The 121,909-nt window shown below is 44.8% G+C and overlaps 8 protein-coding genes across 10 annotated transcripts; 4 read left to right on the top strand and 4 right to left on the bottom strand.

The window, feature by feature from the left end:
• Positions 1–11,660: 11,660 nt before the first annotated feature.
• Positions 11,661–14,360, bottom strand: LOC108919503 (cytochrome c oxidase subunit NDUFA4). The gene is made up of 4 exons (XM_018727497.2): positions 14,221–14,360; positions 12,881–12,969; positions 12,269–12,329; positions 11,661–11,937 (listed from the first exon to the last, which is right to left on the bottom strand). Exons 1-4 carry the CDS (start codon positions 14,260–14,262, stop codon positions 11,881–11,883), a joined length of 249 nt encoding a protein of 82 aa, XP_018583013.1. The 5' UTR covers positions 14,263–14,360; the 3' UTR covers positions 11,661–11,880.
• Positions 14,361–18,173: 3,813 nt separating this feature from the next.
• LOC108919045 (protein FAM117A-like) lies at positions 18,174–29,868 on the bottom strand. Its single transcript, XM_029246545.1, has 7 exons — positions 29,443–29,868; positions 27,104–27,255; positions 25,053–25,148; positions 21,831–21,953; positions 20,428–20,572; positions 20,205–20,337; positions 18,174–19,875 (listed from the first exon to the last, which is right to left on the bottom strand). Exons 1-7 carry the CDS (start codon positions 29,564–29,566, stop codon positions 19,647–19,649), a joined length of 1,002 nt encoding a protein of 333 aa, XP_029102378.1. The 5' UTR covers positions 29,567–29,868; the 3' UTR covers positions 18,174–19,646.
• Positions 29,869–33,326: 3,458 nt separating this feature from the next.
• On the bottom strand, positions 33,327–44,877 carry LOC108918912 (RUN domain-containing protein 3A-like). Its single transcript, XM_018726535.2, is given in 12 exon segments — positions 33,327–34,159; positions 34,366–34,469; positions 35,682–35,801; positions 35,918–36,075; positions 37,378–37,543; positions 38,520–38,600; positions 38,950–39,039; positions 39,299–39,384; positions 41,246–41,379; positions 42,302–42,417; positions 44,350–44,440; positions 44,443–44,877. Coding segments are annotated over 12 exon segments (1,302 nt in total). The 5' UTR covers positions 44,456–44,877; the 3' UTR covers positions 33,327–34,016.
• Positions 44,878–48,073: 3,196 nt separating this feature from the next.
• ddx42 (DEAD (Asp-Glu-Ala-Asp) box helicase 42) lies at positions 48,074–56,859 on the top strand. The gene is made up of 18 exons (XM_029247053.1): positions 48,074–48,182; positions 48,400–48,638; positions 49,065–49,215; positions 49,714–49,775; positions 50,150–50,186; positions 50,825–50,977; positions 51,183–51,287; positions 51,477–51,596; positions 51,750–51,926; positions 52,617–52,745; positions 52,829–52,928; positions 53,140–53,187; positions 53,269–53,366; positions 53,601–53,877; positions 55,003–55,229; positions 55,352–55,462; positions 55,600–55,710; positions 55,824–56,859. The coding sequence occupies exons 2-18, from the start codon at positions 48,424–48,426 to the stop codon at positions 56,433–56,435; spliced, it is 2,733 nt and encodes a 910-aa protein (XP_029102886.1). The 5' UTR covers positions 48,074–48,182; positions 48,400–48,423; the 3' UTR covers positions 56,436–56,859.
• A 3,315-nt stretch (positions 56,860–60,174) lies between these two features.
• Positions 60,175–75,515, bottom strand: pth3r (parathyroid hormone 3 receptor). Its single transcript, XM_029246936.1, has 14 exons — positions 75,484–75,515; positions 74,710–74,821; positions 67,653–67,758; positions 65,947–66,057; positions 65,660–65,784; positions 65,426–65,520; positions 63,755–63,908; positions 62,265–62,418; positions 62,096–62,156; positions 61,898–61,964; positions 61,542–61,636; positions 61,287–61,428; positions 61,014–61,055; positions 60,175–60,585 (listed from the first exon to the last, which is right to left on the bottom strand). Exons 1-14 carry the CDS (start codon positions 75,513–75,515, stop codon positions 60,175–60,177), a joined length of 1,707 nt encoding a protein of 568 aa, XP_029102769.1.
• Positions 75,516–78,289: 2,774 nt separating this feature from the next.
• Positions 78,290–90,972, top strand: LOC108919059 (LIM domain-containing protein 2-like). Its single transcript, XM_018726796.2, has 4 exons — positions 78,290–78,451; positions 88,457–88,501; positions 89,534–89,670; positions 90,414–90,972. The coding sequence occupies exons 1-4, from the start codon at positions 78,389–78,391 to the stop codon at positions 90,565–90,567; spliced, it is 399 nt and encodes a 132-aa protein (XP_018582312.1). The 5' UTR covers positions 78,290–78,388; the 3' UTR covers positions 90,568–90,972.
• A 3,884-nt stretch (positions 90,973–94,856) lies between these two features.
• Positions 94,857–98,953, top strand: taco1 (translational activator of mitochondrially encoded cytochrome c oxidase I). 2 transcript variants are annotated; one of them, XM_029246868.1, is made up of 5 exons: positions 94,857–95,632; positions 96,740–96,846; positions 97,010–97,143; positions 97,742–97,904; positions 98,013–98,953. In XM_029246868.1, exons 1-5 carry the CDS (start codon positions 95,314–95,316, stop codon positions 98,220–98,222), a joined length of 933 nt encoding a protein of 310 aa, XP_029102701.1. In that variant the 5' UTR covers positions 94,857–95,313; the 3' UTR covers positions 98,223–98,953. The 2 variants fall into 2 exon arrangements, with proteins under 2 accessions (XP_029102701.1, XP_029102702.1); XM_029246869.1 differs by having other exon boundaries at positions 94,858–94,900.
• A 392-nt stretch (positions 98,954–99,345) lies between these two features.
• On the top strand, positions 99,346–120,637 carry LOC108918963 (mitogen-activated protein kinase kinase kinase 3-like). 2 transcript variants are annotated; one of them, XM_018726624.2, is made up of 17 exons: positions 99,346–101,059; positions 104,888–104,971; positions 106,943–107,064; positions 107,663–107,703; positions 108,895–108,994; positions 109,100–109,213; positions 109,977–110,097; positions 111,018–111,151; positions 112,873–112,946; positions 113,392–113,447; positions 113,535–113,630; positions 114,235–114,399; positions 114,796–114,944; positions 115,902–116,033; positions 116,244–116,373; positions 116,488–116,665; positions 119,710–120,637. In XM_018726624.2, the coding sequence occupies exons 2-17, from the start codon at positions 104,968–104,970 to the stop codon at positions 119,936–119,938; spliced, it is 1,845 nt and encodes a 614-aa protein (XP_018582140.1). In that variant the 5' UTR covers positions 99,346–101,059; positions 104,888–104,967; the 3' UTR covers positions 119,939–120,637. The 2 variants fall into 2 exon arrangements, with proteins under 2 accessions (XP_018582140.1, XP_018582131.1); XM_018726615.2 differs by having other exon boundaries at positions 113,380–113,447.
• The last annotated feature ends 1,272 nt before the right edge of the window (positions 120,638–121,909 follow it).

The following is a 121,909-nucleotide window of genomic DNA, read 5'->3' as shown; positions in this document are numbered from 1 at the left end:
ATGCTGGCATCTGAGGTCTCTTCACATACCGACCAGCTGGAGCTCTTAATAAATAATTAAAGGCCCAAGTCAAATTAGCTGTTTAGTTTTTGTTTACTGCATTATTATTATTGGAGCAAAACCGTCATTGTTGAAATCACCCTGGTATTCTTCTCTTTACATTTATTCATTTAGCTGACTCTTCTCCCCAGAGTGACTTACAACATCAAGCTACTTACAATTATTTATCATTTATACAGCTGGGCAAGTTCACTGGAGCAATTTCGAATGGGTACGTTGCTCAAAGGTACTACAGCTGGAGGTAGGCTTCAAGCTGGCAACCGTTGGGTCCAAAGGCAGCACCTCCAACCACTACACTACCAGCTGACAACAAGGCAAAGAAAATATGTTTATTTTCAGACTTCATTAAATAAAAGTCCTTCAATGAATGATTAAGAGAGAGTGAGAAAATGACAACAGCCTGTTTCGGAAACTGTGTGCACTAATGACAAATATTTTGTCATTTTCAGTTTATGGGTGCGAAGGCTTGAGCAGGGCCAAATTTTTCCCTCCAAAATTATGTAGAAGAATTCTATCTATCCATCGAGAGTATTTCTGTCCCCCTCCCTAATACTGGACAAGTGTTGGCAATAAGTATTTGTAAATTTCATCATTTTGAAAACTCATTCAAAATATTTCTGAAAAATTGACTTTAAAAGTCAGGCCCATATATTTTGGTGAACTCGGCCTGTCTTGTGCCGTTGTACTTGTGTTTGTCCCCCTAATTAATATTTACTATTACACTGAGAACAGGTCACATTGTTCAGCCTCCAGTTGATGGAAACATGACTGTAACTTTGCTATGCTGTTATGTGCTGAGTATACAGTAAATATAATGTATGACATATAGTATGTAATGAGGTTTTCTGGAGAAAATGATTAAGGGCAGGGCTGCCGTTTAAAGAGACTGTCTTTGCCAGCTGAGAGCAAGACGAACACAGAGATATGTGGTATAGAATACGTTTAAGCAAATTAAGGAGATTACAATTTCCCGGCCCATTTAGCCGACGCATCTTGTCACTGCACAATAAATATTGAGATGTGGGAACCGCTGTCTGCTGAGCTCCACCCTCAGCAAGAGAGCAAAACAAGAGCCGCAGGAACATATGTAGAGTATGTACAGTACTCCTTGAAAGGATGTGAACCTTACAGGAAAGATAAATGTTCCTGTTTAAAATATTAAATTTTTTTAATCTTAATGTTTAGTGTTAAACTGATAAAATGAATGAGTGACTATGATTTACACCTCTGACTCTACTTACCTACTTGGTTTTACCAGTGCAACTTGGGGTTCACCTATTTTTGCACCTGTACTGCTTCTTTATTTCTACTACATGTGATTTCCTCTAAATAACATATGGAACTGGTTGTTATACACCTATTATGTCACATGAGAAAGACTGTTTCTCATTCAATAGCCATTTTGTGTTAAAACTAATAGATACAGGGGCTTTACATACATTCAAGCAGCACTATATATACAGTATATACATATATACTTGCAGACATACATACTACATCTATAGATACATACATATGTCATGAATATGCATATGTCTACTTATTTATAAATAGATGATGTGCCATGTATATATGATATATATGCAGAAAATATTTGCATCGATCTAAAGCTCATTGATACTCCACAGTGATACCCGTTACTCCTGTGTTTAAAAAGTGCCAATTCAATTCAGTCAGCCAACATGTATGCCTCTCATATTTTATGATTTGTGTTATTCGGAATGAAGTATTGCCATTAGCAATAAAATCAGCAGTGCGTTACTCTAAGCAGAAACACGTTCGCTGATGTTTACAGCATTAATGGAGCTGTTAACATCAGTGCGATGAAGCCGCACCATTAGTCTGTTGCATAATTAATTTTTGACTTAATTAAACTCATTAGAGCATCCATATTGGATGCAGTGAGGAACCTCCTGGCCTCTGTCGTTTCTGCCGTTCGTCAGCGGATGGAGGGATAATGTATGGTCTGATTTGGGGAGCAGGTTGCCCTCGCATCGGGCGATCGGAATCCGCTCCCAGCATAGATCATCTGCGGAAGAACCGGGGAGCCTTAATGTAGGACAGTTTGTGCTCTGCTCAAACCTCAGCGACGGTTCGAACCGAGTGGTTCGAATGGGAGCTGCGCGTTTAAAATGCTGCTACCTCCCCCTAGTGAAAAGGTGTGGTGTAGCCGGGGTCCCCTGCAAAGAAAAATCGTGAGCGCACTTGAAAATAATTGTCCTTCTTCAGTCTGTTCTGGTTAAACGTATGTATATGTGTAACGTAACATAAGTGTTTATATGTATCTGGAAAAAAAAACCATCATTACTAGGAAGGAGATCGGGAATCGTGGATATTCGAACAAAATTTTATACAGCTACTAGTGTGATGAACATTGGATCATATGGTGGAAAGAAACTAACTGTACTTGACAGGTCTACGACTATGTCTACGTCTGCAACTACGTTTCTCTTTCTGTTAATGTAGTGAACACGTTGTATTTTCTATGAGACGTACGTCGCTTTGGAGAAAATCGTCCGATAAATGTGTGTATTACATGTAATATATTGTATTTTTCTCATGTCCAACTACCATTTTGTCAAACACAGAATGCAATTCTGCATTAACGAATCAATCAATTCCAGGCCCGTTCAGCCAAATTCGAAGCCGCTTTCACACAACAGCACGTGCACTCCGGTGCGGTTATTGCACACGTTCACTGAGATATAATGACTGGCCGTGTCATTTTCATCCTGACAGACAAACCCAATAACATTCCCCAGGCACATCTCGTGAAATTTGGTGAGTTGTTTTTCAACATTGAGTTTCCGTAATGATCTCCACCATGAAATGGGCTTTGGAAAAACAGCAAGAAAACATCTCTATTATCCGAATGGTTATGTGAGCACCGGCTGCACGTTATGTGGCGTGAACGACACGCAAACATTCGAAGTGCGCCTCCTGGATTCAGTGGCGACAGAGCGAGCCTTTGCTTCGCCGTTTCTGCATTTTTCTTGGGATCCGAGGTAAACTTGTTAAGGAGCGCGGCTCAATATTCACAGGGAGCTCCTTGCGTAAATGTGCGTTCGAGGCCGAAGACGGCGGACTCTCGCGCTTATCCCGTTACGTGGACAATAATTATCCACGATACTGTTAATTAAAAACATTGCTGTGAATAATTATCCTACGGCACCAGAATCAGGAGCGGCTCCCACTCTAGCAGGGCTGCAAAACAAGAGAACTCAGGAGGGGCAACCCGGTGGTGTAGTGGGTGCAGCTACCACCCTTGGGCTGGGAGGCTGCAGGTTTGAACCCCACTGCTGGTTAAAGTGCTCTTGAGCAAGGTACTTAGCTAAATAACCCAGCTGTATAAATGGATAAATCAGTGTAAGCTGACACTGCTAAATGTGAAGAAGACAGGCATTTTGGTGTGAGTGGAGGTGACCAAGGTGATCTTAGCAGACAAGCAGAGCACTGGTCCCTTCGCAGATGGAGAGAGACACGGGTGTGACCATGATATGCTGTTCTGGCAAAGCCCGGATGGTGCCGTTACCGACTGTACACACACCCCTCTACTTGCATAAACTTGACTTATGTAAATCCAGATTTACGGAAAAAATTCCCGACATACACGTTATTTACAGACAGCACTTTTATTTTACGCAAAACATCCGAAATACGTGATGCCCAAGTCGGCATAACCGGACAAGGCACGTAGCTTCACCTTCCCAGTTCTTACATGTTTTCAGTCGTGAATAAATCTCCTCTCCTTAGTGTACTGCTTTTTTCGTATTTTTTTCAACCGTTTTCATTATTCATAGTTCCTCGTGGCAGCATGGTGGCACAATGAGTAGTGCTGCTGTCTCACAGCGCCTGGGTGGTGCGAGAGGATGTGGGTTTGATCCCCACTCAGTCTGTGTGGAGTCTGCATGTTCTCCCTGTGTCTGAATGGGTTTCCTCCAGGTGCTCTGGTTTCCTCCCACAGTCTAAGCACTTGCTGTTCAGGTTCCCCCATAGTGTGTGAGTGATAGAGAGAGTGTGTGTGTTCCACTGATGTATGGATGAGTGACCCAGTGTAAGTAGTGTATCTAGCAGTGTAAATCACTGTGGTGAATGAGGTGTGTGGCCTGATAACACTACATAGAGTTCATTGGAAGTCGCTTTTGAGAAAAGCATCTGCTAAATAAATAAAGGTAAACATGCACTTAAAGGAAAACAAGAAGCATCTTGCAAGCATCCAGCAATCGATTTGGGGATGAAATTGAAAATAAAAAGGAAGTATGAAGGTGGACAAAGATTATGGTCTATAGCACGGGAACCAGGTTTAGTCGTATCGACTATAAATACGATAGTGAAAGATGCTGCACGTATAAAGGAGCAGCGGAAGGAGCAGCTAGCATGAAAACAACAATAATAACGAAGAAACGTCAAGGTGTAATAACTGAGATGAAAAAATTATTAATGTTATAATGTTGAACGGGGGGAAGAGGGGGAACATAACTTTTGACTGACGTGAGGGGTTGAAGAACGGGCTGTTTGCGTAAGTCAAGGGGTGTCTGTATTTCCCTGGCCTGGCTCAGCATGGATCTGTAAGCTCACAGGATCCTCCTTACAGGACTGTCGTTCATTCAAGGAGAGCTATGAAGAAGAAAGCTTGTAGTGAGATCAAGGACTGAAAAAAGACTGAGTAAAACATGTGATACTAGTTAAATTAGTTTCTTCTTCTTTATTATCAGTTTAGCTGGGGCGTTCCTCCAAAGCAGCTTTCAGTTATTCCATTATTCGGCGACAGACTGGCATCATCCCCGGAGAATGCAGCACCAGTCCGGGGTTATCAAAGGTGGACGTCGCAGTGGATGGACACCTCACCGTGGACGTTGGTGTGCACGACGTGATCTAATCACCTCCCGGCAGCAGCGAGATCTCCAGCACCCACGGTCTTGCTGGGTTTGATCTCTAATGATGCCAGCTGCCAGGCGCTACTAGACTGCAGGCGTTAACAAGCTGGCAGCTCGGTGCGCCGGGAGGCCGGCGGCAGGTCGGTGGGCGGGGTCTGCGGGGCTGCCACCGGCTGGGGACCAGGCCGCCACAAAGGCGCAGCTCCCTTTGAAGTCGAACTCATCTCCATATTTCATTAATGGCTGAGAGACGGGCCTAGCCAGATGTTCCATTTACAGCTGTTTCAATTCTGACCTGCTTTTCTCCCTCTTCTCCAGATAAATATTTAAATAACAAACATGAGTATATGCAGATGCAGCGAGGAGCACTCGCAGATTTTTATTTTGGCTTGTTTGTTTCGAGGAGAAGAGTGCTTATGGCAAATGTACTGGCTCATCATCAATAGCCAGTTGTTCAATGGAGGGTCACGGTGATGCAGAGTCCATACCAGTAGCATCAGATGCACCCTGACACTCATTTGCTCCTGCATTAGGGGCAGTTTGGAGCTACCACTTCACCTGAAACACATGTCTTTAGACTGTAGGAAGAAACCTATACAGACACGGGGAAACCATGCAATTTGCACACAGACTCTCCAATCTCGCAGCTCCGGTGCTAGGAGCCACTTGCGCAACTCATTGACCCACCTTTCCCCACAGGGGCTGCTCCATTGTATTCTGCTTTTTTCTTAAATTCCACATTTAGCTTGACCATGCCACCAAAAAAAAGCATTTTACTGTTTGGTTAATAACTGACTTCCTGCTGTTTACTCCAGTAGCTGACGGCTCCAGCACTTTCTGTGACGGTGGACCGCATGCATTCCAAATCCAGAGATCTCATGACCAAACACACACTGTGGTGACAGGGGGAGAGAAGAACATCACAGGGTACACATCACACCCCAGGTGCATTTGACTGAGCCTTTGCTACTACTCTTACAAAGTAACTACCTCACCTAATTTGCATATTGAGAAATAGTTTAACCAATAGCAAACCAGGGAATACAGAGTCGATAATTAGCTTATTCTGATGTTCCACACCTCTGTCGTCCCTCTTCGAAAGGACTCCTCTGTCACAAGGTGTCCTTCTTTGTGTGTCCTAAATGTCTGCACTTGCTGTGGGAACTTATGCCAGGAAATGTGTGTGGAAAAAGCCCAAGTGGAGGGAGTCATTACTAAGCAGGTGGTCTGTCCTTCACAGCAGTAATTCAAACGGCAGTGAGCGCTCCTGCCCGTCCTTTGTCAGTGCTTTCATCGCCACTGATAATGGACCTGTGGGATGCCTTCTTTAAAGTTTGCTAGACAGACACACACACTGATTCACTATCATTAACCATTTCTCCAAGGTCCGGAGTCAATCCCTAAAACACGGGGGACTACTCTAGGTAGGGTATACCCTGGAGGGGATGTCAGTCTATCACAGAACAAGGTATCCCCTCTAAAACAATGTACCCAGCACCTGAGAGGATGGGCAGCCAACTGGTCTAGGTCATCAATTTATGCTTCATCTGGCCATGCCCCCCCAACCCAAGATTTATTTCCTGCAGTTTGAGGTCATCTAGGATCTTTTCCTCTCCTCTGTCACTGGTTGATCATCACTCCATCATCGTAAATCAATTAATCATCATTAATGATTATTCCTTTCTTATGTTTATTGAAGCATTTATTCATTTGCCTTTGCCCTTGTCTTAGTACTTCTTGCTTTCATACATAATGTCTCACAAACACATGGGGTGGTTTGTTATTTGTTTTATCCTTAACCTGACAAATGTATTGAGTCTGTCCTCAAAATGGATGAATGGATGGATGGATGGATGGATGGATGGATGGATGGATGGATGGATGGATGAAAGGAAGTGCCATCGATTCCAACTTACATGGCTTCCAAGGCAAGGGAAGAAAGAAAGGGGTTTGCCCGTGCATGTCTGAGGGGTGTAAACACAGCGAGAAAGATACCAACCTCAACTCAAACTTCTTGACTACCAAGCAGCAAAGGAGCTGTTCGGCACCATCTTTACCTACTGCACTACTGTTCTCCTTGTCTTCAGGGTGGAGCACTATATTAGAATAAACAGTATTGTGTTCTTTAATTCATTCATTCATTCATTCATTCATTTGTTCATTCATTCACTCCTTCACTCATTCATTTTCCATTTTCTCATTTTTTGGTTTCATGTGTGTGTCCCCTCCCCCTCCGGCCTTGCGCCCTGTGCCGCCGGGTAGGCTCCGGTTCCCCGTGACCCCGTATGGGACAAGCGGTTCTGAAAATGTGTGTGTGTGTGTGTGTGTGCATACTTGTTTTGTTTCAGCATTGAGAAAACATTTAAAGTTTAAAAAAATCTCTACTTAAATTATTATTCCTACCTGTTACGGCTGTATGTCAATTAATGTATCAGTTTTGCTTTTTTTCAAATGGTCTGGATTGAGAGGCCCCTTCCGGTGCCTAGTGTGTAAACAAGTGCAATAACACACAGGGGGATGATTCAGTGCTGTTAATGCAACAGCCTCTAATGCTAATCACGGTATTTCAAACAAGGTGGTAAGATGAAAACAGTAAAGATGTTTTCGAAAGAAAAATATTAAGTTAATTACGGTCTGTCACTGTAATTGTTTTTCTTCAATCTGTAAAACAGTTCATGCCTTCATTCCACCATGCAAATGTATCATTTAATGTATTTTTGTATAAGGGTTTGTAGAAGGATTTCAGTGCATTTTGCAAAATAAATAACAAAACATTTAATGCTGTGAAAAAAAATGAAATCTGGCTATATATTGGCACTCGCACATTTTAATAATCCTCCCAAAGTTTTCATTTTAAACTAAAAGTAAGCGAAGAAAGACTTCTTTTCACATGGAAGTGCAAATTGTTCATTAATTCATTTAAAGTGCAGTCATGTAGTGCCATCAGGGTACAGTACTGTGACAGAGGGGCCTGCTTTGCATATAAATACTGTTAAAAAGGCTCCAGAAAGCATAAACAACTATATTTGATCTAATAAGTTAATTGCAGAAATAACCACCTCTATACATCAGGTCATAATGAATGATGTTTATGGGTGCTGGCATAAAACATATGTAAAAAAGTTAACAAGTTAGTCAACAGACAAACAAACCCATGTAAATAAGGTACCAGTAGAAAACAGGACAGGGATTATGGGTAATGAAGTCTTTTAAACATTTAAAGGGACCTTTACGTTGTTAAAACATAATGCCAGAAACTGATACCGTATGTAAAACCTTAGCTGAGATTAATCTATGATAAAAATCAGTTTTTACTTTGTTGCGGCAACAGTAGAAATAATATGTTATGATATGCAAATGATGTGTACATTTTAAACTGACTTACTTTAGTTGTAATGGACTGAGATGGTGCTTTGGGCACATAAAACTTGGTTATTGTACTATTCTAGGAGTTTGGAAATGTTTGCAGTAGGTTACAGGTGCTTTGAAGGGAGGTCTTTGTATTGGACCTTCACTATTTCAGGGATCAAAGAGGCCGAGGGATAAGAGGGCTGTTGCTGATGCTGTGGAGAGAGGGAGTCTAGATGGTTGTGGATCAGGGAGGTGAGCCATAGGTTTGAGGCAGAGGTACCCAGATACAGTCTGGGGGGTCTCATCAAGCCTTATCATGTCACCTGGGCGAGGATGTCAGATGCTGAACAACCCCAAACACCTAGTGACCCCAGGTTACATCGCAAATGAGGTATCCAGGTGCATGGCAACATAAATTTTACACTGCAGGCTTGATTTATTGTTTTATTGTGATTTACTGTGATTATTATTAATGTTGGCCATCCAGTGGTTCTATATTCTATTGCATAAAAGTTAAATTTTTGAGTTCACATTTCAAGCATCTGTCATTTTAATGAGAAGAGAGTTTAATGTTTGTTATGTTGTTATTGGTAAGTTTATTATTTTAATTTTATTGTGATGCAAAGGAAGTGTTTGATTTTGGGGTGCTTTTTGTATTTTGACAAGTTTTAAATACATTAATAAAGTTTGTAGAATTTTTTTAAACCTCAAGATACATGTAAAAAATAAAAAATTAGAAGGATTAGAGCAGTCAAAGTGGGTTTAATGGGTGAGTGTGTCACTTTTCCGGTGTGTACTGTTTTTGTTCATGCTGAGTTTTGCATCACCGCACGTACTCAGCACTCACACAATGAATTCTTAATGAATGACAATTAAAAAATTTGGTGCTTTGAGATATTCGGCTGTGTTGGAGTCTTCTTTTCACCACGTTCGTCACAGCTGTGCACAGAACATGTGTGTAATGAATGTTTTATTACAAGTGAGGTTAATGGTGGGGCGGCACAGCGTGTGATGTTTGCACAGGTCCAGAGACAAGTGTTTAATATACTACACTAGTACTGTACTTATCATTCTTTAGTTTCTATTTTATCAATTTAAAGTATTTTGTGGATCTTTGTGGGTTTTTCCACTTGCTTGTTATCTTCTTTGGGGTTTAATACAATAATGGCTTAATCCAGCAGGAAAATTTGTTAGATTTACTTGAATAACGCACACTTACCAAATGGAAACTGCGAGCGAGAACTGAGATGCTGTGATGGACACAATGCCAGGATATTGTCTGACGGTCAGTATCGTACCCACACAGACGTTAGCTCTGGCACACATAAAACCAAGTGTAATTTTTCTATTTACGTATATATTTTTTTAAATTATTTATACAGTATTTTTTCTAAAGGGGGTGCGGTGGCACAGTGGGTTGGACCGGGTCCTGCTCTTCGATGGGTCTGGGGTTCGAGTCCCACTTGGGGTGCCTTGCGACGGACTGGCGCCCCATCCTGGGTGTGTCCCCTCCCCCTCCGGCCTTACGCCCTGTGTTGCCGGGTATGCTCCGGGTCCCCGCGGCCCCTTATGGGACAAGCGGTTCAGAAAATGTGTGTGTGTGTGTGTGTGTGTGTGTGTGTGTGTGTGTGTGTGTATTTTTTCTGGTTGTATGTACGGGTGGTCGTAAGTCGAATAGGTCGTAAGTAGGGGGTGAGGCTGTACACTTAGCACCTCCAACTAGTATTGCGTTCTGATCGCCTCCTATTGCGCTTCTTCGCTATAGCGCGTTTTTGTTTTAGCCCAACACCAACAAATTCCAAACAACATTTCGATTTTTTTTGTTACATAAAATACATTTATTTATGCGCAAAATACCATTTATTTTCCCTTAGGACAGGTGTCGCCGACCCGCGTAGTACTGCGGTGCATCTCCTGTTGCGCATGCGCGGCGTTGAGGGCGCGAATCAGTCGGACGTGTAGCTCGAGCTGAGGCGGTGGGGCAGATCGGCGACCCGCACAAGTCGCTTCACCGTCCCTGTCCTTCGGCACTTGCGAATGAAAGAGTAAAGGGTTAAGGAAAGGAATAAAGTGGTAAAATCACACCGTTTGTCCCACGCAAGTTGAGCGTCGGTCACTCCCGGGGGATCATGCCGTGGCCCGTGCTCTCTACACACTCACTGTCACTGTGTGCATATTTCAGGTAAAAATATTAATATTCGAGCATAATATTACAGCACACGCGTTCATTATGTGATATACACGTACTGTAGTAGTAGTAGTGTCCTCTAATAGCGCTGTTTTAATTAGTGCCCCATTTCCCCAGAATGATCAGTTACTGATTGAAAGACTGAGGTAACTGACTGAGGTACAATATGGCGCGCAACGCCGTGGGTTTGGATGGGGAGAAGAAGGACGCAGAGGCAGCGTTTATGTCTAACGTTTTATTAGAACACCGGCACACAGGGAAATAACGCTCTCGGTGTGAGGACCCCGATGATTCCCCCAGGACCCGCGAGTCCCTCCAGTCAGCCTCGCCAACCTGCTTAACTCCCCCAAGCTCTCTCTCCCTCGGCAGACGCAAACACCCCCTTATATTCCCCCTACGTCACCGAACGCCAACCAATTACATTAAACATATTTCCCGCTCAAAACAGTAACACGGGTCGTTACAGTATTCTGATTTGCACTGGTAAACTGCTGCTCTAACGGTTTAAAATATTATTTAAAACATCCGCAATCAAATAAATGAAAAGTGGGGGTCCAATAGTTCACGATAAAAACACTGACTGGGAAAAAAATGTCTCAATTATAACATGAAATCCGTTCCGTGCTGCAGACTTTCAGGGGGGTGATTATTTACAGTGCCTTGCAAAAGTAAACAAAAACAAGTCCAGTCATCATGTTTCCCAGAAAGGTGCAGAAACAAATTAAAACACACCAGTTCAAACACAACTGGGACCGGAAGTCCACTCATAACTCATTTCTTTGTATATCCAGTCACTTTTACCACCAATCTGCAGTCAGCAAAAGCGTAGTAAATTCCATCCCTCAATTTGTTCACTGGATAGGTTCTGTAAATATCTGAGGTAAACTATGGTAAATTAATAACTGACGTATTTCAGTATTTTTATTAACGTCAATGGCTAAAAATAAAAACTTACACAACCTCCTAATCGGTCCTGATGGTTGACTTTCTGAATGGCAGCACAAATAAAACATACTGTATTAAGCAGTAAATTAAATACCTGTTGCAAGTGTAAATTCACCACTTTACCATGCTCATTGTGAAAAAGGTCTTTAGAGAAGCCGTTGTAGCGTTTTTTTTTTTTTTTTTTTTAAATGGCATGGCACACGGGAGAGGTGGAACTGCTAGCAAATAAAAAAAATAACTTCAATTGTTCTCAGTATGCATTTCTTTTATTGAAATTTATAGACAATTCTATGGAAAAAGGCAAAAAGTCTTTTTCAGGAATGAGTGGAAAGGCCCTTCTGTGAACATGGCGCAGTTCAAGTACATTGGCTTCTTGGAACACTTGTTAAAATTGTGCGGTTCTGGCTTCCGGTAATTTGTGGGCTTCCCCGACGTCACTCAGGACATCTCCCAGGAGCTCTAGAAGTCGGGCCGGTCCTTCTTCAGCTTGCTGTAGTCCGTGTTCACAGCAAAGAGCTGCAAGCCAACCAAGGGAGAATTCACAGCAACAAACTTCCAAAACCAGTAACAGCGAAAGAAATGGCTGGAAAAACCTTCGGAGAAAGGCACCGCTTCTCAACACTTCCTGCCACGGAAGGTGTCTCATGGGATTACTCTGGCACATATGCGTGTTTTAACACGATAAGGACACGATAATGAAGCGATGATGAGATAATTCCTCAACGTTAATAGGCTTAAAGAAAAAGCGTGCTGCTTGGCCTCCCGCGGTATACCGCGGTGACCGCACACCGGTGCCAGTGGCAGGAGAGGCTGCTCCCGCTGTACCGCGTTTGTGCTGTGCTCGTACCTTGTACTGTTCATTGGGGGCCAGTTTGTTCCAGGGCTCCGGGTTGTTCTTTCGATCCCATCTGCAGAACAAAAAGTGCATCTCATTTTTAGACAATCATGTGCAATACATAATAATTATGTTATATTGTGTACATATTGACCATTTCAATGTCAGGCAGCTACTTATGTACAGTAGCTTTGAACTGCACGTTTTTTTTCATTTTGCTGACGCTTTTCTTCAAAGCACCTTAAAAGTCTTAAATGGAAGTACTTCATTTACCCATTTATACGGCACGGTAGCTTTTTTACTGTATTAATTAAGGGTTCTACAATTTAGTGGCCGAGAGGTTAGGGTTACCGCCGTGCACCTGAAGGACTCAGGTGTGAATCCCACCTCCTGCTACAGTGCCTTTGATCAAGGTGCTCACCTTGAAGGGACGCAGTAAAAATTACCCACCTGTACAAATGGGTAAATCAGTTTAAGGAGCTTCAACTTGTAAAAGCGGTGGATAAAGTTGAAAGATGTAAATTTACGGGTCAGTTCCGGGCATGTGCTTAAGGAGAACATCTCAGGGCGTTACAGCACACACGAACCCCAATGCAGCCATGACTCGGGGGGCGGGCTACTCACGAGACGTCAGGGTTGCGCAAAGCGAGGCGTGTGAGGTACAGCAAGGACATCGTGGCTCCACCGCCGATGAAAATGAAGAGTGGGATCAACTAAAAGAGAAACACAAAAATGACCATTGTGGGACAAGGGCGACCACTGAGCACCACTTCTATTCTCAAGGTCATTCATGTGAGGAAGTAACACAGTACAGCAAGAAATTCATGAGTCTCAACTTTTAATTTAACCCTGTGGGATCTTAAGGGGGTGGGTGTGTGTGTATGTGTTAGCGCTGACGTGTCATAGCGCCTAGGAGCTGTGAGAGTCCCTGTCAAGTCTGAACGTTCTCTGTATGTTTCCCCCAGGTACTCTGGTTTCCTCACACAGTGCAAAGATGGTCTTCAATTTAAATGGTGATTCTAAAGTTCCCTGTGTGCGTATTTCATTGGTGCATAGACGACTGACTCACTGTAAGTAGTGTATGTTACGGTGGAAGTCACCCTGGGCGAAGAGGTGTGTGTTAAATGCTGCTGCACAGCATTCGCTATGAGAGCAAAGTGTCTGCTGACTGGACACATGTGATTGGAGGACAGCTGGTAGCGTAGTGGCTGGAGCCACTGCCTTTGAACCCATAAGATCGCAGGTTCGAATCCCACCTCCAGCTGTAGTACCCTTAAGCAAGGTACTTACCCTAAATTGCTCCAGTAAAATTACCCAGCTGTATAAATAGGTAAATAATGGTAGGTAACTTCCATTCTGGAGAACAGCAACAATTAAAGCAATACATGTAAGTTAAAACGAGCTCCAGTTATGAAGACAGCTGGAACGTGTGGAAAAGATTTCTGTCCCATTAATCCATGAGGGACTGTGCTGTGGGGTCCTATTGGTCCGGAGCCTATCCGAGAAGCATGAGGGACAAAGCAGGGTACACCCTGACCTAGACGATCTCTCGCACTCGCACTGAAGAGGCTCCATATTAATAATGTGACCTCTGCTTTTGACCGGTGACATTTATTAGCTGTGTCACGTCACGGCGGCCGCGGACACGTCACGAGCGCCGGCCACGCCCCTGAGCCACACTGAGCGCCCCACGGGCTCCGGAAAACGGCAATAAAAGATTTTCAAAAATCACCCAAAGGTAGAAACCATCCCCCTGAAGGCGGACAGCGTTTCCACCAGGAGCTCAACGTGTCCCCGATGTCCGTCCGTGTCTTTGACGACGCCGCGGCTTATCGGTCACGATCATTCATTCAAAAATGTCACCGCTGTTCTCCTGTCCGCGCGCGCCCCTGCCTTCTTCTTCTTCTCATCGTGCTCGGGCACTGCACGCGCTCACCCGCGGTTACCGCATTCACCAAACTTACCGCCGGGTGGTTCCTTAACTGCTTCCCCACGGCGCTCAACATCGTGCTGCTTGCTGACCGATGTGTCCTCCACACGCGACAAAGGGACTCACGGACAGGATACCAGCAGTCGGCGGTGCCCTGCGAATGAGGACCCCGGGCTGCCTCAGTCATTGCCTGCTGTAGCTGTGCACGGTCTGTGGACGCGCCTCTCTTAGAAATTGCCATCAAGTGTTACATTTTTTTTTTTAGCATATTAGCAAATAGTAATACTAATGTATATTAAAACGATTTCTTTACACATACACACACACATTTTCAGAACCGCTTGTCCCATATGGTGTCCCCTCTCCCCTCGGGCCTTGCGCCCTGTGTTACCGGGTAGGCTCCGGTTCCCCGCGACCCCATATGGGACGATTTCTTTAATGAATGAAAATCAGTACCATTATTTTAGGCAGTAAAGTGGACACCTAAGAGTCCATTCCGTCTGATGCCATTCAATCAACTGTTCTCTCTGTCCACGGCTTCAATTGGATTTTAAATGCATTGTTTTTGTTGTCTTTATTTTGCTGCTGATTTTTTTCGAAGCAAATTTTGACCTTTTAAACAGCTCCAGTCAGGGTAAATACCTTACTCAGTCAATGGTGTTGCAATACGATGTGGGATTCTAATGTGGGTTTTGTGGGTGGAAGTTGGCAGCTGTAACTACTACATCACCTACTGTACCATTATTATTACTATATTATTAGTAGTAGTGGTGGTTGTGGTACTGGCAGAGGGTGCAGTAAGCACAGCTGAGCAGCAGGGGGCACTAAACAACTCAGATGCTTCCAGACCCCAGTTGAGCTGCACTGATTTTGCCACCTGGGTAGAACTGGGACAACAGGGGACAGGAGACCAGACGCACTGACAGCTGGAAGAAGCACGCGGCCCTCACTGCTCTGATGTCCAGCTCCGAGTTCTGTGCCTCTTTCCCCTGCACACCGTTAATGCCCTTATTTTTACACACACTTGTAAAGTATTATCACCTTTAACAAAGACCAGTGGAGCTGAGCTGTGCTGCTTCTGGCCGCAGCGCGAGTTTGGTTGTACTGTAAATTTGCACCCGAAACCCCTCCCCCCCAATTCGGTTCCACAACCACGTTCACCCTCATTTTCGCTCTAGGACAACAGTACTATAACGACCTTTCCAATTAAAGTAACATTTTTAAAAGTACTTTCAATACCAGCTAATCAGAGCATTTAATTTTCTCAACAAGCAATAACAGCTACTTAACTGTAACAGCAGCTTATTTACCTTCACGTGTTTAGCAGGTGTGCAGTTGTGGGTTTCATTGACTATATTTGTTCAGAAACAAAAATATAGCTGTAGTTTTTCAGTCACTGAAACGCAATTCCTAAAACAAAGTTCACATTTTCAGAACTACTAATGCAAAAGCACTTCATCATATCAGCAAAAACCCAACATCAGGAAACACATTTTACCTGCAAAGTGCTCTGTCACACTCCACATACTTCTCACATTCATTAAATACATTTGTAATTCAATTACAAACTATGCGTCACACTAATTACTCTTCATTGTGACGAAGGTGATGATCAGATCACACGAGTGATTACTGCCACGATCCAGATCGTTCCAAAGGGCTCGTAAACCTTTTCTTGTTTTTTTTCCAAGTGTCCCGAACATGTTAAACGTGGCTGAAAAAACTCCAGCATCACTTGATATTATTTATTCCTTCAGTTTCAGAGGGTTTCGTTTTACAAGCATGAAGTGATGGACTGAGGAAAATGAGACAAAAAGGTTTTACGCGCAGTTTGGGCCAAAGGGAAATTCCAGCAGTGAAGTGAAAAGGGATTCTTGTGCAAATTAGGTGGCTATCAGGACAGTTAAAGGAATCTGAAGTTCCTGCTTGTTCCCTTCCGGCCAAGAAGCGCAATAAATTACATTGCATGAATGAAAAAAGAAAATCAGCCAAATGTCACAACTGGAAGCCTTTGCAAGTTAATGTTCCCCGAAGGAAGGTTTGGTTGGAGAAACGCGCACGGCCTCATGTTGTCCTGCAGAAAGGAGGACTTTCCGAGGCCCAGAGATTCCAGCGCTTCTCCAGGGAGAGAAGAGCTTCTGCAGCAGCTTTACTGGCCCATCACTTGTCCCAGAGCAACAAAGCCCGCGGCTCAAACGGGCGAGGGCTGCCGCAGCTCCCGGACTCATAAAACGAGCCCCATGTCCTCATAAATGGACAGCTCATCTTCCAAAGACCTGAAGTAGTGCATTCTTATTCTACGGGGGTATTCAACCAGGGTACCAGGCTGTTGCTGCCTTGTTTCAGACCCCAGAAAACTAAAACAGACCCTTCCCTCCCCCCACATCTAAGCATTCTGCAGCTTTCCTCATGAAAATCAATTTCTCCTGTTGACGTGAACCATTAATAAGTCACATTACCCTGTTTCACTCTGCACCATATTACCAACATACAGTACAATGGCTTTCCACTGGGAGGTGATTGGCTCCCCCTCGTGGTAGAAGGCAGGAAGCACAGCCTGTGATTGGAAGATGGGTAAAAGCTAAGTAAATTACTGTCTTCAATGAGAGTAGAAAATTTTCATATATTGATAAGGAACAACAGATCAATATGTGAGTGGGGAAATCATACCTATAAAGGCACAGCAGAAGAAGCACTAAAGAAGCTGACCTGCAGAGAACCGTAGTGCTATGGGGGGGGGGGCAGGCAATATAATGTGTGTGAAAGAGGAAATGGATGAGACAGAGGAACAGAAAGGCTGGAGAATTTAGGGGAAAAGAAAAGAGTATAGAGCGAGAGCAAGAGACCTGCTTGTCTAGTGCAGGGTCACCGGCGTCCAGAGCCTATCCTGGAAGCATAGAGCCAGATGCAGGGCACACCCTGGGCAGAATGCAGTCCATCATAGAGCATGCATGCACAGTGAGTGGCACCCTAAGGGCAATCTAGGGTCACCAGTTCACCTGACACGTGTGTCATGACCTGTAGAAATTAGGGAACCCTGGAATGAAGAATCTACAGGACTCTTGGAAAGACACCTATGAGAGAAGAGAGGGCTCACAAAGTGTGTGTCTGCTGCACAGTTCTCACACACCCAAGCTACTGGGTACTTGGCTCGCTGGGAGTGTAAATCACAGTAAAACCTGCTGTAGCACAGACTAGGGCAGTGGATGCATTTCTGTGTCACATAACATGGCAATGAACATTTACCATGTTCATAACCATGCTGCATGATGGTACAAAATAAGCATCAGCACAGCTAGATTTAAAGAACAGCTCAGACAGTGTGTGTGTGTGTATGTATATATCTATCTCCAGGTGAGATCTTGTGTAACAGATTGATCACCAGCACAGTGATTTATAATCACAGGAGATGAGGCAAAACAGTAACTGTGGTACATGTACAGTACACCCTGTGCTCTGCATGTAAAGCAGGAGTCAGTTGCCTCAGTCAGACTGCAATTTATTCATCTGAGATGCAGCTCATGTGTTCATGCCTCTATTTATAACTCATCTCCTCTATGATGTCCTGGGGGGGGGGGGGGCATCCTCATGTGACAGTAACAGCAACCTGAAGCACTTAGCAACAGTTTGATTAAACTTATGTAATGCAGCTGGAGGAAATGTTAAAATGGAAGCAATTCACACACACACACACACACACACACACACACACACACACACTGTGTGTGTCATTCATGGGCCCCTAAAATGCAAGTCTGCTCTTCATTTAAAAATACCATATTAGTTTGATACACATAGAAGTACCAGTCACACTTCCACCATTTATACTGCATTTATTACAGTAACCAGGCATAAATGGCTTGCAAACAAACCACCATCTCCATGACAGTGCAAAATGTTATAGGTTATTTAAATGTACAGCATTATAAACTTAATACCTTAAACAATTGCTTAAATATGGGTTAAAACAAATGGGGGGGGGGGGGGGGGGTGCAAGAAAAAAAAAAAAAAAAGTACTGACTCAGTCACCTGAACTTCTGATTTCAACATGGTGAAATGTGCAGATGAGGAAACAGCAAACAGTTTAAAAAAAATATTCCTTTAAAAAAAGGAACACTAATGTTTATTAGCTTATGTAGCAACAATCACTGAACTGCAATTATCTCCATCGAATTCCATTGTTAAAGTCAACATTATGCCGTTGACTCAGCATGGCTTATTGTGCAAACATAAGATGTTTTAAAAACAATCCCTACTTGAAATACAAGTGTTCTGACATTTAAGCAGAATATTTCACGAATCAATAGTGATTTACACTCACAAACCGATGAGGACAAGATCCAGGGAAGGGGTGTGAAGTACAACACAGTAAAGTACCTGAAAAATGACACTCAAGTTCACTGGTCACTTGAACCCAGCCCAGGAGAGGGACTGGACACAGCCAGACCACAGAAGAGGAAACCTCTTCCCACTCCAATTGCTAAACAAATCAGTCTGTACTTTCACAAGGCCAAAGGGACCAACTGTTTACGGCACTCACACATGTTTAAATAAAATAATTAAAAAAAGCAATATTATAGCATAACCTGCTATTATCCCCTTTTCTTTTTTCAGTTGAAGGGGAAAAAGGGTCCTGCTTACTTTCATCTGAAAATATGAAATGTTTACATATTAGCTACATACAACTGTAATATAAACTAATTGTAAAGAATAGTGTGACATCACAATCCACTATTCACTTCCTTTCTACAAAAAAAAATTCCTATCAGGTCACTGGTTAGGCCAACTGTACCAGTGCAAGTCCAAAATATAATTAGAAAAAGCAGTCCAAATTATGCATTTCCCCATACTGCATAATTAACATTAAATGTGTAACAAACCTATGAATTAGTTACAATATTAGTCCTACTGTGTCAGTTGTGTTACTCTACAATGTTAAACTATTGATTTTAACTTTGTTTTCCCTGCAAGTGCCACTTACCTTTTTATACTTTGGGGAGTTGTAACTGGCTACTTCTCAGCTCCTAAAGTAAACATCACAAGATCTTTCATTCTGATATTCACAGATGCGTTACTTCTGGTACTACTGCCGGAAGTGTTAAAAGGCACTATACGAGGGACGGCACGGGATGCTGGGAAATGAAAAACGCACTGAGGATGCGTATGATGAAATCCCTTAATGTGGAATATCGTTCTCAGCTACTGTCATGATTCAGCCCCAGCATCTGAGCTGTTCGGAGCAACGGGATCAAGAAACAGCCACGTGACCGTTTCCTGTCGGGAACTTAAACCACAGAACTTGTACCCCGAAGGCACTCGGAAAAAAGCAATGCCTTCCAAGTCATTTCTTTGGTTTCCATTACACCCCCAGTACACTTCTTAGTGTAACCAAAGAGACAGGAAGAATGTTTTGAGACCTGGTGGGCCTCGAGCCCTCCCGCCATCAGGGGCTTTCATTGTTCATGTTTTCATGGCAGGCATGTCAGCAGGCAGGTAGGGCCCGACGCTCTGTGCGGAGCCACCCGTCACAGGGGGCACGGACAGGTTGCGCAACAGGAAGTCCACGGAGGGCAGCAGGGGCTTCCGAAGGCTGACGGGGCAGAAGGCAGAGCCGCTGCGCGGTGTGAAATTCACCTTATTAGGATCGGGGCAGGACAATGGGAAGGGGGACTGGCCTAGACAGGCAGAGCTGGCAGGGGGGAGGAATATATTTTAGAAAAAAAATATATATAACATACATAGACTAAAATTAGTTGGCAAAACTTCTAAATGGTTCACTTTTATAGATGCCAATTCTCATGATTTAACCTAGAGCACCAAACAAAGTCACTGGGAATGATCCAGTATTTCTAAGTGTGAGAAATAGCAGTTAGAGCTAAACTATTAGGTGAGACAGCTGGGGTAGTTGAAAGGAAAACAAGAACTCCCAACTGCAAAGGAACTGTACAACTGTAAAGTGTATCAATACAGTGTCAGGATGCTGGAGCTGCCTGCAGTGAAGTGTGTCAAGATACTCACGGGGATTCCTCAGACACTCGCACCCTCTCGCAGCCCTCGGGGGGCTCCCTCTGAAAGGAGTAGCTCCTGTTGGGACGTGGAGAGGACGACAGAAGCAGGAAAGAGGGTTCTGCGGTGCTGCGACCCAACAGCTCTGGAAGTAAGCAACAGGTCACGATAAGAATCACTCAGTTATGGGTGGGTAAATAAAGAGACCTTCAGAACAGAAAGGCCTGGGACTGACCTCTGTCCAGATCTGAAGGCACTTCTCCCAGAGCAAAGGGAGACGGAGATGAGGACAGGAGGACGGGGGATGGGTCACTCTGCAAGCCAGTGCTGCACCTCTGAGCTGGTACCGGAGCCCTGTGGCCATCGGGGACCTCCAGAAACTAGTAAAACATTTACAATGTCAGCTAAATGAATCACTTTCCTCCAGAGAGCGATACTGTGGTAAACTACTTAGTTATTTACCTATTTATACAGCTGGGCAATTTTACTGGAGCAATGCAGGGTAAGCACCTTGCTCAAATGTACTACAGCTAGATGTGGGATTTGAATCCAAGTGTTCATTTTTTTTTTTTTTTTTTGGGAAAAGTACAAGGCAGCCACTCTAACCACTACACCAACCAAAATTAATGTCATCACATAGGTCACATGCAGCAAGAGGACAAATGACAACATGCTTCCGGTGCTTTCTTTGCACAGCTGAAGCCTTACAACAGTGCAGCATGAAGAAGACTGCAAACAGATCATATTAAAAAGAACTTGTTTAAGGCAATGTGCTCATGTTGCTCAATTTAGATACACAACCGGGTTTCACAAACGTTTTACAACTTTATTACATCGTTTCTTGGTACATCGTACAGGCTCTGGAGCCACCACAATCACCGAAAGCCAGAATGATCGAGGTGTTGTAATGCAGTGTAGGAGGCCACCTAATTAGGAACTTTAAACTGACCCAAGCAGACTTATGGCCAAAGCTGACTGTAGGGAGCCAACTGGTCTGGACCACTCTGGTCTAAGGGGGGGGATGGTCCTGAAACAGTCAGTTTGGAGTTTGTTTTCCTCTCCTCAGTCAGTGGCTGGCAACTTCATTATACCTCCATCATTACAAAGTACACCATTCATGATTATCATTTTCTACATTTATTGAATTATCTATTCACTGAACTGCTTGCTTTTGTCTCATTAGCTGTATGCATTTAGTAGTACAGTGTCACCTGCATATACATTGAGCTTAATTGCATTTGCTTTCCTACCCATATTTGTATTGCACTGTTTGCAGATTATATATATAATCATTTACATTAATTTAGCTGACACTTCTCCAAAGTGACTTACAACATTAATCTACTTACAGTTATTGATCCTTTTATACATGGGGGTAATTATAAAGGAGTAATTTAGGGACCGTACCTTGCTCAAAGGTACTACAGCAGGAGGAGGAATTTGAACCTGTAACTTTTGAGCTGTTCTGAACCTGCATCTATTTATGGCATCAACAAAATAAATCCCCCCTAAATGGACCTGATACATGGATTTCATAATGTGATTTGAGAAGAGACTCCAAGCAGAGCCCACACTGTGGATGTGTTTGTCCAGGGATGCGAGTGGACGGGTTCCAGAAGGCTGTGGAAATGAACCCACCTTGTGCCGCTCCTCAGGCATCTCGCACACAAAGACCCCCTCCAGCTCCTGGTTGAGGGCTTCCACACTGTGGCGCAGGGTCAGCCGGCTCAGGGCTGTTTGGAGGATGGGAACTGGTAGTGTCTGAGGACAGATCACACGAAGGACACACACGATGAGACCATTTTCCCAAGGAATACACGGCACTTCTGCTGATGTGTTCCGATTCTACCGAAGTCACATGCCATCTCTGGTTGCTTATTTAAATAAGCATTCTCAAGCATGTCACATCATGCATGTGACAAAAATTCAAGCATAAGTTTAGCCACAACATCTGTGGCAGCAGCTGTATGAAACCAGGCCCAATGAAAAGAAGAAGTATGTTTTTATATCTCCATTTTCCTGTTGCTTCACTTTAACTTGATTCATTTCCTCTGATAGTTTTTTTTCTCTCGGGGGGTGAGAGCGCACACCCGTTGCCCGTTCACCGCGACAGGCGGCCGCGTGCCCTTTTTGCTCCTGGGCTCACACAGTTGTGGTGAGTGGAGTTTCTAGAACGTCGGCTCAAGGGCTCACTGTGCGTAGGCTCTGCAAAAACCACGCATGATCAATGACCTTCTTTGCATTTGAGGCTCTTTGGGCTCAAAGCTTATATCTAAAGGGCAAAATGTGCAAAGAACTTTTGTGAAGAACTGCAGTTGCAGTGTCATCACTTTTGGTCAGCTGAACGAACAATATAACATCCAAAGGCCTCATCCTAAATATGAGGTTTTTAAACTAGTTGTGTAGACTTTGGTGTGAAAGACCAGGAAAAAGGTCTTCAGATATGGTGTGGGATCATATTCACAAAAATTAAACCTGTTTGAGCAGTGGTATTTTCAATAATGCTATACATGGATGCCAAACTCAGACTTAAAGGATGGGGGGGGGGGGGGGGGGGACACTCCTTGGCGCTCTGGTGCTGGAGGAAAGTTAAGACCACCATGGACTGCCAAGAAAACATACAGATGGATGGTGGATCAAATCAGTCCAGAACACTCATGAGAAGCACCAAAGACAGGGGTTATTCTTTGGACATGTCATGCAAAGATCATATTCTCAAGACTATAATGCCTGGAATAGCTGAAGGAAAAAGGAAGACAACCAAGAGGGGGGGGAAAAAAAAAAATGCATGGACTCAATTACAGTGGCAATGGACACGCACCTTTCAACATCAAGTCCCCGAAGACTATAGTTGTCAAAAGCTGACGTCAACGCTATGGTGCTTTAAACTACCTGATGTATGTCTAGTGTATGACTATATAGAGCACAATACAGAAGAACTAGACAGAAAAAAAAAAAAAAAGCACATGGAGACAAAACCGAGGAGAGGGTAGGGTTGTGTATGTGGGGTACCTGGGTGGTCCCTGAGGCACTACCCCAAAGTACTGATGGGTAGTCTCTCTCACGCCCCCCCGCGACCCCCATGCTTTAGTCGCTGTTGCAAGTGTTTGAGTTTGGCAATCTGTGAGAACAGCAACGGTGGAGAGAGAGTTTCTCTCTAACAAGGAGACACACTGCCACAACAAACTGTACACTCAACACTTTAGAGGCTACAACACCTATGCAAAGGTCAACAATGTTCAAATCCACTCAACCATTCAACATTTATTCAGAACTGCTTCCATGATATTTAAGATGTTAAAATCCACCAAGTAAGGACATAAACAACAATGAAAGTGAAGTAGTATTCGCCTCCTTTCCAATTTCATCTATTGGGCACAGCTTTTTAAGCAGATCTTTCTCAGTTCTAATAGCATTAGAGAGGAGCCTAAGAGCAGAAAAGTGACAGATGTATGACTTTATGCGATTCCCCTGGTGCCCAAAATATTTACAATGTCACATTTAATTGTGACAAGTTATTGCCCTCCTTACTTTAACGAACACAAAATTAAGTCAATTAGAGTCAACTGTTCAAATTCACCGAGGCCTGATTTGGACCAATTCTGGCCAACATCATTTTTAACTATTTAAACCTTAAATAGCAAAGTTGGCCAAACAGAGGATCCTAGAGGTGCATCATGCCATGGTAAAAACATTTAAGACCTCTGGGGGAAAAAGTTGCTTAAGCCTATTAGTCTGAACAGTGTTGTGCAGCCATACCAGAGGCTCTGAAATCTCAAGGCTTTGAACTACAATGACCAAATGAGCAAGTTCAGAACAGTGATTAGTCTACCTCCAAGTGCCTATCCTGCCAAAATCTCTCCACAAGCAAGATAAAATAATTAACAAGCTTAAAAGAACCCCAGAGCAATATCCAGGGACCTCCAGGACTCACTATCCTCAGCTCAAGTCAATGTTCATGAGTCCACATTTATGAAGACACTATGCAGAAGTGTGATATATGAGCAGTAAGGCAGAAACCACCGCTCACATAAAAGACTGAGCAGGTTAATCTACAGTTCAAAGACCACCTGGATGCATCAAGAGTTTTGAAGAAGTGTGTGGCCTGATCAATGAAGTGTAGAAATTTTTGGACAACATGGGCCTCATTACATCTGCTGAAACCTAAATGCTACACTTCAGTGTAAGAACCTGCTGCCAGTTGAACACGGTGGTGGCAGAGCAATGGGCTGGGGAAGTTCTGCTACCACAGGTAGCCAATAACTTGCCGTTACTGAAGGAACAGTGAATTCATACTTCTATCAGAAATTGTAAAGAAGACATTTTTTCCATCAGTCCACAAATTGAAGCACAGAAGAGTTATGCAGCAAAAGAATGGCCACAAACATGCAATATCAGAATTGCTGAAAAAAGCAAAACATTAAAATTATGGAATGGCCTGCTCAAAGTACTACGCCAAATTGTAATTTACATAAGTGGCAAGATCTGAAAAGAGCTGTTCATACTCAAAGCTGGTAAATGCTGCTGAGCTACCACAGGCCTGCGTGGAGTCAACGACCAAAATTCCACTCCAACTATTAACTGAAGGATCAATTGCTTTTTCACACCTATGATAATGTATCATCTTCAATGAAATGACAAATATTGTTACCACTTTTCTTTCTTGGGCTGCATTCATATACTACTAGAACTGACAAAGTCAACACAAAAGATCAAACATCAAATGGGGCAAATACATTTTCCAGTTAGCTGCCAGCAAATAGCTCAGTCGTGTAAACTAAGCTTATCATATTTAACAGCAAATTCAGAAAAGCAGTAAGCAGCCAGGGGCTACAGGCTAGTAATACTAGCAGTACTGGCCTCCCTCAGGTGCCTTGCGCTGCCCCACGATGCAGAGCGCTTGTGCCTCCCACACCCTCTTCTGTCCTGGGTCTCTTCTGACCATGAGCTGGGTGTCTGCAGAGGACAGAGGGACAACCATCAGTCCAACGCAGGAAAACAGCTGGACCTCCCTTCTTTAATTAAAATGCAGTAAGTTTATCAAAAGACAAACTTAAATGTGGGCAGCACAGTGAGTGACGCTGCTGTCTCAGCACCTAGGTGGTGTGAGAGGACATGGGTTCGATTCCTGCTCAGTCTGTGGAGTTTGCATGTTCTCCCTGTGTCTGTGTGGGTTTCCTCCAGGTGCTCTGGTTTCCTCCCACAGTCCAAAGACATGCTGTTCAGGTTACCCCATAGTATGGGAGTGACACAGAGAGTGTTCCACTGATGTATGGATGAGTGACCCAGTGTAAGTAGTGTATCAAGCAGTGTAACTGACCACGGTGAATAAGGTGTGTGGGCTGATAACACTAGAGTTCATTGGAAGTTGCTTTGGAGAAAAGCATCTGCTAAATTAATGTCAATCTGTCATTCAATGGCAGCACTGTGAGACACCAGACTTAAGACTTATTCAAGTATGAATAAAGGACACACGTCACAAGTCACACGTCACGCATCCTGTTGGCAGCAGCATGTATCACACCGCAGAGCATCCTTTACTGCGTTTTTACCTATTTGGCTCATCACCGATTAGCCGCTGGGGGGGGAGGGAAAAAAAACCAGAACCTGAAAGCGTGTTAAAGTCGACACTGTTAATACACACAAAACCCTGTTTGCACTGCAGGCCTGCCCATGCACGGAGGATGTGGGTACAGGACTGCTGCCTGCAGAGCGAGTGTCGGCCAACGGGGCGCAGCTTGTGCCCAGAAAGCCCCATCAGCTGACGGCTCTTTCACACGCCTGTGGTTGCGCTCGCTTGACTCCTCAGGAAGCAAGCGAGCTCATCCCTGCCCGCCAGCCAGCCGCAGAGCCTCCTGAGAGCCTCCGCCCATTTCTTTCAGAATGAGCACGGCCTCTTGCTCACAGCCAAGAGAATCCAGCGATGCTCAGGCTGAGCAAAACCACCCACACTTACTACAGTACTACCCTCGACACTGAGTGCAGTCGCTGCAGAGCGGTTTGAAGCACAGCAACCCAGCTCAGAATTCAATTAGCAGCCGACTCATTTGCTCAGCAGCTGAGGATACAGAAGAGGATTTTTCTGCTGCACAAACACCCTTTAGATACCTTCAAGGGGACAACAGAAGGACCCCTGTGGAGATACAAGCCTTCACTTCTTGTGCACCAAGTGTGCCTACCCATCCATACCCATGTGCGTCCTTAACCATTACATTCCAGCTGGTCGTTTACATTACATGACAGCTGGTAGCGTAGTGGTTAGAGCTACTGTCTTTGGACATCAAAGGTCACAGATTCGATCCTTGCCTCCAGCTGTAGTACCCTTGAGCAAGGTACTTACCCTAAAATTGCTCCAGAAAAAGTTACCCAACTGTATAAATGGATAAATAATTGTAGCCTTAACCCTGTAAGTTACTTTGGTGAAAAGAGCTAAATGAATAAATGTGAACAAACATTCCACCCCCCCCACCCTGCAAAGCTGTCCATCTCCCTGCTATGCAACAGGATACAGGATGATTCACTGTTGCCATATTTTGTTTCTATGAGATTCGAGTTTTTTTGTTTCACTTTGCATTTGTTTGCACACCAGATGTACGTCTGACTGCTACTTAACCATCCGGCATAAATAACCGTACCAGGTTTATCTCCATTCAGAGTCAAATTATCCCTTTGGAACTATTAGTATGACCACAAACACCAAAGTGGAAGAAATTAAAATAAAGTAAGTCCAGAGTCATCTCTTAACTGATACAAACAGATATAAAGAGGCAACTCTTGAGGCTGAAGTGTGAAGTCTCTTATTCACAGTTTAGTACCACAAGGACAGTAATGTACTGCATGCAATGCTATATAAAACAGTACCATTTTCTGGAGCCTGCAGCAACTGCCATGACAAAGCAACGGTCACTTACCTGTGTCGCTTTGTCATTCACGTAATCGAGCCCTTGCTGCTGCTCCAGCTCCTTGGGCCACTGGCCCTGCAGGTAAGGTCCGATGACCACCGTGTCCAAGGACAACGTGCGGCGGATGCTCGACTTCGGGGGCAGCGATTTTGCTTTCTCAGCTGTCAGCAAAGGAGAACGCACAACAAGAACGGTGTGTGTATATGCATGTGTACACACACACACACACACACACACACGTGTGACATATGACTGATCAAACCAATTTATTCATTACAATGAAAGTCTTACTAGTTGAGGACCAGCCTATTAACCAACTAATCAACTACACTTTTACTCAAGTCATTAAGGCATCTGCTGATTAACTTATTTAGCTGACATTCTCTCACACACATACAGTTGCTCACTCACTATTGAGTGGGTTTTGAGAAGACACATTTATTCACTTAGCAGACGTTTTTGTCCAAAGCGACTTACAATGGATACTATGTAGTGTTACTAGCCCACACACCTTATTCACCAAGGTGACTACATTGCTAGATACACTACTTACAAGGGGTTGCTCATCCATGCATCAGTGAAACACACTCACTCCGTGACACTCATACACTATGGGGGAACCTGAACAGCATGTCTTTGGACTGTGGGAGGAAACCGGAGCACCCGGAGAAAACCTATGCAGACACGAGGAGAACATGCAAACTCCACACAGACTGAGTGGGGATCGAACCCACATTCTTTTGCATCACCCAGGCACTGTGAGATAGCAGCAGACGACTCCTTGTCCAATCACACTGACACCAGTGCAACCCCCTGCGCCGCTGTGCTCTTTGTTCATATACATGATGCATGTATTTTCTGTCTTTCAGTAAAAGTTCTACCAGGCCATTCTAAACAACTGTAGTTCCGTGTGTGCGTGTCTTGCACTGATCTGCTGTATAGATGGCTGAATGATTATGAGGGGGCAGGGTCGGTGCAGGCTATCTAGAGCTGTCAGAAAAGATGTCAGTGAGGTACTAGTTAATAACCGTTGTGCGTCACTGTGGGGAAAGCGCCTGTTAAATGAGAACTCATTTCCATCACGTGGACATTATAAATACTGTATGTTCCAGGTTCACAGCTCGAGGAAGTGGTCAAATCCTGGTTTGTGAAAGCACCCATTTCCCCATTGCACTGTGTTGACTGCATAACGCTCAGCTTGCTGGGAAGAAACCCCAGTCCTTGGAGAACATTCAGCCACTTCCCGCAGCCCACCACAGCACTTTGGCCATATTTACTACGGTGCGCTGTTACTTAAGCATTACATGCAAGAGCGCTGGGAATGTAATAGTTCAAGCTGTTGCCTTTGGACCCAAAGGTTGCAGGTTCAAATCCCACCTCCAGCTGTAGTGCCCTTAAACAAGGAACTAATGCTAAATTGTCCCAGGAAAATTACCCAGATGTATAAATGGGTAAATAGATTAATATTGTAAGCTGCTTTGGAGAAAAGTGTCAGATATATTAATTTAAAGCATAACCCAATGGATAGAGCACAGAAATTCACTTTGCCCTTAGAAAGAAGGGTTGCTTATGTACACCTTACTACTGCATCTGTCATTTACCTAAATTTTAGAACACACATGCACGTCTGAAACTGCCCCAGGCAGAGTCGCGGCAAACTGGAGCCTAACCAGGCAACACATTATGATTTCTTACGAAGGCAAACAGAACACATACGAAGATAACCCTTCATAAGGCATAAATGCCTGGGTTTTTAAACATGCAATAGTTCACACATTTCTCAATGCAACTGTTCAATTCACACCTATGTCACGTTTACACGACACTTGTATCCCAAGGAATAAGTATCAACTAATTTTGAGATGTTTTATGGACTGGCAAGACAGAAAAAAAAAAAAAAAACACTTGAAATGCAGCCCTGAATGCACCACTCCGCCAAACTTAGGGCACAGATCAGGATTTTTAAAAGACTTTTGAGAAAATCATGTGCAGAACAATAAGTGTGTTTATCAGCACAGACAGCAGCAACATGTGTATATATTGGCACAATTAGTTAACTTAGTTAACTAGTTGTCTAACAAAAACAACTGGCTTACAGACCATTAACCTGTGAGAAAAGGGACTGATACATATACACGCACTATGACTATTTAATTAAATCTCCACTGATGCCATTTGACATCAAGGTGGCGTTTCAATAAATGCTAAGAGCCCCCTATAAGCTAACAAAAATACTAACCCATTAAAACCCAAGTTAATGTCCTTCAGGGGATAACTGGCAGATACTTGTGTCCCAAAACACTTTGGGTGCATGGTCTTGAAAAGTTAGACTGAGATGTTGACCCTACCTGTTTTGGCATCCTTCAGCACCACTTGTGTTTTGCTATGCAGCTGGAAGGGAACCGTAGCCTTGAGGGGCTGAAGAGCAGAGGGGCCACCGCGGACCATCCCCGCGCCACCTCGGCACGACATCCTCCGGGGTCCAATCGCGCCACTGACCACAAGGCCAATGGACCAGGAGACAACCAGGCCACGGGAGCAGAGGACTACCAGAGAGAGGAACCAGAGGACAAATCAGTGGACCAGCACCGGTGCAGAAGACCAGCGGACCAAGGGATCAGCTGATCAGCAGGGGTCCAGAAGACCAGCGGACCTAAGGATCACCTGATCAGCGGACCAGAACCGGTCCAGAAAACCAGCAGACCTAAGGATCACCTGATCAGCGGACCAGAACCGGTCCAGAAAACCAGCAGACCTAAGGATCAGCTGATCAGCGGACCAGAACCGGTCCAGAAAACCAGCAGACCTAAGGATCAGCTGATCAGCAGACCAGAACCGGTCCAGAAGACCAGCAGATCTAAGGATCAGCTGATCAGCAGGAGCAGCACGGGTCCAGAAGACCAGCAGAACACACTTCTGAACTTCTCAGCACAAACTTCCTACAAACCACGCTTCCTCTACACGCTCTGGAGCCACAGGGCCTCGAAGAGCGAAGCCGAACCGCAGTTACGAAGTGATAAAAGTCGCTTCAGGACCAGGTAGGTGCAGCTCGTCACCCTCCCTGCGCGAGGCGCTCACTCATTTCCTCGACTCGACTCGAGACTTTTCAACTGAACCTCAGGCCAACTTAAACGTTACGAGGCGACCAAACACTTCACTGTGAGCGCTTTGCAACCAGGAAAACCCCACACACAAACATTTACTAACTAAACTTTCGTCGAGGTGCCGAAAGTCTCTCGCCGCGCGCCACTTCTTCATTGACACAGCCGCGTGCCTCGCTCTCATTTAACTGCAGGGGCGGAACCGAAAACATATGCCTTGATTTTATTGGATGGCAGGAAGCAGCGGTCAGTTCCATTGGCTAAAACACCCATCATTCAATCGAGCCACACCTCTTCCATACACTCCTGCTATTAACATTAATTAACCACTTTTCCTCCTTCTGGTTTGTACTGTTGACACTTTTTGCACTAAAGAAAAAATCATTGGTAATGTTTCGGGTTCGACCTAACATGTCAAATGAGAGCTAATTCTGTGGAACTGGACGTTGCATGTTGTTTAATAGTACTAGTGAAACTTGTACCAGTTTTTACACTCATCAGTTCTGTCCAGTAGTTTCAGTTGTCAAAATACAGCACTTGTGTCTTGTCTGAACTTAACACTTGACAATTAATTTATGTTAGTGTTAATATTATTTGTACGAGATTGCCAAAATAGACAAGACTGCACAGCCTGTGTATGTTCGAGTGTCATGCTGGGGCGGGATGGGGTGGGATGGGGTGGATGCTGCAATTTGGCTGCTGAGGAGGTCGCTGTGTGGGTGCGGGGGGCCGCAGGGCCGTATGCCTGCTGCTAGATAACTGGCCCCCGCATGGTGTACGCAGGGAGTGCCGGCGAAGGTATGGGAGAAGCTGACAGATAACAAGCCTGCACAGGGCTCTCCCAGAGGGGATAGGATAGAATGAGCATTATCACCCAGGGTGGGGGTGGGGGTTTGGGGGGGGCAGCATTACATAATTATTATCATTATGAGTCAGTACAGTAGCAGCACAAGAATTACTTTTCAATGTCTCGCAAAGGTCTGATAAACATCATACGCATAAAGGTTTGTGTGGGGCTCGTGGTAAAACGTGGGTATGCAGGGTACAGCTGGAGTGATCGTGGTACTTTAACTGCTTTCGCCACTGGCAGCACTAGCATAGCCAAGCCCCACTAAAAGTCTTCATGTGGAAAAAATAACGCCCAAAAAAAAATCTTAGTTCTGATTTTATTAAATACATGACACGACTGAAGTTTTTAACTAAGGTCAAATAACTAGAAATGAACTTTGAAAGCATGCCCGACTGCCAAAACCAAAATGTTAATAACTATAGGTACCTCACCTAAAAAATTCCCCCAGAACCACAGAGCTATTATTAATACTTTCATTACTCAGATGTTTTAGTCACTTTTTAAAGAAACTTGTTTTTTTGCATTTGCTGATCCATAAATTGCCCAGAGTACAGATGTATTTATGCGTGTGTGTGAATGTGTGTGTTACTGTACATTGGTGTGCTGTACAGATCCAGTGCAGCCCTTTTCCAAGCTCAGCTGTGTCTGTCCCAGAAAACCGTTGACAGGAGGTGAGACGACACACAGGGCTGGAAGAGGCTGACACAAGTGCAGACTAGGTTCCCTTAACAGTGGGAACGGGGTTGGAGCTCTCACACCTCAAGTGCAGAGGTCAAATAGCATATGGCAGTAACCCCAACGTCCTGTTGTCCCCCAGCACCCTGGGGGTTATGATCACAAGCATTCTCCACATCTACAAATTGGATCTTCTTAAAGTGTAATTTCAGGAGTGAAGTATTAGACCAAACCCAAGGCCAGGCCCAGCTGTCAATCATGCATGACGCATAAAACCTCTTTCCCTCAAACTGGTAAGTCCTGCACGTGCCGCTGTTTCCGGTTCCTTCCTGGCATTCTTGCTTGATGGTTGTTTGCCTGCCTTCTGCTCTGCCCGACCTCAGGCAGCCCCAGCTTGGTGCAGCCTCGATTCCTTCCTCTCTGCACTCATTCTCAGGAGATCCTGCCAGCATGAGCCTCCCAAACAAATTTTTTTCCTACCACCATCTCCACTGCCCTCAGTGCGACCCACCCTAGCTGTGGCTCCGCTCTTGTTTTCAGCACCAAGGTCCGTTGCCTGCACCATATACTCTTTTCCTCCTCTCTCCTCTTCCTCTTTTCTTTTCCAAGGTGCTGTTCAGTGTACCTCGGCAAAGAACTGCTCCCCTCTTGTTCTGGTCCATGTCCAGTCCCCCTCTTCCTATCGCCTCCTGGGTGGTCTCTCCTGGTCCCTTCTCCTGTTCTGCCTTTGGGGCAGCTCCTCTAGCCGATGCTTGTTGGTGTCGGACCAGCCCCCGGATCACTCTAGGTCCAGTCCAGTTTCCGTTCCCCTGGCCGGTCTCCACAATGGCCTCTGTTCCCACGACATCCTCTTTCGGACCACCCAGAAGCCAGTCCTGTCTTTACCTCGCTAACTCCCCACCCGGGTCCATCATCTCGACCCCTTCCACCTCCGGGTCCATCCCAGTCACAGTTACCCCCTGCCTGGTTCTGGTTCACGGCCCAATTCTTCCCTCCTTCTTTCCCATCCCTATGGTGGCCGTGCCTCGTTTCCTCCCTTTCCCTCCCCTTCCCTTCATCTTTCCGACTCTGGAGTTGTTCCATCCAGTGGTGTCTTCGATGCCACTGCGGCAGAGCTATTCCCCCCTCGTTCCCGTTCAGGCCCAGATTCTTCCCTTTTTCTGTCCCTACAGTGGCCACGCCACCTCTCCATCCCTGTCCGAGCCAGCTTCCTCTCCGTCCTTCCCTTCCACCTCAGCATCAGCTCCGCTCCCTCATTCTAGACTGACTCCATTTGCTTGCTGTCCCGTCTCCCCAGGTTCCCAACCATCTCTGTCCCTCCCACAAGTCTTTAAATTCACATTGCCTTAAAACCTTTTAATTCAGATAAAAAATCCGAGGCAGCGGACACACACACACACACACACACACACACACACACAAACCACAACCTCTGACAACAGAAGGGAAGCATTTTTATTGCAGTGAAAGTTGATGCAGGGCTGAGATTCTGAATAAACATAAAGAAAAATATTAAAAGGTGCTCAGAAAAATGCTGAACGGACAAATAATGCAAGATCAGAAAAACAAAAGAAAACACAGGAACTGTGCAGAGGTGTATCGATGCTTTTCCCAATTGCTGCAAACGCAATTTTGATCAAAATCAGTAAGGCCTGGGGTAAAATTCAAAGTCAGTCTTAACGTTACTCATTAAAGTGGGACGACACAAGTCATACCGAGATTCACATCCTCTGAGGTGGACAGACATCTAACTATTTGTTTTTTTTATTTTATTTTTTCCTCTACAGGGAGATCGTGACAGTTTTCTTCTCATGGACTGTGGACAGACACGTTATAGACAGACTGATGAGACAAGGAAGACAGACGCATATGGAGATGCCAAAGGTACAGATTAAAAGTTGGACAATAAATGGTGAGAGGAACGGAGAGGGATACAATTGGTAAGTCTTCTGGAATGGCATGGTACAGCATAATTTTATACGTGGCAAGATTCCCGCATACTCTGGATCTCCAACAGGGCTGGAAGGAGCAGGCTGGGGGTAAGAGATGACTGGGAAGTTATTCAAGTGGTATCTGTCTACTTGTTTTCATGATCACGTAAAAGACGTCCTTGCAGAAGATTCTCTGAAGTATCATTTTGTTTCTCCGCCATCTCGGTGGGGTTGAGGGGCATGGGGAGGTTGTCGGTTGTCCAGGCCGTGAAAGGCACAGGGGCCTCCGCTGCAGCTGAGCGCGCGTCCTGAGGGTGGGCGGTACCACAACCGTAGCTCTGACACCGCGGTGAAGGAGCCTCGCCCTAGCTGGGCGACAGGGCAGGACTGGCTTCTGTGCTGATGTTGACTAGACACTCACTGGACTTGAGGCTCGCCAGGGACTTGCAGCTCGGCAGAGACGCCAGGGATCCACAGAGGCCGAGCATGGATGGCGTGTAGTCTTTGCCTGTAGAGACAGAGGAAAATTGTAGCAGGAAGTCTGATTTGTCCCCCCCCATGTTTAAAAGGCAATGGCTCTAACCACTACGCTACCAGTTATCCCATATTTCCTGAAATTCATGCATACATCTAGCAAAGCTCCTTTGGAGAAGAAAGCCCATCCTGGAATGTGTTTGTTTGTGTGTGTGTATCTGTGTGTATCTGTATGCGTACCTGTCGGACCCCAGGGCTCCCCGTTATGTTTGGCTTCAGTTTTCTGAGAATCCAAATCCAGGCTGACTTCAGCGGAGAGCTGTTCTACACTTGGAAAGCTCCGCCTGCGTACACACACACACACACACACACAAAAACAAATAGCGCATTTGCTTAATAGGAGTCATTCACAGGGCAAATATGACTCGACACACGTGGTAATGGTGTCCATATGTAGTCATCGATGCTCTATTACTGTTTGTGACTCCCTGTTACTGGAAATTTTCAGCAATGCTTTGCAATGCTGTCAACATCTTAAATCACTGGCAAAAATTAATGAGAACTCTGGGTGTGTTTGAACATATAAGTTTAGCGCTGTTTAAGGGCTGGATTTAGTCAATCATTTTCACCCTTCCAATATATGACAGGGTCCAGTACAATTAAAAAAAAAAAAACTTCCACAGTTTATTCTGAAAATACACTTCATTTTTTATAGAACAGGCTTATTATTCAGGATAATGCCTTCTTTTCCCTCTGAGTATGGTAACTTTACATCCACAGCAGGTATTTTATTCTCTGTCAACTACTGTATCCACTTCCTGCTTCCTACTTCCTGTCACACTGACGGGTCTTGACCAATCAGAACATGGATTATGGTAAACCTGATTTCCAGATAAAACGGCAGATTCAGCCTGAAAAAGGAAATATTAGTTGCTTAACTCATATAAACAGCTGTTATGACACAAATATTACAGCATTGAAAATATTTTTTTTCTTTTGTGGTTTATGGACCTTTTAAGTCCAAATGAAACACTTATGGCCCAAAGGTATCAGTTTTAATAATTTGGAAAACAACTGATAGAATTCAATAATTGTGAAACTCATGCACTTATGGCAAGCACACAAGTTTACCAGAATAGTTACATTTTTCGTAATGGGATGGACGAGTTTCCGCAGGCGGCCTTCATCAGCATCTTTACTATATAACTGTATGAAAATAAAACTATAAAACTACTTCAGTAAGCTCATGTGTGCACCCCCATCTTTGCTTTCATCTCATATGTACCACCCAAGCCCTTAATTTGATTCTTAAGTTGAGCATCTTCTGTTTTTCCAATGTTTTACAAATCTTATGAAATACGCTGGCGTTATTATCATGTAGAGAAAATACTTTCCTTTTTTTATTTTATTTGACTGTAAATTCCCCGCCCCCATAAGAAATAATGAAAATTTAACCCCCGATAATGGGAATTTGCCTAGCGGGGTGATCTCCCAGAGCAAATGAACCCCGTCAGGACTGGGATGAGCGCATTCCTATTCATTTGCACATCATGCACCTGCGGAAGAGCTTCACTTCCTCCTCTTTGTTGAAAGTTCGAGCCGACGGCCACTGGTTGATCAAGGGGATGGCGATCTCCTTGCTGAGGTGGTTCGAGTCACACGGAATCAAACTCGTCCTGCGGCAAACACAACAAAGTGGTGGGCACATTAACAAGCGCTTTGTCACCAGGATGACCCGTCCACCCTATTGCCCAGGGCATCTCCACCCCTCGCCCCTCCGCCTGATGCTCACAGTTGCTCCTGAAGCTCCAGCACGATTCCCTCCAGCTCCTTCTTCTCCTGCTGGCTCTGCTGCAGCAGTTCCTCCAGCTTCAGGGCCAGCCGCTTGTTCTCCGTCTCCAGGTTCTTGAGCTGGGACTCCCGCAGGCGAACCAGCTCCTCCAAATATCCCTGCCAAACACAGTGACATTCAGCCACAACGTAATCGAACAACACTGAACAGCAGGTTCAGTGAGGGTTTCATCGCAACATCAGCTTCATTATGTCTCCATTAAGATTCCATGTTGCTCATATCATTCTAAAGCAAAGGGCTAAAAGAAGAGGGGATGAAGTCAAGATTTCAACTCTTCTGTTCTATTTTCAGGCACTTATTTCAATTATCAGGAACTATAAAAAATTATTTTAAAACTACAACATAGAGAATAGAAACATTAAACAATGTAACAATTTTTTCAAAGCTTTTAGTTGTGTCGATTATAACTAAAGTTTACTGACTACAAATATACCACTTGTTCTTCTAGAGTATCAGTTTGGTACTTTATTAAGATTCTAGAAGGTACCAGAACTTTCCACACACACTTTCTGAACTGCTTGTCCCATACGGGGTCGCAGGAGCCTAACCCGGCAATACAGGGCGTAAGGCTGGAGGGGACACACCCAGGACAGGATGCCAGGCTGCCACAAGGCACCCCAAGCGGGACTCAAACCCCAGACCCACAGGAGAGCAGGACCCTGGTCCAACCCATTGCGCCACCACGCCCCCCAGAACTTTCCAGAAAGGAGCAAAACATTCTATAGAGCATCAGATCCTAAAAGGTACTGGAATACTCGGTGCTTGGAACCTGGTGCCAAAATTCGTCAAAATTTGCTAATTTCAGGAAAGTGGAATATTTTTCTAAAAACTGACATATAGTGTGAATTAATGCCAAATTATGTTTCATGTAAAGGGGGTGCGGTGGTGTAGTGGTGTAGTGGGTTGGACCACAGTCCTGTTCTCCGGTGGGTCTGGGGTTCGAGTCCCGCTTGGGGTGCCTTGTGACGGAGTGGCGTCCCGTCCTAGGTGTGTCCCCTCCCCCTCCGGCCATACGCCCTGTGTTGCCGGGTAGGCTCCGTGACCCCGTATGGGACAAGCGGTTCTGAAAATGTGTGTGTGTGTGTTTCATGTAACAAAACTGAATGGAAAATGTACAAAACAAAATTTTTGTTACATTGTATTACTGAACCTGTGAGATGTTTTCGTCTGCTATTTATACAACAGCATGATGTAATGGCCATTAAATTACCAGAGGCTCATGATTAGATTAGGTGGTAAAAAATACCTCCTTTTTAACCCACGACTCACTAAATGTATTGTGAAGACACACTGCGGGGAATCAATCTGTGACATGTAACCTTTCCTAGTTGCTGATGCACTGGAGCCTGCTTTGTAAATTATAGCCGTTTAAAGTAAGTGACGGGCAGATGAGGTCACACCTTCTGGGCGTAAACAATCTTGAACCTCTGCTCCATCTTCCGACATTTGCTGCTCCAGCTCTCCTCGTCCGTCACCAGCGGGATGTACGGGTGCTCCGGGAGGCTGTCGTCACTCGTGCTGCTGTCCACACTGTGGCAGTCGTCGTCATCGCTGAGATAGTCATAGCTGTGACAGCGTGCGCGCGCACACACACGGGTGAGTCACATGGGCACGGCGACATTTAGAGGCTCCCAATTTCATCAGCATCAGTCCATCACATGGCAAACACAGCAAGTTTGTGAAACAGACTGGATCCATTTGAAGGTTTGATGGAAGAATGAAAAAAAAAACTCAAAACTCTATTTAAATGAAAAAAATAAAATCTATTGAATTCCTAAAAGGGGGAAACCCAAAACACACTCAAATTACAGACAGGTTTCCGTTACAGAAATCTTTAGATAGTTTGAAATTTGTGGAATTGATGGAATTTGCAAGTCGGAACCTCACGAGTTACGCTTACATTTTTACAGTGTCAGCGTACATGTTTAAAATGTTACTATTATCTGTTTTTTCCTATGAAACACACGTAGAAAATGACATGAGATGATTACAGTATTACATTCGACATCCACAGGACAAGACGTTACATCCCGTACACTTCTATCGAAGGCTGTCCACTGGGCCCAGTTCCACCGGCCTCCCCATCTTGCCCACGAGGCCTCGGAGAAAACATTATACTTAATGGCGTACGGAACTGTACCAGCAAACGACATCCATTACGGACGATGTCATTTCCCGTTGACGTGACCTCAGAATCGTATGTCGTATTTGCACAACGTGCTGCGCTGATGAAGACGTCCCGCAACGCAGCCGTCACATTACGAGAAATAAAGCTCATGTGAGCAGCCCCATCTTCGCTTAACTGGACTCTCACGCTACGTTGAGGACGTCTTCTGCGTTTTCAATATACGGCGCCCACTTTCACCGTCGATCACTGCTTTTGATGAATCTGTAAACATGCCTCCAACCCCGTTCGTGCAGGAATTTACCCGTGCTGTCGATCCCCCATCACTTGACTTGCACCGAAACTGACAAACAAATCAGGTCTGGGTGTAGGAGCAGGAACAAGTTCCTCCTTTGGCTCATCTTTCAACATCCTCACCTCTGCGTGAACTTAAGGTACGGCGTGTAGTCGATGACGGCGGCCGATTTCCCGTCCAGCACCTCCCCCTTGAGACAGAAGCTGCGAAGAAAAGCAAGGCTGTGGAACCCACGTTCCGTCCATCCCCCGGCCAAGCTAGGAAGCATTTCATTCAGGTGACACCACAAGAGAGCTGTGACAGAAAAACGTCTACCATCACGACAGCGGAGATCTTCCGACCACGAACAGATGGTTTCCATCAGTTGAGAAATTCCTGGGTGATTCCACACAGTCGGAAGATTTGCTGCACTCCCAGTCACCAGATGATAGGCACCGAGCATCCATACTCTCGGATCTGACTTGTGGGGTAAATGCTCAGCAAATGCAGCTCTTCTCCAGCAGCAGGAGCACATGAGTGCTTGTGTACCTCTGACAGAGCAGCTCTACTCACCTGAAGTCTATAGCTCCAAGTCCTATAAGCATGCCTGTGAGCACCGTGGCTTCCTCCCTCAGCATGATGGCACCATCATCATAGAACCTCCTGCACCGTAACAAGAGAAGACACAGGTAGATACAGGCTACCGGCATTGGCTCCCCAAGTGGTGAAATAACCTCCCTCTCCCCCTCAGGGCTGCTGAATCTCCTCCAACATTCAAAGAAAGCATCTCTAACCCTCCCCTCCTTCAGACCCACTTCTCTTGATCTCCTCCCAGCAACAGAAATTCGCATCACAACAAGTCACAAGCACCTTTGCACTTCCTACGAGCTCTACACAGGGTGTCACGTTTAACCTTGCTGACCTTGTCGTCCGCGTGTCTCTCAGAGCGGTGGCAATGTATTCGGACAGGCGCTTCTCCATCAGCGCCACTCGAACCCAGGCCCGTCCCTGCAAGACATAAGGGATCACTTTTAATTCAGGCAAATCCACTTTACTCTCTATTCTCTGTAAGACATTTGCACACACAAGGAAGCGGCTGATGCGCCTTCAGATACGTTCAAGTGATGGGCTAAAACATGGTAAGACAGGCGAAGAAAATACAGCAAATAAATGTAATACAGTAGAGTAACAGTACAGTAACTTACAGGGAAATAGTAGTAAGATTAAACAAATGGGTCGAGCTGCTGAGATTTTATTGCACATACATATATAAATATAAACTTTACGGCTACACGCTGTGCTTCCAGTGCAAATTCTCAGCTGCTCTCAATTGGTGTCGAGCTGGAAATGAAGAGCGGGATCTTAATATCCGTTCCGGTGTGGTACTGATTATAATCACCGCTGTTCTTTCACTGGGTACTGTGTTGTCGGCAGGTCCCGAATTAAAGCCCCCACCCTTAGCCAAGCAGGTCTCGCATCAGGTATCGACAGCTGCACGTCGGCCGCTCGGCTCATGTTCGAGATTCAAGATTCAGGAGTTTATTGTCATGTGTACAGTAAACAGTTCGTTACACCATACAACGAAAATTCTTACTCTGTGAATCCTCTCAGCAGCCTATGACATAAATTGTAAGGACGTAAGAAAAGAAAAACACAAGAAAAACACAAGGAGAACAGAGGGTGTAAATCACAAATTTACAAAAATTACTATTAGTGCAAAGTCACAAACTACAAAAATTACTAAAATTACTATTAGTGCAAAGTCACAAACTACAAAAATTACTAAAATTACTATTAGTGTGCGGTGGCGCGGTGGCGCAGTGGGTTGGACCAGGTCCTGCTCTCCAGTGGGTCTGGGGTTTGAGTCCCGCTTGGGGTGCCTTGCGACGGACTGGCGTCTCGTCCTGGGTGTGACCCCTCCCCCTCCGGCCTTACGCCCTGTGTTGCCGGGTTAGTCTCTGGTTCACTGTGACCCCGCTTCGGAATAGCGGTTTCAGACTCTGTGTGTGTGTGTGTGTGTGTGTGTGTGTGTGTGTGTGTGTGTGTGTGTGCTATTAGTGCAAAAAGCCAAGAAACAAGGTTATATACATATATAAAGTGTGCAGTGCGCAATGTAAACATGGAAGTTGTACATGTGCAAAGTCTTGCAGAGGTAGATTGGGTCTGTTTGCAGTTGGGGGTGGGGTGTGTATTTATGTGCGCAAGGTATGCGGAGGTAGTCTGTGGTCTCTGATGATATTGGCGTTGTGGATGTGTATGTGTGTGTAGGAGGGATGGGGAGGGTGGGGGTGGTTGACATCTCTCGGGACTCAGAGGGTAATCTGTGTCTGCTGTGATGGGTGGAAGGGCAGTGGATGGGTGTCGCTCACAAGCCTGATGGCCTGTGGGTAAAAACAGTTTTTCAACCTTGAGGTTCTGGCTCTAACACTCCTGTAGCGTCTGCCTGATGGTAAGGGTGTGAAAAGGCTGTGCTGGGGATGACTGTTGTCCTTGATGATGTTAGTGGCTCTCCTGATGGTTCTGGCCTGGTACAGGCTCTCCAGTGATAGTCAGGATGTTCCAGAGAAGTTGGCGGTTAACGCACCGGTCCTCCTACAATGGTGATCTTATAGAGCTGACCTTTGACCTGCACCTTCCATATTCTGCCTGTATCGCTTTAGTGGCAACTGGACTGGTCCTTCACTAATTCTCAGATATTTTCCTTCCGCAAAGGCTACTTCCACGTGCTCATCAGCACTGAGATTGATGCTCATTTCTGCATACGATGCGCCGCACGTGTGGGCCGTGGCCTCGAAACGGCGACGTCGCCCTGCATGACCTGGCTGTCGCCGCACAGGTGGGAGCGAACGCGGACGGCCGAGGTTCTTGCCTTGGCCAGCGAGGTGCTGATGTTCTCCATGTTCTCTATGCTGCTGATGCAGCTGTTGAGGACCTTGCTGCAGGCCAGACGGATGAAGTCCCAGAAACTGCGCTGTCCGTCGTAACTGAACCAGCTCCCGGGACCTGTCCCAAAAAAAAGACAAACAGTCAAGTGCTGTCGCTGCACACTTTTACATTCTGCTGCGCTCCCATGTTTCCTCAAGCCCGTATAAGCAGAAGTGTACAAATTTAAAGTACCGCAGAGCTGCCGACACTTCTGGCGCTTCAGCGCTGGCTCTTCGCTTCTGCGCCAGGTTGTGGGCAGACTTATTTAGTTACCACGAGCGTATATACAAGTGTGTGATGTTCCAGAAACAAACCTCAAGTTCTTCAAGTCGTTTTTATGTCCATGTGAGTGTACATTTACATTAATTTATTGAGCAGACACTTTTCACCAAAACGACTTCCGCTGAACTCTATGTAGCGTTATCAGACCACACACCTTATTCACCGCGGTGACTTACACTGCTAGATACACTACTTACACTGGGTCACTCATCCATACATCAGTGGAACACACACACTCTCTCTGTCACTCACACACTATGGATGAATTTGAACAGCATGTCTTTGGACTGTGGGAGGAAACCAGAGCACCCGGAGGAAACCCACACAGACTGAGCGGGGATTGAACCCACCTCCTCTTGCACCACCCAGGCGCTGTGACACAGCAGTGCTGTGCTACCGTGCCGTCTGAGTGTCTCACATTTTCCACAAATTTTACCCACGTGTCGGGAGATGGTAGAAGACAAAACGAAAGCCATATCGTTTTGTTCTTAGCGAAAGTTTCTACACATGAAGGACCAGCACGGCCCCTCTGGGGCTACTCATGTGCTGGTGGAATTACTGCAAAGCTCTAACCATCCACGATCAACCAGGAAGACAAGAGGCCCAACCACAGATGGGCCATGGAAGGAAATGGTCAAAAAAAGGAGAAACATCTCTTGGCCACACATGGTTAAGGCTCCCTTCCCATGGAGCATCTGGGCTTTACCTGCCGGGTTACCTTTGAAGCGGTGACTGAGTATGTGCTCCAGGATGGCTGCGAAGTTGATGAACTCCTCAGACGAGTCATCGATGGGCTCGGCCGTGTACTTCTCTAGAAGAGTCTTCACGGAGAACCTGCGCAGAGCATCAGCGTCATCATCAGGGACGCAGCAGCGGCGAGGGACGCCACCATTACGTGCACAACCGCTATATCAAAATTATGATGGCAACCATCCACACAGGGGGGTGCTGTCATTGCCAGTGAGGCCAAACTCTGCTCCAACATTAAGGGCACAGAAGGAATTGTTTCACCTATAATTATTAGATAGAGTAATTATCATGCATAGTGTTCTAACTGCACAACAATAATTATTCTAATTATTGACAGAAATCCAGTCATGAAGAGGCTGCCCCAGAGTTTTGCTCAAAGTTTTCCAGAGGTCATTAAAAAATGGAAATTGTTTTGCCATGTACCATTCCAGTACAAAATACTCTAGGACATAATTTAGCCAGACACACATTGAGCGAGGAATTGGGAAGCAAATATTTCCCATTTCTTCAGTCTTGGATTTGGGTATAAAACTCTGCAAACCTTTTGTACTGTTAAGCACACCACGGTATTGCTGTGCAGAACGTTGGACAGGAAGCGTTCAAATCTCAAGTCACAAGTGTTATTTATAAAAGCTCTTCCGTTACCGATACGAGGTAATACCATGTGACTCGGTTTTGTTGTCATTGGTTGCTACGGGCAACTGCACTAACCCATTCAATTAAAACCAAAACAGAGACCCTGTCTTGGACAAGTGCTTAACAATAATGAGAGTGTGTGTGTGTGCACATGTGAGCTCCAGACTAGCAGGCACAGAAAACATCATCCAAAGACCCTTTCAAGTGACGAATGATCATATTTAATAATGATTCCACATTCGCTCTCTTCGTCAAGCTCTTCGTGAGAATTTTTCGGCCCTGCGACAGCTGCCAGGGCGCAGAGACACGCGGGGCCTGGTGTGCGCGGCGCCCCGCAGGCTCTTCGCCTGTTGTGTCAGGGGCCTTCGAGGTACGCGACGTCACCATCAATTGTCCTGTGTTCAGCAACGTCTCCTTCAATCGCCACATTGTGTTCCCATGACGACACAACAATGCAGCCGCTGTCTGTGCCATAATGACCCCCAGCAAGGTGCGAATAAACAGCACAATGTATCCATCACATGGGGGAGAGCGACGTTAAATGTTGCCAATTTGTAATATTTCGGCGGATCTACTCGTTTAACCGGCGACCTTCGTTTTTGGTGCGTTAATGACTGGATCCATCACATTATTCCCACAATCACCCTGCGTGTGTGTGCGTATGTTTAAACATATGGCCTAACTGTGTTGCAGTGTGTTATTCTGAGGTCCCATCAGCTGAGCTTGCAATGGCTCCCTGGGGTACCAGGCTGGTGTGTGTGTGTGTGTGTGTGTGTGTGTGTGTGTGTGTGTGTGTGTGTGTGTGTGTGTCCTTGCTAAAGGAGAAGGTTGTCGTCATAGCAACGACACCATCCAAGACATTCTCAATGACGTAAGAGGGGGAAGGACAAACACACACACAGACACACACACGCGTAGTGTCCTCTTAGGCCCACGAGACATTTGGACATCTGGAAAGGACACCCTCAGCCTCCTCCCGAAACACCTGGGTACCGTTAAAAACGGACAAACCGGCGTCACACATCATATGTCATGTGTCATAAATAGCCGGAAACATCCAAAAGCGCGGTGGACATCGACATCCTCAACACACACACACACACACACACACACACACACACACACACACACACACACAGTGAGTCAGAGTGTGACAGTTGAACACGGAGGACTTAGTTTCTGTTTTGCCTTCCTTCGGTCATAAATAACGGACAGCCAGGCAGGCTTGTGTGTCTTGGCAAATCGCCGGCAGACGGAGAGATTCCGATTCATCATTTTAGCTACAGTAACATCAATAATAATTCTGACTAATTCTAATAATAATAAAATACAGTCGCCGCCGCGGGAGGGTGCGCACCGAGGCCCCCAGTTGCGCGGTACCTGCACACGGTGATGAGGTTCTTGCGCTCCACTGCGACGCTCCGGAGCGACGCTTTCTTCGAGGACAGACCCGTCGCCATGGCGGTCCGAAGCAGCCCGGTTCCATCCGGCACGAAGCCCCCGCTCAGCCGCCGAGTCCCTGCTGCCCCGGGAGGAGCGCTCCGCCACTAGGCCATTCAAAGGGAAAAGAAAAAAAAAAAAAAAAAAAAGAGAGAGAGAGAGAGAGAGAGAGAGAGAGAGAGAGAGAGAGAGAGAGAACCACCCCCCTCCCCCGGCGAGGCGGTCAGCAGGGAGGGTGACGGAGCGCGAGCGGTGCGAGGTGCGCGCAGTTCTGACGCTGCATGCCGGCGAGCGCGTGGCTCGAGCGGCGCTGAAGTGACCGGCTGCTCCCGTACGGTGCGCGCGAGCCCGCCCCCGCGCAGCCCCCCCTCCAGAGCCGCGATGATGCCGCTGTGGAGCAGAGCCGGTTGACACGCGTCCGTGCGCACTAACATGTTCAAAGAAAGTACTCTACACACCATACATATAATTATAATACAGTGAAACTGCCCAGCTGTACCTGTACTGGGTGAATAATTGCAGATAGAGAAAAGTGTCAGATAAATGAGTGTGTGTATATATATAATACAGAATCAGAATCAGAACGAGCTTTATTGCCAAGTATGTTCACACATACACAAGGTGGTATAGGCTATATAATAACAATCTCTCACCTTGGGATGTGTGGTGATTCTGTGGTTCTTCTCCCCTGTGTGCTCCACCCCTGACATGTGGAGGAAGGACCTGGTAACCCACCTCTGTTCCTCCCTTGCCTTGAGAACCAGGCTGGTGGCTGCTATGGGTCTGGTTTGACTTGGTGGCACTGATAACGATGATATATATATATATATAGGGAAGTATATAATAAGTGTATAATATATATATATATACACACAACCGGAGCCTACCCGGCAACACAGGGCGTAAGGGGAGGGGACACACCCAGGACAGGACGCCAGTCCGTTGCAAGGTACCCCAAGCGGGACTCGAACCCCAGACCCACCGGACAGCAGGACTGCGCCACCGCACCCCCCTATATATATATATATATATTATATAGGTAATATATAAAACTAATTACATAGCTATATAAAACTAACTGTTGTCTGTCCTCACAGTAAATATACATGCAATACCATGAGACAAATACCCTACTGAATAGAGTCACACACTGTTGGCAATTTCCAGCTCACCTGAACTGCATGTCTTTGGAATGTGGGAGGAAACCAGAGCACAGACATGGAGAGAACATGCAAACTCCACAGGGACTGAGCTGGACTCGAACGGATGCCTAGTACTTTGCTATTGTTTGTGGTTTAGGGGGTAGCTCTGGTGCCTCACTGCTCCTGGGCTCTGGGGTCCAATGCAGCTCTGTGTGGAGTTTGCATGTTCATGTTCTCCTGGTGTTGGCACTGGTCTTCTCCAGTGTGCGTGTGCGTGTGTGTGTGCGTCTGTCCGTGCGTCTGTCCAGTGCCGCATGCTTTAACGGAACAGTTCTCAGTTAGACTCTTGGTGACCCACTGCAGTGCTTTTGTGTGCCAGTCTCTCTCAAAGAATTATGAAATATTACTGATTTAGATTTAAAATGTGTTATTGGTTACAAGCTACAGGTCTTTAGAGAAAGCCTGTGGTTAATGCATGAGCTCATATTAATAAAATATGTTCTGTCAACTTTTATGCAGCAAATTTGAATGCCAAGCAGAAAGGGGTAGTGATAAAATTTGAGAAAACTTTAGAAAATAATAAAATTTAAACTAGCCTGCCATTTGCTCCAGTGGTTGTCAATGTCACCTTTGCTTTTCTTTCATTAAGGGTTACGAAGCTTTAAGAAAACAATATAAATTTCTGCTTTTTATTAATCAGATTACACTTGCGGCAGACGTTACCTTCCTTATTACATACATCCAAAACCGCTGGCCATACTAGAAAATCCCTATATTACACAATGTCTTGGGTTCATTGCATGAAAACAGATGATTAATTGTACTGAGTGCAGAAAACGGAAGATGTTAGATCAGGGAAGAGCTGCATCTAAAAGAAATATGTTTTAATACTGTTTTTGAAGGCTGAAAGGGATTCAGCAGCTCTGAGGGAGAAGGGGTGGGATCTTTTTCATGACAGAGCTCCTTTGAAGAACCAATTTCAAGCATAAGTAAAATCACATACAAACTGTGAAATTTGTGTCAGCTGAAGGAAAAATACTTTTTTTTAATCTAACAAAATTATTTCTTAACAATAGCGCTGCTGCAACATGAACAATGGAAGTGGGTCTGGGCCTCATATACCTGTCAGAGACAATTGAATTACAGTATAATAAAAGGAATATTTTATTGCTTTGAGATTTATCAGTGTGAGCAAGGAAAGAGCCGCCTTATATATGTTTTTTTAATTATTATTATTGCTCTGTGAGGATCATATGAGTCAAACCAGAGGCATTAAAAGCCTTAAACTCTTGCACAAACCGAAGACTCTGTACTGTCATCTTGTGCTCAGATCCTGGAATTGCCTTGGATGATAGGGGCAAGTATATTTATATTTACATTCATTTATTTAGCAGACAGTACAGTGTCTCATGTATTTTTTGCCACTTGATGTGTCCATACCCAGCACGAAATGATGATGTATGTCAACAAGACATAACTTTTGTACCTTTTTGTTTCATTCAGGAATTTCTATATGAGTGATGGAGCTGTGTGCTGGAGGAAAATACCGGCGTTGTTTCCAGAACCACAGTCTGCTTATAAATAAGGTTAAAGAGGGACCATTGAAGCTGAGCCACAGAATTTCCCCAGCAAGTCATTATCTTCAGAAATTTAAAAGCTATTGCTATAAATTGTAGATGATAGCATAGTGGTTAAAGCTGGTGCTTTTGAACGCAAAGGTTGCAGGTTTGAATCCCTTACCTCTAGTACCGTAAAATAAAGCACTTATCCTGAACTGCTCTAGTAAAATCACCCACCTGTATAAAGAGGTAAATAACAGCCAGCTGTTTTGGAAAAAAGGATGAGGTAAATGTGTTCTGTCAATGCTCACACAACAACGGCAAAAAGTGCCACATTTTATCAATTCATCATCGCAAAACATCATCAACAGAGTGGGAAAATGTGGTTTGCTTTCTTTGATCGCTCAAAGGAGGACAACCAATTGTATTTAATCAAACTAATTTTATGAACCAAATTGTTTTATCCATAAAATGAAATTCCGTAATAAGAAACCAACGCTCTCGATCGAACGCATTACAAAAAAGCAATTAAAACTATTACACTCTGTATCGTTCATCACTTCTAAACTGTTATCTGTATTTGTATTCCCCTGGCTTCTTTTTCTATAGGATCTTTTACCGAAATCAGTATCTTATTACTCTCTGTTCTTTGTTCCTGTCTTTTTACGATCGTGCTGTAATAAAAAATATGACGTAAGGGGGCGGTTCCCAACGTCACGCATCGCCGAAACACACCGGACAGACGATCGTATCGGTCCGCAACGCCCCCGCTACAGAATACCACTGAATAATTGGTTAATACACAGGGCGACTGCGTAAAAGGTGGGACAGCGACACGTTTCTGTATTTTCATTGGCTATTGCTGGCCAAACAGTCCGTCGCCAAAATATCTGCGTTGTGATTGGTAATCTCAAAAAATCCCACCAATGGGAATGCAGCCATTTTGTGCGCGTCGCATGCGAATGACGCCATGCGTACGGTCGCGCTCTAACGACGGAAACTCCAAGTTAAGGGGTTTTGCAGCCGACGGTTGTTGAATTTTGTTTCTACGATTAAAAGAAATAGATAACAGGTAAGTAATGGCGTTGTGCGGGTGGTGAGAGGGGAATAGCGTTTCATTTCGCCTTGTAAACCGTGCGAAGGAGGCCGTAGTAGCAGAAGTAGTAGTAGCCTAGGCGCAGAGCTGAGCCTCAGCCTGAGGCGAGGGGACGTCACGTCGTCGTCAACGCGCGATTTGCTCCCGTTTACCAGCCGTTCTGCCAACTGTTCCTTTCCCCGCCGTGCCCCAGGTCGCTCTGCTGCGCGTATTCGCCATGAACTGGAATAAAGGCGGTCCGGGAGCGAAGAGGGGCTTCGGCTTCGGAGGCTTCAGCCTGGCGCCTGGGAAGAAGGAGGAGCCCCGGCTGGCGCGGCCCTCGCACTCGTCCTTCGGAGCGCCGGGATCCGCCGCGGGCTACGGCAAGAACCAGCAGCTGCCCGCTTTTTACAAGATCGGCACCAAGAGGTCCAACTTCGACGAGGAGAACGCGTGAGTGCCGATTTTTTATGCGCGTGTGAGTCGTGTGTGCGCGCGCTCCTGGGAACACCGCCACCAGCGCAGCTGTCCCCGCTATATCATAATATCATCTGTCTCTATCCTTATAGTGGATTCTCCCCCCCCGCCTCATACACGATGGTTCAAATATTCTGGTCAGCTGGTAGCGTAGTGGTTAGCGCTGCAACTTTTGTATCCAGAGGTTGCAGGTTCGAATCCCACCTCCAGCTCTTTAGTACCCTTTGCCTTTGCAAGGTACTTACTCCAGTAAAATTTCCCAGCTGCGCAAATGGATGAATAAATAATTGTCGGTAGATTAACATTGTCGCTTTTGGAGAAAAACGTCAGATAAACGGCTAAATGTAAATGTGGTCCATGTGGGGAAAGTTGTTGTGTGAGTTTTCTTTAACTGTCTTGCAGGTACTTTGAAGACGAGGAGGAAGAGTCCGGCAGCGCAGATCTGCCCTACATCCCTGCGGAGAACTCCCCAACACGGAAAAAGTTCCAGTCTCAAGGTGGCGACTCAGACAGCGAGGAAGACCCCCTGGATGCCTTCATGGCTGAAGTGGAGGTGAGAGCCAACATTGTTAGCCCTCTTTTGACACCATAAGTAGCTGTGACTCAAAAGTTTAGCACAGGTCTGGTAGCTGCTGCCTTTGGACCCAAAGGTTGCTGGTTTGAATCCCACCTCCAGCTGTAGTGCCCTGGTACTTACCCTAGTGGAAGGTACTTACCTAACTTGCTCCAGTAAAACTACCCAGCTGTATAAATGGATGAATAAATGCAAGTTCCTAATGTAATGTACAAATTGTATTTCTCTGAGATGTATGTCGCTGGAGAAAAGCATCTGCTAAATGAATAAATGTAGATTTAAGTAGATAAAGTAAATAAATGCAAGTCAGACTTAGTCAGTAAAGTTATTTACAAAGTTACCTGAGAATAAATTGGTGAATCTTTAGTGCCAAGTGAATCTCTCATATGAATGAATTGATAGCAAAGAGAAAGAAAAGTTGCCTTTTACGGCTCATTGTTTGCTCATTGCCTCATGATCATTATTTTCCCCAATCAGGACCAAGCATCAAAAGATTTAAAAAAACTGGAAGACAAGGAGAAAGAAAAGAAATCTGACAAGTAAGTGCTGTTCTTTATTTCAATTTTTGAATAGAGATAAGATACTTGATTGGTTTTGCACCAGAGTATTTTACAACTTAAAGCATTCAGGCACATGTATTTTGCTTTTTGTTAAGTATGCTTTCAGGTCATGGAACTTGTGCCGGTTGAACATTTTCCCACGTCATCACCTTGTGTACACATATCGGCCAGTTTAGGAAGTCTTTGGACCCTTCATGATTTCGGCTATGGAGAGCTAGCCTTTTGGTTAGCTGAATGACGCGCATTCATTGTCAGGATGGAGGAAGGAATTAGTACTGTATTTTACTTTAGGTTGCTAATGAGTGTGTGAACGAGTTGCAGGGAAGTTTTTTTTTCTCCGCTTTTTTTTCCAGGGGTATACGTGATGACATTGAGGAAGAAGATGACCAAGTGAGTGAGACTCCCCATGTTTCTTTTTTGGAGCATCTGTTCCAAGGAAGCTCTTGGCCAGATTACTTCCAGTCCGAGTCATGGCTTTAAGGAACATCTTTATACATTGACAGCAAGTTCAGCTCTTGGACATCCCCAGAGTAATTTTAATGGGTTCAGTTTATGTTTCACATACTCTGCTGTACATTTCAGTTTAGCTTCACATTCATTTGTATAATTTGTACACTTAAAAAAAAGGTGAACAAATTCTTCAGTCCGGCCCAATAATCTCCCCATCGCCACTGTTTTGAGCTAAACCTTTTTTTTTTTTTTTTTTTTGCATTCTCAGATGCATGCACACAGTCGATAAAGCACGTCCTCTGGTGCATGAAGAGTACAGGAGAGTCCACAGAAAATTCCTGTCACTGAGCGTTTTTTAGGGGCACGGTTTGTGCTTGGAGCCCCGGTCTCGTGAGCTGTTCTGTGTTGTCACTTAGAAGTCAGTTGAGGCCGTGTTTATAGGAATAGGAGAGGCTCCTGGTGTACAGATGGACCTGCTGTTGAGGAGCTGATTGTTGTGAAACTGCAGTTCTGCCCCAGTGAAACACAGCGTGGTCAGTGGATCAGTCCATGACCATGTACCGCTTTGCTTTTTGTAGGAGGCCTACTTCCGGTTCATGGCAGAAAACCCCACTGCGGGGCTGACTCAGGAGGAGGAGGAAGACAACGTGGACTATGACAGCGATGGGAACCCAATTCCCTCCGCTACTAAGAAGATCATCATGCCCCTGCCGCCCATCGACCACTCGGAGGTACCGCAACTCCTGATCTCCTTAGATGCTGTTGTTCCCACTTAGTCCATATTAGGTACTGATATGTATGTAAATCAATTTAATCCAATATTTTGTGTCCTCACAGGTTACAGTTACAGGTTATAAAGAAGGTTCCAGCAGGCTTTTCAGAAACAGTTTTTACCACTTTGTTCACCTTGTTCGTTGGTCTCTTGCCTTCTTTCAGATTGACTACCCGCCCTTTGAGAAGAACTTCTACAATGAACACGAGGAGCTCAATAGCCTGACGGGGTCCCAAGTGGTGGAGCTACGCCAGAAGCTGAACCTGCGGGTAGGTGTCTGCCCACCGTTAGATGTTTGGGTGCTCTGTCTGACTCTTTGCTTTCAAGATACTGTGTTGTTGCTTATTTTTATCTATTTATTCATTTATTTATCCATAAGGTGGTTTGGTGCAGATGTGTTTTTGTGTCTTCCGTTGTTAGTGTCTCTTACCTGTGTTCTGTCTCCATGGCCTCTGTAGGTGTCCGGAGCTGCGCCTCCTAAGCCCTGCACCAGTTTTGCCCATTTTGGCTTTGACGAGCAGTTGATGCACCAGATCCGCAAGTCAGAGTACACACAGCCCACTCCCATCCAGTGCCAGGTACTCGTTACTCTTCCCATCGAGACACTACATTGCCTCTTCCCGGCATCCATTCTGGGTTTGTCGGTGTTGCCCAACACTCAGTCTGGCCTGTCCCAGCGCTTTGCCTTCAAGTAGCAAGTGGCGTGACCCAGCGGTTCTTCGGCTTTGCAGGGGGTGCCCATTGCCCTGAGCGGCCGGGACATGATCGGCATCGCCAAGACCGGCAGCGGGAAGACAGCCGCCTTCATCTGGCCCATGCTAGTGCACATCATGGACCAGAAGGAGCTGCAGACCGGCGATGGCCCCATCGCTGTCATCGTGTGCCCTACCAGGGAGCTCTGTCAGCAGGTCAGTACAGGGGGGGCAGGTCGATGTTTTGTTGGTAAAGGCAAGTAGAAGACAGTAGTGTTTGAGGAGTGCTTGACAAAAATCAAAGCAGTTTCATTGCAGTAAAGCACCCCACCAAAACTTTTTTTTAAAGTTTTTTTTTTTTTTTTTTTGTTTTTTTTTTTTTTAATTTATTATTATCGCTCTTATTATGCTAAAATTGGGCTTCAATTTTTGGACTTTGGCCATATCCACATACCTCCTCCACCATGTTGTGTGGAAAATCGAGGATGGATCGACTGCGTTAGCTTTGTGTCAGTTTGCTGTGGATACTCAGCACTGCAGCGATTAACTTCTGATCCCCATTTTTTTTTTTTTTTGCTGGTTAATACTGGACACGTTCCAATTAGTCCTGAAATTTGAGAACGACTGAAGCGCACGATTCTGCAATCACTGACGCATAGTGCAAAATGCACCTTTTTTGTGATGGAAACCTCAAATAGTAAATTGTTAGCTGTTAATTTAAGGTTTCATATGTTTCCTGTTGTGTTGGTATTTTTTCCTTTTTTTTGACAGAGACCTGTCTCTAAATCAGGATGCACATTGCACTCGAACTTGTCAGAGTAGGGTAAATTCGGTGTTGCAAGAAAAGCTGTTTGGTGAAATGGACATGGCCAGCCAATTACTGCCATTTTCAAACCTCGTCCCCAGATCCACGCGGAGTGCAAACGATTCGGGAAAGCCTACAACCTGCGCTCGGTGGCCGTTTACGGTGGCGGCAGCATGTGGGAGCAGGCCAAGGCGCTGCAGGAGGGCGCCGAGATCGTCGTGTGCACCCCGGTACGTACTGCCATCCTGCTCAAGACGAAGCGTGTCCGATGCAGCTCTTAGCTCCCTGCCCTAACTGCTCTTGTGTCCTACAGGGCCGTCTTATTGACCACGTGAAGAAGAAGGCCACGAGTCTTCAGAGGGTGACTTACCTGGTGTTTGATGAGGCAGACCGCATGTTTGACATGGGCTTTGGTAGGTGCCCCTTCTCCCTAGTCCCCTTGGTCTAACTGATGCCTCACATACCCTGAAACGTTGTTAGTGGTACAGTGAGGTGAGCTGGTGGAGCAAGGAGCTCCTGGTGTGGATTAATAGTCCAGAGCGGCTTTGTTGACTCACCACTTTGGTAATAATTACTGTAATCGAGACGGTCTTTGGCATATTATCGTATCTTTGTGTCTTTCAGAGTACCAGGTGAGGTCCATCGCCAGTCACGTGCGCCCTGACAGGCAGAGTAAGTTTGCCCTTCTCCGTTCCGTATCTGTATTCGTGTTTTGTCCCATGAGCCAGTGCTGATTAACATCGGGCCCCACAGCTCTCCTCTTCAGCGCTACGTTCCGCAAAAAAATCGAAAGGCTGGCGCGAGACATCCTGGTGGACCCGATCCGCGTGGTGCAGGGAGACATCGGGGAGGTACTCTGCCGTCACATTTTGAGATGCTATCACTAGCAGAGATGTTTCTTTAATTGTGTCAGTAGGCACTGATATTGACCAACAGTCTCTTTTCAGTGTAAACAGTGAAGACTTTTGGTCTTGATGGAACTGAGCGAAATTGACACACTGCTTGTGTAACACTAGAGGTGTATTTGGGACGACACGTACCGTACATGTGTGCCGGTGTTAAGTGCTCTCTTGGCGTTCCTTCAGGCCAACGAAGATGTGACACAGATTGTGGAGGTGCTCCCCAGCGCGCTGGACAAGTGGGGCTGGCTGACGCGCCGCTTGGTGGAGTTCACCTCATCCGGCTCGGTGCTCATCTTCGTCACCAAGAAGGCCAACTGCGAGGAGCTGGCCACCAACCTGAACCAGGAGGGCTACAGCCTGGGCCTGCTGCATGGCGACATGGACCAGAGCGAGAGGAACAAGGTCATCGGGGACTTCAAGAAGAAGAGCCTGCCCGTGCTGGTGGCCACTGATGTTGCTGGTGAGAGGAGTGGGCCAGCTGGGGTGGTTAGTGCAGTGTGCTGCTTTTTGTATCTTTGTTTGTGCAAACTCTCACTGTGGTGTCATTCAGTAGTGGGTTGTCCATGGAGGAATAATGCTCAGTAAATCACCAGCTGTTTGCATGAAATTAGGTTTATTAATTTACCTGTTTTCCTTCAAAATGTTGCACAACTTGGAGTCAACAAAAATGCATTTAACAGACAGCTGCAGATACAGACATTAGATTGTAAAAACCCAGTTTATCTGGTACAGTGTTTGCAGACACACACAGGTAGAATAGCTACCTTCTGTACACTTTTACATGTATGCATTTGACGCTCTTCTCCGGAGCAACGTATAGTTTGGAGTAAACGGAAGTGCGTCTCACAACAGGCTTGCGTACATACATGCAATTCTTGAAGCACGCCTTTGTTTCATACTTCAGTTATCCCAGCACACATGTTCCAGTAGCTGTGTGTCGATTCATCTGGCAGGTTAAAAAAGTAGCGGGTGTTGACAGCATAACTAAGAAGGTTTTGAGACCGCAGGAGGGAAATTGGAGATTTCAGACCTATCTAAAATGCTGAGAAGGGTTCAGCAGTTCTGAGGGAGGAATGGAGTTCATTCCACCATATAAGGGCCAAGACTGAACTGATGGGCTTTAGATTTTGAATGCCTTGTAACAAAGATGGTGAAGCAGGTGGCCAGAGGTAGAGGAGTACAGCCTTCTTGCTGCTGTGTGGGTGTGGACTGGATTCTGAAGGTATCGGGGGTAACGGTTTTAAACCTACAGCACTGAGAGTCATACAGGATGTACAGAGGTGGCTGCTGCCAACGATGTAATGCAGATGTATGAGCTATTATGAGATCAGGAGAGAAGTGGGTTTGAAAGAGATGAGTTTTGAGAACTTTTCTGAATGCTAAGAGGGATTCAGCACTTGTGAGGGAGAGGGGTTTTTGGTGAAGTTTTGGGTTCATTAAATCTGTTAGTTCGTTTTATTTTTTTCTTTTTTCCTTCATTACATGATTTGGTAAATTTGTCACCTTTTTGATTAAATCTTCTTTTGAGATTATTTATGAGGTACTTGCACCACTCTGCTGTGCACTGACCCCCTTACTTCTGCAGCCCGAGGTCTGGACATCCCATCCATTCGTACGGTGGTCAATTACGACGTGGCGCGAGACATCGACACACACACTCACCGCATCGGCCGCACGGGCCGCGCTGGAGAGAAGGGCATCGCTTACACGCTGCTCACTAACAAGGACACGTCGTTCGCCGGAGACCTCGTGCGCAACCTGGAAGGCGCCAATCAGAACGTCCCCAAAGAGCTGATGGACCTCGCAATGCAGGTAACCCCGGAAAGAGGTCACCAGCTGCGTCTGGAACGCGTTGTGCCAGCATGGGCCTCGTTTGTATGGCGTCGGGACTCGGCGCTTTGTGTTCACTCTCCCATTCTTGCGTGTCCCCGCAGAACCCCTGGTTCAGGAAGTCCCGCTTCAAGGGCGGCAAAGGGAAGAAGCTGAACATCGGCGGCGGCGGTCTGGGCTACAGAGAGCGGCCTGGACTTGGGGCAGAGCCCTCGGTGAGTGACAGCATACCTGCATGTGTGTGCAAGCTGTTTTCTCACCTCTTACATGTTGCCCTGTTGAGTTTACTATGGCAGCTCATGCTGTATTTGCCGCTCAAGGGGCCGCATTGACACTGTTTGCTGTTGAACAGGAGCGCAGCAGTGCTGGCGGCAGTAACATCTCCCTCAGCAACTACGAGGCCTACAAGCCCTCCTCCGGAGCAATGGGTGACCGGATGTCGGCAATGAAACAGGCCTTCCAGGTCAGGAGCCCTGTTCTGTGTGTGTTTGCTCCGCAGTAGGGAGGAAAGGATTCTGGGAATGTATTAATGATCTTAGGATTGGTAAGAATTGCCCGTATGTTTGTGTTTTCTAGGCTCAGTACAAGAACCACTTTGTGGCTGCGTCCGGTAACCCTCCCAAGCTGAGCAGCAGCAACTCGAGCAGTTCCTCTGGTTGGACCAGTGCTGGCAGCCTCAGCTCGGTGCCCTCGGGGGACCCCCAAGAAGGGGGGCGGTCCCGGGCAAGCCCCTCCCTTGGCTTGCTAGCTCCAACCCCACCTCTGAGCTCAGGGACCAAAGTGGCAGGGTTCACTAGCGCGGGGTCCCTCAGCTCCCTGCCCGACACTCAGTCCAGCCCGTCCCAGCGCTTCCCGGACCCCAGAGACTCAGCTGGGGAGGGGCACTACCGCGACAGGCAAGGTGGCGGGCGCGAGCGCTACGACGAGCGGGACCGCCACAGCGATCGCTACGGGGACCGGGATCGAGATCGCTACAGCAGCTGGCGTCAAGGGGACAGCAGGAATGGGCAGGGCAGGGGCGAGCGGGACGAGTGGAGGAGTGAGCGCGACCGCGACCGCGAGCGCGACCGTGACCGCGAGCGCGACGTTGCGGAGAAGACAGGCGGCGAGGGCAGAGGCGAGAGGGCCGAAAACAGCTTTGCTGTTCCCGACCCCCCGAAGCGCAAGAAGAGCCGCTGGGACAACTGAAGGAGCGCTACGCAGGCAACGTGAATGGGTCGCCGGCGAACATGTCTTCAAGAGCATATTCATACGTGATGGAACGCTTTTGTTTTACTTCGGCCTTTTACAGCTAAAACATAGGCAGCATGCGCTCGTAACGAAATGATGTTCGGCCGTAGGCTGCCCCCCCGGTGGCACACAGTGTCTCCTCCTTTTCCCATCAGGCCCTCATCGATTTCTCGCTCCACTCTGGGTGTTTTGTTTTGTTCCTGCAGACCACACTGAGCAGTGAAACAGTGTACGAGATGCGAATTTATCGACGCAGCGTTTTTAAGTGTTAACTGACTGGTGTGTGTTGCTGATAACGCAGGCTGCAGAGAATTGGTACTTGAGGTGCACTACTGTTTAACACTGTTCTTGCACAGTTTTTTTTTTTTTTTTTTTTTTTTTTTTTTTAATACTGTGAGGTGAGTGAGGGTTTGATGGTTTGAATGTGAATCATAATTAAGGTCTGATCTTTAACTGAAGAAAGGGGCAGAACCAATGTGCACCTGTAAGTCTCAGCTTTTTTTTTTTTTTTTTTTCTTTTTTTTCCAAATAGAGTATTCGTCATCTTTTTTTAAAGTTTGCTTTCAGCCTTCCTTCAGATGTCCGAGCGAGTTTTCACGACTGTCATCGCCTGGGACTGTGTCCTTTTTTTGTGCTGCCGTTGAGGAGAGTTTTTACGTGTAATTTTTTCGGAATGCCATTTTTCTCTTTGGGATGTGACTGTGTGCTGTAAATGTACTTTGAATCTAAGAAAATGGAATAGTTTCGTCTCCCCCCCCCCCGTTCTTGTCTGTTGGCTGCTCAACCTGTTCCTGTCATTGTATGTAAAGAGGCCGTTTGTGTTCCCTCAACCAGCACCCTGAATTCCAGCTGCAGTTTCGCCCATCTGTTTATGGAGATGGCGGGGGGGGGGGGGGTCATCAGGTGTTGTGCCAGGAAATTACAGCACTCTGTCTGTAGGCATTGATGGCCTGTGTTATGAGTTATGAACGTTACCAAATAACCTGCGATGCACTGAAGGTAGTTAATAGTGTCCTTCGCTAAAATAATGACACATCGTTGGGTTTCATCTTGGATTAGTTTCTTTTTCTGGCAGGTGTGACCTACAAGCATCACTTTACCTAATGGCTCTGCTGTAAGTACTGTGCTTTGTTCTTTATTTGTCTCATAGCTTGTACATTCTGTTAAGATAGTCTAATTTGATATTCTGGGTAATTAAAGCTCTTGTGTAGCCATCACATTTGATTTTTCAGAAACTATATAATGTCTGCTCTTTGTGCTTTGTCAGACTTGATTTTGAAATAAAATCAGGGTGATTTTGAACCTGCATGTTTATTCTTTGTATTCACAGAAATGTAATAATGTTCTGTTAAATATAACAATTGTTTGAGACAAACTGGCGGGGGGGGGGGGGGGGGGGGGGGGGGGGGAAGTGTAAGCAGGATCCACCCTAATAAAGAATTGAGGTGGAATCTAAAACATTGTTTTCGTAAGACCTGAATGCTAATGGCTCTCAAGGAAGGATTATTCGCAGTGGTTAAAAATGTACAATATCAATGTAGTGTTACTGGATGTTGGGGGGGCGAGGAGGGTACTCCCATCAGTCAGATGGTCTTAACAGACAGTGTCGCACAGTAAAGCTGCTGGGTGAGTGTGAAATTCCTGATCCAGCTGTGAAACCAGTTGGGGCAAAATTTTAGGAGAGGGAGGGGAGCCATCCAGTGAAGATGAGTTCTGGAGTGGAGTCTCCCATGGTTCTCCACCTCTTGAGGTGGTGATGAATGGAAGAGTCTTCAACCTGTGCTGCACAGGTTGATTTTACGGTATCTGGTTTTCAGATGTTCCCTTTTACTCATTTTAAATAGTTTTCGAACCTCAGGATGCTTTCAGCTGGCATTTTGATATATCGGTATACTGATTTGTAGAAATTTTTTTGCAAATGAAATTTTCCTTCTACAAAATTTACGCTGTTACAGGCAGTACTCGCAACATATGAATATTTGAAAGCAGATAACTTAAAGCCCGAGTGGGTGGGGCTCCCCCAGCTGTGGGTGCGATGCATCGTACGCTGACGTTTGGTGTCATATTGAGGGCACATTGAAGAGCTGCCTTGCGTTCCACTGGGACTGAACTTTTCTTTTAAAAAGCTGCCCCCAGCTGGAATAACACAAGGACAAAGGCGACTAGCATTCTTACAGCAACTTTTTCTCACTCTTTGTAGAAGTAAAAGGACTGTTTAACCGGCAAGAATGCTGTTGTACTGAATAACCATCTAGCGGTAAGAAGAAAAGGTATATATTTTCATAAAGCTTTTTACAATGTTCTGTTATATGAGGGTTGAGCGTATTGGTATTCAATTAGTTCCTTCTTGACAATCAACATGTCAAACCTGAAACACGTCTTTGGACTGTGGAAGGAAACCAGAGCACCTGGAAGAAATGAACATGAGGCGAACATGCAAACTCTGATAATGTTTTGCGATGTGACACAAGGGAACGGCTGTTAGTGTTAAGGTTGGTGATCTTGCCTTTTCTCCGTACCTTCTACGTGTTCCGATGTGGAATGGGAGATGGTTCAGGGAACCACGCATGGAGGACGTGACTGAGAACGTATCTACTCTACAAGTTCATTGTCTCCTGCAAACTGCCGCAGAAAGAAACGGCAAATATTTGCTGGGGCAAGCAGAGCCAACATCCCCAAAGACAGTGTGGGACAGGAAGGAGCACGGAGAAATGGGATTTTCTCTCTAAACACAAGAACGATGCCGTCACTCTTCCTCAAACAGGCTGCTGGCTGGACCAAGGAGAGAGAGAGAGAGCGCTTCCCATTCCGTGCTGCTCTGGACCTCGCTGGGCAGTTGACGGAAGGCATGACAAGGTGTGAAGAACATCACCTGGAAACTCAAGTTTCCCGCAAATGCAGGTCCGCTTCACCGTCCGGGTGCAGTGGTTCGAAAAGCTCGTTTTAGCAAACGGAAGAGCTTTTTGTCAGCTGGAGCACAGGCCACGAAGTCTCATGGTGGTGTGTCTGGGGTCTGGCTGGTAACACCTAGGAGATCCGTGTGGAAGGTTAATCTCTTCAAACCTGGCGCCAGGTAGCAGTTTGGGTGTTTAGTTTACTAGAGTATTGCCAGGTAGGTCCTGGACTACGGCAGGTGGGTTTCTTATCTCGCTTCCTTCACAGGATGCCTGTCGCTGCCACCGGGGCCCCTGCGACCCCTGGGCCGCGACCTGTTTGCTCTGGGGCCGAATGGGCCGGACGGGAAATTCCAGCCGAGGAGGAGACCGGAGCTCACAAACGGCGGGACAGATTGTTTGCCAAAAGCAAGTCCCGATTCGTGTCCAGGCTGCAGCAAAGCAGGCTGGAAAATAGCGGACCGTTTGCTTAATTTTTGCCTTGATCGCACAGCGTTGCGCCATTCCCGGTGCATGAGTTCCTCAACTTACGACGCGTACGACTTACAAACACCCGGATTTCCAACGGCTGTCCCATCGACCTTGTTATATTATTTTCAAGTCCCGTTTGGTCGTAACCCCTAGTGACGATGTCTCTATCTGCAGGCGGGCTCTTGCGTTCTTTAGTTTCTGCTCCGTTTTTGTGCTTTTAATCCAATGGACGGCCTTCGAGCGGCTCTTCGGCCACTTTCTGGAGCGATGTTATTTTAATTGGCAGGACATCTACCGGGGGACGGGGGTGGTGAGGTGGGCGGGTCTCAGGTTCACAGAATAGTCTCAGATTCTTTCGTGGATAGAGAGACACGTTGATCGTTTAGGATGGAAGCTGGCAGCGTCGTCTTCTCATCACCTTCATGTTCCTCTGAGGGCTTGGAATGGTTGAGCAGTGTTGCAGACAGCTTGAGCTCCGGTCCCCGAGAGGGTGGCGAAAGGTCCGTGTCACTAAGAGCACCGCGAGGTAGGCTGGCCGGAGAAGGTAAGAGTGCTGGGCGTGGTCTCCCTGCAGAGATACCCAGGTTCTTGGTGGCCACCACGCTCAGGTTCACACTGTTGGTGGTGTGGGACATCAGCCCAGCGCAATAGCAGCTGCCGCCGCTACTTGTGCCACGGCTCTTCTGCTTGAAGTCCAGATCCAGGCTACGCCTCAGCCAGGCTTTCTTCACCTCTGCCTGTACCTGCACTCACAACAGCGTAGGGCCACATTCGTTTAGACTCACGTTCTCCATTACCTCTCCATCCAAACCTCTCAACCTCAACTGAGCAACCCTGTGATCGAGCGTAAAGATCGACCACAACGATGATCGAAAGAACAGCAACATAGCGCAGGTCAAAATTCTACACACCCCTAGTGGAATTTGCTCGTATTTTAATGCGAAGGCTGAACTCCAGAGCAGTGGCGTCTGAGATGGTGTGACCAACCATACCTTGAGTTCTGCTGCAACGCCACGTTATGCTGAGCTCCGTCATAACGCAAAGTTTATCGAAGGTATAATGTCTGATGGTGGCCAGTGGACCACCCGTATACAGCAGATACAGACCCCGAGATCAACACCGAAATATATGCGGTGGACGCACCGTGTAGAGCAGGTCTACGCCTACTCACCTCTCCGTTGCAGAAACAGTAGATGAAAGCCACAAAGAATCCCTGCTTGGACAAAAAGAGCAATGAGGTCCTGTCTTTTTACTGAATGCGGACAACAAAATATGAATTTCTCTTGCCGAAACCCGAGACAGTAAAAACGTAGGAAATATTTCGCCTTGTTTACGCGGTGAATTTACCCTCCCCCATGGACCGCTGAACTGTGGAATCGAACGGATGATTCTCGAACTCGGGACCGACATCCGTTGCCGCTGTTAATTTGTGAGAGACACTGACCTGAAAGGAGTTGAAGAACATCTCATAGTGCATCTGCACCTGCCAGAGGAGGCCGGACACCTCCGTGTAGGGAAGGGCCATGAAGACCATGTAGTGCACGCCAAAGAGCGGCATCAGCACCAGCGTGGACTTCAGCAGCTTCCTGTAGAGGTTACGGTACGAGTTCCCGAAAGGTTACGTGTTGAAACGGTGACGCCTGCTCACGTCGCAAACTGCTGCAGATGACCAGCGTGGGATGGACGGCCGGCCGCTCACCTGTACTGCTGACGGGGGTCCAGCTTGCCCGTGTTGGTCTCCCATAGTTTGGAGGCCAGAACCCTTACGATGTTGAGGAACAGGACAAAGTTAACCTAGAAGAAGAGCAACGAAACTCGTTTTCCCAACATACACTTTACCTTTTGGTCCTTCAGTGTTCTTCCGGTCTACGAGGGACAGGAGGAAACCCTCAGTGTTTATTTTTGTGAAATTCAAATTGACTTCATGAGGGTTGGAAACGGAGCTCGTCCACAGGGTGGGAAGGACGCGTCGCCGTAAGAGCCAGGAGAAGAGGAGTCGTAAAGAGATCAAGCATGAGTGATGAGAAAGACGGGGAGACGGGGAGGGTTCCTCACCACTATAGCTGCCAGGATGGGAACTTGGTAGATCCATTTCAGATTTCCAGCGCTGATGTCCCAGCACCTGGAGACAGAAGCGACACCTGTGTACTCGCATCTCTTAAAGAGAATGAGCGACACTGAGGGTCTTCAACGCACAGCGAATATGCGGCATGTGGCGATGAAGGCTGAGAGGCGGCGCTGATAGTTACTCACTGAGTGTCAGCAAGGGACGCTCGAACGCTGACCCAGATGGACACAAAAACCGCGGGGACGCCTGCGGGACGGACCACGAGAGAGACGGAGCTGTGAGTCAGTGAACGAGATGCTGGTTTGGGTGACATGAGGTCAAACGGTCACCAAGAGGTGAGCCTTTCACACGCACCCCAGCCAATGATGGTCAGCGCCCACAGGTAGTTCTTGTCTGGAAGAAAAGCCATGAAAATTAGGCTGTGCAGGTAGAGCCCTTCAACCAAGATCCAGTAGTGGTTGGTGGCCAGGAAGTACAGGAAGAGGGTCACGCCCACCTTGCAGCCCACCTGCAGGAATGGGAGAGCAAACCACCGTCACCTCCTGACCCTTCGTATCAGCGGAGGGCGAAAGGGGAATTCTGCCACCGCATCAGAACCAATGAACCGGCTCAGAAGTAGAAAAACCGCTCGCGACAAAGTGGCACGTCACAGCCTGGAAGCGACATGATTGCGAAATGAAGAGAAAAAGACCCCTTTCCCACATATTTCCCACGTTTCACGTTTCTTTCCTCACGCTGTTATGTCCACAGACAGCCGTTTGTACTCAGTCTGTGCAATACTTCCTCCCTCATTACTGGATCCCTCATTATTTATTCCTTCCCTCATTATTTTTTTCACCCCTCGCCCTTTATTCCCTCCATCGTTATTTATTCCGGCCCTCATCATTTATTTCACCCCTCATCATTTATTCCCTCCCTCATCATTTATTTCACCCCTCGTTATTTATTCCCACCCTCATTATTTATTACTCGTTATTTATTCCCTCCCTTGTTTTTTCACTTCTCATCATTTATTCCCTCCCTCGTTATTTATGTCACCCCTCATTATTTATTCCCTCCCTCGCAATTTTTTTTCACCCTTCACCATTTATTCCCTCCCTCATTATTTATTCCGTCCTTCACCATTTATTTCACCCCTCATTATTTACTCCCACCCTCATTATTAATTACTCATTATTTATTCCCTCCCTTATTTTTTCACCCCTCATCATTTATTCCCTCCCTCATTATTTATTCCCCCTCTCATTATTTGTTCCCTCCCTCATTATTTATGTCACCCTTCATTATTTATCTCCCCTTCCGTTATTTATTCCATCCCCTGTTATTTTCTCAGATTCTCCGGCACTGTCAATGTATCTTTGTGCTTGTTGTATGTATGTTTATATGTGTGTATGTTTATGTTGTGGTTTTTTTGTCTGCTCTACACAATGAGCCGTTGGAAACCGAAGCCAGATTCCTTGTATGTGTGTGTGTGTGTGTGTGTGTGTGTGTGTGTGTGTGTGTGTGTGTGTGTGTGTGTGTGTGTGTGTGTGTGCGCGCGCATGCATACTTGGCCAAATAAATCGGATTCTGATATATTTTTGCTGTTGCGTAAGGAGCCCTCGGGACCTTCCTGAGACCTTGCTTCGCTAGATCTTTTGCGAAGAGGACTCACGATCCCACCAAACATCGACCGACATTTACATGATCTCTCTTCAACTGCAACGGTTAACGTGCTATCGCAACATTCCGAGTGACATCGGGGTGGGTAACAAAAAGCAGGCCTGCGCTCAGAGGCTGCGGAGGCCTGTCTTGATAGTAAGTTTAACGAGGTGCAGGAGTCGGAGTCCATGAGCCGGTCGTACCATGTGGGGCCCGCGTCCCACGCCGTCGTCCTCGGGTTTGCCGTCGCCGGACGCCGCGTACAGCACGGCGTCCTTCGCGAAGATGCTAACGGCCCGGCAAACGAAGGAGGCGAAGAGGTGGACGTGGATGTAATTGCGGGTGCAGTGGAGTCGTCTGCGGAAGACAGAGGGAGAAGGCGAGTGCCGCAGTTTCCCTTTGGGGGCCGCGACCCTTTCGAGTTACGAGCGCCGGAGGGAATGAATCGCTCCGGGTTACGGACGTACGAATGCGGAAGCGCTTGCGCTATTTATGCCACCTTGCGCGTGGGATGTGTCACCGGTCGTCGGAGGCCCGGGTCCTGCAGCCACATCATCCGATAACGCTGCTCAACAAAATTTTAACTGTTTTTCGGTCCCACGAGCTAAAACAGGTGTACTTTATAGTATATTTTACACTGAATTCAGAGTTGTTTTCAGAATGTTTCTATCAGGCAGGGTTTAAAAGCAACAAAACAATTAATTTGTGAAAAAATGCATATTACTTATTGATTAACAAGGCTGTTTTTGCACCTAAAATATGTACAAAGTCGCTTGTAAAACGTATGATAATAGTAATAAACGTATGAAAATAATATAAAAATAGCAGCATTTTCAGCCTGTATTTGGCCTCAGGAACGTCTCTCTTCGGTGTCCAGCAAAAGTCTGCCGGCACATTGGGACTCGATTTGCCTCCGTACCGTTTTTCCACATCCGAAATGTCTCGGTGAAATCGTTCCTCCGGCGACTCACCCGTCTAGACTCGTACTTTCAGAAATAAGCTACTGTACTTCACAAACAATGAGAATCGCTGTTTCGCGAACTTCTCGTTTCAAATGCCCCATACGGTACCGGTACCAATATACTACACGGTGTGATGCGTAAATATACTGGCACAGAAAAACTATGGGTGATAGAGAAATTCTGAAGATGTATTTGAATTCGGCGTGCAAAAATACATAGAAAACAGGCATTTTTTTTCATGGGACAAAAAAGCCGCTCACCAGTGTAATCTGTTAAAATTTATGAGCCAAGCAAAGATGGAAGAGCACAGACTATTTTACTGGAGTAATAATATTTACCGTAACGGGGTGGATGTGTTTCGGCTGCATGCCTTCATCAGCGTCTTTGCCGAAAATATTAGCGTTTCAGTAAAATTGTGTGTGTTCTCACATCGTTGCTTCGGTTTCACCCCAGTGCAGCAGGGGTTCTGAGCATTACACTTAAATACATTTATTTATCATATGCTTTTGTCCAAAGGGACTTCCAATGAACTCTGTGTAGTGTTATCAGCCCACACACCTTATTCACTGCAGTGACTTGCTGGATACACTATTTACACTGGGTCACTCATCCATACATCAGTGGAACACACACACACACACAATGGATGGACCTGAAAAGCATATCTTTTGGAGTGTGAGAGGAAACCAGAGCACCCCCACACAGACACAGGAAGAACATGCAAACTCCACACAGGATGAGCAGGGATTGAACCCACATCCTCTTGCACCGCCCAAGTGCTGTGAGACAGCAGCGCTACTCGCTGTGCCACTGACCCCAAAGCCCTTTACTCAATTATCACACTACGCCAAATGTGCCTTCTGTTTCTTCATCCTTATGACCCCCCCCTCCCCAACCGCTCAAGCGTCTTACTTGAAGTAGCAGAGAACGGCGATGGCCACGAGCAGGGAAACCAGCGAAACGGAGTAGCCAATGGTGTAGATCAGATGCAGGCGCTGAAACACCTCCTGAGGACGGACGAGTCGCCGGAAGTCAGTCACGTGTAACAGTGCCTGCTGAAGCCCACAGCCGGACTAGAGCCACGTTCTTTGCGAAGCTACACCGCGAATCCATATGTGTGAGCGCCGAGGGGGGATGCAGCGTCACCTCCTTCTGGTTCCTGCGGCTGGACAGCAGGTACGTGGTGCATTCCGTGTAGTTGGCCCAGGTCCTGTTGATGCTCGGCACCTGCTCCCAGTTCCCGCTGGGGTCGCACTGGCGGTAGGCCTGACCTAGGGCAGGGCGGCAGGGTTCGAGCGTCACAACCGCAACTAATGACGGCATTGATGGTTCCTACCGGGCTTATTAGAGAAAACACCGGAGGTGCACTGTATGGTGGACGATATTCCGTTTTAATCAAGATGAAAAAGGACTTCAAATTACGTCACAGTTACCTCTGTGGTTGAAGTCATAGACGTAGTCTGGGCAGAGCGCTGACACCAGCTGGCTGGGCTTCCCTTTCGGCCAGCAGATGATGCCGTCCCACTCTGGCGCGCAGTCGTCGTCTGCAAGCAGCAAACGGTCATCGTTCCAAAGCGCTTTTGGAGGATCGAGCCCTCGGCTCAGAAGCCGCAGCTCGGACTCCCAGACGCGGAGTTCAGACCCTCCTTCGGCCTGCATCAGCACGTCAATAATTTTTCACGGGATATAAAGTTGCTTTTGTCTGAGACTTTAAACCTGGATTGTAGAGTTCAGTTACAGCGTGAAGCCTCCACCAGAGCTGAGCTACTTGGATTCCGGAGTATAATATGCCGTGGCTTAAAGCAATATTTACATAATATTTGCAGTGTGATTTTGACAATGTTATTACTGTTATTAAATTTAATTACCATTTAATTAAATGCTTGATAATAATATTTATAATATTATATAAAGAAAATAACATTGAATAATTAATATTCTATTTCTGTCACGCCCCCGGGAACGAGCCAAGCAGCCGCACCTGCGTCCGCTCAAGAAGACCGGGCATAAAAGGGCTCCGCGTCCACACTCGGGCGCGGATTCTTGCCATCGCCCCGTGCTTTGCGCTCTCAGCGCTCTTGCCATTAGTGCCTTGCCTGTTTCCTGTTCCTGACCTTTTGCCTGGTCTCCTCGACCACGACTTGGATTCCCCCGTTTATGACGTTCGCGCCTCTCAGACCTTCGCCTGTCCCCGACCTTGATTTCGCCTTGTCCCTGGAACCTGGTTGCTTGAATAAAAACTCACCCGCACCTGGGTCCTCCACCTACCTGTCTCCAGTGTTCGCCCCTGACAATTACATATTTATTACTATTATTCAAATCAAAACATTAATTTTCATAGCTAAAATTGTATTTTTCTGTTATATTGGACTCATTTGGTAACTGGATGCTAACAATTTGAAATAAGCTGCTTGTTCGATGCTCTGTATTGAAATATAGGATGTATTGCACAAATTTCATTTTGGGCCTTTTGTTGTTCCGAATGTTTTAGATAAAAATGTCTGTTATTGGCCATGCTTAATATATCATGCATTGAGTAGCACTGATTGATGCTCTTCTCGGTTTTCACTGAAAAAAAGGATTGAGCTTAAATATAAATGTTTCATGTCTCTATCCATGAGTTATCATGCAGCTCATCCAGGCTTGTCAGCGCACGTAAATGAGACATGGCAAAGTAATTGAACCGGTGCTGTTACTGTTTCCCCAGCATCCATCTTGAATCTTGACAGTTGCCATGGCGACTTGGTCTCCAGGAAATTGGACCGCTGCTGCTTTTGTCACTTGAGCTATTGAAACTCGGAACAAAGATGGAGCCGAATTAAAGCAATAACAAAGTCCTGTCGAGGGCTACACCCTCTGTGCCAAATGTCCCGACTTTTCCCTTATTGGGTCTTTTAGTGCTTCCCCACGTGTCGCTGTTACATGGTGACCGAAGCATCCTTTAACAGAGACTGTAAGAGATGGGAGGGTTTTCACTGCAATTAAACCGTGCTTCCTTCACCTCCACTGCTGCCCATTTTTTTGTACTAATAAAATGTTAAAAGCTCAAAAGCTCCCATTCATTCTTCACTGCGGGAAATCTGACGAGTCAGCGAATAAAATCTCGGAAGGCTTCGGGATTCGAGGTTTGATCCCCCACCTCTCACGGTGCCCATCTGGGATCGGATGCTTCTCTCGCACTTGGCCCTGGCTCCAATCAGCAGGTAGATCTGCTCATCCCTTGTGATGACATCATCTGAATCCACCTGGCAGGGAACGGAATGTCTGTTTAGTCCAATGGCAGTAAAGCTCCTCTTTTCCCAACCAAAAAATGACTCTTGCAAAGTGCCACTTATGAGAAAGTATATTGTTGTATAGCTGTTGACCTCAGAATGAGAGCTGAGATCAGAGTGGTGAGCCACAGGCTAAGGGTTTTGGTAACGGCTCTGAGTAGAGTACATCAACTGTTACATTCCTAAGTGGGGCAGCAGGTGGCGCAGTAGTTGGAGCCTTTGCCTTGCACCTGCAGAACATATGTTTGAATCCCACTTTTGCTGCAGTACCCATGAGTAGTGTACTTATCCTGAATCGCAGTAAGTAAATAAAATTACCTAGCTATATATAGACGGTCCCTAAATTACGATGGTCCGACTTACGATTTCTCGACTTCACGATGGTGCGATAGCGATACGCATTCAGTAGAAACTGTACTTCCAATTTTGATTTTTCCCCCGGCAACCGATATGTGGTACGATACTCTCTTGTGAAGCTGGGCAGCAGCAGCGATCCGCATCTCCCAGTCTGCCATGCGGTTGTGTTTAGCACGTCCACCATGTCACCGAAACGCCCATCTGTGTCTCCTGCTACTGGTGGGAAGAAGAAGAGGAGGACAGTTACTCTTGAGGAGGAACTCAAGATAATTGCCCAGCATGAAGGCGGCAAACCCATAATGGCCATCGCACGTATGCTGGGCTGTGATGTTCGGTAGGTTAGGTGTATTAAATGCATTTTCCACTTATGATATTTTCGACTTATGACGGGTTTATCGGAACGCAATCGCATCGTAAGTTGGGGACCACCTGTAAATAGATAATTGCAAGTACCTTTGTCTACAATAAATGTAACGTTCTTGGTCATTTTGGAGGAAGGAATCAACTAATTTAAGAAACAATAATCAGGAATAAAGTTAGTTTCAGATACAGCGAGACGTGAAATGACAAACTCATTTTACAAAACAGGTTTTATAAGAGTTGCAAAAAACTTTTCTTTTTTCTGAATGAGAAGAAACATCAAATAAGTTGAATGTTGAGGGTTTAGAAGTAGCTAACAGTGAAGTTAAATGTGACATACAGCTGTGGCAATGTGGTGTAGAAGATATTTTTAATTAAGGTAAATGTGGAGGTTACAGAAGTGGAAGTTTCTGCCATTAAGGTGCAGACATGGAAGGAGTCAACCAGAAGGAAGAATGGAGATGGAAGCCAGAACACAGAATAGAGATGGAAATAAGCAATGTGACATTGGAAGATGTAAACATCATAAGTGCTGATATTCAGTTTAAGACTGGGTATGCTGGCTGGTGAAGGACTGGGGACACCTGGTAAGGAAAATGTTGAGGTTGCAAGTACGCAAAGATGTGGGCGATGTGAGATGGTGATTCCAGAAGAACTGGTGATGGAATCTGAGAAAGAAGAATAATAGAGGTAGAATGAGGGAAGTTGAAGGTGGTTGCAGAATCAGGATGAGTTGGGATGAGGTAGAAAGGAGATGTTATATGTAACTGCATCTTGTAGAAGGAGCTGTAAACAGTGCTAAGGCTAAAGCAGAAGCTGAAGAAGCAAGAGTTTCAAGTCTAAAGTTTCAGAGAAGACAAAATGGAAAGAATAAAGCAAAGGTGGATGAAGTAGAGGTATGAACAGAAGAGGAATGAGGTGAGGTACCGATGGAAGAAGGAGAGGCAGTGAGAGGTGCATCATTGATCAAGGTCTAGGATATCAACAGATGTGATGTGGGGCTTGTACAGTTTAATGGAGATAAGTTGCAGGCGAAAGAAATGTGTGGCTACAAGGTAGTGGTGGATGGATCTGATAATGCTGAGGGGGTAAAAGGTACAAACACTAAGCCGAAAGACAAAGAAACCTGAAGTGGAAGTGTGGTGAATTTGTGACTCATGACAAAGTCAATTTACGATGGATTCATCGTAAGTAAACCCTGTACTGTATACTGTCTACTGTACATAAGTCTTAATTAGAAGTAGGAGTCTAAGGGGTGCCAGATTGATTGCCTAGGGGCACCAAAAATCATAGCATTAGTCATGTTTATTGAGGCAATCAGAAGGCAAGAAAACCTCACAGTCCTGCTCCTCAGTCCTCAGACTAGCTGCTTTTATACCCTTTGAAATGGAGCCTTAAGTGTCTCCAGCTGGATGTCATTGCTTATTAAGGACAGGCATGGGCCCTTGCAAGCTCTCCATCGTGCAGTGCCCACCTCCTGCCCAGAGTTGCACTGTCTCCCAGCTCATAATATTTTTTCCACCAAACTTCTTATCACCCTGTTATTTGAGGATTTACCATGACATTTCTTATTATATGGATATACGCTAACACTGGCATCAGCAGCAACCATGATTTTTAACCTCTGACCTGCATATATGCAGCATCCAACACATTCCCAGGAGGCCATATGAACAAGCCCCCCTCCCCCCAGAGGTGAACTGTATGGAGAGGAGATCTTCGGTGAAGTGGAGTGACTTTCAATGACTGCTCACAGACTGCTCTCCCCTCCTAACTTTTCTAGAGCATCAGGAAGGCTTTGGGAACACCTGAGCCACCTGAGTAGCTGGCTCTCTAACGAGCACATCATTGTCCACTGGTGAATAAGCCACCATTAGAAGCTGGGAAGGGACAACTGTTCACCAGATCAGCCACCTGGGACTGGATCATGACTTCCTTCTCTGTAGACTCTAGATCTGCGTTGGCCGTTGTACTGGTTTTTAGTTATGGACGCATCTACACAGGTCCACTGTAATCACAGCACAAGGTCTAGGAGGGGTGGGCAGCCACCGGCACTTGGACGTCCAGAGGTTTATCTTGCTCCCCCATCAATCTTGATGGGAATTTTTTGTTTTCCTCTCCTCAACCGTCAACCTAGTTTACCTGGAAAACAACCATACTGAAAAGCTCAATAACACACTGCACTGATCCACCTCTTTCGGTAAGGGAGCCAAAAGGGGGGTAATTTCGCTCTTTCCGCTCCATCTCGCTGACATTTTTTAAGAGGTTGTTGTCGAAGCTACATTTGCAAACACGTGAGGGCTTAATCCGCCGCCATCATATGTCGCGAAATAGTTGCGCAAGAGTGCAGTATGTGTCACACCACCATGATCTCCTCACCACACAGCTTACCGCTGGGGGGCCTTGCTCTCACAGATACTTTCCTTTACCCTGGTTGAGAAGCGTGGAACACAGGCTTCTTTGTGGCCCAAAACATTTGGCGGCTGTTCCTCAAAACTAGCAGTTGCCGCTTCCACACACAGATGGAGAGATATGGATCAGTTACACCCCCAGTGAGGTTAAGTGTGTGTGTGTGTGTGTGTGTGTGTGTGTGTGTGTCCGTGCACCCAGAGGTGTCAGATAGTAGACACACATTCCACTCCTTGTGGAACCTCCAAGCTCCAAGTCAAGGCTATAATTCACAAGGCACAAAACACTTATATCACCCAAATGTCCCTTAACAGCATATTTCTGCACGTACAGTATGTGCACAATATTGTTATAATTGTGATATTTAAACTTTCACAGAGCACATAAAATGATACAGCTTCTCCAGACACTACATAGCTATTTGTTCATGTGCCTCCATCACTGTTAGTGAGGTTTACTCCCTCAGGCTGTAACATACCATAGTAAAAATCACAGGTTAGGGGTAGAAGAAGGAATGAATATACTGTACAGGAGCACGTAATAGACTGTAAATTGCACTGGCATGCATGAAACCACGTCACGGTTGACTTTTATATGTTTCGTGACAATTATTTTAATTGTCTCTCTCTTCCTTTTCCGTCGTGGCCGTCTCGTACACAAAGGGGATTTGTAACTGACAGATTTATTCCAGAATTCTCCAGTCTGCTCAGAAGCATTAAGCAATCATGTTTTTTAAATTTTTTTTTAAACGCTTAGCCCCGGCCCTTGGGTGAATCTGGGAATGCTTGTCTTGGCCATCAAATCTCTCATTGGGCACTATCCCTTTGTCAACAGCCAGCATTTGATCCCTTGACTCCACGACTGTCCAGTTTGATGTCCACTTGCAGATGTGGAATTCTCCAGTATTGACTGAGCCTCAGAATTATTTCAAGTCAATAGGGGAGGGATGGGGGGGGGCGTGGTGGCGTAGTGACGCGGTGGGTTCAGCTGGTGCCCGCTGTGTGGCAGGTCTGGGGTTTGAGCCCTGCTTAGGGTGCCTTGTGATGGAGTGGCGTCCTGTCCTGAGTGTGTCCTCTCCCCCTTCAGCCTTGTGCCCTGCGTTGCCGGGTTAGGCTCTGGCTCGCCGCGACCCCACTCGAGACAAGCGGGTGTTGACGATGGAGTGGGAAGAATAATGCCATGAGAAATTTCACTTCTTCAGCGCTCTACTTTACACTTACGCTGTATGCATCCTACGTTCAAAATAGAGGAGGGGTTACGTAACCGAAGGACATGCTGTTCCTTGATTATTGTATCAGTTTATTTTCCGATCAAAGACATTATGGCTTTGCAGCCCTCTAAGTGAAAAATGGGTCATTATTACAGCTGAACTGCACTTGTTGACTGGAAAGCAGAGCGATTTTATTACTCTTAGATCATGGAGAATTAGTTTAATGGAGTTTTATCTGGACTGACTGCTTTGCTATTGATTTTGTAATATTGTAAGCTTGTGGGACGGTGACAGTAAAAGCTCCTCTCAATGGCAGTCAGTAAACAAAACAGTTTCATTGCTGGAAGTTACTCTGCACTGGCACTGATTGCTCTGCAGGTACGTCTGGACGGGGAAGCATTCGCTGTAAGACAAAATGCTATGAGATCAGCTGAGAAGTCGGTTTTAAACTTAAACCGAGCTAATGGAACAGGAGGGAATATTTTGTTATTTAATTTCTTTTGTATATATGCTGTTGCAGGTCTTTCAGCCTTCAGTCATGTATCGCTGTACGAAACCGTGCTGAGGGCCTGCTGCGGAGAAATCATGGTATTGCTCTACGGAAAGTCCAAAAATGAGCACGTTATTCGTAAGAGAAAGATGTTCTGCTACTGCACTTTCATTTCCGAGATATGTTGCAGTTGCACAGCTGCTGGGGGCCTCGCTCAGTCTGTGTGATCAAGAAAACAGCTCATCACCCTGTATTATTCTATGATTTACCCTTACATTTTCTATTATAATATTATATTAGGGGGTGCGGTGGCGCAGTGGGTTGGACTGCAGTCCTGCTCTCCAGTGGGTCTGGGGTTCGAGTCCTGCTTGGGGTGCCTTGCGACGGACTGGCGTCCCGTCCTGGGTGTGTCCCCTCCCCCTCCAGTCTTGCGCCCTGTGTTGCTGGGTTAGGCTCCGGTTCCCCGTGACCCTGTATGGGACAAGCGGTTCTGAAAGTGTGTGTGTGTATTATATTATGACAAGAAAGCAGCTCATTGTCCTCGTAACATGTTTTAAATATTCCTGCAGACATTTCCGAACAAGCGTCCTGAACATTCAGCGTGAAGGCTCATTTCTTTTGTGCGTTTGGGTTAAAGGGAAGAGCTGGTCATGGATGACACACGCTGCTTGCTACCTATTTCCAGGAATTCTCCTCTGAGTTCGAAAAAGACTAAGTGCGTTCAGATCGTCTACGGATTGACGAAGAATAGCCCGACCCACAGGTTTAGGGGAGGGCATTATTTAAGTCCTGATCACGCATCCCAGATACGGTATGTGAGGTTGGAAGCGTGACCCCCTGCAGTTGCTGTGCACCTGGGTTATCAGAAAACCTTCTGGACAGAAACTTCATGACCTTTCAAATGCTCTGAGGCCAGAGGAGGGTAGGCCACCCCCTTGGAGAATTCCTGACAAAATCCATCCTGTGCAAATGTGAAAGCTCTAAACGGAGGCAAAACAAACGCCTCGCCGCACAAATCTCAACTAAATCGGCGTGGAAACGGTGTGGAGAGCTGTTCTCCTGTTCTTCCTCATCCTTCGCTGCTTACACGACACCTACGGCAAATCAGTATAGCACACACACCCTGTCTTTTCCCGTCGTTTCCCCATCTATCGCACCGCTTTTCACTCCCAAATGTTAAAGCCACAGTTTTCCCTAAAAAGCTCACTACAAAAGCTTAATCCTGCAAATGGATTCAAACTTCACAAGGGAGATTAAATGACAGTGTGCATACAAAATACATAATAATTAATAATACATTGTTCATAAATTGTACATACTTATATTTTTATCTTGTATTTTTAACTTGTATTTTTCCACTTGTTTTATATGTTTTTTTTTTTTAAATGTATATTGCAAGTATTTATCTGACATGTTCTGCTGCTATAACATAATAATTTCCCTTGTGGGATCAATAAAGTATATCTATCTATCTATCTATCTATCTATAACAATAATTTACAGTTTTTGTCATTATGTAAGTAAAATTAAGTTCAAATTCTGCAGCTACTAGAGTGTGATGCAACCTGCAAATGCAGAATACATTGTACTATACTAGAAATACAGAATAAAGAGTATTGCACATATGTAAACAGCAGCAAACGTGGAAATTAACAGCAGTGGTTTTACTGAGCAACTCCTGAGTAAAGCAAAGGGTTCGAATTAAACAGAAAACAACGGAATGCAACACAGTGAAATAAAACCAAAAGAGGAGTAAAGCAATTTCTAGAAAAAAACAGTAGAAATATAGTAAGCAGTGACTGGAAATATTGTACATCTGGAACATCACGCTGGACTGAAGTTCTGCAGCAACTGTTGAGTATTAATTTAGAGTAAACAATCACTTAATTTTATTAACTATTAATTTTGAACAAACGAGTGCACTCCTCACTTTTTCATGCACTGCTTTGTTAACTGGTTGGCACTCTGGTGTTAAGCGCTCACCAAACCGGTAGATGAAGTATTTAGCAGTGCTCAGAACTTGTGCTGTTATACAGATGTTGTGTCCAAGTCACACCCAGATGAGACGTGGACAAAAAAGTCAAAGCAGAAGACTCACCAATGCATTCACTACCACAAGGACACAAAGCAGGACAAAAGCATCAACTTTTCTCCAAGACGTCATGGTATCCTTCTGCCAGAACACCCCGAGAGGACCTTCCTTCGCAGTCCTGGGGACGAGACCTCAGGTGTCCTTAGGGTGCTCTCTGAGTGATGGACTTCCAGAAGCTGCTCCTGTTGTGACTTGCAAGTCCACGAACCATCGCTCAAACAGAACCGTACCCTCCACGTCAACCCCGTAACGTAGTGTAAACTAGGAAAAGCCCTGAGTAGAAAGTGGTCCACGTTGGAAATGTGCCGTCTTTCTTTCTAAACGCTCCATGAGGGACACACTCTCTGGGAAGCGCAGACTCTCTGGGCAGAGTGGTGTCCGAACCGCCGGTCTCAGTGCGGTGAGCGTGCGAGCTGGTGCTCCTCTCCGTCCTCCGCTGCACCGTTCAGTGTGTGGAGGATCAGCAGGGTTCCCTGGTTCACACTGGGATCTCATTGTTTGCGCAGGAGAACCGTGGCCCCCGGGGAAGCTCCTCTCTCTCGCTCTCTCTCTCCCTCCCGCCCCATCGAAGGCCATTTTTTCTCTTAAGTAGGAACCACCACTGCTGAGCAGTAGGAAAGGCTGACTTTCAAGTGCTGTTAAATGTTCCAGGTCTGGCAGGAATATGGGAATATTGTCACTTTGTGCACTGCTTCATCACTCTGCACTTCATTACAGTTACCCAGAATGCCTTGTTCATTTTGAACCTGTCAAACTGAATTGAATTGAGCTGAACTGTACCCTGCGATGGACTGACCTCCCGTCCAGGGCATACCTCCCTCAGCCTTGTGCCCGATGCTTCCCGGATAGGCTCCAGTTCACCGCAGCCCTGCTCAGGATAAGCGGTAACTGAAATTGGATGGATGAACGAGCTGAACTGACTTGAAGTGACAATACCCAAGGGTACATTAAACAGGGTTACAGCACTATACACACAGTATAACACAATAGTGACACAAGACACGAGCACTGAAGGGTGCTGGCAGGTTCACCCAACACGGTCCGGTCTAACCCCGACACAGGTCCATTCGGATTACGAGGATTCAGACTTGTGAAAAGTTTCCATCAATATGCCCAACTTCATGTTGTATTTCTTCATATTTATGACTGAATTTGGGTTCCACACACCTCCAGACACCTGAGTGGTGCAAGACCAGTTTTGACTGTCCACATGATAACAATTATTATTACCTTTCAACTAACTGTATCCATTTTCATGGTATTTGCCAATATTTTAGCATAAAATGGGTGTTAATTTTAGGGCTCAGGAAAGCATATAACTACACCTTTGAGGTATTAGAGCTCATATTACAAAGGGGTTTTTCAAGAACAAATTACTGTTCATAACATCCAAAACAGGTTCAAAGTAATGTCATAAGGCAGTGAAAGACTGTACTTGTATTCCAGATAGTGCACATGTATCAGTTGTTAGGAATTAAAATATACCTCTGCTGTAATTTGGTCAGGGGGTGCGGTGGCACAGTGGGTTGGACCAGGTCCTGCTCTCCTGGGGTTTGGGTCCCGCTTGGGGTGCCTTGCGACAGACTGGCGTCCCATCCTGGGTGTGTCCCCTCCCCCCCGGCTTTACGCCCTGCGTTGCCGGGTAGGCTCCGTGACCCTGCATGGGACAAGCAGTTCAGAAAATGTGTGTGTGTAATTTGATCTTGATTTTTTTTTCCTCCAAATGATATGAAAATAGTGGTAATTTAACAATATTTTGCCTGTTATGCCTTTATTTTTTATAAACTAAGTGTACTTTCAGGGCTGCTGTGACCCTGCGAAACACAGGCAACGAGGACAGGACACAAGATCGCCAAAATAAGCCTGGGTGGGACACCAGTCCATCGCAGGGTAGCCACACACACTCACACACACTCATGTTCACACACACAGACCTATAAATTCAGTTAATCTATTTCATAGCTAAACAATGCTGTGAGTGGCCAGTGGAAAGTTTTGAAGGTGATGCCCTCGTGTGTCAAAAACATGTACTGTCAACACAAACCAACTGCAGGGGTTCATGGGTTCAAGTCCTTATTAGTGTTTACTGGACAGATTAAACACAATAAACACATCCTCCGGCATACAGCTCAATGAACAATGCTAATATAATAACATTTTACCACGAAATGGGTACTTAATGAGAATCAGTGTTTCTCATGTGATATAATAGGTGTAATTATTATTCTATAGAAAAATAATTAGCAGAAGCTTCTGAAATAATAGGTGTGTAATGACCAGTTCCACATGTTGTTTAGAGGAAATCATGTGTGTAGCAGAAACACACAAGTAGTGTAAAGGTGTAAAAATAAGTGAAGCCCAAGTGTCACTGGTTAAACCAGGTAGGTAAGTCTGGGTTGTAAATCATAGTTATTTACTCATTTTATCAGTTTAACACTCAAAGGGGTGTGAAAATAGTAAACATTTATTTGTGCCCATTATGCCAATGGTTATGGTCATTATTACTGTATAGAATATTAAAATAACCTTTATTTTTATTTTAATATTTTATACAGTAATATTAACCATGACTGCAGGGCTCACATACTCCCAAGCAGCACTGTATTTATGAATGTGCTCATTTGTTTACCATTTATTGATATTTTCGCCTGAGAATTAAAGCTGGTAGAAAGTGACCCAAAGGTTTTTTGAGCTCGCGACCCCGGGCGGTAACGGTCATCAAACTTCCGAGATACAACTGAGAAATGCGAGAAATGAGAAAAAAAGTGGAGAAACTGGCTATGTGACAGTGTGGGCAACTTCTCCTTTACAATTTTACAGCTGTCTTTTATCCGTCTATTTATTATTTCATAAGCAAAGAAAGAAATGCTTCACTTTAGACTAGTTAGACTAAACAGAAGCAGAACCTGCGTTTTCTGAGGCACTTCATTCAATTTGGCAAGCACTAAGTTACTAAAGATTCCAGTTTGGCTCTTCAGTTTATATTAGACTATCCGTCACACCTGTGTTATTTACATAGGTACACGAGCGAAAAATAAATGTGAATATTTAATATTTTTTGCAGTAATTCGTTTTAAAGAAGCGCGACTCGCTACGAGACCGGCGACGTCGTTGGTACAAAACCCGGTGCGACGAAGCCTTCGTCGAAGGTGTTTGTCCTCTTGGCTCCTTCGTTCCACATACTCGTTACTTAAACACTCACTCACCTGAGTGGTAAAAAAAAAAAAAAAAAAGAAAAAAAAAATGAAAGCGCGTATTTGAAAATAAGTACGGTTTTAGTAATCACTTTTAACCGGGTTTAATACTAGCAGTTGTGCGGTTAGCCATTTTTAGCTGACGCATCCCCTCCCTCCTCACAAAAAGAAAAGGTAATTTTAGAATAATAATTAGTATAGCTGTTATAATTATTCTGTGCATCTCGTTTGTTACAGAAGACAAAGGTGTAAAAGCGCGGAGCGGAACGCGGCTCCACTCGGCTCGCGCAGGGAGGTCGCGAGGGCGGAGTGGCTCGAGGGGCCGCCTTTGCGAGAGCCACGCGACGCCCCCCGCCCCTCCCGCGCGGATAAAGCAGAGAAGCGGCGAGCGAAGCGCCGCTACACGGCGACGGGAGGAGGGCACGCGCGGCACGCGGCAGACGGCAGACGCAGCTCGAACCCGCCCGCGATCGGAGGCTTCTTCCGCGTGTATGAGAGGCGCAGCGCTTCGTCCCCTTTGTCCCCGCAGCGAGTCCAGACAGCGAGCAGCCATGGTGAGTGATCCGCTCTGCTCGCGCACTGACAGCGTAGCAACCGAGCGCAGCCGGACGGCGCGCGGAGCATCAGACGTGATCAGAGCGCATCTGCGCTGGACGCTGAACGCTGGAGGCTGAACGCTGGACACTGGAGCGGTCCCCCCCGTCACCTTTTCACTGTGTGTGAAGAGCCCTCAGCGCTCAGTTGAGCAGCACTGACTACGCTTATATAATATGACACATGATGGAATATTTATACAGAAATACCTTATGATAATATGTGTGTGTATACAGTATTATACATAGACACTCAAACACAGACATTGTTATTGCTATTATTATTATTATCCAATAGGTCACAGAAAATGATGCATATGAATGTATACATTATATACGACAAACACCCGCATTGTTGTTGTTATTATTATTGTTATTCTTATGTACTTTACTGGATGTTTTTGGACATAATTAATGTGAGCTAGGTAGCCTGTATGTAATGCTATTTGTTCACTATTTGTGTTCACTAAATTGACCAGCGGAAGTTAAAGCTCATTTTGTGTGATAATCATGGGGAGAAGGTGTGTGAAGTCTGTGTGTGTGTGTGTGTGTGTGTGTGTGTGTGTGTGTGTGGAGTCTCGCCGAGCCGTCAGCAGGCCCTGCGCTCCCTGTGCCGTGCTCCACTTCCACCTACAAGTGGTGTTTTTTGTCGACGTGCTGTCACTCTGAGGTGTGTGTGAGCCACAGGTGCGACCGCTGTCGCCCCGGAGCACCCCCATCCCCGGCCCCCGTCGCCCCTCTCCGGGATGGTGGCTTGAAGAGGCCGGGCGTTATTTAATCATGTGTGATGACATCGCTCTTTAAAGACCATGCCATCTTGTCTGGGGACGGACGGTTACATAAACGGCTTGCGGCCGAGTCCCTGGAGCCCCCCCCCCCCCAAAACAGTCGAGCATGAGTGGCTGTGAAGACCTCAGATGAACCATCAAATCAAAAATCTGCCACTGTGATGATGAGACACCAGTGTTGACACGTCCAGTGGAGGGACGTTTTTAAAATCCACATTAACCTCTGCTGCACTTCCGTTTAAGAGCTGCATACCGTGGTGCCACCACTAGTTACACTTGGTGAGTGTAAGTGCTGAGTGGGCAAAGCTGAGAGGCTCCCGACATGTGAAACTCACACACATTTTCAGCGGAATCAGTTCTTAGCCCTGGTTCTGAATCCCTACTGTTAGTACAATGTGCTTTTTGCCCCTCTTTCTTCCATAAGAAGAGACCGAGCAGAGAGCCGCAGGGGGTCCTCTAGTCTGAGAGACATATTTCTGCATTTTTAACAAAGTAAATACCATATTTTTCCACCATGTACACTGTCAGCATGGAACAAAAAGTGTCACAGCGCATGTTTTAAACACGCTTCCTGCTGTCTGTGCTGCTCAGTGATGCAGATCAGTGCCATCCAGGTTATTTACACCGATTTACTACGAATTTGCATTTTGTGCTGCCTCTCTGTATATATATATAAATAAGTACAGAAAGGCCACATTTTCAGGGACTTTTATACATGCGTACATTTGTGCAGACAGTCGCTGTCTTCCGTGGCTTTTTTTCCACTACGGTCCCCCACTCTGAAGCGACACAACAGTTGCCATCCCCAGGGACTGGCAAGGGGTTCGAGACAGTGGTCTGTATGTCAGCAGCGCAGTGCAGATGAGCCCTGAACGTCACGGTGAAGACACTCGGGTGTTGACACAAGCATAGGACCTACAACAGGGACAAAGAATTCAGGGTATTTTCAGTGGCAAAGTGGAAAAGCACATACTTACGCTGCCCTTTTGGAAAGGAAACCGAAAGGATTTCAGTTTTTAGGTGAAATAGTCCAGCTGATGTGCATTCCATAACATCTAAAACATGCATTTTCAGGTGAGGTGTCATTCTATGATTTCATATTATTTAATATTATTAATATTATTTGTAAAGGTGTACAAAGTTGGCAAGCCACCAGACTTACAATAGCTGTCGAAAATATTCACTCGGCAGTTAGCTACCGCAATTTACTTTATCGCAACTGGAAGTCGTGATACTTTTGAGCTGAATTTTTTTAAGGGTCAGCAAAACATACTTAACATTTTGATGGGCCATAACCACTTTTAATATACAAGTAATCAGATAGATTGTGGCAGCAGTCTGGGGTGTGAATACTTTCCACACCCACTGTAATAGCTCTAATAGCTCATGGCATATTTGTGCTCTAAACACACTCAAGTGTGAGCAGGTGTTTCGTGCGACAAAGGATAAAGCGCAGAATGCCATATATGGGCCACAGAAGGGATGTGAAAGCATGCCGGTCTGTTAGCAGCTCCCTCTGTTGCTCCAGAGCACTGGCACTGTACATGGGTGGCCCGATTTAAGGCCACTGGGCGGTTGGTGAGAATCCAGCGCTGGGCTAATGTGCTCAGCCTTTTGGGATCATACCCCGTCTGGTCCCATGTGGAGATGCCCCAGAAATAGGCAGGACCCATTAGAAATGACCCATCTGGAGGTGCAGTACTTTGGACTTGAAATGCAGGGCTTATCAGACATGGTACCGGTGTGTACCGTGCAAGAATCAACCTCTTCGACTTTTAACTTTAAATGAATAAAGGACCCATACATGCATACACACACACACACACATATATGTGTATATATTTATATATATATATATATATATATATATATATATATATATATATATATATAGAGGGAAAGCGAGAGATGCACACAGATCACCTAGAAGGGAAAGTAACATTTGAATTTATACATTAATTTTTATGTGATCATTTATGAAAACAATGCATAGAATTCAAATGTATATCTTAGTGACTGAAATCTAAACTGGAGCATTTCAAAGGCTTAGTGTATCGTACAGCATTTACACAGTTCATTAGATACCAGATTTTCAAGTTTTTAAATAAAAGTTTGATTATTAAAGTTTTTTTTTAATTTTATTTTTTTCAAGATTACAGTTTATTTTTTATTTGAGTAGAAAAATTGCGACTAAAATGAGTACTGATTGTCTCGGTCTGTCAGATGATAAAACCAGCCCTGTTTGCACTGCAGAGCAAATAAACATCTTGACCCTTGGAACTCGTCTGAACCCAAGTTTTACTATAGTACATTTTCAAGTTAATATTCTTCCGTATGGACACATCAACTCGCGCAAAGTTACAGAAAACCACGGTTTAAGTAGAAATATGTTCAAAAGTCATCCCAGCTGTAAGTAAATAAAACCTAACACTGCGTGTTGCTTTGGAGAAAAACATCATCTAATAATCATTAATCATTCGATAGATGAAGTTAAGGAAATAGTGTGTAAACGTATTGAAAAATGTACCAACCACAGTGGACTGCTGTTTAAGTTGTTATGCCTCCCTTTTGTGACCTAACGAATGGTGGAGAAAAAGAATTTTTGGCAGTGTTTTCTCTGACAGAACTCAGTAATGAAATAATAATGTGGTGTGGTGGTACAGCGAGTAGCACTGCTGTCTCACAGTGTCTGGGTGGTGTGTGGGAACGTGGCTTCGATCCCCGCTCAATCTGTGTGGAGTTTGCACGTTCTCCCCGTGTCTGCGTGGGTTTCCTCAGGGTGCTCTGGTTTCCTCCCACAGTCCGAAGTCATGCTATTCAGGTTCCCTGTAGTATGTGAGTGTTTCACTGATGCATGGATGAGTAGCCCCTTGTAAGTAGTGCATCTAGCAGTGTAGTGTGGGCTAGTAACACTACGTAGTATCCATTGTAAGTTGCTTTGGAGAAAAGTGTCTGCTAAGTGAATAAATGTAAATGTAATGCGCTGAATACATATTTAATGTAGGATAAGTGGCCATAATAGATGCTGCTCTAAACATATAGGACGTTCAATATATTGAAGCACTGCATAATGGACATAAAGTAATTCTTTGCTCTTACCTACTTCCTTATTCATAACAACACTGCCCCCAAGAAACATGTTTTTGAAATATGTAAATTGAGAGAAAAGCTGCTTCATACGGAGTGGGGTTGCAGCCCCCACACCTTCACCATGCCTCCTAGCCCTGGGGCTGAGACTGAGACTGCTACTAGGTGGCTTCCCCCCAGGATGAGAGCACTCCTGCCTTTAACGTTAATCACATCCAGCCCCCCCCCCCCCCCCCTGAGATGATGAATTAACACTAACCCAAAAAAGGAAGAATGGAGGAACCGTTGTTATTCTTAGAGTAGCGCTAAATTCCCTGTTCAGTATGGTACGTGGCTGATGTTTAGCAGGTATATTTCATGTGATTTTCAGCAGTAATGTGTTTCTTGTTCACTTGTTGTGTGTTTTTCGATTCTGCTTTGGCATCGACGGCTCGGCCGCAAGGACTTCCTCAGCAAAGCATGCGGTGAAGTTTCCGTCATCGAAGTTCTCGCTGCGCGCCTTCAGAGCTCATCATACATTCAGTGATGGGGAAAAAGGGAGCAAAAGGCACTGGTGTGTACACATCTTGTTCTGCAGGGCGTTTCATGCTGAATCAAGGGACATCAGTTCATCCCTGCTTGACCACACTGGGGGGGGGGGGGGGGTCCACTCATTTGATTGACAGGTCCTTCCTAATATCACATACATAATTTTTTTATTAATCATTTTGAAATGACAATAATCTCGTTACACATTTATATTTATTAAAAATTTTCATGTGGTGTAGATGTGAATACTTCCAAATCACATGCAAAGTATTTATTTATTTATATCAAATAAACAGTGTTTAATTTTGCCCGATATCCTACCGTTGAGGAGAGAAATTACTGATGATCACTGTGACGGGAAGGCGGCCATTGAAAAGAACATGACAATTCAACTGTCAATTGTAAATTGCTGCCAATTCTGCATTTCAAGAAAAAAAATTTAGCGTTGCGTAGTGAGAGTTGCACGCCTGAAAACCATTTCAAGTATTTTAAAGAAAGTGATTTTTTTTTTTTTTTTTTTTTTTAACAATTTGGGCTTCGGTTAGCTTTTTTTAAAAAAATTCTGGGAAATGCGGTATATTTAGTCAATATTGTGATGCAGCGGACTGTTTGGTCACTCCAGTACGTGGTCACCTGAGATGTGCTCATGCACGGATGGGCCATTGTTGGGGTCTGCCTGTTAGGCTGGCAAGAGGGCTCGCGTTGCTCCTAGTCGCTAAGCAGGGCTTGTGCGGGGTTCGAGAACCCATCCTCACCCGGTGAGACCGAGGACCTCGTTCCTGCTACAGTGTCGGGGAAGGAGTGTGTGTCGACTCGTTTCGCTGAACAGCGCTGGCGAGTCGTCGTCCGTGCAGCTGCAGAGATGAAGCGGAAAGATGCATTGTGAATTTGACAGCTCATAAGGTGCCACCCTGCACCCCCCCAGCCCCCACACTGTTTGTCTGTCGTACCTTCTTAAATTTCCAAGCAGCCTGAAGCTGCAGAAGATTATGTTAAATCTCCTTTTTCAGCTGGAAGTGTTTGCACAATAGCAACAGCCCTGAGTTCAGCCTTCCTTAGTCGCATTAAGCAGATTCCCGATTAAACGTGTATTAAGTGTGTGTTGTTTGCAGCCGTTATACATTTAAATCCTTTCAGAGATTTTAAAAAGTTTTTCTGTATTTAAACCCGGGGGGTGCGCTGGCGCAGCGGGCTTGTCCGGGTCTTGCTCTCTGGCTGGGCTGGGGTTCGAGTCCCGCTTGGGGTGCCTTGCGACGGACTGGCGCTCAGTCCTGGGTGTGTCCCCTCCCCCTCCGGCCTTGCGCCCTGTGTTGCCAGGTTAGGCGCCGGTTCACCACAACCCCGCTCGGGACAAGAGGTTTCAGTCAATGTGTGTATTTAGACCTTTTAAAAGCTATTATATATTCAAAATATGTTTAAATCTTAATTTGCATTTATTTATTTAGCAGGCACTGTTCTCCAAAGCAGCAAACAACAGTTTCAGATCTAGCACAGCGAGCCGCTCATTCGGGAGCGTAGCTCGAGTTCTCATGTCCGGTGGGTTTGAGCTCTTCGGATGATCCACATGACCACGCTGAGCAGACGCTGCCCTGTTACTAAATTGGCCTCGGTAGGAGAGATGTTCTACAGGGCCTCTGTGCCACTGATAACACTCGCACTCCGTGCCCCCTGCTCTCGGCACTAGGGAACCACACAGGAAGTGTGACGCTCTTTCTGAACCGCCAGTTTCCTTAGTGTATGCAGCGAAAGGCAGTAATGTGTGTCAATGTACAAATAAGGCAAAGAGAGAAAAGAGGGCAGGCCGGTGCGTGTGTGTGTGTGTGTGTGTGTGTGTGTGTGTGTGTGTGTGTGTGTGTGTGTGCGTGCGCGAGAGTGAGAGAGTGCCCTGTTTCATAAGGCAGTTTTGTGTTCACAGTTCTCAAGTTACCGCTTCTCTAAGAGGCTCAGCGTGCGCGATTACACAACGTTACCTTTCAGCCTTCATTTCAACAGACGTTACAGTGTGCTCACTTCCCCTGACATCACTCGCACTGTTTTGAGAGTTTTTTTTTTTTTAAATTCTTTTTTTTAACCCAGCTAGACATCAACCTTATAGTGAACCTCAAAATATTCTGAGCATTTAACCATAAAATGCTAAAGATGAGCGGACGCATCCACACCCCTTGGTTACTGAGATGCAGGAGTGAACATTCGCTGTTTAGAGGGGCAGGAAGCTGTCGACATTGTTTTCTGTACTCGTTTGTAGGAAGTTGCAGTTCTTCAGCGAGTTGCTCGTGCGGTTATACAGTGAAAAGAACTACTTATTAAATTAAATTGCTAAGAACCCAAGAGCATCACTGCAGCTCATTTCATTCATTCATTCCCTTCTTTTCCTCCTCATGTTGTATCCCAGGGTTTACCTCATCTCCTTTATATTATATTATATGTCACGAAATAGCCCTTTTTCATGTGAGCCCCCCTGCAGTCCCGTCGCACATGAGTCCAGTGGAAATTTTGTGAAAAGACCTGAAAAGAGCTGCTGATCTTAAAAACCTACAAATATTTTTGCGCAAAGAGTGCAGAGTGGAAGCGGCCCGCAAGTCCTCTACAGTGACGGGAGACCCTGTACTTGCGGTCATTGCTGCTAAAGGTGATGCAGCCAGTTACTGACAGTTACTTTTTCACATCTATGGCTGCACATCTCACTGTCTTCCACACCACAGAAACTACATAAAAACCGTACTGGCTCCATTTATGTACAACTAGAACTGACACAAACATCTGATGAGTTTCTTTTCCAAAAGCCAGTAAAAACAGAGAAGATTGGAAAGGAGGCCGATACTTTTTTCATGGAATTGTGTTTGCAGCACTCGGACTGGGGAGTTGGGATGAAAGGATTGTGTGGGGTGGCTGCGTTAGGCTACGGAAACACTGGAAGCTCCTCTTCAGACTGACCGGCAGTCCAAATAAGGAGTGTTTCGAGCTTTACGGGAATCAGCAAGGATATACAGTAATTATGGTGAAGTCCAGGCCATTAGTGGGCCAAAGCTACCCCCCGGAGCCCAGTGCCATTGGTGGACATTAGTGGGTGACCCCACTCGCTCAGTCTCTCGGTGCCACTCCGTCCACAGTGCCACATCCCCATGTGGTATGTTGCTGGCACACCTCCAGTCACAATGGTCACGCTTCCTGTTTAATCTCCGTAGGGCCTTCTGATTGCATCCAGCCTTCATCGACAAATCTTCTGGGGACAGGGAGGTCACCGCAATATCTCTATGAGATAAAATTCCTCCCTGTGTCCATCCACCCAAAGTCCTATATCAAACAACTTCTAAGTGCCATCTAAGTATCTTGTGTTTTGGGTGAGGTTCTCAGTAAGGCCAACAAGCTTCAGCTGTGAAGCTCCTGTTTGGCACTCAGGAAAGGGATGGATCTGGGCGTATGGCTGGATTAATTCTGATGCCTTTTACTAGTCCTGCAGCCAAATAAAGTTAGTTTAAAAAAAAAAAAAAAAAAAAAAAAAACACAGAAGCTTCTTTGCAAAGTGGTTCCAAAGTTATGTGGACATCAGAGCACCGTAGCCTCGGGAGCTTCATATGTTTTTGTATTTGACCGCTGAGTGTCAGATAACAATCACAGTGTTTATTTACCATGGAACTTCCTTTTTGGACAAAGTGCCATTGTGTTTGCTGTGGCCGCTACTTTCCCAATGTTCAGAGCGTTGCCTTTGATGGCTGCCGTGTTAATTTATTAACATAAATGTATTAATTATGCTTAATGAACATGCTTGCCACGACAAGGGTAATATGAATGCAGCGATTGTTTTACAGAAAATGTGTTTTGAGAGACTTTTCTTCCATTTTTCAAGCCTGCCAGCAACATGAGCTGTGTGTGAGTGTGTATAAGTGTGCATACCTCCATAGTGCATTTACACGGGCAAATGTGGCTCTGTGCATCAGTATATACTGTATAAACGGTGTGTGTGATGGTGCGTCTATGTGTGCCAGCGTTTGAATCTGGAGGTCAGCGTGTGTGCCAAGCGGGAAGTGGAACCCAGTGGCTCTTAAGACCGAGAGTCTTGACCAAAACGGTTACATGTGAACGTCACCAAAAAACATCCTTTTGTTATAACGTTTATATATATATATTTATAACAAGGCTTTGTCAGGCTTTGATTGTTTTCCAGCTGCTGTATATCCAGGAGATGAATAAAGATATTCCATAATATAATATTCCAGCAGAACCAGCAGGTTCAGGGCCAGTTTCTTCCCTACAGTCATCACCCTACTGAACTGTACACTTCACCATTAGGTCACTGGTGTCTCACTGACGTTTTACTATTTTTAACTGCCTGTAATCATTATGCGGTTCTGCTCCACCTTGTACTTCCGATGTTATCTCTATATAATAATGATAATTATAATTGTAAATAATTGATAATTCATAGAATGTCCTAGTTATCTTTGTGTATATGTATGTGTATATTTGTGTATATAATATGGATAAATGTATATATTTATATGTATGTATAATATAGATATATAATATGTATACTATCTGTACATGATGCATTATCCTTGCTACTGTTGTACATACTCTATAGATATTTCTATATATATTCCTACTGCTACCTGCTCAACAGCTTTTGTACATACTCTCTGCCATATTCTATTTATTTAATTGTTGTACATATATTTCTTATATTTAACTGCACTTGTTCATTTGCACAATTCCACTATTTGCACTGGGGGGTGCAGTGGCGCAGTGGGTTGGACCAGGTCCTGTTCTCCAGTGGGTCTGGGGTTTGAGCCCTGCTTGGGGTGCCTTGTGACGGACTGGTGTCCCGTCCTTGGTGTGTCCCCTCCCCTTTCAGCCCTACGCCCTATGTTGCCGGGTTAGGCTCCGACTCCCCGCGGCCCCGTATGGGACAAGCGGTGTCAGATGATGTGTGTGTGCGTGTGTACTATTTGCACTTCTGGTAGATGCTAAACTGCATTTTGTTGCTGTGTACCTGTACTGTGCAATGACAATAAAGTTGTATCTATCTATCTAATATTCTGCTGCTGTAGCATAGAATAAAGACTAAAATGACACTGTGTTTACCCATTTGTACAGCAAGGTAGTTTTACTGTAGCAATTTAGGGTAATTACCTTGTGCAGAGGTACTACAGAAGTGGGTGAGATTTAAACCAGCAACCTCTGGATGCAAAGGTAGCATCTCTAACCACTATGTTACCAGATGCCCCAAAAAGGTAGTCATGTCAAAAGACTCAAATAATTCCCATGGGGCATCAGCTTGTGAAACTTAATTACTTGTTATATGCTGTTGTGACTGAAATGGAGAACTGGTGTGTGTGTGTGTGTGTGTGTGTGTGTGTGTGTGTGTGTGTGTGTGTGTGAGAGAGAGAGACCTAAAATGATGTGGTGAATGAAATTAGAACTACAGATACCTTGCAAAACAGGATATATAAAGGCAAAGGAGATTGGATCAGTTGACATGATGACTTCTAATGTGAAAAGTACAAGTGTACTGGGTAGTGTAAAACACACAATTCATCTGATTGTTTTTGTCTGGTAACTGCAGGACACCAGTACAGCCTCTGAAGATAAACCTGTACAGCGCTCCAAGGTAGCTTTGCTCTCTTCCTCTTTCTTGTTGTCCCTGGTTCCACCCTTCAGTGGCCTTCTCTCTCCTCATACAATCATGATATAGGCATCCCTGGATTCATGAAAGTAATCCATTCCTGAAAATGGTTTCGGATTCTGCAAGCCTATTTCTCAGCATTGAAATTGGGGAAAAAATAAATAATCTTTAACCAGCCCCACCGAAAACCCAAAACGAATTTCTCCAGTTATCACTATAACACTGTAAAATACCTGTATAACTATCAACCCATGATTTCAGCACACTATGAAACACTTGCATTTATACACTTACTGCTGCGGGGTAATTCACATTTTTCTTTTTAATTGATCAGGATGAGCAATAAACCAAGCAGGGATCTACTGAACACGTCACATTGTGAACAACTTTCTAAAACTGCGCAATGCTGCTAAAATGCACATGCATATCCGAAAAACCATCAACTAAACATTTCCTGCTAATTGCTCTACTGTCTCCACGATCATTCGGTTAAGTAACACACCCAGTATGACTGACAGACACCCCTGTGGAATTTCATACACTTCCCATAATACTCCGCTCTGTTAAAGCAACACACACTTGTAACACACCTACACACAGAGAGGTCTGGATGCAGAAGTGACAACTATAGTACAATACAGTACATTTACATTTACTTCCGCTTCACTTGTGAAATTCATGACTTTACATTTTTTGGGACAGGCTTCAGATAAATTTTGTTGTACTGATTTTTGTTCTGTAAATTGAAGACTGGCCATTGAAAGCCAAGAGCTATTATACCGAAATTCTGGATGAAGAGAAGTCGTAAATCAAGGGATGCCTGTACCTCATATAATCATAATTAAAGTGAAATAATTTCCTTTTCAGTAATTCTGACTATATGCAAAGATTTTGTTTGCACTCAAGTATTATAATGCTACAGTAATTAAACTCACTGAAGCAAAAAGATCAGACTTTTTTGAGGTGTTATTATCCTTCTCAACTCAAATAGTTTGCCTTTCGATGTCTGTGGTTCAGTCCTTCAGCTTCAACATGCAGAGGGAGGTGTGCTCGTCCTGTGAGAAGACCGTCTACCCCATGGAGAGACTGGTGGCGGACAAGCTCATCTTCCACTCATCCTGTTTCTGCTGCAAGCACTGCAACACCAAACTTAGGTAAGAAAAGTGATGTCATATAACAGATCAGTTTTTATTAGGAAGAGTGCAAAGTATGACACATTAGAACCCCTGTTTTTTATTTTGCAGTTTGTATGTATGCATTTACCTTTATGCATTTGGCAGATGCTTTAATATACATACACAGATTATTAATGCACAGTTTATCTGTTTTATTCGACTGTTTTCATAGCGTACATATTGTAGTGATATACAAACAGGGGAATATGTAAATAAAAATTAACTGGTGGAGATGGACTAACTTACAAAGCTTCTGGGAGCTTGGAAGGGAAATGGGTCCAGAAGAAGCTATTTGAGACACTTCTTGGATGCCGGAAGACTATCGGCAGTTCTGATGATATAGTTCTGCATTATGAGTTATTCAATGAGTCGCTCTTATTTTGTTGTAATGGTAAGGACTAACAAATGGCACCAGTCAAAACTCTGAGTTTTGGGAAATACTTGCATGGGATGACCTGGATAGAAGAGTCCAAGCAACCAGCAAGTGTCCTACGTCTCTGCGAACTGCTGTAGAAGAACCGAGAAGACGTTGGCTCATTTGCTGATGAAAATGTTTAACTGAACGCCTCGCAAGAAAACTATTTTCCAACAAGTGAACTCAGATTTTTGACTGGTACCATACTAGAGCTGTAGTGAGTTCGAGGAACAGAATAAGTGGGTGGGAATCCTCAGTTTGTCCTCATTTTCCCTCTGTGCCCTGATCTCCGGTGTCCCCTTGGCAGCCTTGGCTCCTACGCGGCCCTGCAGGGTGAGTTCTACTGCAAGCCGCATTACCAGCAGCTCTTCAAAAGCAAAGGGAACTACGATGAGGGCTTCGGCCGCCGGCAGCACAAGGAACTGTGGGCCACCAAGGAACCTGAGACCAAAACGGCCTGAAAATTCCCGTGTGGGTCACATTCTTCCCCCAACCCCTCCAACACAGCACATTGACATCTTTTTCAGAACACACTGCTACCTTCCTCACATTCCAAGCGCCACTGAACTTAATGGATCGTCTGGCGATTTTAAACTTTGTTAAGGCAGGCCTATTAATGCTAGGTTTTGCTGTTATTTTAAAGGTGCCTTTCTAAAAGGTTACTTTGTTTTGTATTTTGTTAGGATTCTGATGCATCAAAAACATATAATAAGAATAATACTGGTTCACAATCCCTTATCCGGAAGCCTCGGTGCCATGTTGTATTTCGGAATTCTGAATTTTTCGGATTTTAGGAAGGTAAAACGGTACACACACACACACACACACACACACACACACACACTTTCTGAACCGCTTGTCCCATACAGGGTCACGGGGAACCGGAGCCTACCCGGTAACACAGGGCATAAGGCCGGAGGGGGAGGGGACACACCCAGGACAGGATGCCAGTCCGTCACAAGGCACCCCAAGCGGGACCCGAACCCCAGACCCACCGGAGAGCAGGACCCGGTCCAACCCACTGCGCCACCGCACCCCCTAAAACGGTGTATTTGTCATATATTACCATCAACACCTCCAGCGGGGTCTGGAGCAGCACCTTATAATAATCCAGCGCATTAATATTTCTGCAGTGAAATTTTGAATATCCATACTAAGTCAGACAAATATAGACTACTCTATATAATAGGATTACAATTTATTTACAGTTTACTGTAATACACTGATGAATTACATTTTCAGAGCTTTTCGGATTTTGGAATTGCTGATAAGGGATTGTGGACCCCTATAATAATAATAATAATAATAATACTATTATAAACGTTTTCATTAGGAATTTTCTTTAACTTTTATGTCCCAAACAATTTGAATGCTCAGGTGAACATATCGCTCACAATTTAGCTTCTTTGTAAGTTTTCATAAAACAGCATTTTTTAATGCTATTACCATTATATCTTAGAATGGACTTTGAAAGCTATCGTATTATCTCTCTTAATTTGTTATCTCAATTTATTCTTTTACATTTTCGTCGACTGTGAAAAATGCATTGGCAAACAGGAAGGCAGGAACAGGCAGTATTTGTAACGGGTGGAATATACAGGCGGGTGAGCAGGGTATCTGAAAATCACAAGGTACAGCGTTCGCCTCTCACACTTGTTGTAAAAGCAGAGACATTGATTCTCAAAGGAATTTGTGTTTACAACCATTTATAAGGGAAACCTGTTTGTTCTCACCATGTTTTTCGCTTATGTGGCTCAGTGGTTCCCATAGAGAGATTTTTTATCTTTTTAAAACCATGGACTTTCCTGGATCCTTCTATTTTAGACATACAGTTAGCATCCCTGCTCCTTTGCTGCCAGCTTTCTGTGTACTTTTTTTGGAGAATTGCACATCTGCTTTTTGGGGTTTGACTTGTAGCATCGATCCGGGACATCGTCAGTTCAGCCGCACGCTTGTGGTCGAAGGCGGACGGCTGGAACAGTGTGCGTCTTGGCGTGGCAGTGGGGAGCAGGACTTGTGTGTACCTGTAGTCTGTGAATAATGAATGTGCATAAGCCACTGACCATTAGGGACTGTGGATCTCATAATAATAATAATAATAATTAATAATATACATTATGATCAGGAATTGTCTTTAAGTTAGTTTTATCTTTGGTGTTTTCAGAAATTTTTGCTAACGTAGAACATAATGCTTTCACCTGCAGAATCTGAGAATGTGAGTGTGTTATGCCAGCAGTCTATCCATGTCACGTCCTGCTTGTTTGGAAACCCCAAGGCAGCAGCCGAAGCAGCAGTGCTGTAAAGCACAGAGAAAACAGCAGCTCAGAATGTGCTGAACAGAACCTTTCATCGGTTTCTGCGTCCCTCTGGATGTATCGCGAAGGAAATGGTTGATTCTTTCCTACCTCACAGATCACACGTAACACAGCTCAGGAATGAGACCGGGTCCCAGTTGTAGCTGATTAATTAAATACTCAGAAAATTAAATTTAAAAAAAAAAAAAAAAAATCCCCACCATCGCTGTCTTTTAAATGTGCGGTTAAAGTAGTTTAGGAGGAAGGTCCAGGTGAGGAGAGAATTTGTCCTGCTGGTAGACCTGTGTCCACTTCCTAGTGTTTCACTATAAAGGACACATCCAGCATTATTCACTGTGTCCAGATGGCTCAGCTGTCGTCAGGGTCCCGGGCAACTGGGTCCTGGGTAACTTTTGGTTATTCCACTACTGTTCAACAGTCACAAACTTGAAAATGGATTTACAGTACAAACGTACAGCAACGTTTAAGGTTCTGCACCAAGTGTGTGGCTCGAATGTTCCTCAGTGGGTTAAATCCCATCCCAGTATCTCCAGCGGAAGGACGGGAATGAGGACGGCACTTTCTGCATTGTCCACCTGTTTCACTTTCGGTTTAACAAAATAGTGACCACTCTATACGCTGCAGGTTTTTATCCAACGCACCTTAACTTACCTGTTTTTCTTCCAAGTTTTCCCATGAGCACAAAATTGCGCCACCTAGTGGTTTGCTTTACCATCAACATTTGAGGGAAAAGTACAAGGTTCCAAGTGTGAAGGTTTTATTTCCACATTTGAAGCCAGAAAATCCCTTCAGTTTTAATATCAAAATAGGATGTTAAACACATGCCTGAGACTTGTTTTTGGATTTTATGTAATTTTATGTGACTTTAGGGCCACTTGAACAAAGTTTAAAACTGTCAAATATGTGTATTTCTCAGGAGACGTAATCATTATAAATGTCGAAATTGACCTGAACGACGCAACTGATGCTCAGCTTCAAGCTGCTTTGAAAAGCCCCTCTTATTTCTTTTACGAGCATGTATCTGTAAATGAAAAAATATAACTTTATTTAGGAACTGATAATACTGTATATATACATAAACATTTTAACAATATGTCTGATATACCTGCTTTGTCAGTCCACATCAGTGTATATTTAGTTGGTTGAAACAGGGTGCAGGCTGTTCGCCAGAATAAATTTCATGTATCATTTCCCACCCCACACCGGCCCGCCTTTAAAGATTCAGAGACAAATCACTGCAATAAGGATGTACATTTTCCATGATCTGTCTTGCATGGCGCTTTCAAAATGTTGTTTCACTGAGCTCTGACTTGCATTTTGAGAACCCTGTGTATACTTGAGGGACAGGTGGAGCTTTTATTTTGTTTTCACTGGTCCTCGCACAACACACTTCCATGGCAATTTGAGGAACACTGTGCCAGTTGTCAGACTGCTGTACCCTAAAGTGCTGTAGATTTTGTAGATGTTTTCTTGTAAAGGTACTCGTGTTTTTACTGTGGTACCCAGAACTTTAGGGGAATCAATGTCTGTATCTAGTTTATGTATAACATCCATTTTGGAAATGCAGATGTCCTTGTTTTTTTTTTTTTTTTTTGGAGAGCATGGTGAACGATGTAAGCATTTCTAGTAAGTGCATTCTATGAACTTGAGCTGTGGAATGACTTTGTGGCCTTACTGCTGAATGAAGTTTTGTTTTGTTTCCTCTTTTGTAATTTTTGTATTCTATGATCAAGGTGAATTGTGTAGATAACATGACACATGAAATGGATGTGCAGGGTACCCCAACCAAAAAAAAAAAAATGTCCTGTAAGTGTTTGTCTTCTTTTGTACTCTGGTTTGGAAGAAAAAAAAAATGAATTAAAGTATTGTGAAATTTGGCTCTTTTCTGTTGTCATAACCCCTATCTCTGCACAGAAAAACAAGGGACGACTTTATTACCACAGTACTGAAAGACCTGCTTTGTGCCAAGAAAGATCCCCATATATCGTAACCCCCCAATACTTAGTAAAGTGGGTGTGAGTACTGTAATTTAACATACCTTATATATAGATTGAATTTAACTTATTACATATTGAGTTACATTTATTCATTCAGCTGACACTTTCTCCAAAGCAGCTTACAGTGAGCATGAAGGTATTTACAATTATTTACCCATTTATACAGCCAAGTAACTTTAGTGGAGTAATTCAGGGTAAGTACCATGCTCAAGGGTATTACAGCAGCAGAGGAGATTCGAACCTATGACCTTAGGTCTGAAGGGAACAGCTCTAACCACTGCGCTACCTGTATGAATGAATCTGCATATTTAATTGAACATATAGAGTGTAGGTGCACAGCGTTTGCTGGCGAGTGCAGCTCCGAGAAGGGGAGGGGGAACGATTAAGAAGTCGCACCAGCGCCCTCAGTTCCACACGGACCCGTTACCGGACGGACCGTGGCGGATGAATGTCCTCCGAACGCTCCCGTGCGCGACTTCACGGTGAATATGTTACCCGTAGTTTGGGAGCGCGGTGTTTGACAGCGCTGTCGCCGTTCGTGAGCGCGCATCTGCGAGGTAGGAGCGCGTTCGCGGCGCCGCATCACCGCGCGGACTGAGAGAGAGCGCGCGAGCGAGGTCGCGCTCAGCACTTACTTTTTGGCGCGGCTCACACAGACAGAGAGAGACTGTCGCAGCCACCGTCTCGGTCTGTCTCGAGCAGGTCAGGCGCCGCGGCACGAGGCTGCGCGTGACGTGCCCGAGAAGGGGGCCGCGCGCTCTGCCCCGCCCGCCGGCCGGCCGGCTGGCCGGCCCGTTCTCAGGTTCTGCGCAGGCCGCCGGTCTCTCTGCTGCTGCAGGGACTGGAGGGACCGCGGCCACGGTTTAGGGGCTCACACACACTGACTGAGCTCATCATGGCCGCGGTGGGTCTGCTTGCCGGCGCCTGGCTCTTGCCCCGCAGCTGTCGGACTAGGGCTCCTTTCGTGGCGGGCTCTCTGCGACCTTTGACCTCCCAGGGGGCCCGGCGTGTGCAGCTCATCTCGGTCTCGGAATCATGCCCGGCGGCGGCGGCGGCGGTGTCCCTCCAGGCGAGGCGCGCGGTGCACCGCGACCCCCCGCTGTGCGCGGGCCACAACAAGTGGTCCAAGGTGAAGAACGTGAAAGGACCACGAGATGCGGTGCGCAGTCAGGTCTTCATGAAGCTGGTCATGATGATCAGGGTGGCGGTCAGAGGTGAGCGCACCTCGCTCTGCACCTACCTACTATGTTTTACTTTACTTTACTTTATCATGGGCGGCACGGGGGCTGGCACAGCGAGCGAGTAGCGCCGCTGTCTCGCAGCCCCTGGGTGGTGCGAGAGGACGTGGGTTCGATTCCCACTCGCTCTGTGTGGGGTTCGCATGTTCTCCCCGTGTCTGTGTGGGTTTTCTTCGGGTGCTCTGGTTTCCTCCCACAGTCCAAAGACATGCTGTTCTTGTTCCCCATAGTGTGTGACAGCCAGAGTGTGTTCTGCTGATGATGAGTGACCCATTGTAACTAGTGTATCTAGGAGTGTAAGTCACTGCGATGAATAAGGTGTGCGGGCTGATAACACTACATAGAGTTCATTGGAAGTCACTTTTGAGAAAAAACATGTTAAATAAATGTACTTATGTATTTCAGTCCTCAAGTTATGAACGTTTTGAGTTGTGAACTTTCAAAGACATAAACATTTTCCATCTCATCTTTTCATTTCGTGGACTCACTTCTTCAAAGTGACTTAGTGTTTAGTTACTTGTAATTATATACCTATTTAGACCATTGGGTAATTTTACTGCAGCAACTTACGGTAGGTATCTTGCTTGAGTGTACAAGAGCTAGAAGCAGGATTCCAGTCTGATCTCTTTGGGCAAAGGCAGCAGTTCTAACTACTGTCCCTGTGCTGGACTGCAGTCTTGTACCACACTCTGCAACTACCTTACCATACTTAAATTGCATGTTTGAATCTCACTGCCTCCTCAAGTTATGAACATTCTGAGTTACAAACTTCCATAGATGTGAACATTTTCCACATCATGTTTTCATTTGGTAGACACGCTTCTCCAAAGTTACCTACTGTGATTATTCAGTACCTTGCTCAAGGATACTAAAGCTGGAGGTGGGATTTGAACCTGCTACTTTTGGGTACAAAGGCAGGCACGCTAACCACTGCACTAGCAGCTATTTATCACACACCTTCATCCACAGTCGGTCACACGTTTACGCAGCAGAGCAGTGCAACGCGTTTTGCAGTTTGCTGCCGCTCAGATTGCGATCGGTGCCTTCAAGTTGCTCGCTGATGATTCTTGTTTTCCTGCTTAGAGGGAGGATCCAACCCGGAGTTCAACGCCCAGCTGGCCAGCCTTGTGGAGCAGTGCCGCAGCAAGAGCATGCCCAAGGCCACCATTGAGGCTGCCATCAAAGGGGGGGTGAGGCTTCGCCAAGTTTTACGCACACGTACCGTGGTCCACCTCGCAAAATTTCGGAGGGAAATTCTCAGAAAGCGCATACGGTGTGAGGCGGTGCGTGTCGCCTTGGCTCCGAGTTTGTCTTCAGGGATACATTTCTCTGTGTCGCTGTACACACTTCCAGGAGAAGCAGAAGGGAGGAACGTCCAACACCTACGAGGCCCGGGGACCAGGAGGCTCCATGCTGCTCATCGAGGTTCTGACTGACAATAACACACGGACCCATCAGCAGCTCAAACACCTGATTCAGAAACATGGGTCAGAACTTCCTGCTTATTGCTCTCTTCTGATGGATTTTTTTTTTTTAAAACATCATTAGATATTACATTGTAGTCACTTATTTAACTGATGCTTTTCTCCAAAGCAGCTTCCAGTAATTTACCCATTTACAACTGGGTAGTTTTTACCGGAGCACTTTAGGGCAAGTACCTCGGGCAAGGGTACTACAGCGGAGGGTGGATTCAGACCCATGATCTCCAAGTCACAGCACCACTTGTTGGGTGTATCTGGATTTGATGAAGTATTTCCATTTATTCATTTATCTGACACTTTTCTCCAGCGCTACATAGAATGTTGTTACTTATAATTATTTACCCATTTGTACAGCTGTGTAATTTTACTGGAGCAATTTAAGGTAAGTACCTTGCTCAAGGGAACAACAGCTGGAGGTGAGACTCGAACCTGCAACCCTTGGGCTAAAAGGCAGCGGCTCTAACTGCTGCATTAACAGCTGTCCAAATGTGCGTTAAGTTTTGAGGTGCAGTTGGACAAGAACACAGGACATGTCACACAAGTCCATATGTATTGGTGAGACCGACGCACCAATTTGTCCCTTTCCTTCCTTGACCGTGCGCAGTGGGACGATGGGTGACGGGGCGCGACACTGCTTCGTGCGCAAAGGAGTGGTGGTGACAGCGGGAGAGGGCGTATCCGCGGAGCGTGCGCTGGAGCTGGCCATCGAGGCTGGGGCTGAGGACGTGCGGGACGCTGAGGACGAGGACGAGAAGCCGTTGCTGCAGGTGAGAGGGGCCTGGGATCCAGATCCTGAACCTGTATTGAAGCACGTGTGTGTGTGTGTGGGGAATACATCCGGAGTGCCTGCCTGTCTCTGGTCTCGTGCACCGCAGTTCATCTGCGAGCCATCGTCTCTGCGCGGCGTACGGAGTGCCCTGGAGTCCCTGGGTCTGGCCACGCAGTCCGCCGCTCTCGAGTTCGTGTCCTGCAACCACGCCGTCCTGCCGCTGGAGCAGCTAGAGGCTGCCTCTCAGCTACTCGACTCCCTCAACGAGCACCCAGACGTGGTCCGAGTGTGGGACAATATTCAAGCGCAGGACTGAATGCTGAGAAAACAGTAGAGAACGTCCACACGATTGCGCGCCTCTGGAACGCTGCTCCGTTACCGTTTACGAGTGGACGCTCACGCAAGGAGTCGGCGATGTGACTTCTCAGCAGTCGTCGATGTTATGAAATCATTTCAAGAATGATTGAAAATCAGGAACCGGCCAGTCCGTGCATCAGGAGAATGGGGAGCTGGACCTTCTGCCGTCTTCATGTAGGATTGCGCAATACCTGCGGACGCGCCGCTGAGGACGAAGTTGTGCGATTCATGTATGACAACACGTCGCTCAGACCCCTCTCGGCCGTTTTGAACGGTTTGAAAAAGGAATCGTTTTGTGTTTTTTCACGTTTCCTTTTGCAACACGCTAATACAAGAAAAGCAAAATGGTAAACAACTTTAATTTGCATATGAATATCTATTCTACATTCATTTGATTATCGGACCCTTTGCCCACTCTGTGTCACGTTAGACTTTCAGACTCGCAGTGCTAGTTGTTTGTATGTCGGGTACCAGCTGTGCAGAGTGAGTCTCTCTTTCTCCTCCACCTTTTCCCAGCATTACTATCATTACCAGAGAACACAGTAGCTCTGTACACTGTATATCTATCACCATAGTACAGTGCTCCAGTTCTCAGATGATTAAAGTTCCCTTTTTTTGTCCCATGGCTGATTGAGAGTAAGTTAAAATTGGAAGAATGGCACAGACTTTTTCTTATTTAAAAGAGATACTGCAGTGTTTTCAAAAGATGTTGGGTTTTGTCTAAAATGCCTTATTGTTGAAAAAGTTACAATAAAAAAGAAAGACTTAATTTGGTTTTTCTTTTATTCAAAAAAGTGTTGTGAGTTACACAGCGCCAAGCGAACAATTTGCACTATTTTTTCAGAAGGCGCGCGCACCAGCGCACTGGCGACGAGTGTGTAGCGAGTGAATCTAGTCGCTCTATCTCTGTGCTCGAGTGCGCGTGTCCGCTCCACTGCGCGCAATTCACACGGCGGGCGCGCGTCGCCCATTGCACTGAGAGACGAGGGGGCGCCAGCGCCAACCCCCCCCCCCCCACCCACCCCCCTTTCCCGACCTGCGGCTCTGGTTTCCTCATCCTGCTCGGTGGCGTTAACGTGATGTTACGGCTCGGCGCGACTCGCTGTCACTTTACGGACGACACTTAGGAAATCGGACGAAGGAAAGGGAACTTGTCTCGCGCTCGCGGACTGCGCCGAGGGGCCTCGCGGACTGGTTCCGGTGAACGACACTTTCTGTCAGGAAATTCGCGGCAATATAATTCATTTTTTTCGCAGCTGTTCTTCAGAATTTGACTGCTTTTTGGAATATCAGTTCATTTTCATCTCGGATTTCGTACCTTTTTTTTTTTGCTGCCGGCTTGGAAAACAAGTGTGCAAATCTGAATCTCGAATTCCGTTTTTCGAGCGCAAACCGAGTTCTCGACTCGAGCAGAAGGAAAGTTGGTCGTGTTTCGGTCTTCTCGTTCGCCTTGGTTTTGTTTCGGATAAGTCGGTGTACTGATGGTGAACAACAGCAATTTTACAGCGTTTATTCATTTGGGCACGGCTGGGCGCTTCACCCATTGCTGAATCAATGTCTCCGTTATATACGGTTATAAATCTCAGGTTGCTAACTGTGCCCTGAGAGGAAACTTTCTGGTAAACCACAACTGAACTGTCTTATGAAACAAAAATCGCGGGCTCATTATAAGTTAAGAATATAAAAACGTGTATCATGCAGTATACAGCGCGGTTGCTATAAATCTTACAAGTCTCCTCGACACGCGTTTGAATTGATATTATTGAACGGTTGAAAGTGGCATTTATTAAAGTGCACGTCCTCGACTTAAATAACTTATTACTTGCTTTAAACAACAGATTTCGGCGGTTAAGAGGTGCGCGCTCGCGCTGCTGCGGACGCGCGCCGCTGCGAAACGTCCGCGAGAGCCGCGCGTTTGCGCAGGGAAACGGCGCGCTCGGCAGGAAAAGAGGAGCGGAGAGGAAACCCCGCCGCGCACGAGCGAAACACACACACACACACACACTCGCGCGCGCGCACACACCTTTTTACACCTCTCTCCTCACGCTCAGCTGTCACCTCTCGAATGCGGCCATTTAGTTTGTCAAAAGGGAGGAAAAGCGCACAACTGGCAGGAAAAGATGAGAGGAAGCGGCTCAGCTGGAGTCCACTGGGGATGAACTGCAAAAAAAACACTTAATGATTTTTTTGGGGCTGTAATTTTCTAGAGAAATGACTGACTGCTGAGTGAGTTATAAGAGGTTTTTCAATCAGCATTCCCCCTTTTTTGCCATCGCTGCGTTCATGGACACTGCAGGCCGGGGACAGCTGGAAGGGACCCCCATCTGAGGCTCCCGGAATACGAATCCTCTTCATATAAACTTTATATACTTTGTATGTAGGCAGTGCTGCCGCTGGCCCAGGTGACCTTCGGAGGACCTGCAGCCCCCACTTCTCTCTTGCACATGGCAATTTGGCAATTTCTCTTCAAGCATACTGTGAAGTTATTGAGCAAATTTTCTATAAAGTCATCCTATTTGTGAAACCTTTAATATGTAAGCTTCACAACCCGTGCTTTTATAAAGTTCTTTTTTTTTTTGTTAAGTGACACGCGCGCTGGCTCTACAGTGACTCGGATTGGTCTGGAAAGCTTGCGAGCGTTCGTAGCGTGGGTCGTTCTGCAAAGTGGCTTCCATGCCGTCTCCAGTTTGTTTTGGAGATTTCCGCTCAAGAAAAGCGATGGTGCATGGCTCATCCTGCTCGCTGTCACACTGAAGTCCTCGGAGCAGAGCTGGGCCAGCCATCTACCTGCGACAGGTGAGAGTGAAAGGCACACACCCCTCTGAGTCCATCTTTACTCTTCCGCACTGGACATTTTCCATTGTCGATCATGGCCATGAAAGCTCCTACGAAAGTGATCTATTCCGCCGCATCTGTGGCTGCGCTCCATGTCCCACAGCTGAACTCTGCAGTCCAGTTTGGATGTTTTCCCTATAAACCAATGTGTGGTGGTGAACAAATAAATAAAGCCTCTACCTCAGTTCAGATACATCAACATTACATAAACAGACATTTATCTATTTATGCGTTTTAATTTATTCTGCCCTTGGTCTTATTAGGGACAGGAAGCAAGGACATTGTGTTACGATAAATCTGAAATACCAAACATGCTGATGGGGTGTTTTCGCACTTTGGTCCGAATCATGTAAAACAGCGATTAAAGTTTCAAGTTAAAACAGTGTAAGAAAAGCAAAGCTAAGGTATTGTGTTCTTTTGTGTCTTAATGAGGTTTACTTAAAATGCAGTTACATCATCCCTTTCTGATTATTTACCTCAGGCAATTTTAGGGTCAGCAGGGGTCATAGCAGTTATAATGATGGTTTTGCAGTCAAATCCTTCTCCTGCTGTTGCAGCCATGAGAAAGGAACTTAACCAGAATTTCTCTAGTGAAAATTACCTTACTGTGTAAATGGGTGAATCATTAAGAGCTTATTATACTAACCTTGCATAGTAGGTTACCTTGGACAAAGGTGTCTGATGCATGTAGATAACTAGGATAAATATATAAGATAATAAAAACTTCTTAAACTTATTTATTTTTCAGTTTTTAAGGATCTGAACTTTTGAATAGAAGTTTGGAGGGTCAAATCCCACGAAGGATGCTTCCGTTTGTGGCTAAACCATAGGCTACGTACTAAACCTCATTACTCTCGGTTTTCAGGTTGCATACTTTGGTTAAGTGTATTTAAATGACACATTTAGAACTCAAGTACAAAAGGAGTACATTTCATAAATAGCAAGCAGCTTTCCATTGTTAAAGTGCTTTATATCTTACCATAGACTTGTGTGCAGACTTAACTATGTTGTTAAAAGTTTTAATAAACTGTCTGTGTTCTAATCCATAGTTGCATATTTTCTCATTTTAAACTGTTGCAGCCAGACTTCCTTTTTATGGCTGGCTTTGTCAGTTGATAGAAATTCCAGCATTTCTGTGTCATCTATGAAATATTATAGGAAATTGGAATATCTTGGCAACCAGTATTGAAGTAGTTATGGAATTCTTAGACCGTGCCCATTGTTTTGGCATTTACTGGAAAGGATGGGATTTACTGATGACAGAAGAACGTGATGATTAAAAATCCGTAGTGAAACATAGAGAACAGTTGTATTCATGACCCTGTTTGGTGGCAGTATCCTTTCACTGCATTCCTTGCACTGTTGAGGTGTAAGATGCGGAGAGGGCAACTTGTCAGTTTTTTGTACTGCGGTGGGCTTCACTGTATGTCGCCCTGACGCATAAGGTGAAGACCGCTTGAAGATTAATGTGACCTGTATTCGACAGTCACTTCAGCATTCCTTCTGTGTTTGTTAGAAGGGCATACAGCTGAGCTGCCGGCAGTCGCTCCTACATTCCCAGTCAGGAGATATAGGGATTGATAATGTTTCTCTGTAGTGACAATGTTCCTGTGGCTTTGGATGAAGATGCTTGGAATTCCTTAGCGGTCTGCAGTATATGATCATTAGTTGCATGCAGGTGCCCTTGCAGGTTACGCTTGGATTTTGAGAGCCTGGATTACCTGTACTTGGCCTTGTCACCGGCTGTTGATGTTGGGCTGATGCAGGCAAGGGGAGGGAAGGAAGTGTCCCAATGTGTATTATGTAATTGAAGGGCACATTGCAGTTTGTTTGCTTGTGTTATTTCCTTTGGCACAGCATGTATGTTCAACTGGTCTTGATTTCCGCAATAAAAGTCTAAGTTATTTTTCAGAGCAGTATGTGGGTTGAAGTTGGCCTACAGATTGTTTTGAAATATGCCAAAAGTTTGTTTAAAGTCTTTCCATCTAAAAAGACAATTTTTTTTAAATGGAATGGTTATATGGTATGGCCCATGTTCAATAAGGCAAACTTGGCAAATAAGCTTCTTGGCAAATCTCATCCATGTTCTTTTGTAAAATGACTTCCTTCTGTCTGTCTGCAATATATGTGTAATTCTTATGGACGCTTTTGTTTTTCCACACAGTAACATTTATCATATATGAGGAAGGTTCCTCTGACGGTTGTTTTCAGTGTTTCTAGCCTGTACTGCCACATGCTCTGTTTTTGTATTTGGAATTGGACAAACAATAACACTATGCCTTAACATCCTGCTGTGTAAAAATATGAAAATGAAAGGCATAAGGTGAAAAATATTCATTAACACTGTGTTTGACCTTGTATTTATAACATTCTCTCCTCAAAGGTATCAGAGGATGCCAAACTACTGTGTTTGTTTCAGAATATGATGTTTTGTACAGACATGTTTTTGTGCAGTGTATGAATATAAAAAAACAGTTGTTGGATGACATACTGTAATACCTACAAGTTCTTCAGTTAATACTAAATTTACATGCACATTTATTCATTTAGCAGATGCTTTTCTTCAAAGCTATGTACATCTCATAGAAAATACAAAGTGTGCCCTACATTAACAGAAAGTAGTAGTTATGCATCCATCCTTTGTGTGACAGAATTCATTTGTTCAGTGAAATCACACTATTAGGTGAATTCCTCTTGTGGGGGGATCTAACTGACATTATTTTCTAGGGCGAAGAAACAGTTCCAGGTTGGAAAATATGATTTAAAAAACTAGAATAAAGTGTATTTTTATACATGTTGATGAGGTGCTGTGTAGATGACACTAGATGATCTTCATTTGGTTTTAATAGCATTAGTGTTAGGGTGTTCATGTTATTAAAGCTGTTTGTATGATTGCGGGAAACCTGTACCTGGCGTGTCCGTGGCTGCATGCGTGTGACCCAGTGGCACAAAGAGAGGAGGGGCAGTGTCCTCATATTCTTTTACTTAAATCTTTCCTGGCAGCAGGAGACCAGAGACAGTGCATCCCTGTCTCAGAGAATCCATTTCCCAGCCCTTCCTCATGTCAAGTCCTTCGCTATTATCCTTCACCAGTCACAGTTTTTTCTAAATAGCAAAAATTACCCAACTACATAAATGGGTAAATAATTCTAAGCAACTAAACACTGTAAGTCACTTTGGAGAAAAGCATCTTCTAAAATAATAATAATAATAATAATGGTGTGCTGTTTCAGTTGTGATATTAGATGGACATTAATCATTGCGATTGAGACTGTCAGAGTGATAGGACTTTGTTCTTCCATATTGCCTTCAGCTAAAAATTTCTGTGCAAAGTTAAATTGTTTTGTGTTGTGTAATTTCCTTCAATATTTCCCTGATTGTTTATTCCACGTTCACTTTGTTTGGTGTCGAATGACTACACTAAAGCGATAACCGAGGATGGGAGTTGTGTAGTTTTGAGCCATGAATGGCGGGCTGATTGTACAAAGGACATGTGTGAAAGTAAAATTACAGCATAACAGGCACTGGTGTCATTGTACTGAATTTGCATGTCAAAATTACATATATTATGACAAGCCATTAAACCATTTTTTTTCAGTGTGTGGGACCTTGTTATATGAGGAATATGTGTCTTGCATTTTAGACGTAGTTTGACTTCACTACTTTTGTAATACTGATCATATGTGCAATGCCATAAATGCTTCCACTTTAGTTTCCCTGCTTTTGATAAGAATAGGGTTTCCATAATAAGAATGTCATGAGTACCTTGTTAATTTTGGTGTCTTACAGGTTGTTCCTGGTTGGTGAAGAAGAATATAGTTTAGAAGACACAGGAAGTCACTTTTGTGTCTGCAGTGCACATTCCCAAAATGGGTGAGTTTTTAACTGGTGTGTGACTTGCAATCATAAATCAGTATCCCGTGTGGCTCGTTTTGCTGAGAGTGAGTGCATTTACTGTACATATCTTTGGGCCTCAAGGTATGTTATTGAACTGATGAATTTTATTTATTTTTTTTCCAAAACACTTTATTGTAGATGTTCACTCTGAATATTAAGCAATAATTCAGCATGGAAAATCCTACTTTATACTGTCATTCACTTTCAGAAACTTGAATGTGAATTCTGTGACAGACATTACTGTGCCTTTCTTAACCACATTGCATGGCCAAGTAGTAAAGTGTTACTCTTGTACAGTAAGAAAGTATAGGCTAGGGCTTTTACAAAAGAAAATAATTTAATTTCCAAGGCACAAATCACCTTTAATCACCTGGAAGCAGTAGTGTACAATCTGGTGGTCAGCGCCTTGATTTGTTGTCTCTGTAGGAGCCACTGTTCTTCAGAAACAAATATGAACAGGTTTTCAGTGTTTTCATTGCTCCATAGTTGTTTTTCCAGCATGCATGAATACTTCATGCACTTAAAAGCAATAAACACTGATGAAACAAATGACAATGAAAAATGTTCCCGTATATCCAGAGTTTATTTGCCATGAATACAAGAACCCCTCAGGGGTTGTCAAAACAGTAGATGATCCAGGTCTTTAGCATGACTTTACTTGCTTGGTTTACCTTTTCCTGGAGTCTGGTTCAGTTGTTTCATCAATTTCACTTATGTAGCTGTTCAGCCCAGTCCTTTTCCTCCTGACTTGAACTTTTATACTGAAGGCTCAGTTCCCTTCTGTCCACAGTGTTCAGTTTTCTCACCCACTGTCAGGTACCTCCTGACATAATAAAAATACATTATGCTTGGACATTCTGGCTCTTTTCTGGGACAATACTCTTTGTGTTCTTGTCTTTCACTACTAATAGTTGGCTTAGGAGTAAACTGTATCAACCTGCTATAAAAGGACCAGTATTATATGTTGCCAGTGATGTTTTTTTTTCTAAAATTGCCTTGAAATTATATAATGGAAAGGCAAGTGATTGTTAATGTTTTATTGGACAATGTAAGCTGAATCATATTCTTACAGGAATGAACCCTTATACACAGTATGTGGCTTGAACTTCATTCAGTGTGGATATTTAGCTGATGCTTTTCTCCAAAGAGATTTCTGCTGTTAAGGTTACAATTATTTACCCATTTATACAGCTGGGCAATTTTACTGGAGCAATTCAGAGTAAACACCTTGCTCAAGGGTACTACATCTGGAGGCTGGGATCAAACCTGTAACCTTTGGGTCCAATGGCAGTATCTCTAATCACTATGCTACTGGCCGTCCCACCTATTTCTTAATTCCCACTGTATTCTACTGCAGAGCATATTCTAGGTGAACTTGCATGCTTTTAAAAAATTCATGTTTTCATAAAATTCATATATCAAAAAATGGGATTTAAAGTCAATAAACTCTAGTGTAAAAGGATTTTCATTTGAATATATAAGTGTAGAGGGGTGCGGTGGCGCAGTGGGTTGGACCGCAGTCCTGCTCTCCAGTGGGTCTGGGGTTCGAGTCCCGCTTGGGGTGCTTTGCGGCGGACTGGCGTCCCGTCCTGGGTGTGTCCCCTCCCCTTCTGGCCTTACGCCCTGTGTTACCGGGTAGGCTCCGGTTCCCCGTGACCCTGTATGGGATAAGCGGTTCTGAAATGTGTGTATATAAGTGTATGGTTGAGGTGGTGCGGTATATAGAAATCCTTAGCCTTCCTTTGTAAACTGTTAATGAAATGATGTCTAAACATGGGTCTGCCTAAAAACAGTTCAAATGCATTAGAAAAACTATGTTAGATAAGAGTATGAAGTGCATCTGTTAATCTCCCTCCCATTGTTTTTGTTGCATCTTAATGTTGCAGTTCCATTGATCTGTCTCTCACCATTTCTTTGTTCATTTTTGTCTCTCCCACATTTTTTCAGATGAAGAGCAAGCTCTCCATTCCATCATGAAGGATTTGGTGGCCCTTCAGATGACACGACGTCAACCCGTGCTCGGGTTCGACACCAGCAGGGTCAAGCCAGCCAGCCCCATGCACCGAAAAGTGAGCCACACTCATTATTCTGATGGCAGTTAAAATGTCTCAAACATGCTTTCAAGACACATACTATAGGATCTTCATTTAATTATATGCTGTATTTTAATAGTTATTCTGATATGAAAGATTTATTGATACACGTTAAAACATTATGTTTTTCTAAATGTATTGAACTTTTTTCAAACCTTGTACATTGATTTAAAATTCTGTTACTGTTGAAGCAAACGGCAAATCAAATCCAAAAGTAATTTTAAATGTACTACTTTTTAGATAGATAAAAAAATTAAAAAATGTAAATAAATTAAATCCGGCCTTACGCCCTGTGTTACCGGGTTGGCTCCGGTTCCCCGTGACCCCGTAAGGGACAAGCGGTTCTGAAAATGAAAATAAATTAAATTTAAAAAAAAATAAGAAAAGTCTCATGTGTAGGAAAAAAGTGTTTTCATTAAAAAAAATTACAAGAGCAGCAATGCCTCAAGATCAGTGTTAGTTTTGTATTACAAGAAGGTGTATGATGAGCTCATGAGTATAAACGTGAGATTCTACCATGTTTCTTATGAATGCCTGGGTGATCCCTGTTGACCATTTCTTCCTGCTCTTGCAGGATGATGTTAGAATTAAGTTTGAGTTCTGTGGAGAGAGAAGGTGAGTTTTATTTTCCTTAAGATGTTCTAGCATGTATGTACTTGTGTCAGCATGTATTAGGGTACAGTCATGTGAAAACAAAAGTATACCTTCTTTCATTTCAGTGGTTTTACATATTAGAATAAATAGGAATCATGTGGTCATCACCAGCTTCTAAAATGAGACAAATCTAGCCTCCAATAATAGACAATGCATAGCAGATTTCACTGTCATTATTTATTCAACAAAAAGTAAGCCAATGTGTTATGCATTATGGACAACATCACACTTGGCAAAAACCAAATACAGCATATCACCAAAAACATTTCATACCAATGGTCCAGCAGACACACAACCTGGGCACTTTGCAGCCATTGCGTTGTAAACTCCTTTTTGTACCAAACTGTTCTAGAGATAAACGTGAGGCCATCTGTCCGACAGCTAAAACTTGGCCGAAACTGGGTTGTGCAACAGGGCAATGATCCAAAGAACATCAGCAGATCTACAGCTGAATGGCTGGGAAAGAAAAGAATCAAAGTTTTGGAACAGTCAGGTCAAAGTCCAGACCTCAGCTCCATCGAGATGCTGCAGAGGGACCTTTAGGGAGCTCTGCAAAACGAATGCTCTCAAGCATCAATCAACTGAAGCAGTGTTAGACATAAGAGTGAGCCAAAATTCCTCCAAAATGTTTTGAGAGACTAATAAACTCATACAGAAAACAATTATTTCAGCTCGTTTCTGCTAAAGGTGGTTCTACAAGCTGTTGAATCATGGGGTGTATTTAGTTTTTCCACCCATTACTTCTGAATGTTACCTTAAGTTGTCTTGTTAAATAAACAGTGGCAGTGGGGTCTGTTATGTATTTTGTCACCTGTGGTTAGATTTACCTAATTTTAGGACCTGTTAAGGATCACATTTTTTAGATGTAATTTCCTGATATATAAACCATAGAATTGTCTTTTTCAAATGACTGTATGTGAGTGTACAGCGGCTGGCTCCAAAGTGGCATGAGTAGTATAGTACAGTACGGGGCAGCTACCTTGTCCACTTTGCCATAAGTAGTGTAAGGTATAGAGATAGGCAGCAGCCCTTGTTTTTCATGGCTTCTTTACAGTCTGTTTTTTACTTATTAGTGAATATGCATGCTAACAGTCATCAGCCACATGTCTTTGCTCCTGGTTTTTGCCTGTCTTATCCAATTGACGTCTGCAGGATACTGATGTTTGGACGGCCAGTTCAGTTTGAAGAAGTGAAGCAGAAGGTGAAGTCGGTGTTTGGCCAGCAGCTGGACCTGCACTATATGAACAATGAGGTGGTACAGCACCGCAGCAGTTTTTGGGGCTCCAGTGGTTACAGCAAAGTGTTATAAAAATGTATTGGCTAACACTTCACTTTCTCCTCCTTTCCTCATGGGCAGTTGTCCATACCTCTACACAGTCAGGATGACTTGGACAAAGCTATTGATCTTCTGGACCGCAGCTCCAACATGAAAAGCATCAAGATCCTGCTGCTAACCCAGGAGCATAACAATGTCAGTGCAGTGTACAGTGGCCTTACATCTATGTAGTATAGTGCACATACTGTAATACTTTTTTAAATGTTGTTTTCTATTTACAAGTTTGCTAAGGGCATAACTTCACAGCATGTCATACTTACTGTGTGTCCTTACAGTTGTTTATCTTCCTCTATGTGAATGGTGCTGTCTGCATATCTGTGTGAATCCTGTGCGTATGCATCCCTGTGTAACTGTTCTACCTCAGTCTCTGTGCATGTGTTGGGGAAGTAGTGCCTGGCATGGGACACGTGACTGTTATTGTTCTCGTGGGTCAAAGTGCTTCTGCATCAAGTGTTGTTCTTTTTAAATCCCTACTTTCCAATACAGGAAGTGCCAGTTAGATCCCAAGAGCAAACGCTGAACTGGCCTTGAATGGCGGTTCTTTCCCTAACAGGGTCGACGTCAACAGTTTCTGCGGCTACTTGGCCACGCTGTAGAAGGGTCCAGTGTGCACAGAATATTTACATTTGTTGCATCTGTGTGTTTTTTTTTAAAGGCTACCATCTAAGTCTTTAAAGCTTGTGGATCTAAAGATGAAGTGTATAGGTAAAGGTTTCCAAGTGTAGCTCCAACACTGAGAAAGTCTTATTTACACAGAATGGGTTTTGTTCAAATCTCTATATATTATGGAGTGAATTAATGTTTGGTATCTGCCCTGCATTTATCAGGATTAATCAAATCTGGAATTGCATTTGACTCTACACATTCAGGTATCTAAGTCTCTTCTCCTTGCCCCTAGGCCCCGACCCTCTCCCATGCAACTGCCTGTAAGCAGGTTCGCATGAAGAGCTCCCAATCCCATAGCGACGTCAGTGCAACCTTCCAGTCAACTGAGCCCAGGGGACGGTATCTCTCCTCTAGTGGGTGTTCCTTTTGTCTCCTTTGCCTTGTTATGTTTGGCCACATAACAGCTTGTTCACCCACTTGTGGAAAGTGTGTCACTGGCAAATTTTTTGCAAAGAAATTGTATGCCAAAAAATCAGTTGACCCGTATCTCTGGCATCATTCTTATCGCATAAAAACATTAAATATCTGTGCTAATGTGTTGGAAAACCAGTATCTAAATGCCTTTTTGTATATATTTGGCTTTTAGAAATATATATGTCATATGTTTATGTCATACATTTGGTCTACTGTGGGGTTCTAATACCCACTTTCCTCTCTTTCTCCCTGACCCCCCCATCTGTTGTTCATCTGGTTTCCTCTGAGTGTGGGTCCTCTTCCCTTTCCTGTCCAGCATTACTGGCCGCTCCACAATAGCCTGCTGGAGGCTGGCCAATCAGATTTCTGTGTAGCATTAGCCTAGCAGTCTTAGCATGTGCTTCAGCAGTAGGCTAAAAAGCAAAAGTCTAACACATTGGAGGTGTAATCCATGATAAATTAATATTCACCAGTTGCTGACTTCTCCCGTGAATGCATTTTAGAAGGTCCACCGGTGACAAAGATAGTAAAATTAGTGTCATAATATTACATAATACTGTCACATTCTCCTTTGACTTGTCTGAATGACAGATAAAAGGGTCCCCCATTTGCTGTTAAACACTCTCTCTGTAGTGTATACAACAGTACCACTGATAATTCAAAAACTAACCAACTACTTTGAAACTCCACTTTGTTTTATACAGTATGGCTGTGTTTTTTATTTGTCTGCATGTTCAATGATAGTCTGTCCGTTCTGTCCAAATTCAGTCTTTTTTCTTTTTGCATTAGCATTGTCTCCCTCTGGTAATCTTGTTGCTTTGTTGATGATCAATGATTCAACCCCTCTTCCCCCAACAAGGTTCCCTGAATACAGGCCGCAGCTCTCCACCCCCCGGCTACGTTCCAGAGCGGCAGCAGCGAATCGCCCGCCAGGGATCCTATACCAGTGTTAACAGCGAGGGCGAGTTCATCCCCGAGAGCCTGGATCCAAACGTGAGTCGCAGACCTGCCTGTAGCCATATCCCCCGCTGCACTGGGAAGGCAATCTTACTCTTGCTTCAGTGTAGATAAAAACCTCAACAAATAGCCGGCACTTTCAAAAAAGTGCTGTACTTCAGGGTAAGATTCCAGGATATGTTTTGCTTGATGCTTTCCTGCGTAATAAAAGAAAACACTTGATTTCTCAAAATATGGAAGTAAGGGAGGACATGTTGGGACAGCTGGTAGCGTAGTGGTTAGACTTGCTGCCTTTGGACCCAAAAGTCGCAGGTCTGAGTCTCACCTCCAGCTGTAGTACCCTTGAGCAAGGTACTTACCCTGAATTGCTCCAGCAAAATTACCCAGCTGTGTAAATAATTGTGATTTGCTTAACATTGTAAGTCGCTTTGGAGAAGAGTCAGATAAATGTGAAACCTCCTGTGTCTATGGATTAGATTCGCTTACTAAGCAAAAATGTATTGTTTTTATATGTTATACTATGTTTAGCTATTTACATTTATTCATTTAGCAGATGCTTTTCTCCAAAGTGACATACATCTCAGCGAAAATACAATTTGTGCATTACCTTAGGAGAAAGAGAAATAATTGCAGATGTGATTCTTAAGTAAAACTAGTTTGTCTTCACTTGAAGTACCGATGTTCATCGCTCGAGTAGGTGCATAAAACGCAGGCTAGATGAATCCTGATAACCTTAATACAATTTTTTTAAAATTTTATTTGATTTGATGATTATAAAGTTATGGTGCCTGAACATTTACACCGTACATGGTTATTACTGCTGCTAACAAAAATGAGGTTTTAAGCAACATTATAATAGTTTTTGCTTAGAGCTTTCCCAGAATAGTTTTTTGCTATAATTTTTACCGATGCAAACATAATTTTTTTTCACCTATTTTAGAAGGGGCTTCTCCAAGAGCTAGATAAAGCTTGTGGGACACTGACTGAGAGTTTAATCAGTTCAGTACACACTTCTTTTTTCTCCTCCTACTCTGTTGCGACCGACTGCTCGGCTTTTTCCTGTGTTTCCTGTATCTAATGCAGGGCTACAGATGCTATCTACGATTGGCTCGAAATAACTCGCAGGCAGCAGACAACACAGGCAGAACTAGGGACAAAGCCAGGCCGGCACCTAATCACTTCCAGTCACGTGGGCTGCCTTTTTTTTTTTTTTAACACATGAGCTCCTGTCCTGCTTTATATGCCAGTAGATCACTGCCCTTTTAGCTGAGTTGTTGGACTCACATGCAGGAAAAGAGTCTGACTTTCTGTTTATTGTTGTTTTCACAGAAGCAGGTAAAGGGTAACTTCAAGAAACTCTTAAGGAACAGGGAAATCACGTCATAAGAGATATTTTGTCTTTGTCGGTTTTTGCATTAATAGGATAAGACCTGTTGTACAGCAATGAGCATATAGACTACACAAAATTATGAGAACATAGTGTTCTAGCTTTTCTTTCATAAATACAGCATGCCAGAGCTGGGAAACAAACTGAATTAACATTGTAAAAAATACAGAAACAGTTTATTCTGGGTGGTTTGGCAAAGTTTTTGGGTTATTAAATGGGTTAAAGCAGCTACATAGTAGTGAACCTATGGTCCCTGATGGTTTTCATCTTTTATTCACTAAATAAAGCATCCCAGAGCTTAGAAACAAACTGGACTACATTCTAGCCATTCAGGCTTTTGTATGTTTGACCCTCTGGCCTCCCTGCAAAGGTTCTGGACCCCTGGAGCAGTGCAGAGAACTCCATATCTGGCAGTTGTCAGTCCCTGGACAGCAACTTGGACAGGTGAGCATACTGGGTCATACAGATGAATAGATGGAATGTTAAAGGTGTATGAGAGGATCTGGGAAGCTGAGATTTATATTTGCTAGACAGGTAAGAGCTGTACAACTGTGCCAGGGGGCTAAGGTGGGTCAACTTGAATGTCTTCATAGAAAATTCTCTTTCAGAGTAAGCAAGAGCATAACAAAGCAAACAAAGAAACTTGTGGTGTAGTGATTGAAGGCCAAATCTGAAAGTTATGAGTTGACATCTCCACTAGTAGTAGCTCTGCTGTAATACACTGGAGTAACAAGGTTTATTTTAAAGATAAATGAAGCCATACTTAAATAAATGTAAATAAGGATACACAAGTAAATAATGTAAAGACAGAACTGTACAGATGTGGGTAAGGCCTGCAGCCGAGATGTGCGTTGACTGGGTCTTTCTGACCGTGCAGTCCTGCCCTCAGGAAGTCCCGGATGTACAGAGCCAAGAGTTACCCAGACAACCGTCAGGAATTCTCTGGTATGTCCAAGTGCTTCAACTCTGCAGGTATGCTGACTTCCTGTACGTTGTTGTGTGGTAATATTATCTTTCTGTGCTCTGCCACAGACCGCGAGAATCACAACTATGAGAAGGTAGTGGGAAAAGGAGGGACGTACCCACGGCGATACCATGTGTCCCTGCAACACAAAGACCACAATGAAGGTTAGATACAGTGTCATGATTGCTTTCTGTGTATGCAGAACATAAAAAATGCTGCAAAGGGGTCGTCTCTTCTATTGTTACATCATGTGCATTTATAAATGAGTATAACGGATGACCAACCTTATTTGGACAAGGGCCCCAGCCGTTATTATGAATCACAGTAAGTGACATACTGAATCTAAAGTATTCTCATTATTATATGTATATGTATATGCTATATGTAGATGGATATGAGATACTTCTCTTGTGAGACACAGTTCATCAAAAAAAAATTGTTGAACTTTTCCTGTTCGCAGATGTACTCTGAAAATCAACACGCTCCACTAATAATAATAATAATAATATGTGAAATTTGAAGCCTTCATTTTTAAAGTGTTCTAAACACTAGTGGCTAACCTGTTATAGCCAAGGTTTCCTGGTGTGTGCCTAAGTAAGATTCAACAATTTATAGTATTTCTTGTAGGTGTAGTATATGTGAATAAATTATAAATGTTCTCACAGGGTATATTTCGAGAAGTTCCAAGCTGTTGTAAATGTGTAAGCATAGAATTGCATTTCTCCTGTCATGATTTCTGAGCTGTTGGCGCCTCACGTCTCCTTCCAGGCCGGCGGACCTTCCCACGGATCCGCAGGCCACATGGGAACCTCTTCACGTTGGTGCCATCCAGGCGCTCGCTAAACAACAGTGAGGAGAGCCTGGGCTCCACCTGGCAGCTGGCAGAGGCACAGGGTCGACTGCGCCCGCAGGAGCGCATTGTACCCCATAAGTGTGAGTCTTTTCCTGTGCGGTCCTTCTCCTTTGCTGTATGTTAGTACACACTTCAGTGTGCACTCCAGTTTGTGCTTGGCTCTGTCTTTGGCAGAGCGAGAATGTGAATGGCCTGTCCAAGGTCACTGTTGTGTTTAATGGGGCTCTTTAGGGAGAAGTTTCAGCTGCTCTATCATCTGTTCTATCGCCAGTGCCAGATTCAGTGTTTTTACCATAATTAGCAGGTGTTGCAGCGGTCTTAGTTGCATTAGTGCTGCTGCAGTATACAGTATCACTGCAGTTTAGTTCATTCATTCTGTCATTGCCTCAAGTAGCTGTTTTCAGCTCTGTCAGTGCAAACTGTGGATCAGTGAGGTTTGATTTTAAGTGTCTTATTTCTGTGTGATTTACACTTAGCTCCCAGTGCCCCCCTGACATGGAGGCGAGGCAAGCTCCTCGGACAAGGTGCCTTTGGACAGGTCTACTTGTGCTATGACGTTGACACAGGAAGAGAGCTCGCTGCAAAACAGGTTCAGTTTGACCCACATAGTCCGGAGACCAGCAAGGTATGACTGCGTGAAGCACATTTATATACAGCACATTATCCATCCATACATCCATCGATTATCAGTAACTGCTTATCATTTAGTGTTGCAGTGGTCTGGAGCCTATCCCAAGTAGCATACCAGTACCAATATATGCATTATCATACCAGTACTGTATATGATAATGTAATGCCAGTGTGCATTACATTATCATATATTTTATTCCAAAAAGCAGGAAATTTCTCTACATGCTATATACATGCACCTGCTTTTGCCCTGTTTGTTGGAGGGGAACAGTTCTGGTATTAGTGAAACCAAGGATTTATTTGCACCATTGGGATAAAGAAAATGAAACCAAGGTAAACTTTTTTACAAGGAAGCTTTCTGTCCCAAGGAGGATGTTTATTCTTTGGCCAGGAATTGAGAAAAGAAGATTTTTTTTCTTCCTTTTTTCTTCAAAGCTGTTTCCTGTCTGCTAGTGGGAAAACATGCATTGTCACTTCCTGTGTTAGAGCAAGGGGAAGCTGTAGGGGGTGTATGTAGCCCACTGCAGATCCTTTAAGGAAAAAAATAACAAGTCCAGCCATGATATTTATCTGCTGCCAGTTTTCTCTCATTGTAAAAAAAAAAAAAAAAAAAAGAACAGGAATTTGGGACGAGTCTACACATACACCCACTGTATCACACACACTCTCAAGGAAGTAAATGAATTTCCTAAACAAAACTTAGATAGAATAATAATAATTCTATAGCATGAAGTGTAATGATCCGCCTACTAGATGTTCTCAGTGACCTTTCTGTTTTCTAAATGAACATTTCGGGCAATGTTCATTTCACACCGGATTGTGAAAGTGCTCCAGGATTCTGAAGAACTGAAAGGGTCTGGTCTCACTGACTGTGTCCCTGCTTACAATTACATAATTTAATGTAAGATTATGCACGGCTTATGCTCACACCACCGGTGTGGTCTTTCTGAAGGAGGTGAGTGCACTGGAGTGTGAAATACAGCTGCTGAAGAATCTCCACCATGAGCGGATTGTGCAATACTATGGCTGCCTACGTGACCACAACGAGAAAATCCTCACCATCTTCATGGAGTACATGCCAGGGGTGGGTCTCCTTCCTTGAGGTTGCACCTTCCCGGTCACACGTGGGTTTCATCAGGAATTGGCTTGCTTTAGGTCAGGTCTGCTCCTGCTTGTATTTGCTGGTGTGTGCCCTTCACTGTTGTGTTGCCATCTGCATCGGAGTCTTCTTACCGGCAGCTAAGTGCATGAATAAATACAAATGTTCTTTCATCAGTTAACACTGTGTTCTCAGGGGTCGGTTAAGGACCAGCTGAAGGCTTATGGCGCCCTGACGGAAAATGTTACCCGCAAATACACCAGGCAGATTCTTGAGGGCATGTCCTATCTTCACAGCAACATGATTGTGCACCGTGACATCAAAGGTACAGAGTAGAGCCCGGGTGATTGGCACCAGGACGTTTGTGGCAATATTCCACCCCAGTTGTGGGGTTGAAGTACCTCCAGCATCCTGTGTGTTAATTGTTCTCATGACCCAGGTGCCAACATCTTGCGGGACTCTGCTGGCAATGTGAAGCTGGGAGACTTTGGTGCCAGCAAGAGGCTCCAGACCATCTGCATGTCCAGCACAGGTGTCCGTTCTGTTACAGGCACCCCCTACTGGATGAGCCCAGAAGTGATCAGCGGTGAGGGCTATGGCCGGAAGGCAGATGTATGGTAAGGGCATCGACGTGACGTCAGCCTCTTCCAGTGTTGTTGAATCACTTTGCTCCAGCCAAGAAATTCACTTATTAGTGAAACTTTTAGCAGGGAAGACAGGCTGCTGCTGCTGTCCTCCTTTTGTAGAGATATTTGTTTTCATTCTTTGGAGCTAAAGTCTTCCTCAGGCCTTTCAGGTGCTGATTTACAAACTGGAAGAATTTGAGACATCAGGTCACGGACTCATGTCCTAGGCTAGAATGTGAAGGTATAAAATATGGTTTAAATTAAATGTAAGACGGCACCTGCAGTGAACTTCTTTATAGCTGTATCAGTTTGGATCCAAAGGTCACAGGTTTGAATCTCACCTCCAGCTAAATTCCTCCAGTAAAATTACCCAGCTGTATAAATGGGTAAATAGTTATAGTAATAGAAATAGTAGGTTAGCATGGTAAGTTGCTTTGTAGAAAAGTGTCAGATAAATGATTAAATGTAAATGTCATGTTTACAACTATGAGTGCTGTCCTGCATGTACTTTTATTTGTTCTGAGAGGATTCAGTACCCATTACAATATTTTTAGTGGTTGTGGTAAACACATTTTATTTCCTTAGCTATAAATAGTAATTGATCCTCAGTTGTCTTTATGTTTACTTGCATTTGACTCATGCAGTAACTACAGGTGGGTGTAAATGCTGTCACATGCATTATTTCTTATGTACTTGTGAAGTTGCTCTTTGAAGGTTTAAATATAAAGGTTTTTTTCTCCAGGTAAATGCTAAGAAATGCTAAGAAGTAGTTCTTATTTTAAAGAAACCCCTGAATCAACAGAAACTGGAAAGGCTTGATTTGGGGCTCAGGAGTTTGCAGTCTGATTGGACAGCATCTCGTCAGGCGAGGGACCCAATTGGCTCAGCGCCAGCCCAGCCTTGCTACCCACCAGCTCTTTTGGGGGTTGGAATGTTCCAGGGTCCCGTGGTCTCCGGGGGGCCACTGAGGGGAGAAGGCAAAGGGAAAACTGCCCTGGAGAGGCCCCTCAGAAACACATGCGCTTGTTCACAGTGACTATCTGCCAGCACAAACATGCTACCGTTGTCAATAACACATGGGGAGAAGTTTCCACCAAAACATTTCTTTCGGTATTAAAATAAAACTGGCTGATCTTTCCTGCCCTGTTCTTATGAGAGGCTGGAATTTCACGATAGTCCTCTTCCTGAGTCCCGTTGCTACGGCCTGTTTGCAGACAGCGGTCCAAGTTGCACGTTCTAGTTGTACCGTCCGCCAATTGTGACTAGGACTTCCTTCGTGGCAGAGCACAGCTGGCCAAAATCCAGACGGTCTGGGAAGCGGCACCATTTTTCCAGTTGTTACTGACTGTGTCATCTGTAGCAAAAAGACCTAAGCAGTGACTTTGGAGAGTGTCAGCAGGGTGCGTGCCCTGCCTTTGAGGCACCCCAGTGCTTTGCGGACTTACTTTAGGTTGTAGGACTCTATCAGTGTACTTAACTATACACTCAGCCCTCCTATAATAGGGTTCCATACAACAAAAAGCAAAATCTTGTGAAAATGTATACCTGTTTTTAATGCAACGGCTTAGTTCAATACAACAGCATTTTGATACGTTACACAGTCGCTTCTGTTATGGGTATTATGTATATCGCCTTTAGTCACCTGCATTTTGGGTCAGACATGCGTACTTAGGGCCTCAAACCCAAAAGGTCCTTGTCCGTGTCAGTCTGCCTATTTTCACACTAAATATAGTAGCACATACCACTTCCATAATAACACCAGCTACACTCAGTCTGAACCAAATGCAGTCGTCATTTAACGTTAATCTAATATTGCGACAGAAAGACATTCAGTATGTTATGGATGAGTGACTCGTTGTAAATATTGTATATACCAATGTAAATCACCTTGATATATAAGGTGTCGGCTGACAACACTACATAGTGTTCATTGGAAGTTGCTTTGGAAAAAAGTGTCTGGTAAATGAATAAATGTAAATATATTATTTTTAGTTAATTTAATTCACGCTTTTCTCAGAGCAAGGCTAATACAGTGTTATGCTACTTACAGTGACTTAACCATTTATACAGCTGAGTAACTGTGACTGATTCAGTTCAGGGTATGCTCTTTGCTTGAGTGCTACATCAAGCTAGAAATAATGTTTTTGTTGCAAATATTATATGACATGTGCCATCACTGAATACCTTTTTAAAGTCCGTCCTTGGAACAACAGGCTAAATGGTGGGGCGGCAGTGTCTGTTATTCTGAAAATCCGTTGTCCTTGGTGATTCATATTTTTTGTACACTGTATATACTGTATGTGTGCATACATGCACGCATTTATATACATACATATTTGTATGCACAATGTTTTATTACACGAAAATGTAAATAAATATGCACATATGCATGGTTGCCCCTTGTGGAAACAACTATGCAACTCAAATATAAAAAAAATTAAAATGAAAAACCCAATGGATAACGAGTGCTAGGAACATGTGGGAACTGGAGCCTGTTTCGCATAGTTTGAGAGGGAGGAACTGAGCCTGAGTCTTGTGCTGGATCTGCTCTGACTGACTGGCGTTAAGCAAACTGTGACAGACCGACACACTCTTCTGAAGGTGCATTTTTTGCACATATTTGTATGTTTAGGTTCATTTGTATGTGTGTTTATGTATTTAAAATGTTTTAGTGTTTTCTATTTTTATGCATTTAATTTTTTTTAATAAATGAAAAAATTTTTTCCAGGAAAAAAAAATTACACACTGTCTGCTGTTCCTGAAATCCATTGTTCCAGTGTCTGTTGTTCCACAGATGGACTGTTATTGCTTAAAATTGTCATTTATTTTGGTATTTTAAGTAATTTTACATGATTTCTTTTCAATAAAAAATAATGGTAATTTGACCCTCCCACAATGAAAATTCAGCTGTTGTTTCATGGAGCAATTTTATTCTGTTATCAGAGGAACTGGTGTATCTCCTCTTTTTCTCCTAATTCACACACATACAGGTCTTTTCTTGTAAGCATTTATGCTCCCCCCCTTCTCTTTGGCAGGAGCCTTGGCTGCACTGTGGTGGAAATGCTTACGGAGAAGCCACCATGGGCGGAGTATGAGGCCATGGCAGCCATCTTCAAGATTGCCACACAGCCCACCAACCCTACGCTGCCACCACACACATCGGAGCACACGCGCGACTTTGTGCGGTGCATCTTTGTGGAGGCTCGGCACCGGCCCACCGCAGAGGAGTTGCTGCGACACCCTTTCTCCCAGGTTCTCTGCTGAAAGCAGGGTTACACCCTCCCAGCTTTCTGTACTGGATTCCGCCGAGTTTGTTCCTATTTATGCTGCGTTCGATGTTCGGCAGGAAAACCTCTTTGGCATTCTTTGCATCGAAGATGTGTGTTGCTAGCAGTTAGGACAGTGCCAGAAGCTACACAACTATAAGTGTACACTGGGGGGTGCTGTGATCTCTCACAAGATCCCAGGCGCATGGCTATCGGTTTTGTGTTGTCGGGGCCTCATTCCTCCCCCGGACAGGCTCTGTGTGCGTACCAAAGACACTTCCTGGCCAAGAGTTGGGGACCTGAGTGTTTACCTGCCGGAAGTTAGTGTCAGTATTCACATTGTTATAGTAAAAACTGGCTTTGTCTTGAAGGTCTGCACCTGGCCCTTTCTAGAGGGGGTGCCACTCGTTGTCGGCTGAGTATGTTGACCTTCTTTCGCCAGAACTGCACTCGTCTTCCTGCAGATTCTGCCTTCACAGGTCGACGACTCAGTGCAGGGCTCGCAGGCAGACTGGTCTAGAAGGAGACTTGCTGTTTTCTTTCTTCTCTCTGCACCAGGATTTCAGTTGTCTGCACCGTGCTGCCAACTTTTCCCGTATTCAAATGAGAACATTTCCCTGGATTTTTTTGGTCAAGTCACCAAACACTGCTTAGGAAGAGGAAAATTGTCTCCCAAAAAGATTTTTTCTTTTTTTCTGTACCAAAAAGTATTTTTAATAGGCAGTTACTATGATTGTGTTCAATGTGCCACTTGAGTTTTGTGTTTATGTGATGGAAGAAATTTGAGGTGCTGAAACTGGCCTACATGCTGGTCATCACACTATTGGTTTATTTTATTTCAGTTTTTGACAAATGCACTTTTTAGTTAAAGAATGTAACATTTTCTTGTTTTTTTCTTTTTCTAATTGTTTCTATTATCAATGTGAAACTGCTTGTATATTATTTATACTCCAGTGTTCATTAGATTGGTTTTTAAAAATGTATGAATATATATACAAATATATTTTTATATATTGATGTTGCTCTGATATTTTTAGAGGTATGAAGTGAGAAGTAGATGAAATCTTTGAAGCTACTGGCTTGCAGCTGTTCCACGGTGGGTGTTAGTTGTCTGAAACGCCAGGTGAGGAAAGTGCTGGAATGTTCTGCGTGTCAGACTGGTAAAGCACAGGGCTGCATTACACCCATCCGTATTCCCAGGCCTTTACCCCGGTATTCCGTGTCCCCGTCATCTTAGGGTGCTACAACATTTTGCTTTCTTTTACACTCAAAAGAGCAGTGACCAAATAAACCAATATTTCTTTGACAACTTTTGCATTAAATACAAATGGTGTAAAGTCCACCCAGGTTAGGGGTTTTGCTTGTGTTTTTATTACAGCATCTGCTAAAACCAAAAGGTTCTTACAGAGGCATTGAACCAATACCGCTGTCGTTTGGGTTTAATGTCACTTAAGTGTTGCTGTGGCTTAGAAGTATAAGAAGGGCATGCTGTATGGTATGCCATGTTAAAGTATTATCTTGGCTCAGCACCCTCACAAGAACTCAACTACCAAATCCAACTGCAAAAAAAGCAGTTATACAATAAATCATTTCACGTAAGTGAAAATTGAGAACCTAGAATAAAAAACGTCAGAGTGTAATTTTGCCTGGCATTAACAATTTTGTTTAACCCAGGGTTCATGTAATGGGCTACTTCAGTTATCAAGTAATTGTAGAGTAATGTACCTGTACTCCCCCCTTCCCATTTGAGCACTTTTCATTCTGACTACTTGTACTAAGATTGCAATTCTCCCATTGTTGCTTCTCATTATTATAAAAATTTTACATTAAAAATAGAAAATGCTCACAAAACCCTGGATTAATAAGAAGAATTTTTGTTTACAGTATAAATAGAGGGGTATATATTTTCTACAGTACCAGTGGGGAAAAAAAACTGAATACACTTGCTGGAAACAAGTTTTTTTGTTTC

This window comes from Scleropages formosus, chromosome 20 (assembly GCF_900964775.1).
Source record: "Scleropages formosus chromosome 20, fSclFor1.1, whole genome shotgun sequence".
In the NCBI taxonomy this organism is placed as follows: Eukaryota; Metazoa; Chordata; class Actinopteri; order Osteoglossiformes; family Osteoglossidae; genus Scleropages; species Scleropages formosus.
The sequence above is the reverse complement of the archived record's forward strand: the minus strand, read 5'-3'. Positions and strand labels throughout refer to the sequence as shown.

Bases quoted from the DNA above. Each gene is read 5' to 3' on its own strand.
- LOC108919503 (XM_018727497.2), bottom strand. From the start codon at position 14,262: ATGTTGAGCGCCGTGGGGAAGCAGTTAAGGAACCACCCGGCG. The intron at 12,330-12,880 runs GTGAGTAGCCCG...TTTGTTCTGCAG, and splicing joins TTGCGCAACCCTGACGTCTC to ATGGGATCGAAAGAACAACC. The intron at 11,938-12,268 runs GTACGAGCACAG...GTTGGCTTGCAG, and splicing joins CCCCCAATGAACAGTACAAG to CTCTTTGCTGTGAACACGGA.
- LOC108919045 (XM_029246545.1), bottom strand. From the start codon at position 29,566: ATGTCGTGCCGAGGTGGCGCGGGGATGGTCCGCGGTGGCCCCTCTGCT. The intron at 25,149-27,103 runs GTAAGTGACCGT...TGTCCTCTGCAG, and splicing joins TGAATGACAAAGCGACACAG to ACACCCAGCTCATGGTCAGA. The intron at 19,876-20,204 runs GTGAGTATCTTG...CCCCCCTGCCAG, and splicing joins CGAGTGTCTGAGGAATCCCC to CTCTGCCTGTCTAGGCCAGT.
- ddx42 (XM_029247053.1), top strand. From the start codon at position 48,424: ATGAACTGGAATAAAGGCGGTCCGGGAGCGAAGAGGGGCTTCGGCTTC. The intron at 49,776-50,149 runs GTAAGTGCTGTT...TTTTTTTTCCAG, and splicing joins AAAGAAAAGAAATCTGACAA to GGGTATACGTGATGACATTG. The intron at 53,367-53,600 runs GTACTCTGCCGT...GCGTTCCTTCAG, and splicing joins TGCAGGGAGACATCGGGGAG to GCCAACGAAGATGTGACACA.
- pth3r (XM_029246936.1), bottom strand. From the start codon at position 75,515: ATGCCCTGGACGGGAGGTCAGTCCATCGCAGG. The intron at 65,785-65,946 runs GTAACTGTGACG...GCCCTGCCCTAG, and splicing joins CTATGACTTCAACCACAGAG to GTCAGGCCTACCGCCAGTGC. The intron at 62,157-62,264 runs GTGCGTGTGAAA...TCCGTCCCGCAG, and splicing joins GCTGACCATCATTGGCTGGG to GCGTCCCCGCGGTTTTTGTG.
- LOC108919059 (XM_018726796.2), top strand. From the start codon at position 78,389: ATGAGAGGCGCAGCGCTTCGTCCCCTTTGTCCCCGCAGCGAGTCCAGA. The intron at 78,452-88,456 runs GTGAGTGATCCG...TGGTAACTGCAG, and splicing joins CCAGACAGCGAGCAGCCATG to GACACCAGTACAGCCTCTGA. The intron at 88,502-89,533 runs GTAGCTTTGCTC...TCTGTGGTTCAG, and splicing joins AACCTGTACAGCGCTCCAAG to TCCTTCAGCTTCAACATGCA.
- taco1 (XM_029246868.1), top strand. From the start codon at position 95,314: ATGGCCGCGGTGGGTCTGCTTGCCGGCGCCTGGCTCTTGCCCCGCAGC. The intron at 97,144-97,741 runs GTCAGAACTTCC...GACCGTGCGCAG, and splicing joins CACCTGATTCAGAAACATGG to TGGGACGATGGGTGACGGGG. The intron at 97,905-98,012 runs GTGAGAGGGGCC...CGTGCACCGCAG, and splicing joins ACGAGAAGCCGTTGCTGCAG to TTCATCTGCGAGCCATCGTC.
- LOC108918963 (XM_018726615.2), top strand. The intron at 110,098-111,017 runs GTGGGTGTTCCT...TCCCCCAACAAG, and splicing joins GGGACGGTATCTCTCCTCTA to GTTCCCTGAATACAGGCCGC. The intron at 113,448-113,534 runs GTATGTCCAAGT...GCTCTGCCACAG, and splicing joins CAACCGTCAGGAATTCTCTG to ACCGCGAGAATCACAACTAT.